At 45.8% G+C, this 120,371-nt stretch overlaps 2 protein-coding genes and 1 long non-coding RNA gene across 3 annotated transcripts in view; all 3 read right to left on the bottom strand.

The window, feature by feature from the left end:
* The window catches only part of LOC308611656 (BCL-6 corepressor-like), a gene marked incomplete at its 3' end in the record, with an annotated part of 7,737 nt that extends 3,828 nt beyond the window's left edge, over positions 1–3,909 (bottom strand). Inside the window, exons 1-2 of the mRNA XM_081260359.1 lie at positions 3,371–3,909; positions 2,002–2,188 (exon numbers count right to left, since the gene is read on the bottom strand). Of these exons, the coding sequence (XP_081116485.1) occupies positions 2,002–2,188; positions 3,371–3,850 (667 nt within the window). The 5' untranslated portion in view covers positions 3,851–3,909. The remainder of the gene's footprint in view (positions 1–2,001; positions 2,189–3,370) is intronic.
* A 9,106-nt stretch (positions 3,910–13,015) lies between these two features.
* LOC308611644 lies at positions 13,016–15,365 on the bottom strand. The gene is made up of 3 exons (XR_014014994.1): positions 15,148–15,365; positions 13,987–14,026; positions 13,016–13,284 (listed from the first exon to the last, which is right to left on the bottom strand). It is a non-coding gene; the product is annotated as an uncharacterized lncRNA (long non-coding RNA).
* Positions 15,366–32,591: 17,226 nt separating this feature from the next.
* On the bottom strand, positions 32,592–120,012 carry LOC308611655 (forkhead-associated domain-containing protein 1-like; the record flags this gene model as incomplete). Its single annotated transcript, XM_081260358.1, has 16 exons — positions 119,910–120,012; positions 100,427–100,633; positions 83,900–84,170; positions 74,637–74,746; positions 71,317–71,553; positions 59,080–59,188; positions 55,287–55,417; positions 52,943–53,032; positions 51,811–51,915; positions 47,974–48,075; positions 45,987–46,116; positions 45,175–45,299; positions 42,160–42,255; positions 41,519–41,739; positions 40,817–40,982; positions 32,592–32,708 (listed from the first exon to the last, which is right to left on the bottom strand). Exons 1-16 carry the CDS (start codon positions 120,000–120,002, stop codon positions 32,592–32,594), a joined length of 2,310 nt encoding a protein of 769 aa, XP_081116484.1. The 5' UTR covers positions 120,003–120,012.
* Positions 120,013–120,371: the final 359 nt, after the last annotated feature.

Raw genomic sequence — 120,371 nt, 5'->3', positions numbered from 1 at the left:
AGAACAGTGGCCCCTTCAGGTGACCTTTCCTGACCAGCTATTTACAAACCCCACGTGTCTACAAGACAGAGGGTGGGTGGGGAACCCACCTCCATTGCCCCAACCTTTCAAACGGAGCCCCTCACCTTCCCCAACCCTTCTCCTGCCCTCCCATGGTGGCCATTCATGGCTCACTGGGCCACGTCCCGGGTGCTCCAGGAAGAGACCCGTCGGTCGGTCTGAGATTGGAGGCAGGCGGTGGGGGGAGGGGGCTTTCGGAATCATCTGGGGCTCAGGCCCTGCTCCCCATCAGCCACACCGAGTTCTCGTCTCCACGGTCAGCAGGAAAGACTGGGAAGGACGCACACTAACGTCTCTGGGAAGAAGGGTGGGTGAGGCCACTGAGACATGAAGGGCAGCGGCCACCCTGGGTTTGGCCACGTTGCTGGAGAAAAGGGCGAGAAGACTCGAGGCCGGTTAACTGCCCGCTCCCTTCCTCCAGCCTCCCTCACCATCCACCCGCAACAGGCAGATTCCCTCCTCAGAAAAGTGCATCCCCGTGAACTTGGCCTTGCCCACTTTTACCACATCTCTCTGAGAAACTTCCCTAGGAGCTGAGTTATGAGGCCACTCAGGAGGGTAAGGGCTGCGTGTCAGCTGTGAGCACAGGCAAGGAGGGAGGCCTTCTTGCTGCTTCACTCCAGGGTGGCCTGGACCCTCCGTTTGTCATTCCAATCCCGAGGGGGAGGAGCTCGGAATCGTCTACTCCAGGCACATCGAGAGCCCCATCCCTCGGGTAAGGCCGCCACTGACTAGCCCCAGAAATCCCCTTCTACGGGAGCCACGTGGGACACACCGGTCCCGGTGTGGCTTACCCAGAACCCTGGCCACAGGCCTTTGTCTGACCCCAAAGATGAGCTGGGGGAGGGCAGTGCTCCAAGCAGCAGAGAGAAGCACACTCTGCTGCTGACCACAATTTTCCCGAACTGCATCAGGCACCCACGACCTAAGCGTGCGGGCCAACGCCGACCCTACGACTGGGTCCAAGGGCCTGGGCCTCCCAAACGTGCCCACCACCCCCGACTGTCCCGTCTCAGGAGGATTGCACGCCCACCCTGTCCTCGACGTTCACCTAGGTGCCCTCACTCACCATCACCGGTGAGGTTTCTGGGGTCCGGAGCAGGCTGCAGGCCACAGGCCACAAGCACGCACACTGAAGAAAGCGGGAGAAAGACCTCCACTTGCTGCCAACGCATCTCATTAGCCCAGGAAGTCTCGAGGGCAAAGCCCGAAGTCAACCCCAGTGGGGGAGCAGCCGAGGGGACCGCAGAGTGTGACTCGAGGCCAACACGAGCTTTCTCTCCAGTTCGGCCTCCAGAACAGAACACAGCCGTCTGGTGGGAAGAACGGCCTCGTTGATTCCACGGCCTGGGAGCGTGGTGTCAGCTCCTCATGACTGCAAACGAGCCTCCACAGAACACAATGATGCTCATCTCTCTGGGGCCTTCATCAGCCCTCATCGCACGTGAACGAAACCTCTGCCTCTGGAGGGAGAGTCCGAGTACTCTCCACTCCCTCCCACAGGAGACTGTCACTCTGGAGGGTCTGGCTCTGGCTGCAAGTGTCATCCCACTGCTACCAAAAACCCGTGTCCGTACCTGCTACACAACAGAACACATACCTGCTACGCCGGAGGTCCTGCACTGCCATTCCTCTGCTCTACTGTATCAGACTATTACTAACTACAGGACTAGCATTGCTCCGGAAAAAGGAGACGCGTGCCAGGGAACAGCATTTCATAGGGGCTTCACTCCTGGATGCCGCAACGCTCAAAAGGACAGCCAGCCTTGCAATCCACAGCTGGGAAGGGTGGCCAGAGCAGCCCATTCTCCGAACAGCCAGCACCCAGACGCTGGGCCGTCGGAAGCGTACTGCTTCCTCTCACCTCCCTCGGCACTGGGAGCGGAACCGCCCCGTTCCCACCGACGTGGTACCACACGCGAGCCGCCTGGGTTCACTTACATCTCTCACTGTCGTTCTGGTCGGCAATGGCCTCCTCCGGGGTGACCGACTTTGGCTTTTTGTCCTGACTTCCTTTCAGCCTTTCCCAGTCAGCGGGGCTGAATTTGCGCACCTCGGAGTCTTTGGTCGTGGGGTGGCCACCTTCTCGCTCTTTCATCTCCAACTCTGAGAAGCGCATCACTGCACGCTACAAAGAGAACGGAGATGGAAAAAAGACACACCTTACCACCAAAGCTATTTCACTGCCCTTACCTTAAAGGAAAGTATCTTCAAAGAAAAGTTTGCCCAAAACCAACCACAATTTATGATACAACTGAGATACTTTAAAATTGAACGATAAAACGTAAGAGTGTCTATGTGTAACTAGTCACACACTCTTTATTCGTAAAGCCATACGTATGTAGAGATATATGTGGTGTGTATATATAGCCATACATACACTGTGGCATACAGACAGACATTCTCTTTCGAAGGTAAATAAAACAAAACAAAAACACAACGCAAAGAAAGCGAAACAAAAACACAACAGAAAAGAAAACAAATGCACAGTGAATAAAGACGACCATGGCCCACAAACTTCCCTTTGTATATTTGGAAATGAAATTTAACTCAAAAGGTTTATGGAAGATTCTAGTAATAAAAATTTGAAGAATTGACCTCACAGTAAGCAGCGGGTAGACATAAAATACTGTCCTCTTGTAATCCTTCCATCTATGTAATTAAAATGGGCACTCAATGGATCATTTAGATAACTTCAGCCATTTTTATAAGCATAAACCAATTTTTTTCTTAACATTGCAAAACAATTTGGCTTTATTTGTCTTTTAATTAAAAGTAAAATATCTTAAGGAAATTCCTATACAACATCTATCATTCACTAGCAAGTTAAATACATACTCTATCCCATTAAGCAAGGTTTGTGTTTTTGTTTTGTTTGTTTGTTTGTTTTTTGGGTGGAAAAAAAATTGCACGAATCTCACAGACATGCGGCCGCTACACACCTCCACCAAGTATCACGTAAGGCATTCTAAGCAGCGCTTTTAGGTATATTTGTTAACGTACAGTAACGGCAGAGAAATCAAAGCGATTGATAGGTAAATGTCATGCAGTCCTTTAGACATCCTTCGCAATAATTAAAACTTCCGTTATCAGCATTCGAGTGGAGTTCGCTTAAAATCAACAGAATAACTTAAAGTATCCACTTACGTCCCCTTACTGGACACATTTCAAACATTTAAATTATCCTAAGCTTCATTAACCAAATCAGCCCAGTGTCCTGCCCTATCATACCCCCGGCCCCCTCCTCTTCACACATTAAAAAAACCTGACAACTGGTCAGGCTCCTGAAATTCGGGTGGTGGGGGCTCACCTGCAATGCCCGCTCCTCCCGACTGAGCTGACGGGAGTCTGCGTACAGTCCGGTAGCGACACACTTGAACCGGTCACCCACGTAACCAGCGGAGTTTGCGATTCTCTTTGCCAGCTTAGATGGCTTCGGTTTCAGAACTTTGCCATCGGTTGATCCTGCCTCGTCAGCTCCGTCTTTGGTGTAGGTGGGGGTGACGTCCACACTCGGTGGGGCACTGCCCACGCAAAATCGTTTGGGATCCTCTTGGGTTTTCCCGAACGTGACCGCAGAGCCGTCGCTCCCCAGGGTCGGCTCCAGGAATGCAGTCGAGACCGGCGTCACCAGGTTCTCCTTGTTGGTTACCGCTGGAACATTCTCCTTGCTTAAGCCGGAAACTGGCTGGCCCGGAGCCTGTTTGAAAGTATAGGCTTCGTGGAAGTCACTGATGCACCCCAACTCCTCTCTCAGGGCAATGAAATCCCGGTGTGGCTGTAGGGCCATATTTTACTTTTTTATTTTTTAATATATGTTCACATGTTTCCATAAAGGATCCAAGGTGGCCCATAACATAAGGACACACAATATTAGCTTTAAAAAAACATGGGAAAAAAAAAAAAAAAGGGAAATCATGATCCTGGAAATGGGTTGCATCCTTTTAAGGGGTGAGAATAACAGAATGAGTGAGCCAAAGATTTGGGAAAGGATCTCACATTTCCAAACGTCCAAATCTTAAAATTGCACCAAGTGGGAATGTAGCTGTGGCAGTATTAACCTGAGAGAGCTCTATGATCGTTGTCTTTACTCATCACTTGGTTGCAAGGTTATAAATGACAGGGTAAGTGAAGGAGGGCAAGTAGACAGATAAGAGTCATTTCCTGATTCTCAAAAGAAGGGGCATCACCTAGGGAAGGGGACTGCAAAATCCTACAGGAATCCTCTTCATATACTAAATTTTCTAGGTGGCAAAAGTATCTCCTTTGACCCTAGCAGCCAGATGGAACTTAGAAAAGTAGTGAAAAGCTACTCAACTGAATGCAAGTCATATGACTAGGAGCATGTCAGTGAAAAGTTCAAGGGAAGATGCTGTGGAAGAGCAGTTCACCTTGTGGTTGAGCGTCCTCAGAACGTGCAATGGGAGGTGCAGTACCTGCTCTGTCTCACAGGGACCCTCCAACCTCTAAACGCATCTTTCCTGGGAAGCTGAATTCAAAAAGTCAATTTTAAAAAAAGATAGGGCTTCCCTGGTGGCGCAGTGGTTGAGAGTCCGCCTGCCGATGCAGGGGACACGGGTTCGTGCCCCGGTCCGGGAAGATCCCACATGCCGCGGAGCGGCTGGGCCCGTGAGCCACGGCCGCCGAGCCTGCGCGTCCGGAGCCTGTGCTCCGCAATGGGAGAGGCCACAACAGTGAGAGGCCCGCGTACCACAATAAATAAATAAATAAATAAATAAATTTAAAAAAGATAAAAGTCTCTAGTAGAGAAATTGTATCAGAGCCTAGTATTAAGAGCTGTAGAGCCACAAGTTTCCCATGATACGGCCTTAGCAGAGGCTGTTAAGGCAGTGACAGAAAATTTGTACCGAGGGAAATAGCAGAAGAGTTTGCCTACAATTCACGAAAATGCTCCCTGCACTTGGCCTGAAGGAAATCAGCAAAATTTGTAACAGCTTGTGTATTTGTATGCGGGATGGAGAACGAGTTTAATTTTTTAATTTCTCTGAATTATCACGTAAGATTCAGAAGATGCTCTCTCTGCCTAGAAGCCACCCCACTGGGATAACTATGCCTACGGAGTGCCTTTGCCTATGACTCCTACTTGCTAACAGACTGGCAGCCTGGCCCCAGGGCCTGGTCGCTGCTCCCAGTGCAATGGTGGATATGGTGTCAACGGTTGCAAAATCAAAGCCCCTTACATCCTCTCCATGCCTCGGTCCCACCCCCCACCCCACTCACCATTGATGTTCAGGAAGGGGAAGGGGTCCTGGATGGGAACGTGGTGCTGTGACTGGTCCAGCTCACCTTCCTCATCTTCTTCATCCACACCATTATCTTTCTCATCCCAAGGAGCAGATCCAGTGGATCCTACCCGAGAAACACACACACACACACACAAAGGTCAAAAGTGAGGCGCTCACGTTGCACTGTCATCCCTGCAGCCCACTCCCAGCTCCTCCTACGGAGCCCCAGTGCAAGCTCTCATCCCCTCCCCTATCCAGGAGCTGCAGACCCTACTCCCTTCTCCTAGAAACCTTTTAATTCCTACTCTAAACCCCTTTCTACACATTCGCATCCGTTCTAAGGACACAAGGAGCACAGCTTCTCTCCTTTATAAGCTTACTGTGAAGACAGACCCTTCCCTCATGGCAGAGCCTCACTAGATTCACTGGAGGTCAAGTCTAAATTATCTGGCTCTTAGTCGGAACTGGCTCAACATTGAGTAAATATAGGGATCAGGTGGTATTCTCCTAGGAAAAATACCATACAAATTAAATGATCACTTACCCATCATTTATAAAGAGAACTTAATAGCCTTCATAATGTCATGGCAATTGATTCTTAGAACAGCCTTTGAAATACGCAGGAAAGATCAGAACCCAGATTTTATAGTGGAAGAAGCTGAGGCTCAAAATGTTGAATGACTTGATTCAATGTCCCACAAGTAGTGAAATAGAAAGACCGAGGTTTATAACTCAGACCTTCTAAGTTTTAAGCCCTCCTTCTTCTAAACTACCTGGCCTCTGTTCTCAGTGTTGAGTCCCAAGAGAAGTTATTTTTTATAGAACTCAATACCCCCTCTTCTTTCTAATGCTTTACTGTTCCACTGGGTGGGCAGGAAGACTGTGCTGAGTTTATATCTTTTGTTCTCTGGGTTCTTTCTAGGGACAGCATTTCTTGCTTTATTTACCAGTCTTCAACTTTGTAAGCGAGGCGACTTTCAAGTCGACTATCGCTTTAAGGGTCCAGCCCGGAACCTGGCACACTGTCCACCTTCTCCCCAGCAGCTGGGGCCTCACCTGGGTTAATGATAGAGCCCTGGGGCTGGGGGATGTCACACACTTGATATATCTTCACTGGGTTCATGGGCACCTCCTTGGTGCCGTCGTACATCAGGTTGAATTCCCTGCTCTTGTTGAGCGCACAGCGGAGCTGGGCCTTCCATTTAGCTGGGTCGGGGTCGTCCACCCCTTCCTGGTACTTCCCCTGTCTCCACAGCCCAGGCCTGAGGGATAGGAAACTACAGTGAGTGCCTGATTGTTGCCCAGAAACACTGGAAAGTGTGCCCGCCCTCCCTCATACAGACACAGATACACACAGCCCTGCCTGACCGCCCCATCACCCCAACTCCAATTTACAGAGACTGCAGCAGAAAACACCACGCTGGGGACCAGGCAAGGCAGGGCCTGAGACAAATTAAGCCAAATGCAAATACAGTATTTTAAAAAGAGGAGTCTCATCTCAAGTGCTTGTGCCAGCATCATCTGTCAAGACTACAATGGCCTTAATGAAGGGTTAAAAATAAAGAAAAATCTGGAACAAGTATACACCAAAATACTAATGGCAACTTTTGGATAGCAAGATTTCAGGTAATTTTGTTTTGTTTGGCTTGCCTTATTTGTTTTTCACATGAATTGCTTATATAATAAGAAGAGAAAGGGAGGTGGCGTATGATATGAAGAATTTAGGCTTGCAGTTCCCTCTCCCTTCAGTCTTTAACCTGATGCACAAATAACTGTTGAAACCAAGTACCTTTAGGAGTAGCAGCCCATAGGAGGGCAGGAAGCACGCTCTGGGGGTTCAGCTGGCCTCAGTGCAAGGCTGAGGGCCTCAAGTCCTAATAAACTCACACCACCTGCCTTTCCCTGCTTCCTCAAACTCCCACATTGGGAACATTTTGCTGGGAACACCAGTGGCTGGTGGCCTGGGCCAAAACCAGTGTGGCCCCGCCTCTCTGGTTTTCAATTTCCAGGTCTAACAGGCATCTATGTGTCTGTTCACGGGATATCAGCCCTCCCCCACTGTTAACGTATCTCAGATGTCTACACTTTCTTCAGGGCTGTGACGTATGTGCTGGTGCAGAAAAGGGGGATGTCTTTTGCAGAGGACTCAAGATCAAGAGAACGAGATGGACCGGCCAGACTGCTCCCACTTGATGTTAGGAAGATAAGGTGGCCATGTAGTTAGAATTCTGCAGGGGAACATAGCCTATAGAGTCTATGGGTTTGCGGATCCACAACTTTTATTTTTTCAGTAATGCCAACCAAGCTCGTAAGAGACTGACATATAATCCAGAATGCCAGTCTACTCATTTTCAAAGGGGGATAAAGCTGGTCAGTGACCAGCATGGTTAAGTCCAATAACCTGGACATAACCATGTATGATCTCAACCAGTAACTCCTGTATCTGGTTTCTAATGACAATTCCAAGAACATAAGACCCACTCAACATTTAAATCCAAATTTTCAGATGACTCCAAAGCTAAATGGAAATGATTTGATATTGAACTCTAAATCTGCATTATCTAGACTATCTCTTACCCAGTTGGGTAACCCAGAAGCGACAGTAAGAGGCTCCTGCTTTCCCAAAAATCACAGGGTGTAAAAATGAAAAGCACTGGAAAGGCAAGACCCCCAGTGAATTTGCAAAGCTGCTCTTGTGTCTTTTTCTTTTTGACCTTGAAGCCAGGAGAAATTCTAAAAATACAAATGTATTAATTTTTAAAACTTGACTTTACTGAATATTGTTCAAATCCCCAAGCCTACAAAAATAATTTTATTTTTTTAAAAATGCTCCCTCTTCAGACTATACTACAAAGCTACAGTAATCAAGACAGTGTGGTACTGGCACAAAAACAGAAAGATAGATCAATGGAACAGGATAGAAAGCCCAGAGATAAACCCACGCACATATGCTCAACTTATCTTTGATAAAGGAGGCAGGAATGTACAGTGGAGAAAGGAAAGCCTCTTCAATAAGTGGTGCTGGGAAAACTGGACAGGGACATGTAGAAGTATGAGACTAGATCATTCCCTAATACAATACACAAAAATAAGCTCAAAATGGATTAAAGACCTAAATATAAGGCCAGAAACTATCAAACTCTTAGAGGAAAACATAGGCAGAACACTCTATGACATAAATCACAGCAAGATCCTTTTGGACCCACCTCCTAGAGAAATGGAAATAAAAACAAAGATAAACAAATGGGACCGAATGAAACTTCAAAGCTTTTGCACAGCAAAGGAAACCATAAACAAGACCAAAAGACAACCCTCAGAATGGGAGAAAATATTTGCAAATGAAGCAACTGACAAAGGATTAATCTCCAAAATTTATAAACAGCTCATGCAGCTCAATAGCAAAAAAACAAACAACCCAATCCAAAAATGGGCAGAAGACTTAAATAGGCATTTCTCCAAAGAAGATATACAGACTGCCAACAAACACATGAAAGAATGCTCAACATCATTAATCATTAGAGAAATGCAAATCAAAACTACAATGAGATATCATCTCACACCAGTCAGAGTGGCCATCATCAAGAAATCTAGAAACAATAAATGCTGGAGAGGGTGTGGAGAAAAGGGAACACTCTTGCACTGCTGGTGGGAATGTGAATTGGTACAGCCACTATGGAGAACAGTATGGAGGTTCCTTAAAAAACTAAAAATAGAACTACCATATGACCCAGCAATCCCACTACTAGGCATATACCCTGAGAAAACCATAATTCAAAAAGAGACATGTACCAAAATGTTCATTGCAGCTCTATTCACAATAGCCCGGAGATGGAAATAACCTAAGTGTCCATCATCGGATGAATGGATAAAGAAGATGTGGCACATATATACAACAGAATATTACTCAGCCATAAAAAGAAACGAAACTGAGCTATTTGTAATGAGGTGGATAGACCTAGAGTCTGTCATACAGTGTGAAGTAAGTCAGAAAGAGAAAGACAAATACCGTATGCTAACACATATATATGGAATTTTTAAAAAATGTCATGAAGAACCTAGGGGTAAAACGGGAATAAAGACACAAACCTACTTGAGAATGGACTTGAGGATATGGGGAGGGGGAAGGGTAAGCTGTGACAAAGCGAAAGAGAGGCATGGACATATATACACTAGCAAATGTAAGGTAGATAGATAGTGGGAAGCAGCCGCAGAGCACAGGGAGATCAGCTCGGTGCTTTGTGACCGCCTGGAGGGGTGGGATGGGGAGGGTGGGAGGGAGGGAGATGCATGAGGAAGGGATGTGGGAACAGATGTATATGTGTAACTGATTCACTTTGTTATAAAGCAGAAACTAATAAAAATAAATAAATAAATAAATAAATAAATAAAATACAAAAAATACAAAAATAAAAATGCTCCCTGCCTCAAAGGAGTTTACAATCCCTTAAAGGAGACAGATGAGTCAATAGATCAGAAATATAGATACTATGTAACACCAGTAAAACTGCCTAATCCATAAAGAGTCGGGGGGTAGGTATGGTTGGCCAAGTTTATCAGAATTTATGATTCTAGGGCTGAATCTTGAACATGGGTAGAAGTTAACCAGGTGAGAAGCGTGGGTCACGATACTCCAAGCAGAAGAAGCTTTATGGGCAAAGGCAGAGGCTGAAAAGCACAGTGCTTAGGGGACCTACAAGCAGTTCAGCTTGCGTGGAGGCAGCATGAGATGAAAGTCTGGGCTTGTAAGTAGGAACCATGCCAAGGAGTTTGGACCTGATTCTTAGAACACTGAGAACCACTGAGAGATCTAAGCAGGTTGTGATGGGATCAGATTTAAGTTTTAGAAAGAACCCTCTAGCTGCAGGACTGAAAAGGGTTTAGAGGGAGGCAAGGCATGAAGATAACACATAGTCTCTATATAAACCATGTAATAGTGTCACTAGGGTCTGAACTAAGGAGGTGGCGGTAGGGATAGAGGATACAGGTAACGAAGGAGCCGTTAAAGACGCTGACTTGACAGAGCTTGATGAGGAACTGAGTCCTTGAAGAAGGTGAGAGAGAAATCAAGGATGATTCCCTGGTTTAGGGTTTGGGAGACTGGGTGGGGGGTGATGCTGGCCACTGAGATAGGAGCAGGTTTAGAAAGATGATTTCCCTTTGGAAATGTCGGAGTTCAAATGCCTGTGGAAGGCCTAGGGGAGAAGGCCCAGCATGCCCAGGGCAGTTTTTTATCCCCACTCACCTCTCACATCACCTGAGGGACTCTCCCTGCCTGCCTCCAGCCTGGAAGAAGGTCCACCAGATTACGGACATCTCTGCCCTGTGGGCAAGGACCAATTTCTTTTCATTTCTGTATCCCTGCTCAGGCTTTAGCACACAGTAGGTCAATGTGTATTTGTTGAATTGCCTCAAATTTACAGAAATACACTTCTTGGGGAATGAATAAGTTGCTATTACGGATGGAAGACCAGGAAAACAGCTATGAGCAGAAGGCCAAGGAGACACTGCAGAAAGTGCTGGAGGAGAAAATGCGTGCAGAACAGCAACTGCAGAGCAAACAGGTGTGGGGATGCTCCATAATCCTTGGGGCTGGGAACCCTGGGGCAGTCTGGGTGGCAAGGGAGCCAGCTGCACAACTCCCTGGAACCCCCAAGGCACCACCCTCTCCTCTGATCTCCCTCAGCGGTCCCTGGCCCTGGCCGAGCACAAGTGTGAAGAGTGGAAGAGCCAGTACGAGAGCCACCCCCAGCATGCAACTGTCCCCTACCCTGCCAGCCCAGTAATCATGAATGCCGTCTTCCTTCTCTTTTTTACAATGTGGTACATATGGATTTTTTTTGAATGAGATTTAACCAGCTTTTAAACCTTTCTTCTTTCTAACAATATCAGTACTCTCTGACTCTCCAAATGCACCTTTTCAAGTTGATTTAATTTATGGAAAAATCACCCTTCATACTTTCCCTTTCTTTTTTAAGCTTCCCCATGGTAGTGTAATGTAGTAGAAGGAGATTTGGCCTGGGAGTTTGGACACCAGGGTTCTAGCGGCAGTAACCCACAGTTACACACGTTATATTATTAAAGAAAAAAGTAACTTACAGAAATGTATGAGGCCATTATGCACATACACACAAATATATATTCACTCATATATCCATAAAAAAGTAGTCTGGAAGGTTCTATAAAATGTTAAAGGTGTTCATCCCACGGTGGAGGAGATATACGTTAACTGTATTACCCTCTTAAATTTTTACAGTAAATATATATTACTTTTATAATTTAAAAAGCCAAACTTTTCATTTTTAAAAACCTAAAACATGAAAGAAAACTGGAAAACCAACAAAATTAAAACAATCCCTAAGTCTGAGGCAACGATTTTTTTATCCGAGTACAAGTGATGAATGAAAATACTAAGAATGGTGTGTGACACCTTAAAGTATAGAAAAAAATACAGTAAGGCAAGTAGGCATTAAGATAATAGAATATAAAAAGTTACCCAGATATATTCAGACAATGGACTATTATTCCAGTAATAAAAAGAAATGAATTACTAATATGAGCTACACGGATGAGTCACAACATGAGGAGCCAAAGAAGCCACGTGCAAAAGGGTACTTATTGTATGCTTCCATTCATATGAATTTCTAGAAAAGGAAACACTAATACATAGTGAAAGAAAGCATGTCAGTGGTTGCCTGATGCCAGGCCTGGGAAACTGACTGTAAAAGGATAAGAAGGAACTTGTTGCAGGTATTGGAAGTGTTCTGTATCTTGACTTTGGCGATGACAATATAGATATACACATTTGTCAAAACTTATCAAATTACACGCTTAAAATGGGTACACCTTGTTGAATGTAATTCATACTTCAATAAAGTTGATTTTAAAGTTAAATTAAAAAGTCACCTATGGGGACTTCCCTGGTGGCACAGTGGTTAAGAATTCGCCTGCTAATGCAGGGGACGTGGTTTCAAGCCCTAGTCTGGGGAGATCCCACATGTCGCCGAGCAACTAAGCCCGTGCGCCACAACTACAGAGCCTGTGCTCTAGAGCCCGTGAGCCACAACTACTGAGCCCGTGTGCCACAACTAGCGAAGCCCACGTGCCTAGAGCCCATGCTCCACAACAAGAGAAGCCACCACAGTGAGAAGCCGGCGCACTGCAACAAAGACACAATGCAGCCAGAAATAAATAAATTAATGATAATTTTTAAAAAAATAGTCACCTAGATGTCTGAGTGAGACAGAGTCCCTTTCAGCTTTCAGTCCCAGCTCTTCTCTGAAGCCTCCCCTCGTTTACCCTGGCAGCATGTGACCACTTTGCATCTCTTTAACACCTTATATTTATCGGTTCCATTCAGATTTGATGCTTGAAAAGTTTTGTATATTTTATGTCTAGCTTCCATTAAACTTGGTTCCTCTAAGGCAGGAACAATCATCTCTTTCATAAATTGAGACCATTACAAAAACAGAATTATGTTCCCTTTCCTCCCAATCAGGGGAATTTGAAGTAGGATTGATGAAATCCTGGAAATCGTAAGCAAAAATGTCATTTCTGCATTTTTATGGCCACAGGGTCCTGTGTTTTCATCAGATTCTTGAAGATATCACAGAGCCCAACAATGCTAAGAATCTCTGCTTTGAATCCATGTGCTTTCACCCAGCTCTGTGGTACAAGGCACCCTGCCCCTGGGGCAATCTGTCTGTGGTCCCTGCAAAGATGATAAACCCACATCAGAGACACTCACTCTTCTGCATGTCAGTGGACTCCACTGCCAGCTCTTCCTCCACAATGACGTCACTATCGCCATCTTCAAGATTCATTTCTGTCTCATCTAGAACACTGTCTTCCTCCTCTTCCTCCTCCTCATCTTCCTTGGAGACATCCTTTAATGTGGCAAGTAGTCTGTTGTAACCAGAAACTTGTTCTGGTTCACTCTATGCTTCACTTTCAGAACTTGAAGTATCTATAAACTCTCTGACTAAAAGGAAAATGGGGATTTTAAAAACAAAAATTATACTGGTCTTGTTGCTACCCCACGACTATCATCAGGCCCACAGTGGAACCAAGTTCAGACTTTTCTAAATAAAAACTAGCTTTTCTGCAAATATGCAATCCTATCTATTCAACCAGACCGAGCACCAAATTTGTTTCAAACAGCTAATCTAGCTATGATTCTAGAAGCGCTTCCTCTTCTTTGAACTGCTCATGTTCCACATGGGAAGACAGCAAACTAAACACATGGAGCTTTAGGTTATAAGGCGATCTAACCTATGTGTCAGACATTTGGCACCTTTAAAGGAGCAACAGGAAAACTTACAACAAAAAAGTACTTTATTTCTGAGTCTGTGGTAATGAAATAAGACCTTTGATGATTTTGCACTCTATTTTATGTTAAGCAAACATGACATTCCCTCTTAGGATTCACCAAGAGCCCTCTGGTAAGCCTCCTTAACAGGTTCTAACAGGCTAATCTCTCAGGACAGTTCCATACTCTATACTACATTAGTTATCACAATGGCATTTTAACAGACATCTGCACTTAAAACTAAGCAATATTACTAAAATATAGCTTACATCTAAAATCAAAGAGAGTGGAAATGTAGCCAAACTTTAGTACCATATATAATCTTAAAAGTAACAGTCCAGAATCTACTATCATAAAGAAGGTATAAAGCATTACCAGTTGACAAGTCTGTGGTTTTGTTTCCTTTCTGGAAACCCTGAGAAGAAACAGGCAATGTTAAACTTTAACTACTAGTAGGTAGCAATTAGGAAAAGTCTAATGATACAACTTTAAATGAACATGGCAGACTATACCGTTATAAATACATTATATCTATTGTCAAGTAAAAACTCCATATGCATTTGGACAGGTTTTGGAAGGATATGCCAAATAGATAATAAGAGACGAATGAAAAAGTCTAACAAGACCACATGACAAATACTACAGTCACACAGTAACAGGCTCTCATCCAAAAGATGGGAAATTTTGGCAAATAAAAGCCCTCGGGGTTCACCTTTTCTAGCAAATTTCTTAAGTAGACTATCCCTCTAACTGTTGATAAAGCAGCCCAAAGGGGTGGGATGAGCACTAAGATCATAACTGAGAGTCTGGACACTTAGAGAGGAACCCACAACTACCCAAACATTAGTTTCCTCATGGTCATTGAATAGATAGGTGATGTCGAGGGTCCCAAGCAATTCTTTTTTTATTTTTTTTAACTTCTTTAATTTATTTATTTTGGCCTGCTATGGGTCTTCGTTGCTGCGCCCGGGCTTTCTCTAGTTGCGGCGAGAGGTGGCTTCTCTTGTTGCGGAGCAGGGGCTCTAGGCTCGTGGGCATCAGTAGTTGCACCACCCTGGCTCAGTAGTTGTGGCTCGCGGGCTCTAGAGTGCAGGCTCAATAGTTGTGGCGCACGGGCTTACTTGCACCGCGGCATGTGGGATCTTCCCGGACCAGGGCTCGAACCCCTGTCCCCTCCCTTGGCAGGCGGATTCTTAACCACTGCGCCACCAGGGAAGCCCCCAAGCAATTCTTTAAAAACATAGAAAACGAACACAAGCTTATAAAACCTCTGCCCAGTCGCCACACAGGAGGCGTGCCGTCTAGCATAAAACTACAGGCTCAACAAAGGGTAGGAAGACCGGCGAAGAACCCCATCTCAGGCGGGAAGCCGCCAGGATCCCCGGGCGAGCTAGGCCGGCGCCGGGGCAGCGTGGCACGCGGCGGGAGCTGCCCTGTCACTACCCCCGGGGCACCGGCGGACCAAACGCGGGGACACGCGGGCTCCCACCGGGAAAGGACGCCGGCAGCGCCGGTCCCAGCCTTGCCTCTCCATACCTGTCATAGAAGGGATGCTCCTCGCCGAAATCCCTTAGATGATGCTTCTGCTTTTTAGTTAGGGAGTTGAGCAGCTGGCTCCGGCTCCGGCTCCGGCTCCGGCTCCGGCTCCGGCTCCGGCTCCCGCGTTTGCCCATGGGGAAGACGTCAAGTCAGCCAACCTCCAAGAACCGCGTTTTTCACCTGGCAGTCGTCTCGTCAACCCACTCACGCGGGATTGCCAACGGCGCTTTACGGCGGAAGCAGGGTGCCATAAAGCAGACCCGCTTTACGTCGCGCTTGTACGACAGGCGTTAGAACTTCCTGTTTCCCATTCCGCCCCCTAGCGAGGCGCTTTGGAAGCACGCGCACGCATGCGCAGCTTTTCTCTGAGCCCCGTAAGGAAGGCAGGCAAGGGAGGCTTCGGGCTTCCCCAGGTATGTAAATCGGTGGGTGTACTTTGTGCGTCTGTTTTGGCTGTGAGAATCAGCCTGCATAAACGTGTAGTAACTGAGATGGTTGAATGCAGTGCCTTTCTATTATGCCATAATACAAATACCAACTAACATTTAAGGCTGCCGGTGCATCTCAATTCATCCTCACAACAGTAAACAAATAGACTTTGTTAATAAGCCTGATATTGGAGATGAGAAAGCTGATGCTTACAAAAGGTTACATACACACTAGCAAGAGAGGAGATGGAAACCTAATTCTCTCTGGTGCGACCACAGGCTTTTCCCACTAGGATCTGCCACATGCGTGTGCTGTGTGAAGAATGAGGACGCAAAGCTGAGATCCCCGCCCTTACCCTACCCCCTCATTTTCTGAAAGTATTGCAAGGGCCCTTGGTAACACATCTGTTCTGGCATTTTTCATGTTATAAAAGCAGAAACACATCCAGAGAGGTAAAGTGACTTTCCTAAATCACCCGAAGAGTCGATGTTAGAGAAAGCAGTAAAACTCAATAAAGTGTCTCAAAACTGAATTGGGGCAAATTGGGATGGAAAACTTTTAAAGGGTAAGTAACTTTTCTATATCTGGGTCGTGGTGGTGGTTACACCTGGTATACAATTACCAAAATTAATCAAACTGTACCTTTGAAATTGGTACATTTTAATGCAAGTAAATAATAATCTCAATAAACAAAGAGGTAAAAACAGCGCAACTGGACTTAATACTCTAGAGACAGGCAGAGTGTGCAGGGATACTTAAAAACCACAGGATAGGGCTTCCCTGGTGGCGCAGTAGTTGAGAGTCCGCCTGCCGATGCAGGGGACATGGGTTCGTGTTCCGGTCCGGGAGGATCCCACATGCCGCGGAACGGCTGGGCCCGTGGGCTATGGCCACTGAGCCTGTGCGTCCGGAGCCTGTGCTCCACAACGGGAGAGGCCACAACAGTGAGAGGCCCACGTACCGCAAAAAAAAAAAAAAAAAAAAAAAAAAAAAGAATACATATTATAGTCTTCAGGATGACTACTAAGAGAATAGTAGAAGAGTGAAAAACTTAATTAATGTGTGATTTTGGTGAGTCAAGGATGAATGCTATTGTCTTACTATTACTAAAAGAATAGTAAAAAAGTGAAATATTTCCAAGCTAATAGAGGGCGAAAGTGGAATAAGAGAAAACCATCCACTCAGAAGGAGGCAAGAAAGGAGAGAAAAAGGAATATAGCACAGATGGTACAACTGGTATTGAGCAAGAAGGTAGATTTAAACCCCAGTACACGAGTAATTACATAATATAAATGGACTAAAAGTCAAAGATTGTCAAACTGGATTTTGTAAAAATGATACGTTATTTGAAGGCATATGTCTAAACCTTAAGACAAAAATTGACAGAGAACATATGAAAAAGATATGGTATGAAAACTCTAACCAACAGAAAGCCAGTGATGAAGCTAAATGACAAAGGAGACGTTAAGGGAGAAACACTACTAGAGATGAAAAGGGACATTTCATGATGATCTAAAGTTTTGCTCTACAGGAAGTATTAGGATTCTAAATTTATATGCACCTAGTAACACAGCCTCAAAATATATAAAGCAAAAATCGTTCATATTAAAAGAAGAAACACACAAATGACAAACATGTTGAGATTTTTAAAAACATTCTCAATGATGCAACAAAAAGACAAAAAAAAATCAATATGAGAATTTAAGTTGGAACAACATCATTGGCAAACTTGATTTAATGGATCAATTCTTTCTTAGATAATTTCACAATTAATATCTGAAGGCAGTCTAGGGTTGTGGTTATACACAGGAGCTTTGGAGTCAGGCAGACCTGGATTCAAGCTCTGCCACAACTACTTTATGCAAGTGAACTTGGATAACTTCCTTCACCTCTGTGAGCCTCAGTTTTCCCGACTGTAAAGTGGGGTGAATACCAGTATAGACCGCATGGGGTCATTGTGAGGATGAACAGAGATGATGCAGGTGGTGTGCTTGCCCCAGAGTGGTTCCCAGGCCGACCTGTCCCTGCCATACCTTGCTCTTTTCCCACAGCGTCATAGAGATCAGGCTCTGCTCGGTACTGCTCCTTTTCAGCTCCACCCTGAGCTTCCTCATTTCTTTTTCCATGTCATGGATTTGCTGAAAGAGTTCCAACAACAGGGAAGTCAACTTCAGAACTCATTTCATCCGGTTCATTAAGGCAGAAACCTAGTCTGGGATTCGCTTCATTCCTTCCCTTGGGGGACAATTCCACATCTTTGAGGCAAAGTAGACTTTCTTTCAACGGATGCAATGAAAGGGCTGGGTGAGGGAAAATTTGAGTTTCTTTTGAAGATCAGCATGGATCCTGGATTAAACAGTACAAGATACCTATCCACTCATTAGAGTCTCTTTCCTTGGGGCACATTTTTGAGTTCAATCTAAATAAGGGCTGTTTGGAAGACACAATGGGCACAGTTTGGAAGAAAAGAACAATGACATTTTTATCTCATTTGAGGCAGAGAAGTGTGCTCCTGACAGAGAGAAGAACACACGTCTCCTGCCCCCGTCCCAGGCACCGTCCTTCCCAACGGATGGAAAACGTATGCCTGGTGATGTGCACGAGGGTTCGGGCCTGTACAGGGGGTGAATATTTACATTGAGTGGTCATCTTTTCACTGTATTGATTTTTATGTTCACCTTCCATAGAAGGCCAGTGATACATTTGCTTTTTATTTTGTTTTTATGAATTGTTGTAAAATTGAATGTATTTAAGCAAAAATACTTCAAGAAGAGTTGTGTTAATAACAGTGCTCAGGGCTGTGATAAAACTTGTGACAGTGGATCATGAAAGTCTGGGCATCACAAGTCCAGGGGTAGGGACCACGGTGAATTTCTAGCAGCATATGGTGGCCACCTCCCGTCCCTTTCCCCAGGGGAAACCTGATGAGGGACCTTAAGCCAACTGCCCAGAAAATCTGGGGAGAGTGTGTTTTCCATGGTCTTTTCACCCATCTCTTTGAGGCTAGCAAATCAAAGCATTAGGAGACTACATTAACAGACAAACACCCAGAAAGCCCCAGAGCTTGTGCTAGCTAATGGGCCATGGAACCCGTCCAAAACCCTCAAGGCCATAATCTAGGCTTTCAGTGGACACCTAGGGGTCAGGAGGTTCAACGCACGGTTTTGCAGAGTTTTAACTCTTTCTCTTGGGCTTCCCAGTTCTCCTTCTGGGCATCTTCCTTCTGTAACTCTTCTTTCAGCACTGAGCACTGTGCATAAAATTGACAAGGCCACGGGGGCTTGGCTGGGGGTCCCAAGTACCTGTGTTCACGCCCAGGAGTGTTTCCTGCTGTATAACCCAATCACACCTCTGAATTCTGAGAGGCGAGACCATTTGTGTGATGGGAGCACGGAATCCTGCAGTCATTCCCAGTTCACCCTCTCATGAGTTCTGAGGAATAGAGCGCCTAAATTCCTCTTCAAAAGCCAGCAAACTTCACTGCAGGGGAAATCCAGCTTTGTAGAGTCTGGGTACTTAGGGTGCAGGAATTGGGATGTTTTCACGCTGTGACCGGTGAGGGTGCAGGGGGCCGAGCCAGAGAGCTGGGGTCCATCTTAGGGCTTTTGTGCAGGTTGAGTCTCAAAGACACAACTGCCCCGACTGGTGTGGACGGGTAAACGGAGCTGTCTTGCCCGAGGGCGTCTCGGCAACAGGCATTAAGTGCATAAGGATGGATGTGCCTTCTTTTGACCCAGCAATTCCCACTTTAGGAATGTACCTTAAGGACAATGACTGGAGAAATAAGTAAATCTGTAGTTTCAAGGATGCTCTTCACAGAGTTGTCAGTAACTGTGGAATAAAAATAAAATGAGGAAACAACCCAAGTGTTGTTTAGAACAGCAGACCACTTTATAACACTGGGTACATCCAGGAGAAAGTATGTAGCTTTTAAGACGAATGATAAGAGCGCTGATTTATTAGCACGGGAAAATAGTAAGTATTTAAAAATTTTAAAAAGGTGCATAGAATAAATTCACTATAAAATGATTGATTGATTGATTTCTAGGCAATATATAGAAATAAGACTGGAAGAACATACATGAAAATATTAACACTGATTTCTCAAGGTAGCATTTCCTCTCCTCTCTTTTTATTTTTTCTTCTCAATGTCATCTACTTATTTTTCTAAAATTAACACACATGATGTATGTCATTTAAAAAAAAAGGCATCTCAAATGTTCACAAGAGCAGTACCCTTGGTGGTGACGAGCCCTTGTGCTACTGGCCAGCACAGTCTAGGGGAGAAGGGACCTCATTCCGAGGTCAACAAGGAAGGGGAAACGGGGACATAAATCATCCAAATGCACTTCAGGAGGTAGAAGAGCCAAGCAGGTGCTGTCTTTGCAGATTCCTTCTACTTAGCACCACCTCTGCATCCCCTTCCCGTACCCAACACACACACACACACACACACACACACACACACACACACACACACCCCACATTAAACAGCTATAGCACATGCCTGGGAAGACACTCTGCTTGGGAGAAACGAATACAGAGGGCTTGGCCAGGCAGCCAACCCAGGGCAGAGGCAGAAGAGCACAACTAAAACCAGCCTCCCACTTCTCAGAAAACGATTTTGTCATCCCCATTTCACAGATGGGGAAATGGAGGCCAAATAATTTACAATAAGAGAAAGCTCTGGGATTGGACCCTGGTCTGTCTGATCCCAAAGCTCATGCAGTGCCTTTCACCAGCTCCAAACTGGGTATGGTACTACGTACCAGGTATTACCTACTGTGCCTTTTCCTTCGAACCTCAAGATCTGTTCTCACCCCACCCCCATGCAGACCTAGCTATCGGGTAGCCTCTGGGAATCTCTGAGTTGCCACCTGAGATGAAAGCTTTGAGGTTTTACCTTGACTCACAGAAACAGGCACATCATGCAAATACTGAGAAATCTTATCCTATAGAGTCAGGATTGTAAAGTTAGCATTGAAGGCAATATTTGCAAATAGTCAAAGTTACATGTAAAAAGCTCTTTGCTTGCCTACCACGTTCATCTTCCATAGAGGCATTCTACACACTAAAGTCTAAGGAAGAAATGAGAGTCTGCGTGTTTGCATCTGGATCTTCAAACGTTCTGCTTTGAAGACAATTATGAGAACCAGTGGTGTTGGGACCATGATGCAGCCGTTTGGTCATCCTTGCTCACAGAGAGATCGTATTCTGCTTAATATTAAACTTTGCAATGGCAGTATATGCTCATAGGTGTGTTTGTTGCTGGGATTAAACAAACTCATTTATAATAGGGGTTAGAAAATGTTTGCTGGATTTGAAAATATATTATGCTTCTTCTGAGCCACATACACACTGTCCTTTGAAAGGCTTCAGAGAAGTTGGCCACCTGCCCAGCAGCTACCCTCCCTGTGTCCTTGGGCACTGGCCTCATCTCACCACCGTGTGTCATGTGACTCCACTGTGTCTGCTTTTTGCAGCTACAATTTGCTGATGACCCGACACTCACTCTGGAGCTGAGGGCTTCGAGCTGGTGATCCTTTTCTTTGTTCTCACTTTTCAGTTGATTCACCTCCTGTTTTAGTTGTTGAACTTGACCATCCTTTACTAACACGTCTCTTTGCAAAGATGACACCATCTCTGTAAAAGAACCAAACCAAGCCAAACCAAAAGACTCATGGAGGTCAAAGAGGCAGGAAGGATTATTGGCAACACCATGGCTGTCAGCCAACGTTCGGACAAGACCTTCCAAGCCTGGGCCACCACCGGTGCCCGCCTAGAACTGGGGAGGCTTTTTCCAAGGGTCCCAGAGCAGGAATGGGAATGAGAGCAAAGTCCACAGAACAGGGTTTGAGGCTTCAGTGAGAATGAGGGGCAGTCAGCACCAGCGAGAGGAGAAACCTGTGGGGGCCCCTTGTGGGCACAGGCCAGGCAAAGCTGGGAGGAGAGGCCACACCATGGGCCTGGGGAACAAAGTCCCAGCACAGGGAAGGTCTAGGAATTCTTCTCCAGAGGCCAGGAGACGGGCGTGTTGCAGAGGGCACTGCTGGACGCTATTGATGGGGTGGTTGGTTTCACAGTCCTCTGAGTTTGGACCCCTCTCTACCACTTATTAGCTTCATGGTCTTGGACAAGCTATTTCACCTCCCACTGTCTGTCCCACACAGATTTATTGTAAGGGTCAAATGAGACGGTATGTCCCAAGAACAAGAAGTGGCTAAATTATGTTTGTTCCATGGCGCCTATTATTTTTCTCGGCAGCCAGCTTCCAAAATGGCCCCAATGATCCCTGCCGCCTAGAATTCATGCCCTGTGTAGCCCCTCCCACCCTGAATAGGGCTGCCATGGGTAACCAATATGATACTGTGGAAATGACGGACTGTTTCCTCTCAGGCTGAGTCATAAAAGACACTGTGGCCTCCTCTTTGCTCCCTCTTGAATCACTCACTCTGGGGGTAGCCAACTGCTGTGTTGTGAGGACACTCAAGCAGCCCTAGAGAGAAGCATGTGGGCTGAGGGACTAAGGCCTCCAGCCAATAGCCACATGAGCAGCCATTCGGAAGGGGGATCCTCCGGCTCCCCCCGAGGCTTTAGATGACATGACTGATGCCCCAGCCAACATCTTGACTGCAACTCATGAGAACTAAGTCACCCCCCGCTCAAATTCCTGAACTACAGAAACTGGGGGAGATAATAAATATTGGTTGGGGTTTTATCCATTACATTTTGGGGTAACTTGTTATGCAGCAATAGATAACTACTCCATTACTGTAGCATCATTTTTTTTAACATCTTTATTGGAGTATAATTGCTTTACAATGGTGTGTTAGTTTCTGCTTTATAACCAAGTGCATCAGTTATGTATATACATATCTCCCCATATCTCTTCCCTCTTGCATTGTAGTATCATTTTGAATAAAAGTGGGAAGAAGGGTGCATAAATGCAGTGGTATTGGGTTATCTCCTACGGTTCTTTTCTTGAAAGAACATCAGGCCCAGTTTTAGTGGTAGGTATCAATCAAGAATGTCTATGAAATAAAGCACAAAATGCTCCAGAATTTCATTTTAAAAATGAGCTTTGCCTCCAGGACACAGTTCAGTTACTTGGAAATCCCTCTGGGGCTTGCCACACTTTGAGTGGGTCCAGCCCATCTCAAGCGTTATCCCAACCCAGGACTGTCCGACTCCCTGATCAGAGAAGGTGGGATCTGAGACAGGCTTGATGCTTGGATGAGGTTTCACTGGCCGACATACGGGAGGAAGGTGAGGACCAGCGAGTTCATCCTTACGTTCCTGGTGCCCAGAACAGCACCTAGCCTGGGGGAGGTGCTCAGAAAATATCTGAGGACATCCCAAGTGAGGGAGGAGCATAAGCAGAGACCTGGGGGCAGCAGGGGGTGGGGCTGGGTGTGATTAAGTTGCAGAGTGAGGCAGAAGAAAAGCACAGATTCATACAGAGATGGGGATTCACGTGCGACTCAATGCTATGCCTGGCTTCTACAGCTGTGGGCATGTTTCCTGTTACGCGCCGACTGCTTTCAGAGTGATGTGCCCCTCCGAGGCTCACTGCCTCCTCCCTGTCACCTGCTTCTCTCCCTCCCCTCGTCTGTGAGTGGTCCCATCCTCTTCAGGTCTCTAGGCATGTCAGTTTCTGCTTAAAAACCTCCACTGGATTCCCAACACCCTTGGAATAAAAACCCAGACCCCCCGACCCTGCCCAGCCCCACAATCCCCTGTTCACTCCATGCAGCCTCTCTTGCCCTTGGCTTGTCCTTGCCCACGTGAAACAGGTCCTCTCTAAAAGAAGGACATAGCCGTGGAGGATACAACATAAACTGGTTAGAATCAGCTAGGTCCAAGGGGGCGTAAGATTCGACTTCCAGGGGGACTGGAGCCTCATTACAGACTCATTGTAATACATGAGCGAAATGACACACCCACCAGTACCAGGACAGTTCCGAGGCTGACCATAAATGTCAAAAAGTGGGTGGTGGGGCTTCCCTAGTGGCGCGGTGGTTGAGAGTCCGCCTGCCGATGCAGGGGACACGGGTTCGTGCCCCTGTCCGGGAAGATCCCACATGCCGCGGAACGGCTGGGCCCGTGAGCCATGGCCACTGAGCCTGTGCGTCCGGAGCCAGGGCTCCGCAACGGGAGAGGCCACAGCAGCGAGAGGCCTGTGTACAGGAAAAAAAAAAAAAGTGGGTTGTGGCCCAAATCCTGGAAATCCCCGCCCCTTCCCCAAAATATTAGAGTTGTCACAATCCTCCCACTCATTAGCCAATAAAATTACCCACCCCATAAAAACTAACCACCCCATATTTAGGGGCCTCTAGCCTTATGAGATGGCCCACACTCTGTCTGTGGAGTGTGTTTCTCTCTAAAGAAATCCACTTCTTACTTTGTCTCTCACTGAATTCTTTCTGCATGAGACATAAAGAACCTGAGCTTTATTAAGTCCCGAGACCACATGCGTGATCTCGATTAAAAGATAGTGGGTTCTGACTGGGTTCGTGTCCCAGCCCACGGGTTCAAGTCCCACCTGAGTTCCATGGTTGCACACCCACTAAGCTGGTCCCCCTTGGCCTTCCCCCTTGAAGCGCTGGCCACCACGACACACAGTTTATTTTCTCCACAGCACCACTGCTCTCTGAAGTGGGCTTGTTTATTCATCCGTTTACTTTTATTGTCTGTCACACCCTCCCGAATCTGTGAGTACAGGAATCTGACTGTCTTGCTTGGCTCTCCCTCCCCGGAGCCTGGAACGGGGCCTGACACCTAGTAGGAGCTCAAGAAACATGTGGAAGCAATGAAGGAATCCAGGGAATCAAAGCTCAGCTACAGCTGTGCATTGGCTGCCCCTCTCCCAACCCAAGCCCTTTATCAGGGAACCACCTCTGATCAAATTAGAAAATGGTTTCCCTTAGGCCCAAGTGCACTCGGCTGAAATGGGTGAGACCGTGGGTGCCTTAAAGGAGTGACCCCATTTTGTCCACGCTCTAGTTTGCACTCAGGCTGCTTTGTGGAACCACCCAAGCCACAAGGCGACCTGTGTTCTCCCTGGTGGGGCCAGTGCTCAGGAGACCTTGTAGCCAAGAGATACCATTCTCTCAAATATTTACCAGGCCCTGCCCTCGGAACTGGGCGGCAAGAAACCTCCACTGAGGGAGAACTCTAATGCACCGACACGGGTGATCCCTGAGGCTGCACCCAGGTCAAGGGCACAGGTGTGCTGGTTGACTGGTGATGTCTGCAGGGGGAGGGCAGAAGCTCTGGGGCCTGAATGCAGAAGGGCCTCACCTGACGTGATGGCGGCCTCCCTCCTTAAGTTCTCGGCCTCGTGCTTCAGGGAGGTGATTTCTAAGTTTCTCTCAGACAGGGTCTGGCACAGCACCTGGTTGTAGCCTTGCTGTAGGGCACTGATCTGTGGAAGGAGGCAACACACAGTCAGAGGGGGCCAGCCAGGCCTGCAGGACACGCCGGTACTTCTCCAACATTGGGCAGAGTCGGGTTGATCTTGGATCGGCGTGTTGGGGAAATCAAGGTTTTCAGTTGTCACTAGTGGAAGGGGCAGGAGGGGGCCTGTTCCTTCAGTGACCACCATGTTATCGGTCCTCGAGACACGGACCTTATCTTTGTGGCCACCCAGGGGCTCGGGTGCTGCTGTCTTCCTATGACCTGTGGGTTTTCAGCCATAAATAGACCAGCTGTTGGTTCCAGATCATCCAGCACTGACTGGATGCACAGCAAAGTTCAAGAGCCGGGAGCAGGTTATGAAATGAATTCCCTCTAATGAGAATAGAGGGTAGTTTATACCTCACAGAACACTCCAGAGTTTACAAAGCCCGTTCACACATGCTACACTGATACTCGTCACAGCGTTGCTGAAGGCTGACATTCCCATTAATGTGCCCATTTTGTAAGGGAGCCAGGTTGAGACTCAGAGAGGCGAGGCCCCCTGCTCGGGATCACGTGGCTGGTCAGACGTGGAGTCTGATTCAAACCCAGTCTTTAGTTGCCTGGTTCCTCCTTCCCAGGTGGCTCTAGGAATGAGTTTGAGAAGTTGGAGGCTGTAAAGCATGGCATGGACTCGGGAGCCGGACTGTGGCCTTCAAGTCCTGCCTCTGCCAGTTAATGGGCTTTGTGAACACAAGGAGGACACCATATTCTGTTTCCTTTTGTTCAGTCTGCACGCGGGGTGATGGTAGTCCCAACTTGATAGGATTGTTAGAAGTATTTTAATAAGTTAGCATGTGTACAAGTGCTCAGATCATGCCTGGCACACGGCACAGGGGGATGAGCTGTGACGGTCCACTCCTCTGACTACCCACGGGGTGTTTTTTAGTTTTGTTTTGGGGTTTTTGTGTGTTTTTTTTGCGGTACGCGGGCCTCTCACAGTTGTGGCCTCTCCCGTTGCGGAGCACAGGCTTCGGACGCGCAGGTTCAGTGGCCATGGCTCACGGGCAGAGCCGCTCTGCGGCATGTGGGATCTTCCCGGACCGGGGCCCGAACCCGTGTCCCCTGCATCGGCAGGCGGACTGTCAACCACTGCGCCACCAGGGAAGCCCCTATCCATTCATCTCTTGATGACACTTAGGTTGCTTCCATATCTTGGTAATTGCAAATAATGACGCTCTGAACATTGGGGTGCATGTATCTTTTCAAATACATGTTTTTGAAAACACGTGTTTTTGTTTTTTTCGGATTTATACCCAAGAGTTGAGTTTCGAGGTCATATGGTAGTTCTATTTTTAGTTTTCTGAGAACCCTCCATACTGTTTTCCACAGTGGCTGTGCCAGTTTACATTCCTACCAACACTGTACCAGGGTTCCATTTTCTCTAAAAATTGTAAATTTTCTTCCTAGAGGTAATTGAGATGGTAGTTCAGTAATAACATAAGATCAGGTGAAGTCTAAAGAAATTTTAGAAAACCTGGATAAAGTAAGAAAACATCTGTTCGCTGGCATCTGAATGTTAGAGAGACACCAAGACATGTGGGCCAAGTTCTGGAGAGAAGGGAAACACAGACGCAAGCTTGACATTTGGTGCAGCTTTTCTTCTTGGGGCATTTGCGGATTCAAATCTTACAGCCTAGGAGCTGAAAAGCCAAGGAGTTCAAAAGACTCTAACCACAGAAGCTGCTGGCATCCCTTGACTTGTAGGTGCAGCACTCTAGTCCTGCCTCTGTGGTCACTGCCTCCGCCTCTTCTTTGTATATAATCTCATCCTGTCTCTCACTTATAAGTACACTTACAGATGGCACTTAGGGCGAGGATAGTCTCAACTCAAAATCCTTATATCCGCAAAACTTTACCTTGTAAGGTAACATTCTCAGGTCCCAGGGATTAGAGCCTGAGATCTTTGGGGCCACTAGTCAGCCCACTGTAAGCCCTAAACGTCTTCTCTCCTGAGGAAGGTCTAGGCTGGGCAGAAACCCTGACAGACATCTACCAGAGGCCAGATTGAGAGCCCTTTTAGAAGGTCATTTCTCAGCTCATTTGGAACCTTGCTATTGCCCCCTTTTTTTTTTCTTTTCTTTTCGGTACGTGGGTCTCTCACAGTTGCGGCCTCTACCGCTGCGGAGCACAGGCTCTGGACGCACAGGCTCAGCAGCCATGGCTCACGAGCCCAGCCACTCGGTGGCATGTGGGATCCTCCCGGACCAGAGCACGAACCCGTGTGCCCTGCACTGGCAGGCGGACTCTCAACCACTGCGCCACCAAGGAAGCCCTGCCCTTTCTTTTTTCCTCCTGTTTGTCCTCAACAGGGGGAAGCATTAAGAGTAAATGAGGGGCTTCCCTGGTGGTGCAGTGGTTAAGAATCCGCCTGCCAATGCAGGGGACACAGGCTCGAGCCCTGGTCCAGGAAGATCCCACATGCCGCGGAGCAACTAAGCCCGTGCGCCACAACTACTGAGCCTGCGTTCTTGAGCCTGCGAGCCACAACTACTGAAGCCTCCATGCCTAGAGCCTGTGCTCCGCAACAAGAGAAGGCCATGGAATGAGAAGCCCGCGCAACGCAACAAAGAGTAGCCCCTGCTCACAACAACTAGAGAAAGCCCGGGCGCAGCAACGAAGACCCAATGCAGCCATAAATTAAAAATAATAATAATAATAATAATAATAATAAAATAAATGCATTAGCAGATTTTGGGTTTCCTCTCATCGTTAGTGTATTGCTTTCATTCCTAAGACCCTAAAAAATTGGAAACCACTCCACTTACCAGGAACACACTTTGCAACACGGATCCAGGGGAATCTGTTTTCTTCCGTAGACACTTCATGACCCCGGTTTCCACAACTGCAGGCACTGCTGGCTCTGCCAAGTTGCTGGAGAAGGGCACCTTATCTGCAAAGTCACAAATCCAAATGGGCCCCCATTGGCAAGGGCGGAAGGAAGTTGTTTGCTTTAGCTTCTTGGGGGATCAGAAGATTGGGAGTTCTGGGGGGTGGACTGCAGGTACCTTGCTGTCCCTTGGTACAACGTCAGGGGAAAGAAAGGTCGCTGGTAGCTTCTCAGAGCTACCAGTTGGGGCTGTGCAGAGCGTCTTAGTAAATGCCATTTTGGTTGCAAATAACAGAAACTCAAACCGGCTGAAGAAAAAAGGGGACATCTACGGGGAAGAAAAGATGGCTCCTGCCTGTCCAGACTCCTCCGCTTTGCTTGCCCTTTGTTTCTCTAACCTTCCGCATTTCGCTTCAGTAAACTCCTTTTCTGTTTAAGTTAGCCACAGGAGATTTCTGTTGGTTGCAACCAGAGAATCTTGAGTGATACAAAAAGTCCTAGTGGAACCCAAGGGCAGGCATTGGAATGGGCCTTTCCAAGGAAAGAAACCAGGAACCAGAAAGTCATCAGGAATCAGGGCAACTTTCTGCATCAGTTGGAATGCCTTCAGCTTTTTTTTTTTCCCTTCATGGAGCTCATAATCCATTCATTTATTCAATAAACAATTATTGAGTATCTCTCCTGTGCCAGGCACCCTGGTCGGTCTTAGAGTTCCATCCAGGTATAAAATATGCCAAGACCCCTGCCCTCAAGTAGCTCACATTCTAGTGAAGATAAGACATGTGAGCACATAGAGTATATTCACAACACAGAATAAGAAGAGCTATGCCATGGACACATATACACCAGCAAACATAAAATAGATAGCTAGTGGGAAGCAGCTGCACAGCACAGGGAGATCAGCTCGGCACCCCGCGACCACCTAGAGGGGTGGGACAGGGAGGGCGGGAGGGAGGGAGACGCAAGAGGGAAGAGACATGGGAACACATGCACATGCATAACTGATTCACCCTGCCACAAAGCAGAAACCAACACACCATTGTAAAGCAACTACACTTCAACAAAGATGCAAAAAAAAAAAAAAAAAACCAAGAGCTATGCCAGAGGGATGAAGCATGACTGTCTTCATAGACCTAGAAAGCACAGATGCAATTACCCTGGTAGAGAGGGCCTGGGCAGAGAATCGCAGGTAGGTGAACCTGTGTGCACAGAGAACATGGTATGTATGAGTAGCTGCAAGTTTTCAACATCCGTGGAGCAAAAGAGTTCTTGCAAAAGTAGTGGGAGACGTGGCTGAAGAAATTGGTTGAGGATGAAGCATAAAAAACCCACTGAAGTGTGATCTTTTTTTCCTGAGGAGGCATGGGGGAGCCCTGAAAGGTTTTTAAGCTGTTTGAGGACATGGTCAATTCTCTGGGTTTCAGAAAAGTCCCTCTGGAGTCTGGGATGTGGTGAAAGTTGGGCTGGACCTTTCACCAGCGGGCATGCTCAGTGGCTCAGGAAAGTTTTTCGCTCTGCCTTGGGAAATTCTTCACGCCACTCTGGCAGCGGAGCTCGCCCCGCCCACGGCTTCTCCTCACTGGATTGGTTGAACTCAGGGAGGCTACCAGGAGGCCCAGTTGACCTCCCAACTCCACACCCCCGCCCCCGCCCGTTAACGCTCTGGGCGCGCGCTGCCTTCAGCTTTAAATAACAGAAACCTGGATGTGGGTAGATGGTAAAAATTTGGAGCCCCTCCCAAATGAACTCTAGCCATGTGGCTTGCTTTGTCTGATGAGATGTTGGCAAACACATGGCAGACTTGAAAAGTGTGCTTTGGGGCTTTCTCTCTCCTGCTGCTCTTGGAAATCTGTACCCACCACACGTGGCCTGGTCTGGCCTGCTGGGTGATGAGGGACCACACCGGGCAGAATCAGACGTCCCAGCTGAGGCCTTTCTAGACCAGGGTTTCTCATTCTCGGTACTATTGACATATTGGATCAAATAAGTCTTGGTTGTGGGCAGCTGTTCTGTGCACTGCAGGATGTTTAGCAGCATCCCTGGCCTCTACCCCGAGATGATAGGATCACCCCCACCCCAGTTTAACAACCAAAGTGTGTCCAGACATTGCCCAATGCCCCCTGGGTGGCAAAATTGCCCCCAGGTGAGAACCACTGTCCTAACCCAGCTTGCCTGGCAATGACCAGGCAGGCATGTACACGAAGCCACCCTAAACGAGCCCCAGCCAAACCAACCAGACTAGTACAAGTGGCCAGCTTGACGCCTGGAATCATGAGAACTAATAGTTGCCATTTTAAGTCACTAAATTTTGAGTGGTTGGCTCCACAGCACAAACAGGTACATCTGACCACAGTGGCTTAAACTGATAGGATTTATTTATTTATACAACAGGATGTACAGAGGTAGGCAGTTCAGGTACAGTGCAGAGCACAGTGATGCCACTAGGCTCCCACCCAGGCTTTTCATGTCTTTCCACTCCACTGTCCTTTGAGGTGGGCTTTGGTCTCTTGCTTGTTACCTGGTGATCCCCAACATGGCTGCTCCAGCTCCAAGTCCGAGCTGCAGGAGAAGAAAAGGAGACAAGGCAAAGGGACAAAGAGAAAAACTTTCTCCTAGCAAAGCCTTGCCTTTAATTCCAGAAGGGAAGCCCTGCCCAGGGCCTTCACCTGCATGTCACTGGCCAGAACTGAACAACACAGCCAGGTCTAGCTGCAAGGGAGGCTGGGAAATGAGGGCATTTCGCGGGCTGCTTATACAGTAGAGGGGGGCAATGACTAAGGGGCTTGTAGTGTCTGCTGCACTGTCTCTCTGGGGGTCGTCTTGGTTTCTTCTTCTTCTTTTTTTTTTTTTTGCCACACGGTGTGGCTTATGCGATCCTAGCTAACTGACCAGGGATTGAGTCCGGGCCCTTGGCAGTGAAAGCGCTGGGTGGACGGCCAGGGAATTCCCTGGGTCTTGGTTTCTTGTCTCTACCTGTTGCTTATCTATCCTGGCCATCTCTTTCTAAGACTGGCTTTGTTTCTCCAAACACAGTGGGAGAAATGGCCACCCCAGCTGGGAACTGCATCAAGACTTTCAGCTCCGGGCCATTAATGACCTGTGTGGTAACTCCGTGTCCCACTTCCAAATATCAAGGGCACAGGTGCTGATTGGCCCAGCTTGGGTTAGAAGAGAAACCTGATTGGTCTGGCTTGGGTAGACTATCTACTGATCAGCCAGTCAGGTGTGGCCAAGAGAGCAGCAGTAGGTAGGGTAAACCTGGTTGGGGAATGTGCATTCTCAGAGAAAGGGGTGTGTGGCTGAGGAGACACCTAAAGAACCATCTAGTTCAAGGAGTGAAGAAAGGACATTGCCATTGTGGGTTGCAATGTTGATACGATAAAGATTAACACGTCCTTTGAAAGACCTGAAATACAGTGGAGTCACATAGGCATTACATTTAACTTATGCAAATTCAAATATTTGTATTCAACCAAAGTAGTTTTTTTCCCACACAATTTGGCTTCCAAACATGAGCCAGCTACTTAACTACTGCCTGACCAAGTGATCTTTTCTGGTGCTGGAGATTGCTGTTTTGGATTTTGGCTATATGGTACAGTATAAGTAATATGTTCTTTATGGAAAACTGCTGGGATTTTCAAGATTATTTTTAAGGTCAGGTGATGCTCACCCTTCTCACTGTGTAAGAAGTACCTTTAGTGGAAGATCATGCAAATCATTTTTCCCATTTCCTTCTAGTTTTAATCAGTATAAAGAATGCATTTGGTTTTAAAATATCAAAATACTTTTATTGTGGCTTTTTAAAAATAAAAAATAAATGATATTCATGGCTTCTGGCTCTTCCTCCTGTTTTGTTTGGTGGTCTCTGGCTGTACAAGAAAGGCAGGGAGAGAACAGATGGCTGGAGAGAAGGCAAAAATGAGGGTCTCTTCAAACACCACGGGAAAGGGGTGTGTCCACCTGGGCAGTGTGTGTTCTTTGATGACTGGGTACTTGGTCTGTCCTGATGGCCTGGGACTTGACCTACTGGGCTGTCTTGGTGCGGCAGAATGGGCAGCGTGAGATGGAGTTAGAAACCTGGGTTCCAGACCCAATTCTTGAATTTACTAGCTGTGTGACTTTAGACGGGCCATTTAACCTCTCTCGGCCTCAGCTTCCTCATTTGTAAAATGGGGAACATAATGCTATTTACCTCCCAGGGCTTGAGAGAGGATTAGACGAGAAGTGTTTTGAACACCGCAGAGCGCCATATAAACATGACTCACTGTTATGGAAGCGATAAAACTGGTTGCTGTTCACATTTATTATAATCAATTCAGATATAAATGCACTATACCATGGCCCCAACAGCCCTGAGGTTACCATTCTGTCCTGTGGCCCCAGTACACGCCCTGGGTTTTCTCAACTGCGGGCTTCTCAGAGCTCCTTGGAGGTGTGACATTTGGGTTTGTCACTACCCAAACACATAATTGCATCTACCAGGCCTAGGAGTCTGAATTTCAAACTTATTCTTCATATGCCTGCGTATGTTTACATTCATAATATCTGTGAAAAGAACCCCTCTCCTCACACACTCCAAAATCCAGTATTGTGCAAAATACCAGTCTAGGAAGCAACACACTAGGGTAGCAACCTTTAATGTCCTAAAAAAGCATCTTAGTAGTTTGACGCAGAAGAGTTACACTGACTCACGGAGGATCACGCAAGGCCCAGCGGGACGACGTTTCTAGTTCCTTCCACCAGGTTTAGTAAACAGAAGGCTCTGGCTGGATTTGCTGGACATTTCTCTCTTCAGCATCTCCCTTCCTTGGTCCATCTTTGGGGTGCCTTTTCTGGCTCCAACCTACAACAAGCAAGAGCAACAAATGCCCAGACTCTATAATTGTAGGGAGATCCCCAAATATTTCTCAAATGACATTTTTTTTTACTCAAGATAAAATCTTTGTTGTAAAAAGTATTTATATACACACATAGACGTGAGCAAAACGAAGGTAAAATGATCCACAATTATCACACTACCCACAGGTAATCTTATTCACATTTTGGTGTACACTCTTCCAGATACACATATAATGTTTTCTTCTTACATTTGCATCTTTTTTTGAACCAGGAGTTTCTGATGATAGGCAATTTCATTAGGATGGACTTTCTCTCGAAAAGCTGTTACTGAACTGAATGCCTTATGTCTCTGATGTCTTAGGAGGGTAAAATGCAGCATACTCTAGGGGGTCTGTCTAACCCTTTTCTGAGCACTACTCCTGGATCCAGGCAGCCATGTGTGTGACTCTGTCCCTGGTCATTCCTGATCGGGCACTTGGCACGGGCTGGGCTTTTAAGATGGTCACTCCCAGGATTTGGGCTTATGGGCTCTAAGATGCTACTTGCTTCCTGGGCTGGTCCTTTGAACTGGGGGACCATGAGGTCATTCCTTCCTGTCACATGACTGGAGAGAGCAGAGATCAGGGGAGCCACACAGAGACACAGAGAGGAGATACGGCCTGTGTGTGTGTGTGCACATGCTTGTGTGTGTGTAAAAGAGATGATGCCTGAGATCTGATGGCTTACCAGTTCTATTTCGAGGCCAGGCTCTCTTTCAGCTCCCAGTTTTTATGAGGCACTCACCCCTATATCCTTAAAAAAGCCCCCTCCCCCTCTTTTTAATTTTTTTCGGTACACGGGCCTCTCAGTGTTGTGGCCTCTCCCGTTGCGGAGCACAGGCTCCGGACACGCAGGCTCAGCGGCCATGGCTCACAGGCCCAGCCGCTCCGCGGCATGTGGGATCTTCCCGGACCGGGGCCCAAACCCGTGTCCCCTGCATAGGCAGGCGGACTCTCAAACACTGAGCCACCAGGGAAGCCCAAGGCCCACTCTTGGGGAAGGAGTCGCCCAAGTTACACTTGGCAAGGAACCTGGAGGAAACCTTTCTGTACTGAGGAGATCCTAGACACCAAACTTCTAAGCTCAGGCTGGAGGGCAGGGAGAATGGGAAGCTGGCTCTTTGCTCTTAGCCGAAGCACCATCTGCCCCGCTTCTGTTAAAGCCAGAGGCAGCGTGAAGTTCCAGGGTGTCTCACATCTCAGAGAAGCACAATGTTCCCACAACATCCGGGGCCCATCCCAATATCTCCTCTGCCATTTCACATCCCCGCTGGTCCTCAGACAAAACCTAGATGTAGGGCAGTTTCTGCCTCCTCCCAGCTCAGTCATATATGTGAGTGAATAAGTAACAAACTTCCAGTCGTTTCCACTTTGCAGGGTGGCAAACGTCTCAGATCAAGTGGGGCCCTCAGGATGCTCTCTATCCTCTTAACATCCTGCTCTGGGGAGTAACCACCTTCTGGTCTTAGCAGAAGGATGCTGGTTGAGAAGCTTCTATTTTCCAAATATATCCCTCACCTAGAATATCTTCGTTTCTTCCCATGATAATTTGGTTGCCTCAGCATGACTGTGGCCTTTTATCAAACTTGAATGTCTCCTCTCTCATATTCAACCAAAATGTGTTTGGCTTTCTAGCTTCCTGAGAGCTCGCCTCTACTGTCTGCAAAGTGGGAACGTGGACTGGCTTAATTCCAGTTCCAGGGCTGATTTGTCAATGGCAATGTTTCAACATGTTCAAGATTTCATAGTCTTAATCCTCAACTTTGAAGAGAATTCTAGAGGATGCTTCCTTGAAATTTAAGACAAATTCCACTGGAAATGTATCAGGTTTATTACCTGGAGGTTTATAACCTAAAGGAGGAAAAGCTAGCACTCACCTGGGTGTCAGATCTGCACTGATTCCCAGCTCTCCTACTGAGCTGTGTGGCTCTGGACAAAGAAAGTCTCTGAGCCTCAGACAACTCATCTGTAAATTGGGTATAATAACAACACCCACCCCATAGGGTTGTTGTGAAGCTTAAAAGAGATACTGCACGTCAAGTGTTTGGCTCTGTGCCCGGCACATGCCAAAGGCTCAATACATAATAGATGTGGGATAACTGTCCACTGGGCTTCCTGCTGACGTCCTAGGGTTTTCTCTCTTCTCTCTTCTGGCTCACCTGGAAATGTGAGTTCTGCATCTTTGAGTTCTTCATCAGCTCTCCAAACATTCGTCTCTAACACAGAAAGAATATTGACAAAATTTAGCTTATGTTCTTCTTTGCCTTTTGCATCAGAGAAAAATGGATTTTTCTCAACTTTCAGATGCTACCCATTTGGATGGAATGTTGAGCCTTCCTAGGTGAGGAGATGAGGATAGAGGTCTCCAGAAGGGGGTGTGGCTTTGGGGTAACGCTACACTGTCCTGCTGCACCTTTTAGGGAATCTCTGTTCCAGATTCCAGCAGACAAGGAGGTGGTCAACCAAGAAGGCTACGAAGGATACTGTATTCTTCTTGGAGGACAGATCTGCTTTAGCTGGAAGCAGAGCCTCCTAGATCAGTGGAAGAGGCTGTAGATGTCCAGTGGCTTTCCACCCAGTGGAAATGTTGAAAGCCCCAGTGGCTAACCTCCCTGGCAGGGACTACAGGGGCCTGTTGGGAAGCCAGCATCACTGAAAACCTGGAGCTTGCCGCTCCCCTGGGGTTTGATGACTATTGCTGACCCTGATCTGCTCAAGACCCTGCACCTCAGGGGCAGCTCATCAAAGAAAGAGCATCCCCTAGGCACTGGAGACACAAAAGTGAGAGGGAACTGGGGTCTCCCTTGCAGACTGACACTCCGCAGGTGAATGTGCAGTGGTGTCAGGAAGGAGACGTTCTCCTAGAGCCCTGAGCATCCACTGGGGTCGCCAACCTGATTCCTACAGCGGCCAGGAAAGTAAAAGAAGTGGGTGAAGTGAGCTGGGGTGGTGGTGGACAGCAGCAAACACACGAGCCCAGCGCCTTTCTAAGGGGCCTGGAAGATGGAGGCTTGTGATGGTGGCTTGTGGGTCTGTGGGCCTAGGGTCGCCAGATCTTCCAAGTTTCCCAGAGAAGCTGGAAATCCAGAATATTCCAGGAAACTGCCCTATTTTGAAATGTAACTTAAAAAAAAATCCCAAGAGCCAAATGGAATATATCTGTGGGCTGCCATCTTGCGACACCTGCTTCAGGACCTCCCTGCTTGGTGTCTAGTTGGTGCTCAGTAAATGTTGGAGGGGTTGCCAGATAAAATACAGGATGCCCAGTTAAATCTGAATTCCAGAATGAAGCCAACAAATTTGTGAGTGTGAATATGCCCCGTGTAATATTTAGGACATTTATACCGAATAGCTTTTGTTGTTTATCTGAAATTAAAATTTAACTGGGCATCGTGTTTTTGGTTTGTTTGTTTTCCCCTCAATCTGGCAACCCTACCGGGTAGTCACAAAACTCAGGGAGGAAATAAGGCTGTCTTTTGGGACAGGGCATAGGTGCTTACGAGACTCTTCCCTTCTCCCAGAAGGATGCTGACTCTACCCTCAGAGGACTGTCCGTGAAGGCTGATGGGCCCGTACTGAACTGACAATTGCCCTCCAGGCGTTTTCCGTGGAGAAGCCTCGAGCCTGCGGCCACTCGGTATTTATCACAAACTCCGCTGAGACAATCACTATCCAAATGCCCAGATATTATAGAGCAGGGGTTAGTTTTAAACCAACAGCCTTCTTCTCTCCCACCCCATCCCCCCCCTCCCTTTTGTTTGCAGAACCCTTTATCCAAGCAAAATCCCATGAGGAACTTGGGGTATAAGATAACGGAGAGCTTCTCTGGCGGGAGAAAGGTGTGTGTGCTTTGAGAGTCACACCTTTCCATGGCACCCAAAGGCTCCAGGGAACCCCAGTTTGAACATTGCTGCAAAATTCCTTCCTGGATTAAGTTCCATCAGTGGGCAGCTGGGCACTGAGGGCAGAGCCTGGCCCCTGTGCACCTGCTTTTCCTGAACTTTACTGAACTCACTGGGATGTGATGAAGGGGGTGCGGGAGGGTCTTTTTCTTTAGCCTTCTTCTATCCGTATGCTGCATAGGCCTGGCCACATGGTTCTACTTCATCATTGTGGGCGGAAGAGCACCACCCCAAGCCCCTCCCATCCCACGCTCCTCCTACACAACATCTACCAATTGTGGGGCTTCCCTGGTGGCGCAGAGGTTGAGAGTCCGCCTGCCGACGCAGGGTTCGTGTCCCGGTCCAGGAGGATGCCACATGCCACAGAGCGGCTGGGCCCGTGAGCCATGGCCGCTGAGCCTGCGCGTCCGGAGCCTGTGCTCCGCAACGGGAGAGGCCACAACAGTGAGAGCCCTGCGTACCGCAAAAACAAACAAACAAACAAACAAAACACACAAGTGGCACGGAGGAAGCCAGAATCTTGAGAATACCTGGGCCTAAGGAAATCTTGGAAGACAGTGAGTTAAAGAGAATAGTGAGGATAATGACGATGGTAGGAGAGGGTGAATGCTTTGTGGTCCTATGTGCTAAGGCTTTTGTATACAAGCTCCCATTGGGAAGGCTACGAGCTAGGTGCCATTTTTATTCTCATCTTAAAGAAGAGGGATCTGAGCTAATTAAGCAGAGGGAAGGTTAGGGGGTTTTCCTGGCTGAGACCACAAGGCAAAGCGGTGGTCACGCCCCCTAGCCAGGACTTGATTGGTTGGAGATTTGATTGGCAGGAGAGCTGAGCAGCTTCTCCTGCCAGAAGCAGCTGGTGCCCTTCAGCCTTTCTTCCACTTCAAGTCCTAAGAAAGGGCTTGCGTGCTTCCCAAGTGGCAACTTCTGTGCATTTAAAAATTTCCTCTTGAAAATCCCAGCCTTAGCCCTTTCACAAAAGGTATCTGGGTCCTTTCTTGGCCGTGGCCCTAGTCGTATTCACCAAAGAGAAGAGCGCGTCCCATAAGAGCTGGCGGCTTTGGGAGGACCGGGGAAGGCGTCAGCTGGCAGGAAGCTCCCTGGAAAAAATAGAGGAATCCCCACCCATGCATGAGCTGCCTATTCTTCCCCCTTAGAAACAGGGCTTGTGATATGCCAGGCACTGTAGGCATTTTGCCATTTAACCCTCCCACTGCCCCACGGAGTAGGCCCCTTGCTAAGAGTTTTGGTTGCTTTTGTTGAGGAACCTGCGATACAGAGGTCAAGCCACTTACTCAGGGTCATTCGGAGCAGTGGTGGGGCTTGACCCCTATTTGTTTGACTCCAAATCTGGCCTCTGAACTCTGAGAGACACTGCCGGCTTCTCGAGGGATGTGGGATGTGGATTCGAGTGAGCACGGCCTGGGCCGCGGTTCCCGTCCCTCTGCCACATGGACAGAGCCACAGGCCCAGTTCGCTGTGAAGGCCCAGCATCTTATACCAAGTCTCATTTTCACAGCCAGAGATATTAGTGCGGAAATAGGACTTTTGATTCTTGAAAGGTCTGCTTGGTGAAGAGATGATCAAACATTAAAACTACAAACTCCATTTTTTTTGGGGGGGGCAATTCTGAAGCTTAAGATGTGTAATTTCATCTCAGTGCTTCAACCTTGCCACCTCTGTGAATGGGTGAAGAGTTTCAAAGTTTTATACAGGAGGCTAAAAAACTAAGGCTCCTTGTGAAAATACTAAGTGTAAAACTTAGAAAAGAGGAATTCTGCTTTCTGTTCATTTCTGCTTAAAGACAACGAAGATATACTCCCTGGAAGGAATGGATGCCAAGACAGATGTATACAAGTGACCTTTAGGATCCAGCAAAACTTTAAAATGTAGTATTGTTTTCTTCCTGACAAACAGGCTGGCACGTCCGTTGCATTGTGTATGAATGAGGCAGCCCATGAATAATGCATTTGAAGCCTGATTATGTAAATCCTCAGGTTTTCAGTACATGACAATGGCTTTTTTTGGGCCCTACGCTGTCCCATTCTGTGGTCTGGTGTCTCTGCTTTGGGGCCTAGTCTGCCAAGCCCTGGGGGCGGGGGGGGCACTTCGGGGAGGGGTGAGCTCTGCAGAGGGCACATCAAAGGGAAAGTCACAACTCTGTCACTGGCCCAGCTCTCCCTGGCATTGCTTGGTGTGAAAGGAAACTGTCCTCTGCCTGAGGCAGCCCCATGACATATGCAGACTAAGGTCTGTGATGTTTAATTCACAGCAGTGAGCACTGGAAACACTGCATCCAGGCTCCCTCAGAGCAGGACAGCCACTTTTCATTTCTGGGGCTCTAAGCCAGAGAGACTGCTGTCTGGAAACCTATTGCCTGGAAGGTTCGCAGGATGGGGGGCAGGCTTCTGCAAGGAACTATCTGACCATCACCTCCTGGTTGAGCAGAAGGGCACCCTTCTATGACCTTGGCCTCCTTAGAGCTCATGCAGGCAACAAACACACACATACAAATACACACACGTGCCAACACACAGCACATACTCACATGTACACACATACACGCAAGCATGCGTGTACAAATACACAGCCCCAAGTCAGAAAGACTGGCGTACTGTTCTGGCTACTCAGAAGAGCAAACCCAGATCTTTATTCTCAGAGAGCTTATTCCTCGGTGTATCCCTGGCACCTGGCAGAACAATGACAGTCAGAATCGCCGCCTTTGAAAACACTCGGGCTGTTCACTCAACTGATTGTGGTCATCATTGCAGGAGGCAGGGAAGTCAGATCATGACGCTGGACACCCTTAAACTCAGTACAGTGCTATGTGTCAATTATGTCTCAATAAAACTGGTGGAAAAAATAGTTATCTGGATAGAAAGAACAAAATAAAATACACGAATTATCAAAAGTTAAAAAAATACAGACGAGCTAGACTATGAGTCTCAGAAAGCACTGTTCACAACAGCCAGGACATGGAAGCAGCCTAAATGTCGATGGAGGAGTGGATAAAGAAGATGTGGTACAAATATACAGTGGAATACTACTCTGCCATAAAAAAGAATGAAGTAATGCCATTTGCAGCAACATGGATGGACCTAGAGACTATCATACTATGTGAAGTAAGTCAGACAAAGACAAATATCATTTGATATCACTTATATATGGAATCTAAACAAAATGATACAAATGTGCTTATTTACAAAACAGAAACAGACTCACAGACTTTGAAAACAAACTTATGGTTACCAAAGTGGAAATGTGTTGGGGAGGGACAAATTAGGAGTTTGGGATTAACATATGCACACTATTATACATAAAATATGTAATCAACAAGGACCTACTGTATAGCACAGGGAACTCTACTCAATATTCTGTAATAACTTATATGGGAAAAGAATCTGAAAAAGAATAGATATATGTATATGTATAACTGAATCACTTTGCTGTACACCTGAAACTAACACAACTCTGCAAATCAACTATACTCCAATATAAAATAAAAATTAAATTAAAGAAAAAGAAAGTTTAAAAAAATAGAGGCAAGCTAGACTATGAGTCTCAGAGAGGTTAATCTAACACATATATATGGAATCTAAAAAAAAAAAACAAAAAACAAGGTTCTGATGAACCTAGGGGCAGCCAGGAATAAAGACACAGAGGTAGAGAATGGACTTGAGGACATGGGGAGGGGGAAGGGTAAGCTGGGACGAAGTGAGAGAGTGGCATGGACATATATACACTACGAAACATAAAATAGATAGCTAGTGGGAAAGAGCTGCATAGCACAGGGAGATCAGCTCAGTGCCTTGTGACCACCTAGATGGGTGGGATAAGGAGGGTGGGAGGGAGACACAAGAGGGAGGGATCTGAGGATATACGTATGCATATAGCTGATTCACTTTGTTATACAGCAGAAACGAACACCACACTGTAAAGCAATTATACTCCAATAAAGATGTTAAAAACAAAAAGCTGCCTGAAGTCACACAGTAAATGGCAGAACAAGAGTCTAAACCTAAGTCTGCCTAACGCTAAAGCTATTCTGCCACCTTCCTTTGCAATGAGCGAATGCATTCTGTGCTGCCTGGATCCCACTGGGACCTCAGTTGGCTGTTTCTAAAGGGAGCTGAGGGGCAGCCTCAGAGGCTCTGCTCCGAGCAGGGACCTCTCACCTTCTGCTGCCTGATCGCCCTGGTGACCCTCTTCTCCTGGTGCAGCCGCTCTTCCATGTGCGCCAGGGCCTCCTTCAGCAGCGCCTTTTCTTCGGCCTCTTTGGAGGTGTCGTCCTTCAGCTTTGCCACCTGTGACTGGTACATCTGAACCGACACTTTGCTCTGCCTGAGCACACAGGAGAGACAAAGTCTCTTTTCTCCTCAGCTTTCTCACTCACCACCAATGCTCCTGACCTGGGAGATCCTCAGAACACTTCCATATATGCCTGGCTTCGCGGTTTCCTTACAAGTGGGGGGAAGGCTGAAGATGTGGGGACTAGAGGGCAGAATAAATAGCCCATTGGCTGTGGACGTGCAGCATGAAGGGGGCAACGGTTATGCTACCAGCCCCTCCCAATTTCCCAGAGAGGGTGGGGTAACGGATACCACTGAAAATAGGGTGGAATTACGAAAAGCACACACATGGTGAAACATCAGACACATTTATAAAAGGTGCACCTTATTCCTTAACAGTAGGGTACTTTAACTGCTGCTTTCTTGCCCAGAGACTTGGGTCCATAAGGCCCTGAGTCACCATCCCGCCTCCCCCCTCCACACCCAGGCCTCTGTCCTCTTGTCCTGGTCCCTACGGGTCTGTAGCTGCACCGAGGTTTAGCCTGGAGAATGGAGGCCTGGGCCTTTTGCCGGGGACACGGGCCATACTTGAGCTGTTCAATGTCCTCCTCGTATCGTCTCAAAAGCTCTTCTTTTCTCTGCAGCTGGTTCTTGAGTAGGGTGATCTTATCAAACACCAGGTACAGGTCTCTTTGTCGAAGCTGGTAGACTCTCTCCCTCTCTTTTGGGGAGAGGTGTTTCATGGACACGTGACCTGACATATCTTTGATGTTCATCAAAGTCCCGAGGGTTTTGCTCATATCCATGTACTACGAGAAAGCATTTCTCAGGTAAGAGGCCTGGCCCAAGACCGCTGGTGGCCACTTTGAGGAGGCAAACATCTAACTCTGTTTCATTCATTTTCTGCAGTTGCAGAGAAGAAACACATGCTTTGCAAATGAGTGCATTTGGGGTTTTTAGTACGACTTTCATTTTCCCCTGCATCCATTTACACTATGCCTTTTTGAGAATTGGGGTGGGGGAGGGGGAATGACAACAGACATAAACATTCATTCTTACTACCCAGTCTTCCAAGGAATTGGGCTCTGCAATTTCCAGCCCATGCTGGGATAGGAGATGGGTCTCGTGGAGCTACTGTACCAACTAAACATGTATGTGGAGTTGATGTTTAAACTATCTGCAGGGCACACAGGTTTGCACAGGAGGGGACTGATGCTGGGTATACCTACCAGGTTTTCACTGAGATCTAAAGCGTCAGCCACATCCATTTTCCCTAACTTCTCAGAGACCATGATGGACCCTGGGCTGGAAAGGCCATTTTGAGGCTGAAATAAAAAAAAGAAGAAAAACTCTCTTGGCATTCCATTATGATTTTCTACATCCAGAATAATAACCCAAAGAATAATGGAAGAACTGGAAAGTTACTAAAGAATAATTTGAGAGAGTTAATTTTTTTAACATCTTTGTTGGAGTATAATTGCATTACAATGGTGTGTTAGTTTCTGCTGTATCAAAAAGTGAATCAGCTATACGTATCCATATATCACCATATCCCCTGACTCTTGCATCTCCCTCCCACCCTCCCTATCCCACCCCTCTAGGTAGACACACAGCAACGACCTGCTCTCCCTGTGCTATGCAGCTGCTTCCCACTAGCTATCTATTTTACCTTTGGTAGCATGTGTGTGTATATATGTCCACGCCAAGAGAGTTGGTTTTAAATCCACTCTGACTCTGTGAACTGCTTTCTTTATGACTGTGCTCCTACCCCTTCAGAGCACAACTGCCTTTGAAATGATGCATCACTTGTGCCGTTCTTTGGCCACCGTCTCGTCTGTCTTCCCTTTAGGCCAGTGGTTCTCAACCGGGGGTGACTCTGTCCACCCTACCCCCTCCAGGACATTTAGCAATGCCTGGACACATTTGTGGGTGTCATAATTGCTGCTGGCGTCTAGTGGGTAGAGGACAAGGATGCTGCTAAACACCCCATGATGCATAGGGCAGTCTCCCAAACAAAGAGTTACCTGGCTCAAAAAATCAGTACCGCTGATGTTGAGAAGACAAGCTCCAGAAAAATGGAGACCATGTGGCTTTTGCTCACTATCTCCCTCCTTGTGCCCAGCATGGCACCTGTCACCGAGTGGTGCATAGTGGTCATGTTTGTTGAATGAACGAATGAAGGTTAAGTGGAAAATGGCCTCCCTCCTTTATACTAAAGGAATCTCATTTCTGTGCAGCAGAAACCATACCCTCACAAAATTCGGCCCAACCTTCTCCTAGCTCTGGAACCTGGTGGGTGGGCATCCCTTCAGAACCTTTCCAGAGACAATGCAGATAGTGTTTGCAGCTGCATCTCCCTAAGACCCCAACCAGCCAGCTGGCTGCTGGAAGCCCAACTGACTGCATGGAAAGGCCACCAGACTGAATAGGGGACCTGATCTGAACGACTACAAATAACCATAACAAGCCTCCTTAAAAAATAAATTGGCTTTTAATGCTTGCCATGAGCCTCTCTTAGCCCTAGCATTTGTTGGCACTACCCTGAAACCCTCTGAGATTAAAAACAAAACAACTACAGAAATATAAATGCCCCCAAAGTGACTGTGATAGATAAGAGTGGACATATTTGTCTATGTACCTATGGAGATGAGAATAAAAGAGGGTATCTGAAGATGACAATAAACCGGGCAGATCTGCTGCAAAAAGAACCTGAGATGCTGTTCAGCGTCTTCAGCTACCCTGAGCTGCATCCTCTGTACCGCTCCAGACGCCCCCTCTTTTCCTGAGGGGAGGGTCACTAAGGAAGAGCCTGGGCTACAGGATCCAAGCACACAGTCCCCACCCGGTCTCTGCAGGCTCGCAGACAGACCACCAGGGACACACCGCTGGTGTGTCTTCAATCATTATTCTGTGACCTTGGGTGAGGTACTTGACCTCCTGAAGCCTTAATTTTTCTTATCTGTTAAATGGGGACAATAATAGTAACTATGACACAAGGCTGCTACGATGGTTAAATGACATAAGGCATGGAGCCGGCTGAGCTCAACGCCTGGCACACAGTAAGCAGTTCACAGATGTCAGCTATTCTTCCTCCTGCTCTTTCCTTTAATTACTGCCATCCTTGGAGGATTGAGAGTTGGGAGGTTTCCTGCTCTGTGGTGTCAGTGGTGGGATGAGGGCTTGTTGCCAAGGGGAAGGTCAATCTTGGAAGCAGGACCATCAGGACGTGAGATCCAGCTGAGCTCCCCACCTGGAGACAGGCCCTCTACTCCCAACCTCAGAGAAGGAAGATTCGATTTTACCAGGAAGACCAACAAGTTTCTGAAGACTCACATCTCTAGACGTGTGAGCAAATGTCTAGAAAAATTGTAGGAGAAAATGCTGGTACAGAGAGGATGGCTTTATTATGTTTTCCAAAAGCTGGTTTAGACTAGCTGCCGCAGCAAGCCACGCTGACCTGAGCTGTCCATTGTCATGTGTCAGTCAAACACCTGATCAAACATCCATTTAGGATACACGGCACCTTCAACCTAACAATCAAATTACTTCTGAAAATCCTGGAAAACACAAACTATGCTCCCTAAGAAAGGAAGGTTTTCTTGGATAATACTCTTTAAATACTGTTTGACAATAATAACTATCATCTATTAAAGTGCTCGCTATGAGCTAGGCACTGGGATAATCACTTTACATGATGATCTCCTTTAATTTTTCCATCATCATTTTACAGCTGGGAAATGAAGTCCCAGAAAGGTTAGGAGCCTGCCCAAGGTCACAGAGCTTGTAGAGCTGGGATTAGGACACAGGTCTCTGATTCTAGAACTTGTGTCTTCTTAATCATCATGGCTCCCTTCTGCTGCCCTTTATGTGTTCATGTTTTTCAGTTTATAGCAAAAAGCAGGTGTTAGGCAAGCTCATGACATAATGTTGTACATTAGCTTGTTGGATATTTTCTGCAGAATATAACATGTGATGTGAAAAGGAGGGCCCAGAGATTGACCTGGCCAGCATCAGTGCAATGCTATATCATGCTGTACATGATGGGAAGCCGCCTTTCTATTCAAACATTGGATCACTATTACGGCCAGGCACCGACCAGTCCATACAGGTGCCAGCCCATCAGGGAGGACCTGGCCTCGAACCAATGATGTATACAGTGGTGCCAGGGCACACGGCTCGTGTCTGTCCTCATGCCCACCCTCCCCACGTGTCAGTCAATGCAGAGACAAGGTTTCTTTGGTTACCGTTCCGATCTCTACTCTTGAAAAAGTTGGCAAGTCAGGTTTTACATCCAATATTTTCCGAACATTTTTTTCCATCCCAAGGGTCTTTAAGTCTAGAAATGATCCATCCATGTGGTCCTTGTGATCTATAAAAGAAAAAGTTTACACTCAAAAGAAAGGCTCAGGAAGAAGTTACTGCATGTAAAAGTCACAGCTGCTATTTACTGGACCCTTACCACAGGCCAGTACTAATTAGCTCACCATCCTCCCTTGGCAGGTGAGGCATCGAGGCCCAGAGAGGTGAAATGACTTGTCCAAGGCCACACAGCTCATATGAGGCTGCAGCCTCCCAGGGCGGGGGCACTGAGGGGGAACCTTCGGCCACAGGTGTGAGGATGGACTTGAACCCAGGCTTCTGTGTCCTAGCCCAGGGCTCCACCCAGCAGCAAGCTTGGCTTCTTGAAAGCCCTATTCCCTCTAAACAGGGTATTTATCCTGGGAAGTTCCCCAAGGTTGGTCCTTGCACAGCATCAGTCTATGAAAAAGTTTTCACTGGGCCACAGTGAAATAAGAAAAAGAGGGACAAGGTTCTGAGTTTTTCATGAAATCCTGTTTATTTAATATCAAGGCCTGCTCTTGACTCTGAGCTCATGCCTACCCATCTATTTTTTTTTCCTGCCCATCTTTTTTTATAACTCTGTTATTTTAGTTATGAAATGATGGGGATAGAAGATGGTGGTCCTGGCAAATTGGTTAGTCCCTAAAGTGAACCCTCAAGTCTGGGGTCCACGGTTCTCAGCACAGAGGGGGTGACTAGGCAGGAGGAAACTTACTTGACAAGCAGGCCTTCTTAAGTTCTTTAATTCGTGCACGAAGCTCAGATAAAGCCTTTTTCTGACACTGAATGACTTCCTCATGTCGGGACGCTTTGCACTTGGCCCCTAGATCACTGAAGGACTGCTCCTGTGACCAGAATGGTGAGGACAGCAGCTTTATCAGTGATCACAAGCTCCCTCTCTTGTATTTGAAGAAACATGAACAAATCATGGATTAGCAGAAACCCTGTCACTTACTTAGTACCTTGGAAAATATCATTACAGGGCTTCAGCAGAGAAGGAATTAAAAAATTTCATTTCGAATACAAAGTCACATCTAGGAAGATTTCCAACTTTCCTACCGACTGAGCATCACTATAAATAAGAGATCCCCCCTGTGTTCCCTCCCCACGTTTTCTTTCTCTTGTTCTTCTAATGCTCTTCTAAGCCGGGGTTTCCACTTGTTGTCATTCTGGTCTCATCTCTGAACAATCACATCAGATTTGCTCCTGGAGGGGCTTTTTTTTTTTTGCCGGCACCATGCAGCATGTGGGATATTAGTTCCCTGACCAGGGATCGAAACCGCGCCCCCTGCAGCGGAAGCACAGAGTCTTAACAACTGGACCGCCAGGGAAGTCCCTGGAGCCGCCTTTTTTTTTTTTTTTTTTTTTTTTTGCGTTACTCGGGCCTCTCACTCTTGTGGCCTCTCCCGTTGCGGAGCACAGGCTCCGGACACGCAGGCTCAGTGGCCATGGCTCACAGGCCCAGCCGCTCCGCGGCATGTGGGATCCTCCCGGACCGAGGCATGAACCGGTGTCCCCTGCATCGGCAGGCGGACTCTCAACCACTGCGCCACCAGGGAAGCCCCAGGTGGTTCTTATCGGCCAACTTGGGGTAAACCTTCTTCTATGACTTTGTGGCTGAAAATGTAGTCTGCAGAGCTGTGCTATCGGTACCAGCTGGGAGCTGTTCAGAAATGCAGAATCCAAGGCTCCCCCCACCCGAGACCTGCTGAGTCAGAATCTGCATTTCAACAACATCCGCATATGATCCGTGGACACCTTTGAGTTGAGATGCGCCACTGTAAACTATCCTCTAATTGGCTGGTTTCTGGAAAAGTAAGTAGCCGTTTTGGCCATGTGTTTCCCCTGATATGCATGAAGAGAAAGCAAAAGACTGAAATACTATTGGTTGGTCTTGCACACACTTAGACACAAACCAGGACCCGCAGTAACGACTGGGATTTGTATCAATAAAATCAGCTGCGGTATATAAACAAAGTATCATTTCTAGACATTTCAATAACCTTGCCTCTTCAAGTTGATCTTCAAGTTGATCTCTGAGTTTTAGGATTCAAGCTTCATGTTAATTCCTCCTACATCATTCACCCTCTTTAATTAATTTAGCTCCCAACAAGGAGTTGCTGAGATTCCTCCATCTAAGTACGCACCCTCTGTTTCTCATAGGAAAGCCCATTTCATCAGTTTCCAGTAGTAAAGAGAAGGACGGGGACCACCTTACCGATTTCTCTTCCATTAGCCGCTTGACTCTGGCTTTCAGCTTCTCCTCTTGCTGTAGCCTTTCCTCGGTCAGCTTCTCCTTCTCTGCCAGATGCTGCCGAGTTTCCTGAGAACTGTTGATCTTCATCTGAAATGAGGGGAAGGGGAACTGCAGCTGATGGGGGACAGGACTAACGCAGGAGTCATTTCCACTACCTTTGGGGGCGGGACAAAGGTTCACGAAACTTTCTTCAAAACACAGAAAAACGATGCTTAGCATAGTAACTAATAGCTAAGTAGTAGAGCATCGTGGTTAAGAGCTCAGACTCTAGATCTAGATAGAATCTCAGCTCTAGTTCTTTCTAGACACTTCTTCGTATAGAAAATAAGCGGGTGAACTAAGGCAGGCCGTCTTCCTCCTCATTCATCCCTGCCGGCCACTTGGGTGTGGGATTCCGTGGAGAGCACAGGCCCGTGAAGGGGCTCTGCAGCACGCCTACCTGACCTACTGCCCTTTTCAAATTGGCTTTAATGAGGTTTTCTCTGTTCCTCATTTCTTGCAGTTGAAGCAATTTCCTTCTGGAATCCTCCCGAAGCTTCTCTTCAACCTGAAAGGATGATGAAACCGAGGGCTTGCTGCTAATGTGATCATCATGCCCTCTGGGGAAACTCTTCTTGGGGGGTGCTAGTGGCAGTGGGGGAGTCCCTGAGGGGTAGGGACAGCTGCAGCCCAGCAGCAGGGGTCACAGGCATGCACAGGTTGGAGGCAAACTCACAGGGAGTTGCCCCCTACGGGAAAGGGATGAGCTCTGCACCCGGGGCTCAACTATGTTCTACCGCACACTCCCATCCCAGCTCGGTCCCTAACAAGCCGTACGAGACTCGGAAAGTTATTTCACTGCTCCGTGACTCAGTGCCCTCATCTGTCAAATGGGGATGATGATACTAGTATCACTGCATAGAGTTATTGTGGGGATTCAATGTTTGGAATAGTGCTTAAGGGCTCTGTGAGTGTGTTAAGTACTGTTGTAACCTATGAAAGGTAGACGGGAATGTCCGCCGTACAGTCTCTTTCTAATAACTCGTGATGGGTACTTGGAAATGTTATGATTGGGTTTATTATCATAACTGTTTGTCATTACCACTTTGAGCACACTCACTGGTGGTAACCTCTATGGAGGCTTGCTAAAGCAATGTCTATTAAGAATTGCAGCCTGCAAACGAAGGCATTTAAAGTGGAGAAGCTTGCCTACTTATCCCCCCTTGCTTGGGTAACAGTCAACGCACGGTAGGCTTGGGAGTGCTCCACGCTACCCTTGGCTGGCCAGTGTAGGCCTCGCAGCTGCTCAATTCTTGGATGCACCTGCTGAGCCCTGGGCCCTGGCACTAACAGGAAATGAGGCAAACTCTCGTAAATAAATGGAAAGTGTTTGTGCTGAAACAAATTCACAGGCTGTTTTTTTAGGGATCTGAAGAGGGGGATCACAGGGATCTAATAAAAGACCCAGAAAAGCCCTTAAGAGATTTCTTCTGAGTAGTGTGGTCCAGTGGAAGAGCCTCTACCCAGCTCCGTTACCTTGGAAAAGTCATCTAAACTCTCTGGGCCTTAGTTTTCTCCCAGGTCTAAACATGCTCTGACTTCTATGTCAGCAGCCTGTTTCATGTGCTGCAAAAGCCAAGTCCAGCCTTGGACTCTGCCCCTGTCTGTGTTCTGCATGAACAGCCCCCGTTCCCAGCCCCAAGCCTCAGAGTCACCTTCAGCGGCCGCCCTGCTCCCTCTCTCACACTCGGTCGTCTCACGCCTGTCCTCCAGTCCCTCTCACATGCAAGCTGGACTGTGACAACTGGCCTCCTTGCCTCAAGTTTAGTTTCTTCCAGTGCAATCTTAACGGTACTGTGAGAGTTACCCAGCTGTAAGGCAGCTCTGTCCAACAGAACTTTCTGCAATGGTACAGGTACTCTGAGCGAGGCTGTGTTGTCTAATACGGCAGCCACCAGCCACATCTGGGGATCAAGCACTCAAAATGGGGCTGGTGTGACGGAGGAACTGAATAAATAATTTTATTTAATTTTCATTAATTTCAGTGTAAACAGTAGCATGTGGCTGTTTGCTACGCCAGGGTAACTGAAGTCAGACGAACCTGCAGTCAGACAAAACCGACTGTGCCATTGGGCTAGTTACTTTACTAGTAACTAGTAGCCTTGACTTTCTCATCTGTAAAATGGAGAGGATGATTTCTAGATCACAGTGCTGTTGTGAAGATGAAGAGATGAAATGTTCAAGGGAACACCTAGTAAGTGAGAAATTGTAACTATCATTGTCACCCTGATTACTGTCCACGAAGGTCATTGCATCAGTCACTTGTTCAGAAGCCATAGTAGCTCCCCACTGCCTGTGTGGTACAGAGCCCAAGCTCCTGAACTAAGGCAAAACACCAAGCCAGGGATTCAAGAAGCAGCTACGAACTCTGAACGAGGTAAATAAAACTGAATCCACACCTAGATAAACCATAATAAAACTGCTGGAAATCAAGGGAAAAGACAATCTTAAAAGCAACCGGAGAAAAAGACAGATTATGCAAAGGTACAACAGTTAGGCTTACAGATGACTTCTAAATAGAAATAATAGGAGCCACAAGACAATAGTGACATATCTAATGTGCTGAAAGAAAAGAATTGCCATTGTAGAATTCAATACGCAGTCAAATGTGTTTTAAGAGTGAAGGTTAAATATACATCTCCAGGCAGACACACAGGCACATGTGAGAATTTGTCATCAGCAGAGCCACAATGAGGGAAAACATTAAAGGGTATTCTTCAGACACAAGAAAAATGAACCCAGGTGGGTGATCAGAGATGCAGAAAAGACAAGCAACAGTAAGGGTAATGTGTGGATATGATACTGACTATAGAAAAACACTAATAATGTCTTGTGGGGTTTTAAGTATGAAGAGGAGTTTAGAAAATGACAGCAATGGCTTATAAATCTGGAGGGGGTAAGTGAAGTTAAGGTGTTTGAAACTCATTGCACTGTCAAGGAGAAGGGCATAATTATCAACTACTATTGCCTCTTGGTAAGTTAAGAATGCAGGGCTTCCCTGGTGGCGCAGTGGTTGAGAGTCCACCTGCCGATGCAGGGGACATGGGTTCGTGTTCCGGTCTGGGAGGATCCCACATTCCGCGGAGCAGCTTGGCCCATGAGCCATGGCCGCTGAGCCTGTGCGTCCGGAGCCTGTGCTCCACAACAGGAAAGGCCACAACAGTGAGAGGCCCGCGTACCGCAAAAAAAAAAAAAAAAAAAAAAAAGAATGCATATTGTAGTCTTCAGGATGACTACAAAGAGAATAGTAGAAGAGTGAAAAACTTAATTAATGTGTGATTTTGGTGAGTCAAGGATGAATGCTATTGTCTTACTATTACTAAAAGAATAGTAAAAAAGTGAAATATTTCCAAGCTAATAGAGGGGGAAAGTGGAATAAGAGAAAACCATCCACTCAGAAGGAGGCAAGAAAGGAGAGAAAGGAACATAACACAGATGGTACAACTGGTATTGAGCAAGAAGGTAGATTTAAACCCCAGTACATGAGTAATTACATAATATAAATGGACTAAAAGTCAAAGATTGTCAAACTGGATTTTGTAAAAATGATACGTTATTTAATGGCATATGTCTAAACCTTAAGACAAAAATTGACAGAGAACATATGAAAAAGATATGGTATGAAAACTCTAACCAACAGAGAGCCAGTGATGAAGCTAAATGACAAAGGAGACGTTAAGGGAGAAACACTACTAGAGATGAAAAGCGACATTTCATGATGATCTAAAGTTTTGCTCTACAGGAAGTATTAGGATTCTAAATTCATATGCACCTAGTAACACAGCCTCAAAATATATAAAGCAAAAATCGTTCATATTAAAAGAAGAAACACACAAATGACAAACATGTTGAGATTTTTAAAAACATTCTCAATGATGCAACAAAAAGACAAAAAAAATCAATATGAGAATTTAAGTTGGAACAACATCATTGGCAAACTTGACTTAACGGATCAATTCTTTCTTAGATAATTTCACAATTAAGATCTGAAGGCAGGCTAGGGTTGTGGTTACACACAGGAGCTTTGGAGTCAGGCAGACCTGGATTCAAGTTCTGCCACAACTACTTTATGCAAGTGAACTTGGATAACTTCCTTCACCTCTGTGAGCCTCAGTTTTCCCGACTGTAAAGTGGGGTGAATACCAGTATAGACCGCATGGGGTCATTGTGAGGATGAACAGAGATGATGCAGGTGGAGTGCTTGTCCCAGAGTGGTTCCCAGGCTGACCTGTCCCTGCCATACCTTGTTCTTTTCCTGCAGCGTCATAGAGATCAGGCTCTGCTCGGTACTGCTCCTTTTCAGCTCCACCCTGAGCTTCCTCATTTCTTTTTCCATGTCATGGATTTGCTGAAAGAGTTCCAACAACAGGGAAGTCAACTTCACAACTCATTTCATCTGGTTCATTAAGGCAGAAACCTAGTCTGGGATTCGCTTCATTCCTTCCCTTGGGGGACAATTCCACATCTTTGAGGCAAAGTAGACTTTCTTTCAACGGATGCAATGAAAGGGCTGGGTGAGGGAAAATTTGAGTTTCTTTTGAAGATCAGCATGGATCCTGGATTAAACAGTATAAGATACCTATCCACTCATTAGAGTCTCTTTCCTTGGGGCACATTTTTGAGTTCAATCTAAATAAGGGCTGTTTGGAAGACACAATGGGCACAGTTTGGAAGAAAAGAACAATGACATTTTTCTTTTATCTCATTTGAGGCAGAGAAGTGTGCTCCTGACAGGGAGAAGAACACATGTCTTCTGCCCCCGTCGCAGGCACCGTCCTTCCCAACGGATGGAAAACGTATGCCTGGTGATGTGCACGAGAGTTCGGGCCAGTACAGGGGGTGAACATTTACATTTAGTGGTCATCTTTTCATTTTATAAATTTTTATGTTCACCTTCCATACAAGGCCAGTGATACATTTGCTTTTTATTTTGTTTTTATGAATTGTTGTAAAATTGAATGTATTTAAGCAAAAATACTTCAAGAAGAGTTGTGTTAATAACAGTGCTCAGGGCTGTGATAAAACTTGTGACAGTGGATCATGAAAGTCTGGGCATCACAAGTCCAGGGGTAGGGACCACGGTGAAATTCTAGCAGCATATGGTGGCCACCTCCCATCCCTGTCCCCAGGGGAAACCTGATGAGGGGCCTTGAGCCAACTGCCCAGAAAATCTGGGGAGAGTGTGTTTTCCATGGTCTTTTCACCCATCTCTTTGAGGCTAGCAAATCAAAGAATTAGGAGACTACATTAACAGACAAACACCCAGAAAGCCCCAGAGCTTGTGCTAGCTAATGGGCCAAGGAACCCCTCCAAAACCCTCAAGGCCACAATCTAGGCTTTCAGTGGACACCTAGGGGTCAGGAGGTTCAACGCACGGTTTTGCAGAGTTTTAACTCTTTCTCTTGGGCTTCCCACTTCTCCTTCTGGGCATCTTCCTTCTGTAACTCTTCTTTCAGCACTGAGCACTGTGGAGAAAAAGGACAAAGCCACGGGGGCTTGGCTGGGGGTCCCAAGTACCTGTGTTCACGCCCAGGTGTGTTTCCTGCTGTATAACCCAATCACACCTCTGAATTCTGAGAGGCGAGACCATTTGTGGGATGGGAGCACGGGATCCTGCAGTCATTCCCAGTTCACCCCTCTCATGAGTTCTGAGGAATAGAGCGTCTAAATTCCTCTTCAAGAGCCAGCAAACTTCACTTCAGGGGAAATCCAGCTTTGTAGAGTCTGGGTACTTAGGGTGCAGGAATTGGGATGTTTTCACGCTGTGACCGGTGAGGGTGCAGGGGGCCGAGCCAGAGAGCTGGGGTCCATCTTAGGGCTTTTGTGCAGGTTGAGTCTCAAAGACACAACTGCCCCGACTGGTGTGGAGGGGTAAACGGAGCTGTCTTGCCCGAGGGTGGCTTGGCAACAGGCATTAAGTGCATAAGGATGGATGTGCCTTCTTCTGACCCAGCAATTCCCACTTTAGGAATGTACCTTAAGGACAATGACTGGAGAAATAAGTAAATCTGTAGTTTCAAGGATGCTCTTCACAGAATTGTCAGTAACCGTGGAATAAAAAAAAAAATGAGGAAACATCCCAAGTGTTGTTTAGAACAGCAGACCACTTTATAACACTGGGTACATCCAGGAGAAAGTATGTAGCATTTAAGACGAATGATAAGAGCGCTGATTTATTAGCACGGGAAAATAGTAAGTATTTAAAAATTTTAAAAAGGTGCATAGAATAAATTCACTATAAAATGATTGATTGATTGATTTCTAGGCAATATATAGAAATAAGACTGGAAGAACATACATGAAAATATTAACACTGATTTCTCAAGGTAGCATTTCCTCTCCTCTCTTTTTATTTTTTCTTCTCAATGTCATCTACATATTTTTCTAAAATTAACACACATGGTGTATGTCATTAAAAAAAAAAGGCATCTCAAATGTTCACAAGAGCAGTACCCTTGGTGGTGACGAGCCCTTGTGCTACTGGCCAGCACAGTCTAGGGGAGAAGGGACCTCATTCCGAGGTCAACAAGGAAGGGGAAACGGGGACATAAATCATCCAAATGCACTTCAGGAGGTAGAAGAGCCAAGCAGGTGCTGTCTTTGCAGATTCCTTCTACTTAGCACCACCTCTGCATCCCCTTCCCGTCCCCAACACACACACACACACACACACACACACACACACACACACCACATTAAACAGCTATAGCACATGCCTGGGAAGACACTCTGCTTGGGAGATACGAATGCAGAGGGCTTGGCCAGGCAGCCGACCCAGGGCAGAGGCAGAAGAGCACAACTAAAACCAGCCTCCCACTTCTCAGAAAACGATTTTGTCATCCCCATTTCACAAATGGGGAAATGGAGGCCAAATAATTTACAATGAAAGAAAGCTCTGGGATTGGACCCTGGTCTGTCTGATCCCAAAGCTTGTGCAGTGCCTTTCACCAGCTCCAAACTGGGTATGGTACTATGTACTAGGTATTACTTATTTTGCCTTTTCCTTGGAACCTCAAGATCTGTTCTCACCCCACCCCCATGCAGACCTAGCTATCAGGTAGCCTCTGGGAATCTCTGAGTTGCCACCTGAGATGAAAGCTTCGAGGTTTTACCTTGACTCACAGAAACAGGCACATCATACAAATACTGAGAAATCTTATCCTATAGAGGCAGGATTCTAAAGTTAGCATTGAAGGCAAGATTTGCAAAGAGTCAGTTACATGGAAAAAGCTCTTTGCTTGCCTACCACGTTCATCTTCCATAGAGACATTCTACACACTAAAGTCTAAGGAAGAAATGAGAGTCTGCGTGTTTGCATCTGGATCTTCAGGTATTCTGCTTTGAAGACAATTATGAGAACCAGTGGTGCTGGGACCATGATGCAGCCGTTTGGTCATCCTTGCTCACAGAGAGATCGTATTCTGTTTAATGTTAAACTTTGTACTGGCAGTATATGCTCATAGGTGGGTTTGTTGCTGGGATTAAACAAACTCATTTATAATAGGGGTTAGAAAATGTTTGCTTGATTTGAAAATCTATTATGCTTATTCTGAGCCACATACATGCTGTCCTTTGAAAGGCTTCAGAGAAGTTGGCCACCTGCCCAGCAGCTACCCTCCCTGTGTCCTTGGGCACTGGCCTCATCTCACCACCGTGTGTCATGTGACTCCACTGTGTCTGCTTTTCGCAGCTACAATTTGCTGATGACCCGACACTCACTCTGGAGCTGAGGGCTTCGAGCTGGTGATCCTTTTCTTTGTTCTCACTTTTCAGTTGATTCACCTCCTGTTGTAGTTGTTGAACTTGACCATCCTTTACTAACACGTCTCTTTGCAAAGATGACACCATCTCTGTAAAAGAACCAAACCAAACCAAAACAAAAGACTCATGGAGGTCAAAGAGGCAGGAATGATTATTGGCAACACCGTGGCTGTCAGCCAATGTTTGGAAAAGACCTTCCAAGTCCTGGCCACCACCACTGCCTGCCTACAATTGGGGAGGCTTTTTCCAAGGGTCCCAGAGAAGGAATGGGAATGAGAGCGAAGTCCACGGAACAGGGTTTGAGGCTTCAGTGAGAATGAGGGGCAGTCAGCACCAGCGAGAGGAGAAACCTGTGGGGGCCCCTTGTGGGCACAGGCCAGGCAAAGCTGGGAGGAGAGGCCACACCATGGGCCTGGGGAACAAAGTCCCAGCACAGGGAAGGTCCAGGAATTCTTCTCCAGAGGCCAGGTGACGGGCGTGTGGCAGAGGGCACTGCTGGACACTATTGATGGGGTGGTTGGTTTCACAGTCCTCTGAGTTTGGACCCCTCTCTACCACTTATTAGCTTGGTGGTCTTGGACAAGTTATTTCACCTCCCACTGTCTGTCCCACACAGAGTTATTGTAAGGGTCAAATGATGCGGTATGTCCCAAGAACAAGAAGTGGCTAAATTATGTTTGTTACAGGGCGCCTATTATTTTTCTCGGCAGCCAGCTTCCAAAATGGCCCCAATGATCCCTACCACCTAGAATTCATGCCCTGTGTAGCCCCTCCCACCCTGAATAGGGATGCCATGGGTAACCAATATGATACTGTGGAAATGACGGACTGTTTCCTCCCAGGCTGTGTCATAAAAGACACTGTGGGCTCCTCTTTGCTCTCTCTCGAATCACTCACTCCAGGGGAATCCAACTGCTGTGTCGTGAGGACACTCAAGCAGCCCTAGAGAGAAGCATGTGGGCTGAGGGACTAAGGCCTCCAGCCAATAGCCACATGAGCAGCCATTCGGAAGGGGGATCCTCTGGCTCCCCCCGAGGCTTTAGATGACATGACTGATGCCCCAGCCGACATCTTGACTGCAACTCGTGAGAACTAAGTCACCCCCCGCTCAAATTCCTGAACTACAGATACTGGGTGAGATAATAAATATTGGTTGGGGTTTTATCCATTACATTTTGGGGTAACTTGTTATGCAGCAATAGATAACTACTCCATTACTGTAGTATTATTTTTTTTAACATCTTTATTGGAGTATAATTGCTTTACAATGGTGTGTTAGTTTCTGCTTTATAACCAAGTGCATCAGTTATGCATATACATATCTCCCCATATCTCTTCCCTCTTGCATTGTAGTATCACTTTGAATAAAAGTGGCAAGAAGGGTGCATAAATGCAGTGGTATTGGGTTATCTCCTACGGTTCTTTTCTTGAAAGAACATCAGGCCCAGTTTTAGTGGTAGGTATCAATCAAGAATATCTATGAAATAAAGCACAAAATGCTCCAGAATTTCAGTTTAAAAATGAGCTTTGCCTCCAGGACACAGTTCAGTTACTTGGAAATCCCTCTGGGGCTTGCCACACTTTGAGTGGGTCCAGCCCATCTCAAGCGTTATTACAACCCAGGTCTGTCCGACTCCGTGATCGGAGAAGGTGGGATCTGAGACAGGCTCGATGCTTGGATGAGGTTTCACTGGCTGACATATGGGAGGAAGGTGAGGACCAGCGAGTTCATCCTTCCATTCCTGGTGCCCAGAACAGCACCTAGCCTGGGGGAGGTGCTCAGAAAATATCTGAGGACATCCCAAGTGAGGGAGGAGCATAAGCAGAGACCTGGGGGCAGCAGGGGGTGGGTGTGGGTGTGATTAAGTTGCAGAGTGAGGCAGAAGAAAAGCACAGATTCATACAGAGATGGGGATTCACGTGCGACTCAATGCTATGCCTGGCTTCTACAGCTGTGGGCATGTTTCCTGTTACGCGCCGGCTGCTTTCAGACTGATGTGCCCCTCCGAGGCTCACTGCCTCCGCCCTGTCACCTGCTTCTCTCCCTCCCCTCGTCTGTGAGCGGTCCCATCCTCTTCAGGTCTCTAGACATGTCAGTTTCTGCTTAAAAAACTCCACTGGATTCCCAACACCCTTGCAATAAAAACCCAGACCCCCCAACCCTGCCCAGCCCCACAATCCCCTGTTCACTCCACGCAGACTCGCTTGCCCTTGGATTGTCCTTGCCCACCTGAAACAGGTCCTCTCTAAAAGAAGGACATAGCCGTGGAGGATACAACATAAACTGGTTAGAATCGGCTAGGTCCAAGGGGGCGTAAGATTCGACTTCCTGGGGAACTGGAGCCTCATTACAGGCTTATTGTAATACATGAGCAAAATGACACACGCACCAGCACCAGGACTGTTCCGAGGCTGACCATAAATGTCAAAAAGTGGGTGGTGGGGCTTCCCTGGTGGCGCGGTGGTTGAGAGTCCGCCTGCCGATGCAGGGGACACGGGTTCGTGCCCCGGTCCAGGAAGATCCCACATGCCACGGAGCAGCTGGGCCCGTGAGCCATGGCCACTGAGCCTGCGCGTCCAGAGCCTGTGCTCCGCAACGGGAGAGGCCACAACAGCGAGAGGCCCGCGTACAGGAAAAAAAAAAAAAAAAAAGTGGGTGTTGGCCCAATTCCTGGAAATCCCTGCCCCTTCCCCAAAATATTAGAGTTGTCCCAATCCTCCCACTCATTAGCCTATAAAATTACCCAGCCCATAAAAACTAACCGCCCCATATTTGGGGGTCTCTAGCCTTCTGAGATGGCCCACACTCTGTCTGTGGAGTGTGTTTCTCTCTAAAGAAATCCACTTCTTACTTTGTCTCTCACTGGATTCTTTCTGCGATGAGACATAAAGAACCTGAGCTTTATTAAGTCCCGAGGCCAGATGAGTGATCTCGATTAAAAGATAGTGGGTTCTGACTGGGTTTGAGTCCCGGCCCACGGGTTCAAGTCCCACCTGAGTTCCATGGTTGCACACCCACTAAGCTGGTCCCCCTTGGTCTCCTCCCTTGAAGCGCTGGCCACCACGACACACAGTTTATTTTCTCCACAGCACCACTGCTCTCTGAAGTGGGCTTGTTTATTCATCCGTTTACTTTTATTGTCTGTCACCCCCTCCCAAATCTGTGAGTACAGGAATCTGACTGTCTTGCTTGGCTCTCCCTCCCCAGAGCCTGGAACGGGGCCTGACACCTAGTAGGAGCTCAAGAAACATGTGGAGCAATGAAGGAATCCAGGGAATCAAAGCTCAGCCACAGCTGTGCGTTGGCTGCCCCTCTCCCAACCCAAGCCCTTTATCAGGGAACCACCTCTGATCAAATTAGAAAATGGTTTCCCTTGGGCCCAAGTGCACTCGGCTGAAATGGGTGAGACCATGGGTGCCTTAAAGGAGTGACCCCATTTTGTCCACGCTCTAGTTTGCACTCAGGCTGCTTTGTGGAACCACCCAAGCCACAAGGCGACCTGTGTTCTCCCTGGTGGGGCCAGTGCTCAGGAGACCTTGTAGCCAAGAGATACCATTCTCTCAAATATTTACCAGGCCCTGCCCTCGGAACTGGGTGGCAAGAAACCTCCACTGAGGGAGAACTCTAATGCACCGACACGGGTGATCCCTGAGGCTGCACCCAGGTCACGGGCACAGGTGTGCTGGTTGACTGGTGATGTCTGCAGGGGGAGGGCAGAAGCTCTGGGGCCTGAATGCAGAAGGGCCTCACCTGACGTGATGGCGGCCTCCCTCCTTAAGTTCTCGGCCTCGTGCTTCAGGGAGGTGATTTCCAGGGTCTGGCTCAGCACCTGGTTGTAGCCTTGCTGTAGGGCACTGATCTGTGGAAGGAGGCAACACACAGTCAGAGGGGGCCAGCCAGGCCTGCAGGACACGCCGGTACTTCTCCAACGTTGGGCAAAGAGTCGGGTTGATCTTGGATCGGGGTGTTGGGGAAACCAAGGTTTTCAGTTGTCACTAGTGGAAGGGGCAGGAGGGGCCTGTTCCTTCAGTGACCACCATGTCATCAGTCCTCAAGACACGAACCTTATCTTTGTGGCCACCCAGGGGCTCCGGTGCTGCTGTCTTCCTATGACCTGTGGGTTTTCAGCCATAAATAGACCAGCTGTTGGTTCCAGATCATCCAGCACTGACTGGATGCACAGCAAAGTTCAAGAGCCGGGAGCAGGTTATGAAATGAATTCCCTCTAATGAGAATAGAGGGTAGTTTATACCTCACAGAACACTCCAGAGTTTACAGAGCCCGTTCACACATGCTACACTGATACTCGTCACAGCGTTGCTGAAGGCTGACGTTCCCATTAATGTGCCCATTTTGCAAGGGAGCCAGGTTGAGACTCAGAGAGGCGAGGCCCCCTGCTCGGGATCACGCGGCTGGTCAGACGTGGAGTCTGATTCAAACCCAGTCTTTAGTTGCCTGGTTCCTCCTTCCCAGGTGGCTCTAGGATTGAGCGTGAGAAGTTGGAGGCTGTAAAGCATGGCATGGACTCGGGAGCCGGACTGTGGCCTTCAAGTCCTGTCTCTGCCAGTTAACGGGCTTTGTGAACACAAGGAGGACACCATATTCTGTTTCCTTTTGTTCAGTCTGCACGCGGGGTGATGGTAGTCCCAACCTGATAGGATTGTTAGAAGTATTTTAATAAGTTAACATGTGTACAAGTGCTCAGATCATGCCTGGCACACGGCACAGGGGGATGAGCTATGACGGTCCTCTCCTCTGACTACCCACGGGGTGTTTTTTTTCTTTTCTTTTGGGTTTATTTTGGGGTTTTTTTGCGGTACGCGGGCCTCTCACTGTTGTGGCCTCTCCCATTGCGGAGCACTGGCTCCAGTCACGCAGGCTTAGCGACCATGGCTCAGGGGCCCAGCCACTCCGCAGCATGTGGTATCTTTCCGGACCGGGGCACGAACCCGTGTCCCCTGCATCGGCAGGTGGACTCTCAACCACTGCGCCACCAGGGAAGCCCTCACGGTGTGTTTTAGCTTCAACTTCCCTCGTCCGTCTCTGGAGAATGTAGTTGGTAATCTTTATGTGTGCATTTGTAAGCCTTGCCAGGCTCACTTAAACGCCAGTGTGGTTGTTATTAAGAGGAAATACAGGGGCTTCCCTGGTGACGAGGTGGGTGACAGTCCGCCTGCCGATGCAGGTGACGCGGGTTCGTGACCCAGTCCGGGAAGATCCCACATGCCGCGGTGCGGCTGGGTCTGTGGGCCATGGCCGCCGAGCCTGCGCATCCGGAGCCTGTGCTCCGCAATGGGAGGGGCCACAACAGTGAGAGGCATGTGTACCACAAAAAAAAATAATAAAAAAAAATAAAGGAAATACAGGAATCGTGGGTGGGAGCACCACAGGCCGGCTCTATCTATGGCTGCTGTGAGCACCCTCTAAGTCCATGGCTCAGAGCCCCCTCAAGGGCGGGCCCCCCTCTAGGGGTCTAGGTCTACACGTGGGGTGTGGAAGGCTCTCCATCAAATGCAACGTTGGTAAGGGCCCGAAAGTAGCTGCCAGGCCTCGGCCTCCACAGAGCAGGTACCCGAGAGGCCGGGAAAGAGAGCTGGGCCCAGAACCCCCTCCCTCTCCGTTTGATGTGGCCAGACTGCTTGTTCTGAGTGGCCCGGACATTCCCACCTCAAGGTGCACTGTGGGCCTTTGCCCTGTGATTTTTCAGATGTCAGGCCTCAGTACTCCCACAGGGACACGTTTATTGGGGCATACATGTCAAGCAATCCATAGACAGGACAAGAGCTAGCTTGTTTTTTTTTTTTTTTTTTTTTCGCTGTACGCGGGCTTCTCACTGTTGTGGCCTCTTCCGTTGTGGAGCACACGCTCCGGAAGTGCAGGCTCAGTGGCCATGGCCCACGGGCCCAGCCGCTCCGCAGCATGTGGGATCTTCCCAGACCGGGGCACGAACCTGCGTCCCCTGCATCGGCAGGCGGACTGTCAACCACTGCACCACCAGGGAAGCCCCACTAGCTTGTTTTGATAGATCAAAATGGAAGTGACAAGGAGAAGGATGCAATTTCTTTTCTTTTTTTAAAAATAAATTTTATTTATTTATTTATTTTTGGTGTGTTAGGTCTTTGTTGCGGTGCATAGGCTTATTGTGGCGCCTTCTCTTGTTGCAGAGCCTGGGCTCTAAGCACACGGGCTTCAGTAGTTGTGGCAAGAGCGCTCAGTAGTTGTGGCGCACAGGCTTACATGCTCCACGGTATGTGGGATCTTCCCGGACCAGGGCTCGATCCCGTGTCCCCTGCACTGGCAGGCGGATCCCTAACCACTGTGCCACCAGCCAAGTCCTGGGTGCAATTTCTTTGTTCTCCTAAGGTAAGGTTGCCAGATTTAGGGGAGGAAAAAAGGATGTTCACTTAAAATAGGATTTCAGATAATGAATAATATTTTAGTGCAAGTGTGTCCCATGCAATATTTGGGACACACACTAAAACGAAATTCTAAAATTCAAATTTAACTGGGTGTCCTTACTTTATCTGGCAACCCCACCCGAAGAGAGTTCCTAAACTTCAGTTATTCATATACCACTTTCACCATTTTTCCCATGTCTCTTGGCTAGCCCCACTATAATTTCTTAGCATTTTTCGTAGAAGCAGCTCCCTTTTTAAACTTAAAAACGTGCATTAAATTAAAAATAACTGTTATAAGAATAAATAGAGACTCAGTGTCTTAAATAAAAATAATCCCTCCAAAAGAAGAAATACAGGAATTTCCCTGTTTATCATCAGACCAGGTTGCGGGCATCACTCTAAAAAAAAAAAAAAAAAAAAGATTGGGGGGAGGTGGTGGGCATGCCCAGGTAATGGAGTTCGGGCGTGCTGATATGGCCACCAGATGGCGCGCACAGCCTTTGGTCTTGGTTTGTGTCCTTGGAAATCTTGTCATTATTACTCTGGTAGAGTTAACAGATACGTCAAGGTCTCACAAGTTTTCTGACTCGTTTCATACACCATCATGGTTCAGAGTCTAGGACATTTGGGGCAGTTACACTTACTTTTTCCCTGGGGCACATGAGACATTATTGGGGGGAGCTCTATGCTGGAAGTTGCGGGGACACAGGCCACTCTGACCCCCACTCTCCCCAAGGCTATACTTTTGCATGTTTGTGCTTTGGAAACTTTGAGTAAAAAAATTCTTTCACATCTTACTTTTCTCTGTTGGGGGGAACTACAACTTTTCCATAAAAGGTCCTTGGAACACTGAAAGTGTTTGTAAGCTCTTCTCAGCTTAATGCTTTTATTTGCATGATACCAGAGATAGAACACACAGAGACAAACTTCCAGAAGGGAAAACGTATGTTCCCCTCTAAGACTCCAGTGGTTTTGACAGATTGAAAATATTTCAATCTGAGTGTCAGAGTTTTAGGATTTTGGATTGCTGGAAAACTCCAAAGACTCTTCAAACCTCTTTGATACTTTTACTATCAAAGTAAATATCCATATTGTTTGTAATGGCATAAATTCCAAGATGTTTAATGTCTGTTAAGCTGTGTAATAAAATGGGCACTGAATCATAAGAAAGTTAAGAGTGCTAGGAGGAGTGATTGTTTCAGGATGATAATTTGGCTTCTAATTACCACAGGCGTATAAGAGCACATGGAGGTAAGAATTTTCTAGTGATACTGTAGCAGATCGAAGATCTCTGAGAGCAAATCATTATGCACACACCTTCGGGGACCAGGGAAAACACATAAAGTAATCAGAACCATAAATCAACCTGCCATGTGGCTTACACTTCTGGTGGAATGCTCTGCAGGCAGTAGAATAGTTAAGAAACTAAAATGTCAGTGGATGAAACTCGATTTGAGTTCAAACCGATGGAGCCTCTGGTTCATATATGCCTTGCTATAAAATATTCTTCTTCAGTTATAAGTGAAGCTCCAGGGGTAGGGGAGGCAACAGCACGATGCATCAGTGTAATTATTTCTAGATAATTTCTTTGTAAAAAAACATTTTTCCCCCAGATATCGGCAGCCACTTTAAATAATACTCAAATTGGGACCGGCTGATATTCAAAGATATGTGGAAATTATATAATATTCTATGTCAAATATATTTCAATTATTTAAAAAAAGGTATGTGGGGAATTGCCTGGCAGTCCAGTGGTTAGGACTCTGTGCTTCCACTGCTGGAGGCCTGGGTTTGATCTCTGGTCAGGGAACTAAGATCCTGCAAGCCGCGTGGTACGGCCAAAAAAAAAAAAAGGTATGTGGGAATAATTCAGCCTCATCCATGTACCTGAAAAAGACATGTCACTTTCTCAGGAAAGCTCTGAAATGGGAGAATAACTGAAAGGAATATTTCAGCAAAATTGGGTTCAGTTCAAGAAAAAGGTGCTCATTAATGTGTCAGCTACATGTCAAGGTAGCTGTTTGCACTAATAATCCCTACAGGACCTGTTACTTTCATTGTTTTTTCAAAACCAGGTTTGAAGGAGAGTCATTAGTTCCTTTAAATATTAGAGCATGTATTTGTTGACTTGTTTATTCTGTCTCCCTCACTAGAGCATAACAGGGGGAAGGATCATGTCTGTCTTGTTCTCTGCTGAATTCTCAGAGCCTGGAAGAGGGCATGGCACGGGATAGGCCCCCCAAAATATTTCTTTGGATTAATGGACGGATGGATGGATGGATGAATAAAGAACAAACAAACAGACACGGTCCTAACAGAGTTCTAGAAGGTTACTGGGCCCAACCTTTGCCTTCATGGAGCTTACAGTTTCCTGCTAGAATCTCCTAGGTTCACCATACACAATCTGTGTCCTTTCTAGAGCACCATTTCTAGGATTGAAACTGTGTACCTAGAATCGGTTACAGAGGGAAAGACAGTAAACAGAGAACAAGAGAACAAAGGCCCCCAAGCATTGACTATGGTTTTTTTTTCCTCTCTCCTTTTTTAAAATGTTTATTTATTTATTTATATTTTTCTTATTAGTCACCCATTTTATACACATCAGTGTATACATGTAAATCCCAATCTCTCAATTCATCATACCACCACCCCCACCCCCTGCCGCTTTCCCCCCTTGGTGTCCATACGTTTGTTCTCTACATGTGTGTCTCAATTTCTGCTCTGCAAACTGGTTCATCTTTACCATTTTTCTAGGTTCCACATATATGCGTTAATATATGATATTTGTTCTTCTCTTTCTGACTTACTTCACTCTGTATGGCAGTCTCTAGATGCATCCATGTCTCTACAAATGACCCAATTTTGTTCCTTTTTATGGCTGAGTAATATTCCATTGTATATATGTACCACTTCCTCTTTAACCATTCGTCCGTCAATGGGCATTTAGGTTGCTTCCATGATCTGGCTATTGTAAATAGTACTGCAATGAACATTGGGGTACATGTGGCTTTTTGAATTATGGTTTTCTCTGGGTATATGCCCAGTTGTGGGATTGCTGGGTCCTATGGTAATTCTATTTTTAGTTTTTTAAGGAACCTCCATACTGTTCTCCATAGTGGCTGTATCAATTTACATTCCCACCAACAGTGCAAGAGGGTCCCCTTTTCTCCACACCTTCTCCAGCATTTGTTGTTTGTAGATTTTCTGATGATGCCCATTCTAACTGGTGTGAGGTGATACCTCATTGCAGTTTTGATTTGCATTTCTCTAATAATTAATGATGTTGAGCAGCTTTTCATGTGCTTCTTGGCCAGCGGTATATCTTCTTTGGAGAAACGTCTATTTTGGTATTCTGCACATTTTTGGATTGGGTTGTTTGTTTTTTTAATATTGAGCTGCATGAGCTCTTTATATATTTTGGATATTAATCATTTGTCAGTTGCTTCCTTTGCAAATATTTTCCCCCAGTCTGAGGGTTGTCTTTTCATCCTGTTTATGGTTTCCTTTGCTGTGCAAAAGCTTTGAAGTTTCATTAAGTCCCATTTGTTTATTTTTGTATTTATTTCCATTACTCTAGGAAGTGGATCAAAAAATACCTTGCTGTGATTTATGTCAAAGAGTGTTCTTCCTATGTTTTCCTCTAAGAATTTTAGAGTGTCTGGTCTTACATTTAGGTCCCTAATCCATTTTGAGTTTATTTTTGTGTATGGCATTAGGGAGTGTTCTAATTTCATTCTTTTACATGTAGCTGTCCAGTTTTCCCATCACCACTTATTGAAGAGACTCTCTTTTCTCCACGGTATATCCTTGCCTCCTTTGTCATAGATTAGTTGACCATAGGTGTGTGGGTTTATCTCTGGGCTTTCTATTCTGTTCCATTGACCTATATTTCTGTTTTTGTGCCAGTACCATATTGTCTTGATTACTGTGGCTTTGTAGTATAGGCTGAAGTTAGGGAGTCTGATTCCTCCAGCTCCGTTTTTTTCCCTCAAGACTGCTTTGGCTATTCGGGGTCTTTTGTGTCTCCACACAAATTTTAAGCATTTTTGTTCTAGTTCTCTAAAAAATGCCATTGGTAATTTGATAGGGATTGCATTGAATCTGTAGATTGCTTTGGGTAGTAGAGTCATTTTCACAGTATTGATGCTTGCAATCCAAGAACATGGTATATCTCTCCATCTGTTGCTATCATCTTTAATTGCTTTCATCAGTGTCTTACAGTTTTCTGCATACAGGTCTTTGTCTCCCTAGGTAGGTTTATTCCTAGGTATTGTATTTTTTGGTTGCAGTGGTACATGAGAGTGTTTCCTTAATTTCTCTTTCAGATTTTTCATCATTAGTGTATAGGAATGCAAGAGATTTCTGTGCATTCATTTTGTGTCCTGCAACTTTACCAAGTTCATTGATTAGCTCTAGTAGATTTCTGGTGGCATCTTTAGGATTCTCTCTGTAGAGTATCCTGTCATCTGCAAACAGTGACAGTTTTACTTCTTCTTTTTCAATTTGGATTCCTTTTATTGCTTTTTCTTCACTGATTGCTGTGGCTAGGACTTCCAAAACTATGTTGAAGAATAGTAGTGAGAGTGGACATCCTTGTCTTGTTCCTGATCTTAGAGGAAATGTTTTCAGTTTTTCACCATTGAGAATGATGTTTGCTGTGGCTTTGTCATATATGGCCTTTACTATGGTGAAGTAGGTTCCCTCTATGCCCACTTTCTGGAGAGTTTTTATCATAAATCAGAGTTGAATTTTGTCAAAAGCTTTTTCTGCATCCATTGAGATGATCATATGGTTTTTCTTTTTCAATTTGTTAATATGATGTATCACATTGATTGATTTGCATACATTGAAGAATCCTTGCCTCTTTGGGATAAATCCCACTTGATCATGGTGTATGATCCTTTTAATGTGTTGTTGGATTCTGTTTGCTAGTATTTTGTTGAGGATTTTTGCATCTATATTCATCAGTGATATTGGTCTGTAATTTTCTGTTTTTGTAGTATCTTTGTCTGGTTTTGGTATCAGGGTGATGGTGGCCTCAGAGAATGAGTTTGGGAGTGTTCCTTCCTCTGCAATTTTTTGGAAGAGTTTGAGAAAGATGGGTGTTAGCTCGTCTCTAAATGTTTGATAGCATTCACCTGTGAAGCCTTCTGGTCCTGGACTTCTGTTTGTTGGAAGATTTTTAATCACAGTTTCAATTTCATTACTTGTGATTGGTCTGTTCATATTTTCTATTTCTTCCTGGTTCAGACTTGAAAGGTTATAACTTTCTAAGAATTTGTTCATGTCTTCCAGGTTGTCCATTTTATTGGCATAGAGTTGCTTGTAGTTGTCTCTTAGGATGCTTTGTATTTCTGCGGTGTCTGTTGTAACTTCTTTTTCCTTTCTAATTTTATCGATTTGAGTCCTCTCCCTCGTTTTCTTGATGAGTCTGGATAATGGTTTATCAATTTTGTTTAACTTCTCAAAGAACCAGCTTTTAGTTTTATTGATCTTTGCTATTGTTTTCTTTGTTTCTATTTCATTTATTTCTGCTCTGATCTTTATGATTTCTTTCCTTCTGCTCACTTTGGGTTTTGTTTGTTCTTCTTTCTCTAGTTCCTTTAGGTGTAACGTTAGATTGTTTATTTGAGATTTTTCTTGTTTCTTGAGGTAGGCTTGTATAGCTATGAACTTCCCTCTTAGAACTATGGGATGCTTTTGCTGCATCCCATAGGTTTTGGATCGTCGTGTTTTCATTGTCATTTGTCTCAAGGTATTTTTTGATTTCCTCTTTGATTTCTTCAGTGATCTCTTGGTTATTTAGTAACGTACTGTTTAGCCTCTATGTGTTTGTGTTTTTTACAGGTTTTTCCCTGTAATTCATTTCTAATCTCATAGCGTTGTGGTCAGAAAAGATGCTTGATATGATTTTAATTTTCTTAAATTTCCTGAGGCTTGATTTGTGACCCAAAACGTGATCTATCCTGGAAAATGTTCCGTGCGCACTTGAGAAGAAAGTGTAATCTGCTGTTTTAGGATGGAATGTCCTACAAATATCAAGTAAATCTATCTGGTCTATTGTGTCATTTAAAGCTTGTGTTTCCTTATTAATTTTCTCTTTGGATGATCTGTCCATTGGTGTAAGTGAGGTGTTCAAGTCCCCCACTATTATTGTGTTACTGTTGATTTCCTCTTTTAGAGCTGTTAGCGATTGCCTTTTGTATTGAGGTGTTCCTATGTTGGGTGCATATATATTTATAATTGTTATATCTTCCTCTTGGATTGATCCCTTGATCATTACGTAGTGTCCTTCCTTGTCTCTTGTAACATTCTTTATTTTAAAGTGTATTTTACCTGATATGAGTATTGCTACTCCAGCTTTCCTTTGATTTCCATTTGCATGGAATATCTTTTTCCATCCCCTCACTTTCAGTCTGTATGTGTCCCTAGGTCTGAAGTGGGTCGCCTGGAGACAGCATATAGATAGGTCTTGTTTTTGTATCCTTTCAGCAACCCTGTGTCTTTTGGTTGGAGCATTTGATCCATCCACGTTTAAGGTAATTATCGATATGTATGTTTCTATGACCATTTTCTTAATTGTTTTGGGTTTGTTTTTGTAGGTCCTTTTCTTCTCTTGTGTTTCCCACTTAGAGAAGTTCCTTTAACATTTGTTGTAGAGCTGGTTTGGTGGTGCTGAATTCTCTTAGCTTTTGCTTGTCTGTCAAGCTTTTGATTTCTCCATCGAATCTCAATGAGATCCTTGCTGGGTAGAGTAATCTGGGTTGTAGGTTCTTCCCTTTCATCACTTTAAGTATATCATGCCACTCCCTTCTGGTTGGTAGAGTTTCTGCTGAGAAATCAGCTGTTAACCTTCTGGGAGTTCCCTTGTATGTTATTTGTCATTTTTCCCTTGCTGCTGTCAATAATTTTTCTTTAATTTTTGCCAAGTTGATTACTATGTGTCTCGGTGTGTTTCTCCTTGGGTTTCTCCTGTATGGGACTCTCTGTGCTTCCTGGACTTGGGTGGCTATTTCCCTTCCGATGTTAGGGAAGTTTTTGACTATAATCTCTTCAATATCTTCTCGGGTCCTTTCTCTCTCTGTTCTCCTTCTGGGACCCGTATAATGTGAACGTTGTTGTGTTTAATGTTGTCCCAGAGGTCTCTTAAGCTGTCTTCATTTCTTTTCATTCTTTTATCTTTATTCTGTTCTGCAGCAGTGAATTCCACCATTCTGTATTCCAGGTCACTTATCCGTTTCTTTTGCCTCAGTTATTCTATTGATTCCTTCTAGTGTGTTTTTTTTTCAGTTATTGTATTGTTCATCTCTGTTTGTTTGTTCTTGAATTCTTCTAGATCTTTGTTAAACATTTCTTGCATCTTCTCGATCTTTGCCTCCATTCTTTTTCTGAGGTCCAGGATCATCTTCACTATCATCATTCTGAATTCTTTTTCTGGAAGGTTGCCTATCTCCATTTCATTTAGTTGTTTTCTGGGGTTTTACCTTGTTCCTTCATCTGTTACATAGCCCTCTGCCTTTTCATCTTTTCTGTCTTTCTGTGAATATTGTTTTTGTTCCACAAGCTGCAGGATTGTAGTTCTTCTTGTTGCTGCTGTCTGCCCTCTGGTGGATGAGGCTATCTAAGAGGCTTGTGGAAGTTTCCTGATAGGAGGGACTGGTGGTGGGTAGAGCTGGCTGTGGCATTGGTAGGCAGAGCTCAGTAAAACTTTAATCTGCTTGTCTGCTGATGGGTGGGTCTGGTTTCCCTCCCTGTTAGTTGTTTGGCCTGAAGCGACCCAACACTGGAGCCTACCCAGGCTCTTTGGTGGAGCTAATGGCAGACTCTGGGAGGGCTCATGCCAAGGAATACTTCCCAGAACTTCTGCTGCCAGTGCCCTTGTCCCTTGGTGAGCCACAGCTGTCCCCTGCCTCTGCAGGACACCCACCAACACTAGCAGGTAGATCTGGTTCAGTCTCCTAGGGGGGTCACTGCTCCTTCCCCTGGGTCCCAATGCACACACTACTTTGTGTGTGCCCTCCAAGAGTGGAATCGCTCTTTCCCCCAGTCCTGCCAAAGTCCTGCAATCAAATCCCACTAGCCTTCAAAGTCTGAGTCTCTAGGAATTCCTCCTCCCATTGCTAGACCCCCAGGTTGGGAAGCCCGACGTGGGGCTCAGAACCTTCACTCCAGTGGGTGGACTTCTGCGGTATAAGTGTTCTCCAGTTTGTGAGTCACCCACCCAGCAGTGATGAGATTTGATTTCATTGGGATTGCGCCCCTCCTACTGTCTCAGTGCGCCTTCTCCTTTGTCTTTGCATGTGGGGTATCTTTTTTGGTGAGTTCCAGTGTCTTCATGTCGCTGATTGTTCAGCAGTTAGTTGTGATTCCAGTGTTCTCGAAAGAGGGAGTGAGAGCATGTCCTTCTACTCCGCCATGTTGAACCAAATCTGACTATGGTTTTAAGCAGAATTATGCACTGAGGCCAAAATTCATCAATGACCAATTGCTTTTTTATCAACTTTGTTGCAATATAATTTATGTACAAGATCAGTGGCCAATTTTAAAGTAGTTCTTTAAAACTTAAAAAAAATTTTTTTTTCTTTTGGATTTAGTTTCAGGAGGAAGGAAGTTGACTGGTAAATCCAGACATTCTGGGTGGAGATTTTTTGGTGAAATTCCCTATAAATGAACCAGCAGCTGCCTTCAGAGTTTGATAAAGGCCTCAGTGTTTGGAACACTGTGGGGTTCCTTCTCCCCACCTCCAGCTCTTTCTGGCTGGGTCCGGGTGGGTGTGAGAAGTGGTCACTGAAGCGACAGGAGTTGGGTGGAAATGCAAAGCGGGTGTGAAAGCATGAGGTGTACAAGGTGGCAGAGCTGAGCCCAAGTCACATCACTGCCTCTCACTTGCTGTGCAAGCTGTAACAAGCTCCTGGGCATCTCTGAGCGTGCCTCAGTCTCCTCATCTGTAGAATGGCATGTGTCAGAAGACTGAGGTTTAACTAGCTAATGAGGGGACTTCCCTCATGGTGCAGTGGTTAAGAATCTGCCTGCCAATACAGGGGACATGAGTTCAAGCCCTGGTCCAGGAAGATCCCACATGCCGTGGAGAAACTATGCCCGTGGGCCACAACTACTGAGCCTGCACTCTAGAGTCCGCGAGCCACAGCTACTGAAGCCCTCATGCTGCAACTACTGAAGCCCATGCTCTGCAGCAAGAGAAGCCACTGCAATGAGAAGCCCACGCACTGCAGTGAAGAGTAGCCCCTGCTCACTGCAACTAGAGAAAGCCCGTGCACAGCAACGAAGACCCAATGCAGCCAATAAATAAATAAATAAATAAAATAAAATAAATAAATAAATAAATAAGCTAATGCACCCAAAGCACCTGCACCGGGGCCTGAACATGGTAGGCACTTAATGAAATCTAATATTGTTCTTACAAGGCTAGAAATTTGCCAACCCTCCACTCCCTGGATCTGCACTCTTCTCCATGCTGTGCTGACTGCCCATTTCTAACTACCCGGGTGGCTCCGCCAAGGCTCTACCTGAGAGCTGTCACCCTGTGTTGTGACCGCAAGACCCCGACCCACTTGTCTCTGAGCCCTACCTGCTTTTTCAAGCTCTGGATCTCTCTCTGTTGGGCATCGTCCTCTTCATGCAGAACCTGAAACTTGGGCGGGATCACCCTCTGCTTCTGCCTGGAGGCAGCTGTTTCCAACAGCTTCTGCCTCAGGTTGGCCACTTGGTTCTGCAGGCTTGCTATCACCGTGTCTTTGTATTTAGATTCAAGTTCAAAATCGGAGAGACGGCTGACTTCTTTTCCCAGCAGCAGAATTATTTCATCCTGGGTGGAGGCCAGATGGGAAATTTACTAGGTGTGGGTCTGGGTGTAAGGCTGAGCCCATTTAAAGAAAGACAGGAAAAATATGGTATCATTCTTTGGGAAGGTGAGGGCAGGCAGGGAGGGAAAAAGCAGACTTTCAAGGCTATCTCTGTCACTTGGAAAATCTCATAGAGACAAGAATTGGGTTAAAATGATGTACTTGTATATAGACTCCTGTAATGGATGTCTGTACCTCACAGGTACGGAAACTTTCCTTTCCCCGAGAATTAGACTTTCATATTAAGAACAACCATCCCACTTGGGAACTTTTGTTGCTAGAAAGTTTACTTAGAGTGTTTTCATTTATAATATTCAGCCTAGCACACCGGGGACCTAGGAAAGGTACTTAGGAAAACAACATTCTGTTTGACCACATTCTGCCTATAATGAGGGTTATTTGTTTTAACTTAAAACATTCTGAACTATTTGTTTTCCCTTTCCTCTCTTCTAATATTTCCTGCCTCTTTTGGCTATTCATGTATGAATTTTTTCCAGGTAACTCAATCTGGAAAGTAAATGAGACAGGAATACTGATTTATTTGCATGGGCTCATGTAAACTTTTGGCTGGAAAAACAAAATTGCTGGTAGACTTTACCCACAGGTATAATTCACCCTGTCCTCCATCTCTCCAGTGATAAAGCTCTGCAGCCAAAGAATTGGTTAGGTTTTCCAAAAAAGGAAAAAAAATTCCCCCAAACTTCTCACCAGACGTTATCAATAAAATGTCAGAAAAACTGAAGAAGAAGAAGAAGAAAAAATTCCCCAGAGGCCTTTTCCAAAGCAGTCACGGGAGGAGGTAAACGGGCAATTTCTGGGCCAGCTCATTCCTAGGAGAGCCGTGCCGTCAGCCTCACGACCTGCTAGCTCCGTGACCTGGGGAAGGACAGGGTCTCGCTCATGAGAAAGCCTGTCTGACATTGCCAGCTGCTGCCAGGGGCCTTCCTTTGGGTCCTTGTGAAAGTTGGTGGCAAAACTTCAAGAGAGAGCATCAGACATATTCCCTACTCCTGGGCAGTTTCCCCTGTTTCACCCTGTTATGATCAGCCAGGTGCTTATTCATTTTTCATGCAACAAACATTCAACGGGCAGCAACTAAGTGCCAGGCCCCGTGCCAGTGCTGGAATATAAGAAGTTTGCAGAGGGCAGTGGACAGCTGTGGGTTCTGCTTTCCTGCTGAGGGTCCCCTTGCCCTTCTTGGAGGGAGTGTTCCTCCTTCCATTTGGTCTGGGTAGGACTGTCAGTCATGTGCCCTGCTCCTTCCTGTCCCACCTCCCCATGTGCATGTGGCCCAAGCTGGTCAATCAGAGATTTCACACATCGATTACAGAGGGAGAGGATCTTGCCTTCTTTTGGATCATGTAGGCTTGTTTGCCTGAGTTTGTCTTTTCTAACACACAAAGCCAGCCTTATGAAGAAAGCCAGACACTGAGGGAAACAGAGGGGAGAAGTTGGTAGTGGGGAGGTGTTCTGATGACATTATTCAAGCTCCTGGATCTAGCCATACCTGAAGCTAGTGGCCCTTTAAATTTTCCAATAAGATGAGCTAATCAATGCTCCCCCTCAAGCTAATTTGTTTATTGTCACTTGAAGGAGTCCTGGCAAGTCAGGGTATAAACGACTTATCAAGAGAAAGAATTATTTCTATTATAAATAGAAAAAATGATAAATGGCTTATAAAAATTTTCTATAAATAGAAAAAATTATAGTGGTTGCACTATATTTCCAAGTTAAAATTGAGGCAGGTTGAAAAATGTCTACAAATACTTTGCAGTTTTGCCATCCAGTCTATTTCCTCACCCTCTAGTCTGGGCTGGCCCCGTGACTAGCTTTAACTAACGGAATGGAGTGGAAGTGATGCTGCATGATCTCCAGGCAAGTTCTTACAGGCTGTGCAGCTTCTGCTCTGACCCCCTGGGAACCCTGAGACCACTGTGCTGTGATGAAAAACCACATGCACAAAGGGGCGCACCAGTCCAGGCGTCCTGGCTGAGGCCCTAGATGTGGGAAGGAGGCCAATGGAGACCGACCACCAGCCTGGCCAAGCCAGCGGCTGACTGAGGCCGCATGAGTGAGGCCAGGGGACACGAGCAAAGGAACCTTCCAGGTCAACCCATAGATTCTGGGGAATAATGAATTGCTGTTTGAAGCCGCTAAGTTTTGGGATGGCTTGTTACACAGCGATAAATACAGAATCTGAGTGTGGCTTCTCGCCTTTCTGCAACATTTTGCAGAGTCTGGTCCCAGGATGCCTGGGTTGGAACCCCCTGCCTCCTGAAGGTTTGGATTTCCGTGTCTGACAAGAACCCCAGGTAGGTCTGCTCCTCACAAACTCTGAGAATTGCTGCAGGAGCAGGCCCTGGCCCTGAAGGAAAGTGAGATATTATAGACTGCTTCTTTTAGAGTAACTTTCAAGTCGTGTCTAAGTGGGGAGAAATTGACCTGGGCCCTTCCCAGGATGGCTTGAATCCACCTGTTCTGCTCGCATCCCTGTTTTAAACCTCTCTGGTTCTTTAACGAGTCTCTCGGCCCAGGCCTCCCTGACTTCAGGGCTCAATTCCTCCTGCAAGGAACGTGTTTTTGCATCACTGTTCCATCACTGAAGGTTGACCAAGTGATTACTGTGTGGGAGTTAGAAGTACCCGCTGAGAAGCTAACCAGACCTCGCTTTGAATCCTAACACTGCTCCTTGCATTGGACAGCCTTGAACACATTACTGAACCTCTCTGAGATTCAGTTTCCTCATCTGCAAAGTGAGGGTGATAAAATCTATTTTGAAGATGGTGAAGATTAACGAGCTAATAAATGTCAAGTGCACAGGACATGGCCCAGCACACAGTAGGTGCTCAGTACCTTGTAGTTGTAGATGTTATTTGGGATAAAATGAGCAGTGGCCAAACCTGGCTGAATGTCTTGGGAGGAAGAGGTGGTTTCTTGGAAGTAGGAAAAAGGGACAGTCCTTGAGACACAGAGAACAAGAGGCAGTGGCAATCTCTCCATGGTCCCTCTTGCTGCTGTAGCTCTGTGCTTCCCCAAGACCCCTCACCTTATCGTGCTGGGACAGGTCCTGGTCCACAAAAATTTCTCTGTAGGGCCCTGTCCCAGGAATTTCCTCGGCCACTGATTGTTCCGACAGTTCCGCCGCGTTGGTCCACACTAACACACAAGGTCAACAGAGAAGGCAGAGGAGACTGTGAGTTTCCCCAAAGTCTTAAAGAATATTTTCAGATTAACCTTCACATTCATGAGACTTATGCACTGAAAGCATTACAGGAGGACTGGAAAGGGTAAGAGCTGCCTCATTTCTCTTCCCCAGCATTAACTGAACTGATGCACTGTGGTGTGTCTCTTTCCAGACTTTTTTCTATGCTGCATAAGAGCTGAGGACCTTGGGCAAGTCATTTGCTCTCTCTAAGCCTTCGTTTCCACATACATAATTCAGGATCCCTGATAGTCTCTGTTATAAAGGGCTATCTGGAGATTAAATAGAATAATGATATAGAGCAGGGCTTGGCAAACTATGGCCCTGCGGCCAAATCTGGAATTCTGCCTATGTTTGTAAATAAAGTTTTATTGCAACATAGCCACAGTGATCATTTACATATTATTTATGGCTGCTTCCCAGCTACAAAGGCAGAGCTGAGTAGTTGCAGCAGAGACCATGTGACCCACAAGTACTACAGTATTTACTATCTGGCTCTTTACAGGAAAAGTTTGCTGACCCCTCAAGTAGAGCATTTAGCCCTAAACATTAGCTCTGTTTGTTTATATTGCAGCCATATCTTTTCAATAAACAAAAATGCATTTACATGACAGAGATGCTTATCCAGCTTACTTTTCAGCTAACAATATCAAAAACATCTTCCCATGTCAGTATTTGAGGCTGTACTGGGTTCTTTTCCAGGGTAGCATTGGGGTCCATTGTACAAGTGTGCCAAATGTGTTTAACTAGGATCCACTTGATAGACATTTAAGCTTTCCTAATTTTTTTCTTATTTACCCCAATATTACAAGGCCTTTTTATATGACTTTCAGGGATTATGGCATTGTGTTTGGGGGCCCCACTCTGTATCACATCAGACATCTCGCAATTCACTCACATCAACACTGAATACATTTCTTTTTATTGGTGTAGAAACGTTTGTCAAGATTTCTATAATTCTACGTGTGAGATCACTTGGGCCCAAGCAGCGTATTTTAAATTTCCAAGTGACTATGGTTTCTGGACAGTCACTGCACATTCTTATCTTCCTGTGAAGTGAGAAGCTGAACAAATTGTTTTCAGTGGTGATGAAACTTTCATGAGTCTTAACATTAATGATGGATGAAGCAGGCACTGTCATGTTTGTGGACATTCATCATCTATTCATTTTGCTTCTGCCTTTTTTATTTATGTATTTTAGAGTCAAAGATTCCTGCCCCCCAGCCAGGTCTCAAACCTCTTTGTGGACCCCAGAACCTCTAGTGGACATAGCTGATGGCCTGTGGTACCCAGAGAATGCACAGCCTTGCGTGTTGAATGAGCAGCCCTGGCCACAGTGTTCCCTGGGGCGCGAGGAACAGAAGGGCCTGGAACTTCAGCAGCTGCCCATTTTCTCTCCCTCCACCTCCCCAACTAGGTCCATGATTAGAAAACTTTTATGTGAAGCTCACTGCCCCCATCTGACTCTCTTGGATCCTGAGCAGCTAAGTCCTAACTGACTATAGCAGCAGTGCCTGATAGAGAAATGATGGGAGCTACAGAATGCAATTTTCAATTTTCTAGTAGTCGCATTAAAAAGGTAAAAAGAAGAGATGAATTTTTTAATGATCAATTTGATTTAACCCAATACATTAAAAAAAACATCATTTCAACACGTAATCGACAAAAAATATGGAGATATTTTATATTCTTTTTCTTCGAGGCATGAAGCCTTTGAAATCTGGGGTTTATTTTACACTGATTGTGTATCTCAATTTGGAAAGTGAATTTTCAGGAGGAAGACTTGATCTGTTTTCAGATTCCTCAAGAAATCGGCTCCCACTGGAGGAAGGTACTGCCTGGCCTGTGTCCCCAGGGAGGGCCACGGGGTCTGACCCTAAATGGGCCCCTGTCCAGTCTCAGCTTAGAGTTCTGGCATCTGATGCCATCTCTAGGGGTGACTCCGGCTGCCTCTGCGACCCTGTCGTGGCTGTCTTGAGGGACCCTTCCCCGCAAGATGATGGCCGGAGGGGGGACTTCATAAAACTTACAGAACAGGCTGATCGATGGGGTCCCTTTATTAGGGAAGGTGTGTTTACCGAAAGTCTTTGTAGGGCTAGAATTTGCTCTGAGACTTGCTTTCCTTACACCCAGGCAGGGAGGTGCGGGAGCAGTTACCCCTCACCTGCCGCAAACTTCTTTACCGGCTACTGTTATTTATCAGAAAGAACCTAAGGGCCATGTATGACCAAACCGGCTTAACTCTAGATGCTGGATCCTTCGGAGGTCCCAGTGGGGAGAAGCCCCAGGTAGGGTCGGGAGGGCTGGGGCGGTGGGAAGGCGGATATGGGGACGCAGGCACTTTAAGAATTTTCGGGCATGAGCTGTTGGCCAAAGGGCAGGGAAGTTACTTTAATATTTTAACAACCCCCAGCTGTCCTGGTGCGCTCCAATTATCACCAGTGTGCAGCAGGGGCAGTTTGTGTGCACCTTAACTGTGTCTTTCAGACATTGTAAGTTGTAAATAAAAGTTAAATAACAATCATGCTTAGGTAATAACTTAATTTTTAAATTTTAATATTTAAAATTTAAATATTAAAATTATTAAAATATTAAAATTTAAATATTAAAAAATTAAATATTTTAATATTTACTGAATGTTCGCTATGCACCTGGCGCTGTGCTCAGCACTTACACGCAGGATACGATTTCGTCTTCATAACAACCCGGTGAGATAGGCATTATTATTCCCATCTCCATTTTATACGTGAGAGGTATGAGGCACAGAGACGTCAAGTCATCTGCTCAAGGACACACAGCTGGTAAGTGGTAGAGTCAAGGGATGAACCTAAGTTTGTTGGATTCAGAGCCTATGCTTTTAACCACTATGCAGTCAATGTATTGAAGTGGGAAGATGTTTATGATATATTATTGAATTTTAAAAATCAGGTAGGGAATTCCTTGGCAGTCCAGTGGTTAGGATTCTGTGCTTCCACTGCAGGGGGCACAGGTTCCATCCCTGGCTGGGGAACAAAGATCCCGCAAGCTGAGCGGCACGGCCAAAAAAAGAAAAAAAAAGGTTACCTATGTTAGGTTCATATGATCCCATTATTGGGAAAAAAAATATATATATATATATATGAATCAAGATGCTATTTTAATAAGTCACTCCACATATTTTCTTTTCTCAGTAATTCTTCCCCACCTCCCATGAGCTCTTGCCATTAAGATTTGGCCTTGGAGCTGATGTTTTATTGCCTTGTGGTAAAGGAAGGATGAGTATTAACTAAAACAGGGTGATTTTTCCCCCAGGCAAAATGACGTTTTGATTTTTGACAATGTCTGGAGACATTTTTGAGTACCACAGTTAGGGGTGGTGGTGGTGGTGGTGTTGCTACTGGTATCTCTGGTGGGTAGGAGTCAGGGATGCTGCTAAACTTTCTACAGTGGACAGGACAGATCCTACAACAAGGAGTTATCCGGCCGCACATGTCACTGTGCCAAGATTGAGAAACCCTGACCTGATCTGCAGTAAATAAATCCTTGGCTTTGGGTTTTCAAATAGAATTTTTCAAGTCTAAAGCAAGGTGACAGTCTAACAGTAAACCAATTTAATTGGAAGAGCCCAGCTTTGCTAAGAGAGGAAAGAGCTTTCTCGGAACCCTTAAAAAGAGGTGTTTTCTGTCAAGAGACAGCATGGAGGACTGGAGAACAGAGTTTTCTCTAAAGCGTGGAGTAGAGAGGCCCAGACAGAAAGGAACTCCCCATGACACGGGAAGATGAAAGTCCTTTTCTGAGGATGGGGAGTGTGTCAGGGGAACGAGGGCAAACGTTTGGAAACATGAGACCTGGCTGAGAGGCTGAGGAGATAGAGCCCAGGTAGATGTGAGGGAATCTAAGCCATACGAATCATCCTTCATTTCTCCAGGGGGGATGCAAGTCTTTTAGAGAAGCCCCAAGTTCAACATGGCACTGGAGAAACCGGTGATTACAGTGGAAAAATTTAAATGGCGGAGTGAAAAAAAGAAAAGAAACAGCCCATGTGCCATGTGTCCAAAGGACGCATTAAAAAAACAACCCCCAAAACCCTGTATATATGTTCGTAAAACAGAACATGATCCATACAACAAAATGAATGAATCTCAGAAATACTATGCTGAGTGAAAAAAGCCTTCCACAAAGGAACATGTACTACATGGTTCTGTGTACTTGAGATTCTAGAACAGGAATATCTAATCCATAGCGGGAAGAGAATTCAGAAGAGTGGGTGCCTCTGGGGCCTGGGGCTGGGAATTGACTGGGCAGGGACATGAGGGAACTTTCTGGGGTGATGGTAATGTTCTATATCTTGATAGGAGTTTGGGTTACATAGGTGTACACGACCGTCAAAACTCAATGAGCACACTCAAGATCTACACCTTTCATGGTGTGGTAGCCAGTCTCCAAGATGGCCCCACTGATTCTTGTCTCCTGGTATTCAGACCCTTGCATCATCCTCTCCAATACTGGATGGACTTTATATTAGTTAGCTGGGGCTGCCATAACAAAACACCATAGGAGGTCTTAACAAAAGAAATTCATTTTCTCACAGTTCTGGAGGCTGGAAGTCCAAGATCAAGGTGTGGGCAGGGTTAGGCCTCTCTCCTTGGCTTGCAGACGGCCACCTTCCTGCTGTGTCCTCACATGCCCTTTTCTCTGTGCACGTGCATCCCTGGCGTCTCTCTCTCTCTTCTTACAAGGACACCAGCCCTTGGATTAGGGCCCACCCAATCATCTCATTTTAACTTACTCATCTATTTCAATACACTATCTCCAAATATGGTCACATTCTGCGATATTGGGATTGAGGCCTCAGCATATGCATTTTGGGGGAATGCAATTCAGTCCGTAACAAAGCTTCTCTATGTAACCAAGGATATTGCAGAAATGACACAGTTTGATTCCTGAGGTTAGATCATAAAAGACATTGCAGCTTCTGCCTCACTCTCTAGGACCACTTGTCTGGAGGAGCTGGCAGCTTGAGGATGCTCAAGCAATGTATGGAGAGGTGCACTTAGTGAAGAACTGAGGCCTCTTACCAAAAGCCATGGGAGTGACCCATCCTGGAGGTGGGTCCTCCAGCCCCAGACAAGCCTCCAGAGGACCACAGCCCAGCCACCACCATGACTGCCACCTCATGGACAAGCCTGAGCAAGAATCCCCCAGCGAAGCCATTCCCAACTTCCTGACTCAGAGAAACTAGGAGATAATAAATGTTTACTGTTGTTTTAGGCCATTACATCCTGCAGTAATTTGTTATGCAACAATAAGTAGCAAATACAGGTTTGGGCACCAGGAGTGGTGCAAAATTTAACAAAAACCCTACAATGTGGAGTGGTTTGGGATGGAACAGTGGCCAGAAGCTGGAGGACTTTGGCCAAGAGTCTTTGAGAAAGCCTGAATAATCTTAGTAGAAGCCCGATGGCCTTTGAGGAGGCAGTGAGGGAAGGGTTCCAGGAAAGTGAGGAAAATGTTACTGGGGTTAAGGGATCCTTGTCAGGTGGTGGCAGAAGGGTTCCTAACACATTGCCTGTGGTCATGAGGAAGGTAGAAAATGTTTGTGATGAGGCTGAATGGTCTAGCTAGAGAGAGTCCCAGACAGAGTCTTGGAAGGTGCTGCCTGGTTACTTCTTGCTACTTATAGTGAAATGTGAGGGGGAGAGACAGTTAAAGGAAGGGCTGTTAAATCAGGGCAATGTTCTGGGCTTGAAAATTCCTTGCCTCTCCAGGTGGCAAATGAAATGTAAGAAACAGGTTCTGGGCAAAGATCAAATCAAGGGCACTCTCAAGAAAACACAGTCCAGAGAAGAAGCTGAGGGTGTGGTTGTAAAATCCTTTGTTAAGAATACAGATCCAGGGCAGTGTCCAAGAGAACCCTTCGGTCAAAGAACTGGGCTTCTAAGAAGCTTCTGTCCTTTGTCAGTCTTTGCAGAAGCCCATGGTGGAAGGGCTTGTGACAAAAAAGTCTGTGGGCGTGGTTTTTGCCTGATAGGATGAACCCCAATAAGAAGCACTGCCAACTCAGACTGACAGAGACCCACAAAAGTCAAAGAAGTGTCTGGACCCCCAAGCTTCTACAGGCAGGAAGCAGGCTATAAAACTATGCAGCCACATCCATAGGACACCTTTCATAGGAAAGGGAGGACGACTCAGAAGGCGGAACTCACGGACCAGGGGCAGAGCCAAGAGCCCTGGAAAGTCATTTCTGGGCAAGAGTTGGACTGAAGCCCAGTCAAGGAACTGCCGATATTTTCCCAGCTGGACTTCAGAACTGCTTTGGGCCAGGGACTCCTGTGTGCTTCCTGTTTTTCTTCTTTTGGAACAAGAGGAGTGTATGTAGCAGTGATGCTATGTCTGTCCCACCAATATGTGCTGGGTGTGTGAGGGACAGACCCTTTGTTCAGAGGTCTTCAGATTTCTGGAAGTAGTACTTGATGAGCTGAACGTAACGTACTACACCCATGAGCCCCATCTGTACCTGGACTTGATTTAGACGAGATTCTGGAATTTGAGCCGATGCTGTTACTGGGGTGAGATTCTGGGGGGCCTCGGGAGAGAGGAGGAGGAGTGTGAATCATTGAGGACCCGAGGGCAGGCTGTGGTAGCCGGCCTCCAAGATGACTGCTGATAATCCCCGCCTCCTGGTCTTCAGGCCCGTGTGTAGTCTTCTCCCACACTGGAGGGTGATGCCCTGGGTAACCATCAGGATACTGCAACAATGACAGAGCATGACTTTTGAGGCTTAGTCACAAGAGATGTTGCCATTTCCATCTTGTCCTCCAGGATCACTTGCTCAGGAGGAGCAGCTGCCGTGTCCTGAGAACGCTCGAGCCACTCTCTGGGGAGGCCCATGTGGTGAGGAACCGGGGCCTCCTGCTGACACCCATGTGAGCAGCCGTGTTCGAAGTGGATCCTCTGGCCCAGGTCAAGCCTTCAGATGACTGCAGCCTTACGAGGGACCCTGAGCCACAGCCGTCCTGCTAAGCTGCTGCCAAATTCCTGACCCCACAGAAACCGTATAGATGATAACACATGTTTGATTTTGCTTTAGGCTACTACGTTTGGGGAGAATTCGTTATGCATTCATGATAACTAATACACATTCTGTGTTCATTTTACATGAAGGAGACAAAAAATGTTGAGTTCTAGTTAATGGTATATGTGCTAAAACATTTAGGGGGAGGACTACAGATGTGTGCTATTTATTTTGAAATGCATCCAAAAAATAAGATGGATTAATGCAGGACAAGAAGGATGGGTAGACAGAAATGTAATAAAGAGTACAGCAAAGTGTTAGCGGTAGAATTAGGAGGAGAGCTGTCTCTATAAAATTCTTTTTGCTTTGCTGTATGTTTGAAAGTTTTCACATTAAAATGCTGGTGGGGGGCTTCCCTGGTGGCGCAGTGTTTGAGAGTCTGCCTGCCAATGCAGGGGACACAGGTTCGAACCCTGGTCTGGGAAGATCCCACATGCCACGGAGCAGCTGGACCCGTGAGCCACAACTACTGAGCCTGCGCGGCTGGAACTTGTGCTCCGCAACAAGAGAGGCCGCGATGGTTAGAGGCCTGCGCACCGCGATGAAGAGTGGCCCCTGCTCGCCGCAGCTGGAGAAAGCCCTCGCACAGAAGTGAAGACCCAACACAGCCATAAATAAAGAAATAAATAAAATTAAATTAAAAAAAATGCTGGGGGTAAATGGCTGAGTAATTTCTTAACTTGGGTGGTTGGTACATGAGCGTTCCTTAGATGATGATGATGATGATGTAAACTGCAGAGATACCTTTCATTTGCTCCTTAGTCTGTTTATTTCAGAATAATAACTATTATTTGAATGGCTGAGGGAAGTGACTAGGTGAGTGGTCCTGAGTGAGACCAGGGAAGGGTGTGGAGGCATCGAGAGACCTGGGGACTCAGAGGGGTCTGGGGCTGGGACACAGAAAACAGAGAATGGGACCTTCACACCAGTGGCCACAGAAGAAACCTGGGAATCATGCCAGGGACTAAGTCGACCCAGCTACTCTGCCAGTAAGCCTGGCAAGGCCAAGAGGATGGTGACAGACAGGAAGTCTCCTCCCCAAGTGCCATGAGGCCTTCTGGGGGGGAGGGGGGGAGAAGGAAACCCTGATGGCTGTGTGTCCCCAAAGTGACCAGGCTGTGAGTGACAGTCACTGAGATAACCAGCCTTAAATTTGACCGAAAAGCGTTATTTTAGATTAGATTGAATACATAACCTCCAGAGAAATAATTTTCTCCATAAGCCTCAGTCTCCTCTTACCTGTAAAATGGTAATAAAATATTTAAAAACCTCCTAAGGCAAGAGGGATTTCAGTTACCAATATGTCTGTACATCTGAGTTGAAGTATATAAATTTAGATTCTGATACAAATTCATATATATTCATATATATGTACAAACACACACACACACACACACACACACACACTCACCACAGAGGTACTGACGTGTGCAGATGGGCAGAGCACAGTCTTGGAGGAGTTTGTACCAAAAAGTCAACAGGGAGAATTCTGGTGATAAGGGTGACAGCTTATCTTTTACTGTTTTCTAACTTTCTGCTTATCCCAATTTTTTCACATTTGATTATGTTCTACTTCAGAACCAGAGAACATAAGCAAAAGCCAGAGGAAGACAAATATCATACCATATTGCTTATATGTGGAATCTAAAAAAAGGTACAAATGAACTTATCTACAAAACAGAGATAGAGTTACAGATGTAGAAAATAAACTTATGGTTACCGGGAATAAGAGGGGGGAGGGATAAATTGGAAGAGAGGGATTGACATACACAATACTATACATAAAGGAGATAACTAAGAAGGACCTACTGGATAGCACAGGGAACTCTCCTCAATACTCTGTAATGGTCTATATGGGAAAAGAATCTAAAAAAGAGTGGATACATGTATATGTTGAACAGATTCAGTGTGCTGCATACCTGAAACTAACACAACACTGTAAATCAACTGCACCTCAATAAAAATTTTTAAAAAAAGGGGAAAGCAGAAACTGAGACCCGTCCTCCTAGCAAAAGCCCCTCCCCAAAGCCGCCAAGGAAGCGCCCATGAGTACCTTGCCTGATGATGGGAACGCTGTGGGCGGCTCTGTCCACCTTGAAGGAGAACATCTTCTCGCTGGCACTCACGGGCCGCCTGTGGGAGGCTGGTGGGACCATGGGGGGCTCGGGGGACCCCTGCGACCAGCTCCTCTGCACTGGCGCTGTCCAGATGCCCGGGTAGAAGGGGGTCTGTGGTGGTGAGGGTGACTGGTTCAGTTCCTGGGTGGCCCAAGGTGGCTGTGGCCTTGGCCAAGGTGCTGGGCCCCTCACCCATGGGAAGGAGACCTGCAGGGGCAGACAAGAGGGTCAGGGGAGGTTACGAGCAGCTGGGGTGGTCTTCACCTTTCTGTCCCGGCGACATAATTGCTGCCCTAGATTTCGGCATATAAGTCACTTCTCCCAAGAATCCCTCCCACACTCTCCCCAAATTTGGGATGGCGGTCCCCACCATGGGTCACCTTGCACACTATCGCACCACCATTTATTGGGTGCAGCCTTCGTGCCAGGCACCCAGTCAAGAGATTCACATGCATTACCTCATTTAATACCCCTGATGCTCTGTGATGAGCCCGAGGCTGAGCAAGACCTAGTGACTTTCCCAGGACCACAGATTTGGCAGTGAGCGTCTGAGCTGGTACAACGCCACCTCTGAGCTCTGAGAGGCTGACAGCTTTTTGTCTACCTTGCTCAGCACCGTATCCTCAGCTCCTAGAATAAACCCTTGGCACATACACAGTAGGTCCTTAAATATTGGTTGAAAGAATGAATGAACACATCTCCGAGATTCAAGCCCAGCTCTCCAGGACACACACATCCACACTGTGTGTCTCCCTGGCACTCCCATTCCACCTCTTCCCCGAAGCCGAGAGCTCTGGGGTGGCAGGCACCCCAACTGGCTCGAAACCCAGCTGGCTCATTAGCCTGTGATCCTCAACATCTGCCACATCTGATTCTTGGCAGACGCTCCATAAATATCTATCGAGGGAACCTTTTTTCATCTGACCCGGCGGAAGATGTCTCTATCTACTTTCATTAGAGAGCACATCAAAATCCATCTACACCAGGAGAAGCAAATGCTGAGAGGTGCTGACACCTGGCTTTTTCTTGGTTAATGCTGTTGTGGCCGTCCCTCCCTGTGCCTAGTGGTTAAACCGTGACATCGTGAATGCTACTATTTATTGTAATTACTCACCGATTTCTCGCGATAGCCCTGAAGGGGAGGAGCTCTCCTTATTCCTAGCTTACAAATGAGGCTTGGAGAGGTTAAGGACTTCACCAAGCTCAGGTGGTGGTGGAGAGGGTGGTGGGACTGGGGTTCTGGAAAGTTCTTTCCCTCTCTGTCTCTCTCTCCCTTCTCTGCCCCACCCCCACCCCCAGTCGCTTGGCAGAAAAAAACACACTTTTCAAGGAAGAAGCTAAGTTCAAAGGTTTGCCGCCTGTGGCGGTCACGTTTCTCTTTCTGCAGACTGCAGACACATAATGAGAAACAGGACAGAATGCTTCCGAAATAGGAGCACTGGCAGACAGAACTTCCTATAGCTCCAGCTGGATTGTATTCAAGAGGAAGGTTCTCCACTCACTCAGGTTCCCAAACCAGTCTTTTAGCTACAGTCTTTCCCAGCCAAGTCAAGAATCCGGTGAATTCCCCTGAAGACTTTTTTGGAGTCAGGGAGAACACTGTTCGGGAAAATCAAACTCCAATTGCCTGGCGACACCTGGCCCAGCATTTATGATGACACTGGCCCCGTTGAAACCTGTTTCAGGAACGGACTTGGCAGTGTTCCAGAACTCTGTTACCTTATGTGAAGATTCGAATTTCTCTCCACTGTGGGCACCTCGGTCTCCACCTAAGCTTTCTTCCTTTCTCTCCTTTCAGAAGCTGAGGTGTCCTGCTCCTGCCTTGCACTCACTTCTCCATCCATCCTATCCCTTCCCGTCCTCTCCTCTGGGGCTGTCTTGCCTCAATCATTCCTACAACCTTTCCTCATCGATTTAATAAAGATTTATCGAATGAAAGGGCTGAAGGTGGGAAGGGGGAAATTTGAATATGTTTTACCCCCGCCTGATAGAAAACAAATCGAGAGACCACGGGTAGTGTGGAGGAATTCCCTTTTGTGCTGGGATGCTCAGGTAGATGTGCCTCACTGCCCACTAACTGCCAGGGTGCTAAAGGGAGTGCTCATATCTCATGACTCAAGTGGTTCACTGCCGTAGTGGACAGGCCGCAACCCACCTGGCTCTTCTGGAAATTCCAGGAATCTCCCTCCCAATCTGTCGGCCCATTGCTGTGGGTGGGGCTAAGCAATCAACCAATCACACTCCCTGGACATACTGATTGGTTCAGTGGTGGGGCAAGTGATGCAATCAGAGCCAAGGAGACCCAAGAAGACTTGGCTGGACACCAGGATCTGGAGTGACCTGGTGGGACTTCAGAATGCAGCCAGCATGAGGGAGTGGAGCCCAGACATGGAGAGAGGGAAGCTGTTTATTCAGTGGTGTTAGTATAGTCACATTTCTGTGAGATGGATCTCCAGAACATTTTCGTCTTGCAAAATGTAACCTCTATTAACCATTAGACAACAACTCCCCATTCCCTCCGCCACCCAGCCCGTGGTGACCAACATTGTGTCTCTATGAATTGGACTACTCTAAGTACCAAGTACCTCAAATAAGTGAAATCACATGGTACCTGTCTTTTTGTGACTGGCGTATTTCACTTAGCATAATGCCCTCAAGGTTCATCCATGTTGTAACATGTCAGAATTTCCTTCTTTTATTTTATTATTTTTTTGTGTGTGTGGTAGGCGGGCCTCTCACTGCTGTGGCCTCTCTCGTTGTGGAGCACAGGCTCCGGACGCGCAGGCTCAGCGGCCATGGCTCACGGGCCCGGCCGCTCCGCGGCATGCGGGATCCTCCCGGACTGGGGCATGAACCCCTGTCCCCTGCATCGGCAGGCGGGCTCTCAACCACTGCGCCACCAGGGAAGCCCTTCCTTCATTTTTAAGGCAAAATAATATTCCACCATACAGTTTAGAGTGTATTTTTTTTTTATCCATTAAGCGTCATGGGCACTTGGGTGGTTTCTACCTCATGGCTATTAGAACTATGCTGCTGTGAACATGGTGGGGAAAATAAGGAAGCTGGTTTTGAGCACTGGCTGGGGTGCTACCCTGAAGTGCTCCATCCCTGAGGCTGGCTAGAGCTGGTTTCTGTCGCTTGCAGCACACAGAGCCCGAACGATAGGGCCCCTAGTGGGAAGGAGCCAAAGATGTATAAACGCAGCAGAGACTCCAAGCTCTTCGGGTTTAAAAATTTAAAAATAAAGGTTTTTTTTTTTTTTTTTTTCTCTGAAGCATGTTGGTTGAGGGTAGCTTTAGTTGGATGGTTAAAGTTGGTTTTCTCTAGTTTCCCGGCTTGCTTTATCAAAGGGAAGGTCAAGGTTTTCTCAGAAATTGCTGCTGGCAACTACAACGATACAGGCAGGGAGAAAAGCAAACATAAGAAGAAGACTCACATTAAAAGCTAGCTCTGGGGCTTCCCTGGTGGCGCAGTGGTTGAGAGTCCGCCTGCCGATGCGGGGGACACGGGTTCGTGCCCCGGTCCGGGAGGATCCCGCATGCCGGGGAGCGGCTGGGCCCGTGAGCCATGGCCGCTGGGCCTGCGCGTCCGGAGCCTGTGCTCCGCGGCGGGAGAGGCCACAGCAGTGAGAGGCCCGCGTACTGCAAAAAAAAAAAAAAAAAAAAAAAAGCTAGCTCTGGGCTGTACAGGAAGCATGGGGTCAAGGTCAGTTATCAACAAGTTTGTTTTTATTATTTATTTATTTTAGATTTAATTCTATTTATTTTTGTCTGTGTTGGGTTTTCGTTGCTACGTGCAGGCTTTCTTTAGTTGCGGCGAGCGGGGGGCTACTCTTGTTGTGGTGCGCAGGCTTCTCCTTGTGGTGGCTTCTCTTGTTTCGGAGTGTGGGCTCTAGGCGCATGGGCTGCAGTAGCTGGGGCACATGGGCTCAGCAGTTGTGGCACGTGGGCTCTAGAGCGCAGGCTCAGTAGTTGTGGCGCATGGGCTTAGTTCCTCCACGACATATGGGATCTTCCCAGACCAGGGCTCGAACCTGTGTCCCCTGCACTGGCAGGTGGATTCTTATCCACTGTGTCACCAGGGAAGTCTTCAAGTCTGTTTTTAGAAACTTTAGTTTAAAAATACATGCTAATGCCTTTTCTCTTTCTTTGTGTCTGTTCTCTGACCATATGGTATGTTGCCATGGTTGGGTTTTTTGTTTTGTTTTTGAGGTAGCATATGTGATACTCCTGATTTCTTTTCCATACTACCTTTAAAATAGCAGGTTGGGGCTTCCCTGGTGGTGCAGTGGTTGAGAGTCCGCCTGCCGATGTAGGGAACACGGGTTCGTGCCCTGGTCCGGGAAGATCCCACATGCCACAGAGCGGCTAGGCCCGTGAGACATGGCCGCTGAACCTGCGTGTCTGGAGCCTGTGCTCCGCAACGGGAGAGGCCACAACAGTGAGAGGCCCGTGTACCGAAAAAAAAAAAAAAGCAGGTTGTCAACCACCTGGATTAACCATGACCACATCCACGGCTGAATTTATATTAGCTTTAATAAACACAGGTCAATGATTTACTCAAGAAATCACTATCCATTTTTTTTCAGATTATCTATTTGTTCTTTGTGTTATTTCCCCAATATCTGCTTCTAACCCTGAAAAGAGTGTAAGTTGAATGGGACACCCTAAAAAAAATTCGAAGTAGTTTGCACATCGAGTGCCTACAGTACACATGAATTCTGCCAGGAAGCCCTGGAGCCTGCAGAGAAGGTGGAAACTTAGACCTTGCCCTTGGAGAGCTTGTTATGTGCTCTGCCATTTGTAAGTAATTGTGGACAATACAACGACTATGAGCCACTGTGTAGAGAAGCCACAGATGTGCCACAGACTGTGCTGGGCACTTAATGCATGTGGTCTCATCTGATCTCCAGAATAATCTTGCAGGAGGCATTTTACCCCTCATTGTGTGGATTAAGAAACTGAAGCTCAGAGAGGTTAAATGACTTGCCCAACGTCTCACGGCCAGGAAGTGGTGACACAATTTGACTCCAATACCTGTGCTCTTAGGACTTCTAGGTTACTCGAAGTCATGATTTATTACTTGCTTTCCATACTCACAAACGGATCTTAGACGACTGGTTAGTGAATGATAGGATATTTTCCAAGTTAAAAAAAGGAAATGAACATTAGATGGTGTGAAAAAACACAAGACATCGCATGGGCTACTTAGAAATGGGATTTTCTAGGAACACTGACAACTGTCTTATGGAAGTGTTATTCTTTCTGGTACATGCCACGCCCTGGAAGCAGCTCAGAGGACCCCAGCCTCCATCCGGGAAGACCTGTGGTATGTTCACTGCTGTACCAGAGGAGTGCTGGGGCCTGCTGGTACCCGCCCACGAGAACTGATTGTTAAATGTCCAGGAATTTTGCCAACTGGTTGAGAAACACAGCCATTAATAAGAATTAACTTACATAAATTTACAATTAAATTATATCAGAAACAATTGGTATACAAACTTAAAAGTCACCCCTTCCTAATTATTTTACTCTATTTTATTATTACCTATGCTCTTGAGGTTATTTCACTCTACTATATGTTTCTGTTGGAAATGTTACATAGTAATGCGTTACCACACCTCTCTTTCCTTCTCTGTATTCAGGGATGCGTCATTGGGAGCTTGAAATTGACCGTGGAGTGCATATTACACCATAGAAATCAGGAAATGTTATAAATGAGGGCTTGGTTTTTAAAAAGTTTTATAAATAGGTTTAATAATGGTGGTTCATGTAGAGCTTGATTTTGTTTGTTTGTTTGTTTTGTTGATTGCCTAGACTTAAGACAGTAACGGAGAAAATGTTAACAATGCAGATTATACAAAAGCATGTTGTGTCTTAGCCGTTATGTTATGAATAGAGCAAAAAATTGGGGAAACGTTCTTCGAGTATTTAAAAATTATTATCTGATGCAGCAACAAAGTCACTCATGTCACTGATGAACATGTGAAGTTCTAACGTCTTTCTTTTTTCACTTGTATTATTCATAAATCCAAAATATCCAAAAATACCCATCAGTGCTCAGGTTGGGAACTCTCTCATTCGTCAACTGCAATGAGAAATTGGCTATGGATACAAGAGTTCACCTAAAGTCAATGAAAGCATTCTGTGAGACTCAGCTGGCTATATAGAATTTACAAGAAAGAGTACTGTATATTTTGTTACATGGATAGACTGTGCTACACATTCTTTATATCAGTAAACCTTATGCTATGCATCCATGTACTTTACTTTTCCCAGAGAGCTGGTCATTAAATATTTACCAGCCAATTGCTGGCTGTGCTGGCACCCAGCAGAGTGCCTGCTACTCATGGTAGGTGTTCGCTGACTGAGCTGAACAGTTGGCAAATGGAGTGTAAATAAAAAGCACTTTGATTCTGGGGCTGGGATGGGAAAAACACATGCTAAGCCTGGTGCATCTTGTAACAGCAGAGAGTAAGCAAGTGCCCAAAACAAAAAGGTGGGGAGATGCTCAAGGACACAGCAAGCAATCTGAAAGAGCTCCCAGTGGCCAAGGCTGGAAGAATTTGAGCGAAGAAATATTTAATGAGTATTGGATTATAATTCAAAGTGTAAAATCATTATACATGGATCCATACTGACATAGATACATTAGTGAGTAAATACATAAAGGAGGGAGAAGAGACCGGCTTCCTTACAGAAGAATTTAACATACATAGATGTGGAGCTTAATTCCCATGGTCTGGAAGGGCCTGGGGGGTAGGGGTGATGGTGGCGAGCAGGGACACTGACCGCAGCATGGAGGAGCCATGGACCTGGAAAGACAGAATGGAGACTAGAAAACATGGCCAGTAGATCTCAGAAGCCAGGAGAGGGTGCTACTTGGTGCCAGGACAAATGGCCTTTATCTCAACAGCTACCGGGGTGTCACCGTAACTCAGAGACGGGTAATAATTCTATGTCCCCAAGAAAAGGGTAAATCATGTACGGGGCTTCAGTGTGAGAAATCAGGGTTATACATTTAGAACACAGAACCGCCAAGTTATACATTATTTTTAGGTTTTGGAACTTAAAAGAATTAAGTCCCTTTGAGCTGTTCAGAAAAGCCATTCGTTTGGGGTTTTCCCAGCTGTGTTAAAGGAGATCTGGCCCATCTAATTTTCCCATTTTCTTGTAAATCTTCAATCTTACGGTTTTTCCTTTCCTTTCAAGTTCTAATCAGCTTCCTGGTCAGTCCATAAAATGGGAAATAGAATCTAATGAGAAAACAGCCAGATTTTTGCAAATAGCTTTTGCTACCCCTAGACTTGGCCTGCTTCAATTGGGTCTTGCCAGATAGAGAGACGGAATGAATGAATGAATGAATGATCATCAACTAAGTTCAGAGAAGGAGCAACGTGGTTCTGATTTGGTAACAAAGGGTGTGGTCTGCCAGAGGAAGCAGGACGCGGCCGGGTTCCTGACCGAGTCTGGGTTCTGTCTCAGCAGGATGCTAAGGGTTCAGCCCGCGCTCCCGTCTCCACCTCCCCCGATGTCATCTGCATCGCCTGTAGACATCTGGTGACAACACAGCCTCAGGGGTCCTTTTGTGTGAGTTTCTGCTGCAGAGGCCGAGCCTGAGGCTGTCTGCTGCCCCGTGCCCTCCACTTCACTGGTCTCGGGAAATCGCCTTTGATATGAAACACCCAGCCTCAGGAGTTCTCATCACATAAGTAAGTCCCCACGGGACCTGTAAGAGCACAGGGTAGAGGAAATCCTACAAGGTTAGGTAGGAGATGACAAAGCTTGACCAGAAAGAGGCTTTGTTCTGAAGGGCACCATACTCTCTGGTCATTCACTCAGTTGCCGGCTTCTCAACCCCCGGTACAGTAAAGCCACATCCTCCTCAACAACGGGCCCAATTCAGAGGTCCCAGGAACGTGGAAACACCACCCTTCTTGGGGATGGACAACTAAGGCCCAGACTCTGAGCTTCTCATCACACCAGTTCACCACAGGAGAGAAATGAGCAACTCTGCTTCCTTGGAGACTGGCCTGGGACTTTTCCAATGGAAAAGTGGATTATTCATCATTTTCCTCCCCCCAGATCCCTAGTGGCAAATCCCGTTAGGAAGGCTCCACTTAGGCAATAGGAATGCTTCCTAATGTCATGGACATCTTCTTTGTTTTTGCCTCCCCCGCATCCATTTCTTCCATCTTCTGGATGGGCACCTTAATTTTTTTGCAGGGAAGACACCCTTTCCCTGACAATCCTGAGTCCATAGAACTCTGACCCTTCCACCCCAGGGGTGAGACCATAACCCAGGTCTGGCCAATCAGAGCATTCCTGGCCCCTGGCCTCAGTGATTGGTTCAGGGGAAGCCACGTGATCCAAGCCACTATCAATGAAGATGCTGGCTCTATCCCTGGAACTGCTACTTTGTAGGGTGCTGGGGCTGCTGGTGGCCACTTTCCTACAGGTGAGGCAAGAGTCTGTCTGAGATTGGGAAGCTAACAGGGAAGAAAGAGTCAGATTCCTGACCATGATTTGGGCGCCTGGATCCAGCTGGGCCTAAGCTGCAGCTTTTGGCCTTTTCAGTTCCATGAGCTTTTTTTTTTTTTTTTTTTGCCTAGGCTAGTTTTAGTTGGTTTTCTGACACTTGCAAACAATCAAATTTCCTGGACAGTATGCTTACTGAGACTTTAGCATAAGCATCACTATGTACTCAGAGTGAAAGTTGTTTTAAAGGTTATGACATGCTCAAATAAAACCCACTAGACTGTCATCATGCACCAAGTTTACCTTTCAACTTATAAAAGTAAAGCAGCATCTCCAGAGAAGAATGATTTAAGACCAAGGAATCAATCATAAGACAAGTAGTAAAACGCTGCTTAGAGAAACTTAGATAGATAAATAGTCCTCTAGCTACAGCAGGCTTCAGACTACAAACCCCAAATTTCTGCTTCAAAAGTGACTCAGGGAAGACATTCCATAGTTTCATTTATTTCGTTTTTTGGCCTCGCCGTGCACTTGTGGGATCTTAGTTACCTGACCGGGAATTGAACCCAGGCCCTCAGCAGTGAGAGCACTGAGAGCACTGAGTCCTAACCACTGGACCACCAGGGAATTCCCAACAGTCCACAGTTTTAAAAGAAAACTTTCCAGTTGAAGAAACAGGTAAAATTTATAATATGCATCTGTTGTATATATAATATGTTAATGTCTAGGACATTTATCAGATCCATGTCAATGTAATTATATTATTACTATATTTGCAAATGCATATATATGTGTATGTATATTTAGAACCACATATTTCCAGCTCTTTTTTAAAGAGGTATTGAAAAGCCTGTTCAAAATTTAGTTTTCCAGCTTGTCTGTTTTTTCTTATTCCTCAGTAAACTTAAGCAATTAACCAGCACATTTCCTGGCACACAGTAAGGCTCAATCTGAGTGAGTTCTTTCTCCCCAGCTCCCCCCTCTATTTTAAGTTCTTCTTTTAGAAACCAAGTCAAATGAAAGAGGCAGGACTGCATAGTGTTACAGGCAGAGGCTGGTCAACGTTTTCTGTAGAGCCAGACAGTAAGCATTTCCAGCCTGTGGGCCATAGGATCTGCCCAGCTTACTCTGCCATTGTAGCCGACAACACAGGCAATACTGAAATGAATGGGATGGCTGTGTTCCCAGGAAACTTTACAGAAACAGGCGATGGACCGCACTTGGCCCTGGGCCATAACGTGCCGACCTCAGGTTAAGACCTTGGGATCCGGCATCACACAGACTCTGGTGCGGCTCCCGGCTCTGCTCCGTCTCTGGGACCCTGACGAGTGTGTCATTTCTGTGCCTTGTCTGTAAGACACAGGGATACCAACAGCCATTTCTTAGTCTGTGAGAAGTGGGTGAGACAGTGCACGTGAAATGCTGGGAACACGTCCTGGTCCATAATAAATGAGCATAAAACATTAGCCACCAGGTGTGATCACCATCGTCAAAAAAGGAGAAGAAAGGGCGCAACTGAATTTGTCCAGGAACGGCAGCAATATCCCTGGTAAAGAGTTAGTGGGTAGACTTCCCTGGGGGCTCAGTGGTTAAGAATCCGCCTGCCAATGCAGGGGACAGGGATTCGAGCCCTGGTCCAGGAAGATCCCACATGCCGCGGAGCAACTAAGCCCATGGGCCACAACTACTGAGCCTGTGCTCTAGAGCCCGCGAGCCACAACTACTGAGCCCGCGTGCCACAACTACTGAAGCCCACGCACCTAGAGCCCATGCTCCGCAACAAGAGAAGCCACCGCAAAGAGAAACTCGCGCACTGCAAAGAAGGGTAGCCCCCGCTCGCCGCAACTAGAGAAAGCCCGCGCGCATCAACGAAGACCCAACGCAGCCAAAAATAAATAAATAAAATAAATAAAATAATTAAAGAAAAAAAGTTAGTGGAGCCAGGGACTTCCCTGGCCGTCCAGTGGTTAAGACTCCACGCTTCCAATGCAGGGGGTGCAGGTTTGATCCCCGGTTGAGGAACTAAGATCCTGCATTGGTGTAGCCAAAAAAAAAGTTAGTGGAGCCAAACAAGCAAGGAAGCCAGATAACTGAAAATGCAGTTTCTCCTATTATCAGTGGCTTTCGTTTTTACCCACATAATGAATCATCCCCTGTCAGCGTGTGAAATTGCAGGTTGGACTGGGAATTGCAAGACCTTCCTTAACCGCTGGGCAGTGAAGGACCTGCCTCGGCTCTCACGGCCCCACGATGCTTCGTGCTACTAGGAAAAGGCTCCAAGGGACTCAGGAGAGCCGGCTTTTAATCCTGCCTCTGGATCTATATGATTGATGCCTAACCTTGGGGAAGTCACTGAAACTCTCTGAGCCTCAGTTTATGCCATGATAGGGGTGGTCCCAGGGACCTCTATAAAAACAACTGAAGGGGGAAAGGGGACCTGGGATTAATGAGTAGCTCCTTGGCAGAAATTGGAAATTGAAGCTCAGAAAGGTAAAGCTAGTTGCAGCTGGCATTTCAACTTGGGTCCATCCAACTCCAAAGCCCTTGCTTTCTCGATTGTGTTCTGCAGAGCTTCCCCATTAAAGCAGCAAGGAATATTGGCCGACAGAGGGCGCTCTTCTCGCAAGACAGGACGTCATGACATTGCAGGGACAGAAGACAGTATCCAGGAGCCACGTGGGAGAGTCTGGCTGGACTGGGAACAGGGCAGAGCAGGCTACAGGGAAGGCCAGACACAGGCAGTCATGGGGATGGGCGCTGCCGACAAGGAGCTGTCAACCCCCTCATGGAACAACTCGGCACGTCATTTGTGGCGCCTGGCTTCCTTTTTCATTCTGGCCATTTCCATCAGTTTTGCCGTATTTCAGAACAGAGAAAGACATGATTGATACATACGGGTGACGTGGGTTTCCTGACTCAGCTGCCTTGTAAGAACGGCGCCACTGTGACTAGCACAGCTTGTTTCCACACCTCCTTTCCCAGAGCTCAGAAAGCACGAGTAAAGGCAACAAGCAACAAAACCCACAACACGGCGGCACACCTGACTCTGGGACTTCAATTTCCCACGCCTGGTGCCAAGACTCTATGGGATTAATCAACGGTTGCTTCAGGGCATTGCAGATGGCCCTGCGGGTTATGTCCTGCACAGTTTCAGTGGGCGCCATCCACATGGACTACGTTGTGAATGGTGACCCTGGAGCTGTGCAATATGGCAGCCCTAGGTTATACTTTGATGAGAGAGCTATAATTTACACAGTATGGTCCTGGGGGCTTCCCTGGTGGCGCAGTGGTTGAGAGTCCACCTGCCGATGCAGGGGACACGGGTTTGGGCCCCGGTCCGGGAAGATCCCACATGCCACGGAGCGGCTGGGCCTGTGAGCCATGGCCGCTGAGCCTGCACGTCCGGAGCCTGTGCTCTGCAACGGGAGAGGCCACAACAGTGAGAGGCCCGCGACCACAAAAAAAAAAAAAGGATGGTCCTGGGCACAACCTGGCTGCCAATGCACTTTGTCAAACAAGAGTTTTTCTTTATATTTTTCCATCTTGTATGTTATTCTATGGGTAATTTATCTGCAAATGTATTTATCTGCTAGCGGGGGCAGGTCTTGGGAGGTTTCCCTGTCCATAAGGACACTTACAAAGGAGGCATTTGGCTGCTCCATGCTGGTTTGCTTGACTCTAAAGCTGAGGGTTATCATGTGCTTATTAGGTGCCAGACGCTGGACTAAGCAATTTACGCACTTTGCCCACTTAATACCACAGTCACTCAAGGTGGTAGGAACTATTGTTACAGGAGTGGGGACCGAGGCCCTGAGAGGTAGATGATTTGTGCACGTCCAGTATAAAAGCCGGTCAAGAGCAGGGCTGGGACGGCGCTGGAGTCAGCCTGACCTCAGGGCACGTGCTCTAACCACTGAGACATCTGCAAACACATCTGGATTCCTAACCGCCCCGCACCTCACCCGCCTCCCCCAATAAAATGCCGTCACACCCTCCTCTATTGGTTAGGGTCACCACAAAACCTGAAATAAATGCTTTCATTTGGGAACTCTTTGTCGGGAGAAGAACAGTTCTCATCATACTGAATCTGTATGATATCAGGGCAGTCCTCCGTGGAAACTCCATCCAAGGAGGAAACACAGCGCCCTCACCAGGGACCCCAAAATCAATTGGAAACAAGAATAGGCCGGAAGCAAGACGGCCACGAATTTTTTAGAAAAACTGGGCTTCAAAATATTTGATGAGAGATGCTCTTCAATACCTCTCCCTTTTCCCCTCTTCCTTTCTCTTCTTTTAAATAGCCAGCAGGTTGGGGTCATCAGGAAGTGGAATTTGTAGGAAGGTGTCAGTCAGTCCACAGGCTGCCCTCACACGGACGCTGCAAAGGACCCCTCCATGAATATGAGCATCATGGATGGAAGCTCCTCAAGCTGGGGACGCCCCGGCAGAGAGCACTTTTGAGAAGATGGGGCTGTGGAGAGTCCTGCAAAGTGCCCTGGGCACAGGCCAGGGGAACACTTGTGCAGCTGCCTGCAGTCAACTGAGGAATGAAGCAAGGTGCAAGTGCGTGTAGGAATAAGAATTGAAAAAATCCGTGCATATTCGAGTGACCGTGAGAGTATGCTTTCCTCGGTGTGAAAACCAGTCAAGGCTACTGCTCCAGCTAGCATCAGACTAAATGGTTTTCTCCCCTCCTTTTTCCGCAAGTGGGGATAGTGTTTAATTTGCACTGACTAGCTGTGTGGCCCTGGGGAAATTACTTAACCTCTCTAAGTTTCGGATTCCTTGTCTGTCAAATGGGGATCATGGGAGAACCCATCTCATAGGTTGCTATGAGCGTGAAATAAGGGAGAGCAGGTGAATTGCTTAGCACAGTGCTGTTCACGTCAGTGATTCCTCCTGCTGCTCTCCTGGTTTCTCTTCTTACAAAGCATCTTCTTCCGTCTTATCTACTCAAGGTTAGAGGTCGTCATCACTTTTTCCCACAATTATATAAGAAGTACCTTGTAAAATAAAGTCCCCATTCCATAGTTGTACACCCGTGTGCATAACAAACTTACTCAAAATGGCCAAAAGATGGAAGCAACCCAAGTGGCCATGGATGGATGAACAGGTAAACAAAATGTGGTGAATCCATACAATGAAATATTCAACTGGAATGAACCATGAGGATATCATACTAAGTGAAATAAGATGGTCACAAAAGGACAAACAATGTAAGATACCATTTATATGAGGAACCTAGAATAGTCCAATTCACAGACACAGAATGCATGGTGGGAGGGGAGGAAGGAAGCAGGGGGTTTGATGTGATGGGCATAGAGTTTCAGTTTGGGAAGATGAACAAAGTTCTGAAGATGGATGGGGGTGATGGCTGCACAACAGTGTGAATAGATTTAATGCCACTGTGAACTGTACACTGAAACATGGTTAAGATGGTAAATTTTATGTGTATTTTACCATAATTTTGAAAATTAAAAGTTAAAAACAAACCCCAAAATGAAATACCTCCAAGGTTTCTCCGAGGTTTGGGGTGATAGAAATGGAGGAAAATGTTCTGAGAGCAGGTTGTGGTGATGGCTGCACAACTCCATCAATATATTCAAATTGATTGAATTGGACACTTCAAATGGGTGAAGTTTCTGTTATGTAAATTGTACTTCAGTGAAGCTGTTAAGAGCAAGCAAGCAAACAAACACATGCTGTGATCCGGAGGAAACTTTGGAGGATGAAGGAGCTGTTCACTGTCTTGATTGTGGCTATGGTTTCACAGGTGTACCCATATGTCAAAGCCCATCCACTTACAGACTTTAAACATGTGCTGTTTATTGCATGTCAATTATATCTTAATAAAGCTGTGTTTTAAAAAGGCAGAAGAGTATTCCATATATAACGAACTCCTTATAATATATTAAACTCCTTAGAATATATTAAACAATATAATTTATTAAACAATGCCCCCTTTGGATGGAAATTTAGGTTTCAAATTTTATGCCCCTATAAATAATAGTTCAATAAATATCTTTGTAGGAAAAAAGAAGAAAAAAATGCAGATATTGTTTGCTGCTCCCCCTCTTCTTCTCCCCACGGGCAGGCCACAAAGTCAGAATTTCCCAGGGAGGGGGCCTGGGAACCTGTAATTTGACTGAACATTCCTGAAAAATTCTTGGAATCAGACATGTTGGGGCACATTGAATCAAACTTCATGAACTTGGATTTTCAGGCTTGGGAGTGTGAAATCCCCTTTTCTTTGATCCCTAAAAAATTCTGTAAGTGTTCCATACAAATGATTCTAAATTTCGGTTTCCCTCCTATTGGCGGTGCATCAGAATCATCAGGGAGCTTGTGAGAATGCATATTCCCAGGCCCTACTCCCAGGGAGGATGTGTATGGTTGCCAGATTTCGCATAAAGAAAGAAATGAATAAATCAATATATAATAAACTATAGGGTGTCCGTTAAATCTGAATTTCAGATAAACACCAAATAATTTTTTTAGCATATGTGGTTCCTTGCAATAGTTGGGCCACACCTGTACATAACAATTATTTGTTGCTTATCTGAAATTCAGATTTAACTGGGTGTCCTGTATTTCATCTGGGAATCCTAAGTATGAGTCCTCAGGCCTGGGGTGAAGCCCAGATCTGCACTGTTGGTCTGCTCCCCACGTGCTTCTGACGAGGAGGATCCTTAGAACCCATGTTGAGAACCCCTGATCAGGTCAACACCTTCTATGTCAGGAGCCCCTCCTCAGGGCGGCCAGTGGATCCCAGTGCATCCCACAAGTGAGCACACTTTAATGTTGGTCCAAGGAGGAAAAGGGGGCTGAGAAGCAGCAGGAGAAAACTGTCCCAGGTTTTCAAAGCCAAACGTGGTGGATACGGTGTCACGGGCCCTGCAGCCTGAGGGACGGTGCTCATCTTCTCTGAGTGAGTATTTAAGGCTGCCTAGTGGACCCACACCCCAGGATTCTGTCTAGATTCTCTAAACTTTATTTATTTATACCCAGCCTCGTCCCAGAAAGGACTTTAAGCCTCGGAGGTCTCAGTCCATGCAGGGTTCTTGGTGCTGGCGAGTGAGGTTAACACGCCGTCTCTCTGGGACACACACGACAGGTATTCATTGTGTGCTCACCACGAATGGGCATTATTCTGGGAGCTTTACAATGATAACCATCTCATTTAGCCCTCGAGATAAGCCTGCAAGGTCATTGCTGTCGTTGGCCCCATTTTGTAGATGAGGAAACCGAGGTTCCGAGGGGTCCAATGGTTTGTGCAAGAGCGCACCGAGTAGGCCAGTGGCAGAGCTGGGGTTCTGACCCAGGACTGTGTTGCTAACCAGCCCCCATCCTGCCTCCCTACTGAACCAGATACTTCTTGTCACTGAGCTTTGCTGGGCGAATTTTGGGTTACGTTCCGCTTAACCTGGGGCCATACTTTAGGTCCTGATCCCGGGAACATTTCTGATCCGGTGTGATAACAGCTGGCAGGCCTTGAGCGTCTACTCTGGCCAGAGACTTTGACTTTTTATACATAGATACTCTCTCAACGCCCTGCACCGCTAAGAAGACCCAGACCCAGGCATACAGAGAAGCCTGGCCGAGGTCACAAAGCTAGGAAGTTGCAGAGCACTGATCTGCCTAAAAAGGAAGCATCCATCTCTGCATCTTCAGAAGCACACACTTGCTTTCCACCTCCCCTCGCCAAGCTTCACTTTTCAGGAAAACGCTCTCGCTCCGGGCTGGTCGCTAGGCAACCCTTGCATGTAATTCCACGAAATGCCCAGAAGAGGGCGCGAGGACTCGCTCTCCCCGGGCACCCACGCGATGGGGCTGAACTTCGCAGAATCGCGAAAGGAAGAGTGACGCGCTCCAGACGAACTCCACCTGTGGCCGTACCCGAGCCCTAGGCTGCACGGAAGGTGGCACAACACGGCACCTCTGCACCCCACCCCACCCCACCCCACCCCCGCAGGGGCCTGGACTCACCGAGGCTGGGTTTTCGATGACCAGTTCGTAGGTCAGCCCTCTGGACCCAAACCTCAGGATGTCTCCGGGTAGGAGCTTCACAGCCACGTTCTGAATGTGGCACTCATTGACGAACGTGCCGTTGCAGGAATTGAAGTCGTGGAGAACAAAGCTGCTTTCGGCCTCATTATATTCAATGAGTGCGTGATGGTTGTCGACGTCTGCAGACTGAAATGCAGAAGGGGGACAGTCAGAGCCAGCAATAACAGGAATAACAAGGAATAACTAGTGCCACTGACACTGGGGGCCCCAATGTGCTAACCACTTCATCTGGCTGGACAGTCACTGCAATCCTCATTTTAAGAGGAGGATGCTGAGGGTCAGAGAGGTTAAGTGACTTGCCTAAGGCCACACAGCTAGTGAGTGGAGGGTCACCAGACCCTGACAGCAGACCCAGACTAGATGCCCAGTTTTGGGGTAGGGCGTCAGGCAACACAGAGGCAAGAGGGAACTCGGGGGGAATTGGCCAGGAATTGGCCACTTGATAGTTCTCTGATCCCATGCAAGGATCCTTTTGGTTGTCCCGAGTGGCAAGATAGCAGAAATGGCCCAACACAAACCAGAAAGGTCAGTTGGCAAGTGACAACTGTCCATTTACTGCAAGTGTTAAAGTTCAGGGGAGGTTTTGTAATAATTGTTGTTTGTTCTATTCATTTTTAAAATAACATGTTTTTTGTAATAATGCAGAAAATGAGAACTAGAGAAAAACACAAAGAAGACATTAAAATCACTTAGACTCCCGTCCCCCAGAGGCAGGCACCGAGAACACGGTGGTTCACATCCTTCCAGTCTTTTCTCTATGCTTACAATCTTTTTAAAAAGTTTAAACACAATTGAGCTCACACCACAAAACATAGTTTTATAACTACCTTTTAAAAGCCTTGGTGTACAATGAAGATTTTTCCCATGTGCTTAATTATTACTGTTGCTTCTTAAAAGCTAATCAGAATTTATCTAACCAAAGATGATCTATTTTTCAATAGGGGCCCTGGTGTGACCACATTTCCCTCAAAAGAGAGAGACCCCAGACAGTGATTTGTCAGTGGCCTCAGAAACCTCCTGTGTAACCACTTTAATAAGAAGAATGAGCAAAACTCGGCACCAAGGAGGAAATATCACATCCCCACCTGGCCCCGGCGCCCTGGACTATGGGCTGCAGGGCACGTGCGAAGTCCTGTGTCTTCTCAGGACACTGCCTATGAGCCATCCACTCCAACCTGAGACTTTGCAAATATTTTCTAAGTCACTCTTCTCAGAGTGCCTCACCCAAATTTCATAGAGAGTACTTGGACTTAGAAATCTATACTAATGTCCCACAATATAATTATAACCTATAGCTTATATTAATAATAGCTTATAGTATATGAATAGATAATAATATAACTGCATATATTAGTAGAATATATTAATGACACATTATGTGTAATTACACAAATGCCAGGAAATTTGCTAAGTGCTTTACTGCATTATCCCGTTTCATCTTCACAATAATTCAAAGGGATACTTCCTCATTTCAAAAAAATTTAATTTTTTATTGAAGTCTAGTTGATTTACAATGTTGTGTTAGTTTCAGGTGTACAGCAAAGTGATTCAGTTATACATATATATAATATCTATTCTTTTTCAGATTCTTTTCCATCACAGGTTACTGCAAGATATTGAATATAGCTCCCTGTGCTGTACAGTAGGTCCGATAGTTACTCATTTCTTAGATGAGGAAACTGAGGCATAGAACGATTAAGTGTGCCCACAGTCAGCCACTTTGACTCGCTTGGCTTGTTCCCAGGTTTGCCTGATTCAAATGACTGTGCCTTTACCCACTTTTCAAATTCCTACCAAACACTTTGGCACTTAAAATACTGAAACACAAGAAGAAAGCAGGAGTAGCTCTATTAATTTCAGGCAGAGCCAACTTCGGAGGAAGGAAAGTTATCAGGGATAAAGAGAGGCGATACATAGTGATAAAGGGGTCGATTCTCCAAGCAGACATAACAGTCCTTCACTGTATGTACCCAACAATAGAGCATCAAAGTATGGAAGGCAAAAACTGATAGAACTGCAAGGAGAAGCAGATGAATCCATCATGGTAGCTGGAGACCTCAACAGCCCTCTGTCAGTGATGGGCAGACCCACCAGGCAGAAAATTAGGAAGAATGAAGTTGAACTGAACAGCACTACCATCATCTGGATCTAACTGGCAACCACACAGCTTCATCCCACAGCAACAAAACACACATCCTTCTCAAGCTCCCATGGAACATTCATGAAGCAGACCACATTCCAGGCCACAAAATATACCTCAACAAATGTAAAAGGATAGAAATTATGCAAAGTACGTTTTCAGAACACAATGGAATTAGGCTAGAAACCAATACCAGAAAGACAGCTGGAAAATCCCCAAATATTTGGAGATTAAACAACACATCTCTAAATAACAGATGGGTCAAGGAGGGAGTCTCATGGGAAATAAAAATTTATCTTGAGCTAAATGAAAATGAAAATACAACCTATGAAAATTTGCAAGATGCAGTGAAAGCAGTGCTTGGAGGGAAGTTTATGGCATTGAAGGCATACATTTGAAAAGATCTAAGCTTCCACCTTATGAAACTAGAGAAAGAAGAGCAATATAAGCCTACCACAAGCACAAGAAAAGAAGCAATGAATGAAATAAAAAGCAGGAAAACAATAGAGAAAAGTCAGCAAAATAAAGAGCTGTTTGTTTTTTTTTTTTTTTGTAAAGATCAATAAAATTGACAAACCTCTAGCAGGATAACCAAGAAAAAAAGAGAGAAGATACAAATTACTCAAATCAGAAATGAAAGCGATGGCATCACTACTGATCTCATGGACACTGAAGGGATAATAAAGGAATATTATGAATAATTCTATGCCCACAGATTTTATAAGTTAATGAAGTGGACCATTTCCTTGAAAGACACAATCTACTGAAACTCACACAAGGAGAAATAAATACTCTGAATAGACTCATATCTAGTAAAGAATTTGAATCAATAATGAATAACCTTCCAAAATGGAAAGCACCAGGCCTGGATGGGTTCACTGGTCAATTCTATCAAACATTAAGGAAAGAATGATATCAGTTCTAAATAATCTCTTCCAGAAAATAGAAGAAGAGAGAACACTTCCCAGTTCATTCTGTGAGGCCAAGCTTATTCTAATAGCAAAACCAGATAAAGATATTGCAAAACAGGAAAATTGCAGACCAATCCCTCCCATGAACATAGATGCAAAATCCTCAACAAAATATTAGCAAATTGAATCCAGTGATGTATAAAAAGACTTCTACACCACAGTCAAGTGGGATTTATTCCAGGTATGCAAGGCTGGTTCAACATTTGGAAATCAATTAATGTAATCCATCACATCAACAGCGTAGAGAAGAGAAATCGCATTATCCTAACAGTAGATGCAAAAAGAGCATTTGACAAAATTAAACACCCATGCATGATAAACTGACAAACCACCAAACCACCACAACAACTCTTGGCAAATTAGGGATGGAGGGGAACTTCCTCAACCGGATAAAGTACATCTATAAAAACCCTAAAGCTAATGTCATATTTAATGGTGAGAAACTAGAAACTTTCCAATTAAGATCAGGAATAAGGTGAAGATGTCCCCTTTCACCACTCATTTTCAACATTGTACTGTATGTCCTAGCTAATGCAACAAGGCAAGAAAAGAGAATAAAAGATAGATTGGGAAGGAAAAAGAAATCTTCTTTGGTGAGGTGTTTGTTCAGATCTTTTGCCCATTTTGCAGATGGCATGATTGTCTATGCAGAAAATCCCAAAGAACCGACAGAAAGCCCTCCTGGAACTAATGAGCAATTGTACCCAGGTGGCAGAATACATGATTAATATACAAAAGTCAATTGCTTTCCTATATACCAACAATGAACAAGTGGAATATGAAATTAAAAACACAACACCATTTACATTAGCACCAAAAAAAAAATGAAGTACTTAGGAATAAATCTAACAAAATACTTAGCTATATGAAGAGGTATATGAAGAAAACTACAAAATGTTGATGAAAGAAATCAAAGTAGTCTAAATAAATGAAGAGATATTTCATGTTTATTTGAAATTCCTTAATGATATATGATGTTTAACATCTTTTCATATGCTTATTTGACATCTGTAGATTTTCTCTGGTGAGGTGTCTGTTGAGCTCTTTTGCCCATTTTTAAGTTGGGTTGTTTGGTTTCTTATTGTTGATTTTTAAGACTCATTTATATTGTTTATTTATTTATTTTATTGAAATGTAGTCGATTTACAATGTTGTATTGATTTCTGCTGTACAGCAAAGTGATTCAGTTATACATATATATACATTCTTTTTAAAATATTCTTTTCCATTATGGTTTATCACAGGATATTGAATATAGTTCCCTGTGCTCTACAGTAGGACCTTGTTGTTTCTCCATCCTGGATGTAACAGCTCACATCTGCTAACCTCAACCCCCCACTCCATCTCTCCCTCAACCCCCTCCCCCTTGGCAACCACAGTCTGTTCTCTATATCCATGAAGACTCATTTATTTTGGATACATGCTTACAGCATCTTTATTCATAACTGCCCAAAACGGGAAGCAACCAAGATGTCCTTTAAAAGGTAAATGGATAGACAAATTGTGGTACATCCATACAATGAAATACTAGTGATAAAAATAAATGAGTTATCAAATAACAAAAAAGACATGGAGGAATCTTAAATGCATATTGCTTAGTGAAAGAACCTAGTCTGAAAAGGTTACATACCGTATGATTCCAACTGTATGAAATTCTGGAAAAAGTAAAACTATAAGGAGAGTAAAAGATCAGTGCTTGCCAGGGGCACAGGGGCTCTGGGGCTCAGGATGAAGAGGAGGGGCACAGGGGATTTCAGGGCAGTGAAAATATTTTTTATGATACTGTAATGGTGGATACTTGTCACTATACATTTGTCAAAACGAAAGAACGTACAACGCAAAGAGTGAACCCTAATGTAACCTATGGACTTAGTTAATCATAGCATATCAATATTGTTTCATGAGTTGTAACGAATGTACCGCACTAATGCATGAGGTTAATAATAGGGGAAACTGTGTGTATTGGAGGGGTGGATATATGGGAACTCTCTGTATTCTCTGCTAAAATTCCTGTAAACCTAAAACTGTTCAAAAAAATAAAGTATTAAAAAAAATGAAAACACATTAGCTCTTTGGAAAATGTCACCCACATCATCTTCATCACCATTGCCATTGATCTTTGTGTCCTTTGAACCTTTGATAACCCAGGAATGAGAGAAATTCTGTCTGTTACATTTTGTTTGTCTCTTGCCAGGCTTCACTGCGTTCAGTTCCTCAAAAACTGTCAGGCCATTATTAAGAACTCAAAGCAAGCAGGAAGTTTTCAATGACTCCACAAAGTTGGGTGAGCCTCTACCACATGTTAGGCCAGGAGACAGCTTCCTAGTTCGGCCCTATAATATCACTCGCTCCCTTTACTTGGAAAATTGCTAAATGCTGCTGCTGGACAGACGCCCTGCTGCTAATACAGACTGAGTCTATAAGCCCCAGCCTACTGAGCTGTCCCACTATGAGATGAACTGTTATTTATTTATTATTATTTTTATTATTATCCTTATCCTCCTCTAACATATTTTGAGGGCTTCCTGTGAACAGGGCCCTGCTGAAGCATTTTGTGTGCATTTTTACCATTTAATCTGCATGACAGCCCTAAACAGGGACTCTATTGTTATCTCCATCTTAGAGATGAAGAAGCTGAGACTCAACAGGTGAAGTGAGAGGACAGCATTACCTTGATCCCAAACCCAGACAAGGACACGACAGGACAACTACAGACCAATATCTCTTATGAACACTGACGCCACAGTCCTCAACCAAACAGGAGGAAACCGAATGCAACAGCACAGTAAAAGGATCATACACTATGACCAAGTGGCATTTATTCTTGGAATGCAGACTTGATGGTTCAACATATGAAAATTAATCCACGTAATACATCACATAAACAGAAAGAAGGAAAAAAATGATCATCTCGATGGACGTACAAAAAGCATTTGACAAAATGCAACACTCTTTCATGATAAAAGCACTCAACAAACAGGGAATAGAGGGAAATTACCTCAACATAATAAAGGTCAAATATGAAAGGCCCACAGGTAGCATCATACTCAAAGGTGAAAGACTGAAAGCTTTTCCTCTAATTTCAAGAATAAGATAAGGATACCTGCTTTTGCCACTTCTATTCAACAAAGTACTGGAAGTCCTAGCCAGAGCAATTAGGCAAGAAAAAGAAATAAAGACATCCAAATTCGAAAGGAAGAAGTCAAATTATCTCTGGTCACAGGCAACATGATCTTACATGTACAGAATCCTAAAGAGTCCATGAAAAACCACAACCCTCTTAGAACTAAAAAATACCATTCACTAGCAAAATCGTAGGACACAAAATCAACACACAAACATCAGTTGTGTTTCTATATGCTCACAATGAACAATCTGAAAAGGAAGTTAAGAAAATAATTTCATTTACAATAGCATCAAAATGAATAACATATTTTGGGATAAATTTAACCAAGGTGGTAAAAGATGTGTACACTGAAAACTACAAAGTGCTGCTGAAAGAAATTAAAGACACAAATAAATGGAAAGACACCTTGTATTCGTGGGTTGGAAGACTTAATATTGTTAAGATGTCATTACTACACAGCAGGATCTACAGATTCAAAATCCCAACAGCAGTTTTGGCAGAAATAGAAAAATCCATCCTAAAATTCATATGGAATCTCAGTGGACCCCAAATAGCCAAAATACTCTTGAGAAAGAAAAGCAAAGCTGGAGGTCTCACACTTCCTGATTTCAAAACTTACTGCATACAAAGGTACAGTAATCAAAACAGTGTGATACTGACATAAGGTCAGGCACATAGGCCAATAGAATAGAATAGAGAGCACAGAAATAAAAGTTTGCATATATGGTCCAATGATTTTTGACAAGGGTGCCAAGATTATTCAATGGGGAAAGAACAGTATTTTCAACAAATGATGCTGGGAAAGACTGCAAAAGAATTAAGTTGAACTCTTACCTTACACCATGTATAAAAATTAACTCAAAGTGGATCAAAGACTTAAACAGAGTCTAAAATTATAAAACTTTTAGAGGAAAGCACAGGAGGAAAGCTTTATGACATTGGATTTGGCAATGCATTTTTGGCTATGATACCAAAAGCATAGGCAGCAAAAGTAAAAATAGATAAATTCAACTATATCAAAAATTAAAACTTCTGTGAATCAAAGGACACAATAAACAGGGTGAAAGGCCATCTAGAGAAAGGGAGAAAATAGTTGCAAATCACAAATCTGAAAAAGGGTTAATATGAAGAATATATAGAGAACTATAACTCAACAACAACAACAAAAAAGAACCCCCAAATAACTTGATCAAATATGGGCATAGAACTGGAATAGACATTTCTCCAAAGAAGATATATAAATGTCCAACAAGCATATAAAAAGATGCTCAACATTACTAGTCATTAGGGAAATTCAAATCAAAACCACAGTGAGATACCACCTCATACCCATTAGGATGGCTACTATCAAAAACAAACAAACAGCAACAGAAAATAACAAGTGTTGGCAAGGATGTAGAGTAGGGGAACACTTATGTACCGCTGAGAATGTAAAATGGTGCAGCTGATATGGAAAACAGTAGAGCGGCTTCTCAAACAATTTAGAATAAAATTATCATATGATCCAGCAAGTCCACTTCCGGGTATATACCCCAAAGAATTGAAAACAGGAACTTAAAGAGTTATTTGTACACTCATGTTTATAGTAGCATTATTCACAATTGCCAAAAGGTGGAAGCCACCCAAGTGCCCACTGACTGATGATTGGATAAGCAAAATGTGGTCCATCCATACAGTGGAATATTATTCAGTGTAGGAGGAAGGAAATTCTGACACATGCTACAACATGGATGAACTGTGAGGACATGATGTGAAATAAGTGTCACAAAAAAGCAAATTTTGTATGATTCCACTATGTGAGGTACATAAAGTAGTCAAGCTCATAGAAACAAAATAGAACGGGGGTTGCCAGGAGCTGGGGAAGGGGAAACGGGGAATTGTTGTTTAATGGGTACAGTTTCAGTTTTGCAAGATGAAAAATTCTGAGGCTGGTTGCACAACAATGTGAATAACTTACAACTACTGATCTGTACACTTAAAAGTGGTTAAGACGGTAAACTTTATAGGTATTTTACCACGATTTAAAAAATGGCTAAGATGAAGGGACTCACTCAACATCAGGATGCTGGCCCAGGGCAATGTCAGGGTTTGAACCCAAGTCTAATTCCAAAACGTGTACCTTTGATTTGTACCCTGTGATTTTCAGAGTAGAGAGTGATTTAATAATGAGAGAGGAGACAGGCAGGACCTAATATACAAAACAAGTGCATTTTTTAAGGCTCCTGCATTGAAAATGTCTTTAAAAAGTATATAGTGAGTCCATAAAATATTGAGACGTTTGAACTTCTCTTAACAATGACCATCTGCTCTGATGACCCCTGTGCTTTAAGGAAGCCTCCTCGGGAAGCTGACTTAGTTATGACATTGCCCTGAGGTTCACTGACATTGTCACTTAGGTTCGACGTGTACCTGGAACCGTCCTTTGGAGCTAGGTTTCAACCTTGCATCACCTGGCACTGGGAAGCCCCATCTCAGACCATAACCTCCCACTCCCGGCCTTCCTTATCCTCTGTCTCGTCCTCTCCTTGAGTCACGTAGCCTTTGCTCCCTGTTTGCTCCCTAGGGGTAATGCCCTATGCTCAACCAGCCTGGGCCCTGTTCAAGCTCACCAGCTCCTTCAAGCCCATCCCGGCCCCCAAACCCTCCTGCCACCCTCACACTTCTGTCCTGAGGCTGGCCCAGTGCCCTTTGGGCCCCCCAGCCAGCAGGTCCCTGCTCTCAGGCTTTTCATTCTACTTTGACAACAGCCTCCTAGGTCTTCACCTCCTGCACCTGCCTGCATCCTCCGTCTGCTTCTCCCGACCCTCCTCCATCCCTTTACACGGCGCCCTCTGCCCAGCAGGCCCACCTGTGCGGCTACATCCATGGGCTGATGGGCTCCTTGTGTCTGGTTTCTGGTTGGGTTTGGCCAATGGGGGGGTTAGAGATCAGAGCAGGGAGGAGAGAGCTTGGGGTACTTACTCCCCTGGCTTCCATTCTCTGGGGCCACACAGCTTCCCTCAGAGGACTCTACCCAGCCCTCGGGGTCTCCGGGTCCCAGGAAATGCCCCTGCCCCTCACCCCTCAGCTCTGGGGGTGGGAACAGTCCTCACTCATACTAGCTCTGGGCCCTGCACTATCCTTTGTGGTTTCTCTGAGCCCTGCCCACTCCCTGTGGAGTCCCTTCAGGAAACTCCCCTCCATCACTCCACACCCCTGTGAATGTGCCTTCAGCTCCCTGCCAGGACCTGGACTTCCCAGGCTTGGAGAAGCTCCTAGATGGGACCTTCAAGGCTTCTCTTAGTTGCCAAGGGCCTCCGGGTGGTCCTGCCTTCATCCCACCCTGGTCTGGTCCCTCTCCTCAACCATCTCCTCTTCTGCATCCTCACCTTGACAGTGTAACTTCCGTCTAACCTGTGAACGTGCTCACCACCCCCTCGGCCTGGAAACACCGCCCCTTCCCCCTTCCTTTCCTTTATTGTCAAATGGCTTCAAGAGGTTCCTCTCCCGCTGGGTCCTCAACCCACTGCCATTGCCCTTGGGGGCCTCCTCGGGCTCTCGGCCTCCCTGTGACATGTGACACAGTTGTCAGAGAGAGGCACGTGGCCTGGTGGTTCAGGGGTTGGGGGAGCAGGGCAACGTGGTGGTTATTAGACTGGGCTCGAGCCCAGCTCTCCTACTTCCTAGCAGGGTGACCTTGGGCAAGTGATACCTCAGCTTCCTCATCTGTAAGGTAACAAAAGGACAGTCTTATAAGCTACTGGTGACGTATAAATGATATAATACATACTAAAGCACTTAGAAGAGAACATAGGGCAAATGGGAAATGTTCTCTATTATGAGCAAGAGGATGGGCTCTGGAGTTAGAAAGCCTTGAGTTCAAGTCCCACCTCTGCTACCTTCCAGCTGTGCAGCCTGGGGCATGGTTCTTTGCTTCTCTTTGGTTGCTCCCTGAGCAGCAAAAATGAGTTTGATAAGCTGGGCTTCATAGGATTGACAAAAGGTACTGCTTGGTGACATGTTCTAAGGAGTGGGATAACATTTTTGAAATTAACTTGTGTGTGTGTGTGTGTGTGTGTGTGTGTGTGTGTGTGTTTTATCTATTTCTTTTAACCTTTTGGTTCTAGGCTATCCCATCCCCCATCCCCATCCCCCCACTGCCTCCAGAAAGGGATGTAGTGCAGAAATAGTAAAAAAAAAATGGGGTTTTCAAAAGAATAAGGATATGAGGAAACGGCCAGGCGCTGGTGAGACGACGGGTCTGGGATTGGAAGGAAAGAAGAAGCTTCTCTGCTTCCCCGTCAGCTGGATCCTTCCTCCCCGGTCTCCCCGGGAGAGCCCTGTGGACCGGCAAGGCCTCAGGAGAGGCTGGTCCTGAAATCAGACTGCCCGAGCGTGGTGCCCAGTGCCCCAGCCTCCCTCTGTGACCTCAGGCAGGATACTCGGCCTATCTGTGCCTCAACACCCTCATCTGTAATGTGGGGCAAACAACACTAACCTCCTAAGGATGAAATGAGTTAATACACTCGAGAGTGCCCAGAACAGTACCTGGCACAAAGCAAGCTGTCTCTGTGATGAATACCCTCAGCCTGGCAGCAGCTCTCTGGCTCCCTCACCTCTCTGACTGCTTCCAGGTCTCCACGCCGGGCTCCTCTCCCTGCAGATGTCCGTTTCCTCCACACTCTGTCCATGGGCTGGGGCCACTGTACCAACCCCTGGATTCGCAGGTGTGTATTTCCAACCCCTGGTTCATCTCCAGGCCCCAAACTACCTGGCTGCTTCCGGGATGTTGAGGTGCTCACTCAACCAGTCCTGCTTCCTGCCCTCTTGGTAACGGGATTATCACCTGCCAGCTCATCCAGCCATCTTTCTCCATGGCCTGTGGCATTGATCCTACTGATACTTCCAGAAAGCTCTCAGACCAGTCCCAAAGCAACGGTCCAGTCAGGTGGTAGTATTAATGTGGTGGGCAGAATGGTCTCCCAAAGATGCCCATGCCCCGACCCCCAGAACCTGGGAATATGCTCCATGAGGTGGCCAAAGGGACTGTGCCGATGTCAAGGTTACTAATCAGTGCTCTTAAAAGAGGGAGACTAAGGACTTCCCTGGTGTTGCAGTGGTTAAGAATCCGCCTGCCAATGCAGGGGACACGGGTTCGAGCCCTGGTCCGGGAAGATCCCACATGCCATGGAGCAACGAAGCCCGCGTGCCACAACTACTGAGCTTGCGCTCAAGAGCCCACAAGCCACAACTACTGAGCCCACGTGCCACAACTACTGAATCTGCATGTCTAGAGCCCGTGCTCCACAACAAGAGAAGCTACTGCAATGAGAAGCCTGTGCACCGCAACAAAGAGTAACCCTCGCTCGCTGCAACTAGAGAAAGCCTGTGCTCAGCAACGAAGACCAAACCCAGCCAAAAACTTTTAAAAAATTTTTTAAAAAGTGGGAGACTATCCTGGGTTATCCAGGTGGGACTAATTGAACTCCACCAGTCCTTATAAGCAGAGAACTTACTCTGGCTGGATTGGAGAGATAAGTGGTGTTTCTTGCTGTGCCCCCACTTAACAGCCCCAATGCTCCTCTTCCTGGGAAAGCACCAGGTCAACGTTTCCTCTTTACCCAAATCCCCCCCTAGATGGCACCACCTCAGTCTGTTGCATGAATGAGGATCACGAGAACATTGATCTCACATTTCACTGACAACCCCCATTCTCCATTCCACAGGGTGGAATTTCCCTAGCTTAGTCAATTATCTTGTTATCTCAGTTAACTGAGAATTTCCAATTTAGATAATAGATGTTCCCAAAGCTAAATTTACACTCAAAAAGTGAAGCTTCTGTTTTTAGAAGCTTGAGTCAGCTCAGTCTGAAACTCAGCCCCACCTCCCCCGACTAGCTGTGTGATTTGGGCCAGTTCCTTAACCTTTCTGAGTCCCATGTCCATGTCATCAAATGAGGATAATAACGATAATAGTAGTTCTCACCCACACAGGATTTGTTTTGTGGATATAATTCTATAAATATATATACAGAACATACATAGATGATGTATAAAGCCATGTGAGATACAGTAAGTAGTCCATAAATGTATGCTGTAGCTGTTTGCATTATGTATGCTATTCAAAAGATTATGATCTTTCTTTCATCTCACATCCATCAGAATGGCTACTATAAAAAAAAAAGGGAAATAACAAGTGTTGGTGAGGACGCAGGGAAAGTGGAACCCTTGTGCCCTGTTGTGAGAATGTAACTTGGTGCAGCCACTATGGAAAACAGCATGGCAGTTACTGAAACAATTAAAAATAAAATTATCATATGATCCAGCAAGTCTACTTTTGGGTATATATCCCAAAGAACTGAAAGCAGGGCCTTGACGAGATATTTATACACCCATGTTCATAGCATTGTTTGCAACAGCCAAAAGGTGGAAACAACCCAAGTGTCCATCAGTAGATGAATGAATAAACAAAATGTGGTGAATCCACACAATGGAATATTATTCAGCCTTAAAAAAGGAAGGAAATTCGGACACATGCTACAGCATGGATGAACATGGACATTATACTCAGTGAAAGGATATTATACTCAGTGAAAGAAGCCAGTCATGAAAAGACAAATACTGTTATGATTCTACTTATATGAGATACCCAGAGTAGCCAAGGTCATAGAGACAGAAAGCAGAATGGTGGTTGCTGGGGGCTGGGATGGGGGGACAAGGGGAGTTGTTGTTTCATGGGTGCAGTTTCAGTTCTGCAAGATTCAAAGAGTTCTGGAGATGGATGGGGGTGATGGCTGCACAACAGTGTGAATATATTTAATGCCACTGAACTGCACACTTAATAAAAGTGGTTAAGATGGGAAATTTTATGTTATGCATATCTTACCACAATAAAAAAAATGAGAAAAATGAGATCACGATCTAGCCCTTTCCTCTGAACTTTTTCCTCTTGGAAGCCCTCCATCTGCTGGTGAGAAACTAGTCCCATCAATTGTTGTGCTGGGTACTGACCAATGAAATCAGCCGCCAGTTCCCAAACAGGGGACAAAACATTCCCTGAGGACTGGTGAGACCTAACAGGTGAACCACCAGAGCAAGGAGCACTTGGGGAGAAGCCAGGGGTGAGGTGGGGGTGAGGGGGGAGGATGGGAGCACGACCCAGGCAGGAGGACAAGCGTGATGCAGATGGGGAGCCAGCAAGTGCACCCTCCCAGGCCTGTTTCATTCCGTGGATTTCCCCACAGAGAGTCCACCTGTCACCTTTTGTCTCAAAATGCAGGTGTTCGCTTAGAATAAGAGAAACGTGAATTAAAATGACACAGGTACCATACTTCACCCCGTAGATCAGTGAAGATCCAATGGGGGGTCAGCACCCTAGGCTGGGGAGGGAGTGGGAGACGGGCGTCCACTGCTGGCAGGACACCACATCCGGAAACCTCTGGTGGGAAATTTGGCCATGCCCATCAGAGCTACAGCTGTGTGTGTCCTTTGACAGAGCAGACATACCTGCATGTCCGTGAAATTATGCAAATAATAGGAGAATCCCAGCAGCCTTGTTTAATAATAATAAACAAGATTATGGTGTAGGCTCTGGTTCTTTCCTGAGAGGCAGCCCAGAACTGACAGGGGCCAGGAAAAGGGACGAGAGTCATCTGGCTGGATGGGATCTGGGGTATGTGTATGAGATCAGTCTGGCTTCACGACCCTCAGATCCCACGCGAGAAGGGCTGACACAGGCTGGAGAGATGGCTAAACCCATGAGAAAGGAGATGCCTGGCAGGACACTGACCACCGAGGGTGAGGTGTGGACACCAGCATTTCATCCCCCTGTCATGTCTGTTCTTTCTTTTTCTCTTCCATCTCCACCTTCCTAGCTGCAGCCCTGCACTGACTTGGGCTGTCCTAGAGCTCAGTCTTCTAGGGATCCTGGGACTTCCCCAGGGTGGGACTGGGGGAGTCCCTGGGGAGGGGGTAGGGTCAGTCAGCCCTTCATTGTTTACCCTTCGCTTCTCTTTTCCTCAAAACAAAGTTTATTGAAAGAATACACACACACACACACACACACACACACACACAAGCAGGAGCTCTGCTGATCAAGAAGGGAGAGGGAGGGAGCACTCATGGTGGGGTTCTCAAAGTGTGGTCCTGGAACCAACTCCAGGGACTCCATTCCCCCCACCTGAACCTGGGGAGCATACAAATGTGAAGATTCCTGGGCCTTACCCCAAACCCACTGGGTCAGAATGCCTAGGAGTTCATGTTGAACAATCACTCTTAAACATGCGGAAAATCCAACAACCACTGGCTTTGGTGTTTCTTCATTCTGGAAGAACTGAGTCCCTTTCTCAGCAGAGTTTAAATAACAGCCATATCCAACTCTAAAAAATACAGTTTACAAGGCACATCAAATCATATAAATTATAACTTGCAAGGTTTAGCTGTGAAATGAGCAAGGCTGAGGCTTTTGAGCCATGTAAAATGGGAGAGGGGAGATTGTGAATAGAGCTCCTGATGGCTCGTCTGCACACAGCAGCCGGGATGTTCACTGGCAGGTCTCCCCCTTGTTTACAATCCTTCAAGCCTTCTTCCCACTGCTTTCAGATAAAGATCAAAACCCTTATGGTGACATGAAGGAGGCCTACTTGTCCCTTAGCCCTCCTCCTTCCCACTCTGACTTCTGGACGCCCTGGTTTTCTCTCAGTCCCTTGGGTTCACAATATGCTCTTCCACCCCAGGGCCCTTGCACATGCCATTCCCTTCTCCTTTTGTCTAGTTAAGTCCTCCTTGTCTTCCATATTCCTTTCCTTTACAGCCCCAATGTTGGAATGGAATTAGTCACACCTTTGTGGGATCATTTGACTTATTTCTCTCTCTCCTGGCAGCTTCCTGATGGCAGGGACCATGTCCAGTTCTGCCATCACTGTACCCCTAGACTTGGCTCGGTGCTGAGGCTCTGGGTAAATACTATGCAATGAATGAGTGATAGCAACAGTTATCACTGTTGACTATAAACAGTTCTCACTAGCCTGGCTATAAACAGGCTTCCTACTGCCTTACGGAACCAAACTCCTTACAGGATACAGAAAAAAGTCTGGAGGGTAAAACCCTGCAAATATCAATATTGATTTTTCCCTGAGCCAAATGATTACAAGTGACTTTTATTTTCTTCCTTATATTTTCCTTTCTCCCAATTTTTAAAAACAAGAAGCATGTAACTACCTTCCATTATCGGAAAGAGTAAATGATGTTGAAATACTACGATACCAATAGTCAAAACAACATGTCAACCTTGCTGATGAGTAGAAATCTTTAGAAGCATGACTGCCTATTCTTTAGGATTGATCCAGGCAAATAAAACAAACTATCTTTTTTATTTGCTAGATGTAACCTCTGGTAATTGCAAGGATGATTTTTAGTAATATAAATCCCTGAATTTTTTTTTTTTTTTTTTTTTTTTTTTGCGGTACACGGGCCTCTCACTGTTGTGGCCTCTCCCGTTGCGGAGCTCAGGCTCCGGACACGCTGGCTCAGCGGCCATGGCTCATGGGCCCAGCTGCTCCGCGGCATGTGGGATATTCCCGGACCGGGGCACGAACCCGTGTCCCTTGTATCGGCAGGCGGACTCTCAACCACTTCGCCACCAGGGAAGCCTAGTGACGTATTTCTTAAGCTAAGTCCGAGGAGCAGTAAGCAGTCAATTATTTATATACAATGAATGCAACTCAATTTCTGTCTAGTTAATAACTGTCCTCATTAGTTCCCTTTTCCAAATGGCTTATTAATGTCAGTGGATCCTCATCTCAACCCTGTGCACCTCTGAGGATTCTTCTCAGTCTCTGTTTTAGGAGACCATAATAATGATCATTGTGTCATTCACTGAGCACCACATGCCAGGCTCTTTATATGCATTTCTCACTTAATCCTCAGAATAACCCTGTGAGGTAAGAGGTTTACAGACAGGGAAAAGGAGCTCAGAGTGATTAAGTAATTTGGTTGAAGTCACTCAGCCACAAAGTAGCCTAATGAGATTCAAACCCAGGTCTGTCTATCTCCAAAGCCTGTGCTTTTAAAAATTACTACAGTTTTCTAATATCATAGTCCGGTTCAAAACAGAGATCTCTGTCTCTACTTTAACCAGACAGGAAATAAAACGACCCCAAATCTATGCCTTGTTAGGATAAAGAAGAAACTACAGTTCTTCTTCTTCTTCTTTTTCCTCCCACTTTGCACACTGAACAGATGTTCTGTGTCCTTGAAGGGAGACCATATCATGGAGGAGAATCTCACGGGGAGGTTCATGGAGTTATCTTTAAATCTGTTGCATTTACAATAAACATTCTCAGAAAACTAGGAATAAAGGGGGAAATTTCTCACTTGGTAAGAACATGTATAAAAACCCTACAGCTAACCTCCTACTTAATGGTGAAAGAGTAACTGCTTTCCCCTAAGGTCAGGAACAAGCGAATATAAGGATTTATACACTGCTCTTGTTCAGCAGAGTCCTGGAAGTCTTAACCAGGGAAATAAAGCAAGGAAAAGAAGATTAAAAACATTCAGATCTCCTTTTCTGAAAGAAGAAATAAAATTGTTCTTATTTGCAGATGACATGATTGTTTATGTATAAAATCCCAAGAAATCTACAAAAGCCCTTATATAAGAAAGTGCAGTTAAGGTTGCAAGATACCAAGAAGCATACAAAAATCAACTGTATTTCTATATACTGTCAATGAACATGAGGACACCAAAATTAAAAATATAATACCATTTACAATCACTCAAAAAAAAAAAGAGAGACATACTTAAGTGTAAATCTAACAAAACATGTACAGAACTCGTATGCTGAAAACTACAAAACACTCATGAGACACACTGAATAAATGGAGAAATATACCATGTTCATGAATTGGAGGACAATATAGGAGTATATCAACTATTCTCACATTGATATATAGGATAAAACAAAATTCCAATAAAAATTACAGCATGATATTTTGTGTATACAGACAGGCTTACACTAAAATGTAAATGGAAAGGCAAAGCAACTAGAAGAGGTTAAAAAATTTCTTTAAAGAAAAGTGGGAGGAATCACACTACCTGATTTAAGACTTACATAGCGACAGTAATCAAGGCTATCTCATAATGGTAGATCCATTATGACAAATAGATCCATGAAACATAATAGGGAACTAAGAAGTAGCCCCCATAGAAAGTATGGCCAGATTATTTTTGACAAACTTGCAAAAGCAATTCAATGGAGAAAGGATAGTCTTTTCAACAAATGGTTCTGGAACAACTAAATATCCACATGCAAGAAAAATGAACTTTGACCTAAATCTCACATCATAAACGACAGTGAACCCAAAATGGTTCATAGATTTAAACATAAAACTATAAAACACTTAGAAGAAAACATAAGAGAAAATCCTCAGGGTCAGGGACGTTGTGGCATGTTCTTAGACATGACACTAAAAGCATGATCTATAAAAGAAAAAATAACTACCTGGACTTCATCAAGAGTTAAAGCTTTTGCTCTGTGAAATACTCTGCTAAGAGAATGAGAAGACAAGCTACGGATGGGAGAAAATATTTGCAAACCATCTATCTGACAAGGGACTCATATCTAAAATACATAAAGAATTCTCAAAACTCAATGGTAAAAAACTAAACAATTCCATTAGAGACACTTAAAAGATATGAAGAGATATTTCACTGAAGAGGATATGCAGAAGGCAAACACATACATGAAAAGACATTTAACATCACTATCGATTTGGAAAATGCAAGTTAAGACTATGATGAGATACCACTACACACTTACTAAAACAGCTAAAATGAAAAACAGTGTTTATGCTAATTGCTGGTGAGGATGTGTCTCATACATTGCTGGTGGAAATGAAAAATGGTACAGCAACGCTGGATAAGACTGGCAGTTTCTTTACAAACCGAATATATATAAACACATATGTTAATCCATGCAATCATACTCCTGAGCATTTATCACAGAGAAATAAAAACTTATGTTCACACAAAAACCTGTACACAAATGTTTATAGTACATTTATTTGTAATAGCCCCAAATGGAAACAAAATGTCCTTCAAAAAGTGAATGGTTAAACATAGGTGATACGTCCATACCGTGGACTATTACTCAGCAATAAAAGAACAAGCTAATAACCTAAATGGATGTCAAGGGCACTACACTGACTAAAAAAAAAAAATCAATCACAAAGGTCATACATACATGATGAAAATTATAGAGACGGAGAACAGATTAGTGGTTTTCGGAGCGTGGGGACGATGGTGGGAGGAGGAATTGTGACTATAAAAGGAGCATCACAAGGGACATGTCTGATGATGGAATACTCCTATATCCTGAGGGCCACACCCAAATCCACACGTGGTAAAATGGCACAGGACTCCACACATGCTTCGTGCCATTCCCTCTACTATTTGTGCATCTATAATTATTTCAAAATAAAGTTGAAAAAAATCTGTTGAGTGAAGTCTGAGAGTGGTCTGCCTTTCACAGTCCTAAAGGGATTCCATTGCATTTCTCTTTCTGCTTCAATATTTTAATCCCTTTCAAAATGTTAAAAGGCTCAAAGCCACTGTTTGTATAATTCCTTACTTACAATTTCTTCCAACTTCCTTGGCTGTCAATGAGCTGGGACTGTGGACCAAGCCACAGCTAATTCAGAGAATGGAATGAAATGAAGTGAGAGAGCGCTGAGGCCATGCGCAGGGCTTACCCTGATTTACTACTTGGAGGTACGGGGGCGGGGGAGGGCTCTGAGGGGCCCATAGTCTCCAGAAGCTCTGGAAAGGGCGAGAGGCCATTGCTCAAGCTGGGCACTTCAGGTGGCCGTGGCTGCCAGACGCGGAGCAGGTGAAGGTCAAGCATCAGTTCTACGCCCACCTTCCAAACCGCCCCATCAGGGTGGGACACTGCACACACAGTCAGCAAAGGACACAGGGCCCATCGCACTTTGCACTGTGCTCATTCTTACCACATGTGCCAGGGAGACCCAGCACATGCCGGGATTGGTTATTGGTGGCACACCGAGGAAGGCTGGGACTGTTAGCCAGAGGCTGTGCTTTACAAGAGACTGGAGTCCACAGAACAGTAAGGACTTTTGGTGGTGTGAGGGGTAGGGAGGGACGGGGAATGGCTAGGAAGAGGTCTTACCTCTAAAACAAGGTCTGAATTTTCATGCCTTCCAATCGTAGTGCTTTTATTCAGGACAAAATAGCCTTCTGCACTCTTTAGATAGGCTTTCATATTCTCTGCTTTCCCTATAAAAGGTTTTCAGAAAACAATTTTGTTAGAAAAATATAGTCCTCTAATTATTCAATGTCATATTTAGAATGAATGGAATACACCATAATGTCCACAGGAGAAGTCAGCAGAGGTAGGAGTGGATAGCTGGATTTAACAATGATCACAATGATAATTCTGCACATTTTTAAGACTGTCCTTTTAACAGTGATGGCCAGCATAGATGAGCTTGCTTCTGATCACAAGAGGACATCCTTTATGTAACTCAGAGCACAAACAAGCAATAGCAAAAAAAAAACCCAAACAAATATGAATTCCACTGATAACCGCTCTCCACCTCCCATTAAGCTTAGTTTGGGGTTAGTTATCTGA

The sequence above is a fragment of the Mesoplodon bidens genome (genome assembly GCF_964165515.1).
Source record: "Mesoplodon bidens genome assembly, contig: HAP1_SCAFFOLD_118, whole genome shotgun sequence".
Classification (NCBI taxonomy): Eukaryota; Metazoa; Chordata; class Mammalia; order Artiodactyla; family Ziphiidae; genus Mesoplodon; species Mesoplodon bidens.
This window is presented reverse-complemented; position numbering and strand designations above follow the sequence as displayed.